The sequence below is a fragment of the Ursus americanus genome, chromosome 18 (assembly GCF_024610735.1).
Source record: "Ursus americanus isolate L20-20 chromosome 18, mUrsAme1.1.p, whole genome shotgun sequence".
Lineage (NCBI taxonomy): Eukaryota > Metazoa > Chordata > Mammalia > Carnivora > Ursidae > Ursus > Ursus americanus.
Window position 1 is genome coordinate 7,415,621 of NC_142144.1, and position 117,255 is coordinate 7,532,875.

Below are 117,255 nucleotides of genomic sequence, written 5' to 3' on the forward strand. Positions count from 1 at the left end.
TTTATTCTTCTCCCTGGCACTTGTCACCATCCAAAGGATGATTTATTTTTTATTTGCTTTCTTGTCTTCTCCCAGTCTTAGGATGTAAGCCCCACAAGGGCCGGGAGACTTGTTTTTCTGCTATCACATCCCCAGAGCTTGGAGCAGTGCCTGAAAATAATGCTTATTGAATATTAATGCCCCCGATAATCGCAGCTTTCAAGGTGAGAATTTTCTCTTTATAGGCCCCGGAGCCCACTCCCCTTCCCCCCTCTCTCCTAGGTGCCCCCTCTCTTATTCCTTCCTGCCCAGCCCTCCTCTCCCCACCTCTCCCCAGATGTTACCACCCCAGAAGGCAAGCTCATGAAAGATCCCACTTTAAGTTAGGACCTCGCACTCCTCCGGGACCAGGAATAGCCTAGAACACACAAGGGCATTATCATAATCATGAGCTGACACAATGGCCTTATCTTTAGAATCATTAAGCCCGCCTTTGCAGCTAAGATCCCTTGTGAGATTTTATTTTACTTCCATCATAGACCAGGAGACGTAGGCTTGGCAAGGGTCGTGCCAACCCAGCCTCCCGCAACTGTCTATCCGTGGTAGGACCTGCTGAGCTTCCTCTGTTTGGCCACAGAGTAAAAAACAAACGAAAACCTCTTTCCAGCACCGTATCATTCACATCTCAATCTCTGCTGCGAATCTTGTCGGTCCCTAGCGAACCCCCTCCTTCAAGCACCTTAGCAGGAAGGGTGGGACTGTGGAGATGGGCTGGATAGCAGGAGGGACCCACATGAGTCACCCTAGAGAAGTTCCCATCTGTGGGCGGTGGAGGTTGACCGAGAGAGACAAGCATCAGGTGGGCGGCCAGGGTGTAACTTGTCCTGTTGGGGGGTGGGGGGCGGCACGGCTGGAGGGGGGCTCCTTCCAGCCCCCCCTGTGGTCTGCAATGCAGCCTGCTGTCAAAGTGACTCCCCGCCCAGCCCTCTTTCACACAGTCCCCGCTGCGAACCCCTGGAGGTACTTCCTGAGCCCCCATAAGTCAGAAGCAAGAGGAGCCCTCAGATGGCAAGACAGGCGGAGTCGCTCCCTGGCAAACCGGCCGGGCAGGTCTGCTGGTGCCAGGGTGGCGGGTGGGGCTGCAGGACAGCTCTAGCCGAGTGGCACAGCCAACAAACCCCGGGCCTGTGAGAGGGCTCCGCGGGGAAGGCAAATCAAATCCCGCCTGAGTTTGAGTTAGAGCTGGCTCTTTGGGTCCAGGGACTCCCAGGACTAGCTGGGTTGAAACATGGCTGGTTGGAGGCAGGGTTTGATCATACGGTTACCGGTGGTTAGAAGCGATTTCACCAAACACCAAGAAACGCTCAGCAGAGAGGTCATTTATCAAGAGCGCCTGGGGAGCTCGTTAAAAAAATACAGACCTGCCCCAGGCCTACAAAATCAGAATCCCTAGGGTGGCGTTAGGGACACAAATCTTTATTTTTAAAAGCCCTTTCAGATAATGGTGATGATCAGAGGTTTGGAAATTATTACCTGGACTTTAAAGAGCACGTGTTTGGGACCTTTAACCTCTGAAGTCTGGGGCTTAGATGTGTTACGTTGGGAAAGTGACTTAACCTCTCTGAGTTTCATTTGCCTCTTCTGGACAATGGAGAGAAGTATGTACCTCTTAGGAATCCGGGCAGACACAGGCCGTAGTCATACTGGGCTCTAGGCCTGGGGTCTGGCACAGAGCGTGCTCTCCCAGCGTTAGCTGCTATGATCGTTAGTCCAGCTGAGATCCTTTGGGATTCTGGGATGAACACAAGAGGCTGAGGAAGCTAAAGGTCGGGAGAGTATCTGGTCCCGTCCTGATGTTAGAAATGAGAGGGTCCCTGGGAAGGGAGCAAAGCCTCCTGCTCAGAGGAATTAGGAGAGAGGGGCCAAGGCTGAGGCCAAAGCCAAGGCTGTTCATTTTTGGCCCCTGGCCTGGCCGCTAGGGCAGGGCTTGGGCAGATTCAACTTCTAAGAAGCACAGCAGAGATTTGTGGTTAAGACCTTGAGCTTAAGGGCTCAGAGAGTTCTGGGTTCAAGTTCTAACTCCTCCTTTTGTCAATGCATGATGTTGGGTGAGAGACTCCCGGGAGGCTGGGCCTCTGCTGGGGAGGCAGGACAGCCTCCTGTGGGCCTGGCACTGGGGTCCCACAGCGCAGCTACTAATCGGCCCCGTGACCAGGAGCAAGTCACTCCACCCCACGAGCTGCAGTTTGGAAATGGGGACACGCCCCCTAACCTGCTCTGTGGTTGGGAGGTGCAAATGGGACGCCCTGGTGACAGGCTTGTCTCTCTGCCTGACCAACCGCGTTTCCGTTTCGTAAAGGGGAGCTGTTACCACCATCAACCCCTTCTCTGGGGAAACCTCCGGCTTGTGACTGGTTTGAGTGTGTGGCTGTCACCTTTCACCTCATTGTCAGTCCCCATCCACCTGACCCAGAATTTTCATCACAATGCCTCCAGGGCATCCGGGGTGGCGGGGGGGGGGGGGGGGGGGAGGGGGGGGGCTGCGGGCACGCTTCTCCCACCACAGGGGGGCCCTGGGCCCCTGGCCTTCCTCCTCTCTCCCTCCCCGACATGTCCTCTTCCGAGCAGAGCTCGAGTGGGGTGCTATTTAGTGACACTGCTCCAGGAGGACGTGCTGTCCAGAAATGAGCCTTTAGTCCCCAGGAATGACGAGATAGCAGGTTGTGTTGTGTTCGTGCTTCAGGGGCCGGATGATAAACACTTTTGAGGCGGGTTTACACTAGACGTGCGCAAATAAACAAGGTGTCAGTTTGGCCGCCAAGGAGGCGTACCCCGAGAAAAGGCACCTGTCACTACCCACATCTCACAGCCAGTTGGTTCCTTACCACCTGTGGTGGGGGCTGGGGTCACTCCAGACTCCTGGGAGGGGGTGCTGCCAGAGAACCCCACTTCTGTGTGGGGCGCTTGAGGATCTGGTCGGCAGCCCGAGGCTCTGCAGGCCAGGACCTTCCCAGCAAGGCCTTTCTAGGGATTGCCTCCGCCGCCCTCAGGCACATCTCTGGGTGGACACTGCCCCCTCGAGGCCTCCGCCTGCCATGACATTGGGCAGAGCTGACCTCACTTAAGAGGAAATGGGTCCAGAGGATGCCTTCCTTGCCAGCGGCCTCCGTGGTCTTGGGAGTTCTGGGCAGTGTGTCCATTCATTCTCAGCTTGAGAACCTGGAATCTGCCCTAGTGCCATGTGTTGCCTTCCAGAAGAAACGCAGCTCAGGGCAACTGCCAGAACACAAGCACATAGCGACAAAAGTCTGGCGACTCCAGGCTTTCTGTATTTTGTAAAGAGGCGAGGGTCCAGGGAAAAATGATCTCTAGTAATATTTGGAATTAACGTTGAGGAAAATGTAGAATCAAGCAAAATAAGTGGTACGGAGTTAAGGAGAAAGGGGAGGAATAAAGCAAAGCAAAGAAAGGATTAATTACAGGAAGGGGGATTAACTGGCTGGACTGAGAAGGAGAGAGTCGCCAGGTGGAGGTGTGGGGATGCGGGTTCTATGGGAACAGAACCACCCCATGTGCTAGCATGGCTGCTGTGGAGAAAAACACGAGAAAACAGAAAACACCAAGAATTCTCCCATCTTGAATAAGCGTTATTATTTTGGTGCATTTCCTGTTGTTTTTTCCTATGTGTTTTATTTTTATTTTAAAATTTTTAGAGAGAATCTTAAGTAGGCTCCACACCCAGTGCAGAGCCCAACACGGGGCTCGATCTCAGGACCCTGAGATCACGACCTGAGACGAAGTCAAGGGTCAGACCCTTAACCAACTGAGCCACTCAGGCGTCCCCCCTTTTTTTTTTTTTAAAGTTTTATTTAAGTGATCTCCATACACCACATGGGGCTCAAACTCATGACCCCAAGATCAAGAGTTGCACCCTCTTCCAACTGAGCCAGCTGGACGCCCCCTATGTGCCTTCTTGTAATGTCTTCATTGGAGTTAATGTCTTTATTGGATTTTTTCAAATCGTAAGAGTTAAATCATAAAACATGTGAGTTACAGAAAACAACAACTGTACCCATTTCCCTGCAAAAAAAGATCAGCCCCAAACGCAAAGATACCTGCCCCAGATACGGATTACCACTGTACCTGGGGCAGGGTCCCATCTCCACCAGGAGTCCAAGTGAATAGTCAGCAAATCGTCTCTAATTGCTGTCCAAGCCGACTGAGTCCCCGGCGCCTGTCCCGGGTCCCCTAAGATCTTGGCCTCAGGGCCTCTGTCAATGTTATTTTCCCTCCTGGAATCCTCGCCCACGTTCTTGTCTGGCTGACTCCCAGGACATGCATGGGTGTCTCTACCCTGTGACATTTCCCCAATGTCCCAAACTGGTTAGAAGCTGTTCACAAGTGCTCCTGTAACCCACAATAGCCCTTGACCAAACTGCATTGTCATCATTTCTTAGACCCCTGACAACTTTTTCTTCTTCTCCTTCTCCTTCTCCTTCTTCTTCTTCTTCTAGATTTTATTTATTTATTTGACACAGAGAGAGAGACAGCGAGAAAGGGAACACAAGCAGGGGGAGCGGGAGAGGGAGAGGGAGAGGGAGAATCAGGCTTCCTGCCAAGAGGGGAGCCCGATGTGGGGCTTGATCCCAGGACCCTGAGATCATGACCTGAGCCCAAGGCAGACGCTTAATGACTGAGCCACTCAGATGCCCCTAGACCCCTGACTTCTGCTGGCAGATGGAACACTGCGTGGCAGAGACCCAGAGGCTGTGGGTCCCCAGCTCCTGACACTGAGAGATGCAGTGTGGACAGAGGCACGACGGGCCAGAAAGTGGGGCGAGGTGGGGGGGATCCTCCAGGAGGGGGCTACTCCTCCTGGAGGTTCCCCCACCTGGAGCCTGGCTGCTGACCTCTCCTCCTCCTCCACTGGAAGCTGCAAGGGAAAAGTCAGGTGAGGGGACAGCTGTGTACGACCTCAGACATGTGAGAGGCTCAGAAAGCCTGTCCCCGTCCCGCACCCATCTCCAGTTAGATCACCAGCTCTCCCTCAGGACCTGGGAGGCTGGGATCAAGGTCACATTCAATTAGGCAAACACTGAGTATGTGTGAGGGCAGGTGGGAAAGGTGTCACTCGAGGTGAATCTGACAATCTGTCCTCAGAGGGCACCCAGTCTGGGAAGAGAGCCCAAGAAGGCCTCACGATGTGGGGTCCCGGTTAAAAGGCCGGGTCTGGAGCCAGACAGACCTGGGCTCTTGTTCTCACTCGGCCACTGTGTGACTTTGACAAGTTGCTTCCCCTCGCCGAGCTTGTGTTTTCTCTTCTACAAAATGAGGATGATGACGCAAGCTCTCTGGTCCGGTGGTTGCGAAAACCTGTGGACATTACGATGTGAAGGTATGGGAAATGGCTTCAAGGCCCCGGATGAGAACGCACTCTGGCTCTCAAGGTCATCAACAAGGGCATACAGATGCAAACAAAGGGGCCGCAGCATGGGCGTGGGTCAGGCCACCCACTGAGGAGCGCAGATGGGGCATTGGGAGCTAGACGTCTACTTGGGGCTCAGACAGCAGCCGTTCCCTGCCAAATATCAAGGTGCTCAGCCTCGTTTCCCAGTCCTGGTCTCCCTTAGTGGGTTTGGGCCACGTGGCTAGTTCTGGACAACTGTCTGTGAGCAGGAGTGATGGCTGCTGATCGGCGGATGAGTCGGTTCAGACTGGATGTGTCTTCTCCTTTTCTCTTCTCCCTGCTGTGGATTCCAGCGGTGAAGCCCTAAAAGGGAGGGGGGCTCCCAGACCCTCAGCAGTTTGATGAAATAAACCCTTCTTGTGCTCAGCCCTGGAGATTATGGGGTTGTGTGCGGAGACAGCTAATGCTAACTGCCCCACTGCCTAAGTCCTGCTGTTATTTCTGCTTATAGAGGCCAAGCTGGTGGCCTGTGGTCACAGGGCTTCTAAGTGGGCAGAGCTGGAGCCCACGCCCAGGCCTGACTCACACGGCCGGCTTTTAGAAACTGTGCTTACTTCACCTCAAGACGGCCTGCCCTCAAGCACGGCTGTCACACCTATGATCTTAAGAAGATGTCAAGCAGGGACAGCCGGGTGAGCAGCTGGAACAGTCGGAACACGTGGCGGGTTCAGTGTGAAATCCTGCCATTCTGGATTGCACTGAGTCCTTGCAACACTCGTCTCACTTCTGCCAGTGCTGGTGGTTCGGGACAAGCCACACACAAGGCAGAAAGGACAGCTTGCCCTGGCGTGGCAGAGGATGACAGTTGGGACTGGAACCTTCATTGTGCACGTGGACGCACAAGGGAAGAATTCCTCCAGCGTCACTGTTTCACGCTCAGCTCCTACCTGCCTGTCCCCCAGAAAGGCGGGGGAAGCTTCAGAATTAGACTTATGCTTGAATCCCTGCTCTGCCGGTTACTGGCTGTGTGACCTTGGGTAAGTCACTTTGCTTCTCTGAGCCTCAATTTCCTTTTTTTTTTTTTTTAAAGATTTTTTAATTTATTTATTCGACAGAGATAGAGACAGCCAGCAAGAGAGGGAACACAAGCAGGGGGAGTGGGAGAGGAAGAAGCAGGCTCATAGCGGAGGAGCCTGACGTGGGGCTCGATCCCATAACGCCGGGATCACGCCTTGAGCCGAAGGCAGACGCTTAACCGCTGTGCCACCCAGGCGCCCCCGAGCCTCAATTTCCTCATCTGTAAATGGGGATAGCAATATTCATTTCTCAGAGGATGGACTCAGGCATTAGAGATAACGGATGTAAGGGGCTCAGCACAGTGCCTGGTGCATGTAAGCTTGTTATAATCCAAGGCAGGCTCTCTTTCCCCCCCCGGGGAAGATCAGGGGCTACCGGAGGAGAAGGACTCAGTGTAGAGATTCACACCAAGATTGTATGTTTATTTAAACAGGAGACACACACACACACCTAGATATCACTGGGACATTTCAGGAAACTTGGAGCAGGGAACAGCTCTTCGTCGTGGTCTGTCTCTTCTCTGGGCTCCCTCCGGACTCAAACTGAGCTCTCTAGAAAAGGGCTTCTGGTGCTTCCTTGCTGGGAAGCCTGTGGGTGTGCCGGCTGGACTCTCACTGCCTCTCATGTTCAAATCCACCTGTCCCACTGGGCTGCGGACAAAGGGCTGTGAGCCTTGGCTCAGTCATTCATATCCAGGCCAAATTCTGGATATAATTCTTTGGTGGTGACACCTCGGATCACGGCTGAAAGGAAAGAAGGAAGAAAGGATGCGTGTCCGGTGGGAGAAGTGGGAGGGAGAACGGCCAATGGCCTGACCTAGCCTGGACCCACTCCTGCACCTTCTCCCTGCTCCCCTAGTTGACTGAGATACCCTCTTGCTACTCTTACCACTATGCGCCCTACTTGGCCGCCCCAAACTAGACTCACTGAATCCTCACCCCACTTCCCAAAGGAGCCCCCTGGGGTCCACTCAGAGCAGCCAGAGCCATCTGCTGAAAAGGTAAGTGGATCCTTACATTGCGCCTGGGGACTGCGGAAAACCCTCATGCTTAGCCTGGCCCGTGGGCCACGCCCTGGCCATTTGGTGATGCCATTCCTCTCGCTCCCTCAAAGACATTTTCTTCCTCTCAGAGGAGGGGGTCTCCTGAGGGGCCTTCCCTGACCACCTCAGCTCATCCCTACCTGCCACCCTGTTCATACCTCAACATTCTTCTCTGTCTCTGGCCTTTGTTTCCTTCATAGCACTTAATGCATTTTATAATTTCTTTGTTTGTGTTCCTTTACTTATTGACCATTCCCCTTCCCTCCCCCAGTACCAAAACATTAGTCACATGAGAACAGGGTCCTCCGAGCGTCTGGTTCTAGAGTGCCCCACACCCTGCGGAGCAGGTGCTCCGTAAGTGTCACCTGAACAAACGAGAAGACGGGCTGCCCTATCCTCTCCAGGGCCCGGGCCCGGAAAGACAGGTCTCAAGCTGGGCTCTATCTCACAAGAGCTGATGCCCTTAACCACCAGGCTACGGTCCCCTCACCTTCCCTTCTCCTTGGGGCCTGATCGACCTCCTTTCTCCATCTGTATTTCCCTCCTCCTGCTCTCTCCTTTCCTTCCTTGGGACCCACTCCCCACTGGAACAGAGCAGCCCTCCCCGCCAGACTCCTGGATGCTGACAGGCAATTCTACAGGAAGTGCTCAACGACTGCAGCGACCAGGCAGACATCCCAGGCCTGCACCCTGTCCCAGACAGTCACTGGCTGCTGAACACTGGAGTGCCCACCGACCCCAGCCAGGTGACGGGACTGAGGCCATCCATGCGTCTGCTTGCTTCCAAACGGGACTGTTCTAACCAGCCCAGGCGCACAGGTGTCTGTGCCTCGGCTGAGGCCTCTGGAAGTCAGGCTGGGATCAAGGAAGAACGAAATACTCCTTTGAGTCACAGAGTCACCCTTCTGTGACTTTCTGCCTCTGTAGCAAGTCAGCCACCGAGGTAAGGGTGGTGTGTCGATCAGTCCGAGGAGGCCCCAGAAGACTGGAACCGCAGCCCTCAATCTAGCAGGAAGGGAAGTTCCTGCTCAAACCTGCCTGGGGCTCTGAAGTAGACTCTACGCAGGAGGGAAGAAAGCCCAGGGACTCCTGTAAGAGCTGTACAGCTGCTTCAGGGCGTTCAGGGAGGGCGCCAGCTGAGAAGGATGGGAAGGCTGGCAAGTTAGAAGGCCCAGGAGCAAAATCCAGACACCCGGGGGAATGCGGAGTCCTTCCCTCCGAGCCCCGGCTGCTCCTCCGGGGTCCTGCTGCTCACCTAGTTTGCCTAGCAGCACCTGGCCTACGTCCTTGATGTCGTTGTACTCGTGGAGCTGGGAGATGTGGTCCTCCAGTTCATCCACACTGTAGCCTCTGGGGTGAGGGGTGGAGAGACAGAGAGAGGATCTTTAACAAAGCTAAGGAGCAGCCAAGGTTCAGAGAGTAACAAGGCATCTATGTAAAGATCTTATTTATTTATTTGTCAGAGAGAGAGAGAGAGCACACCAGCAAGGGGAGCAGCAGGCAGAGGGAGAAGCAGACTCCCCGCTGAGCAAGGAGCCCGATGTGGGGCTTGATCCCGGGACCTTGGGATCCTGACCTGAGCCGAAGGCAGACACTTAACCGACTGAGCCCCCCAGGCGTCCTGTGCATATTAAATAGATGCCTTGTGGGACACTTGGTGGCTCAGTTGGTTAAGAGTCTGCCTTCAGCTTAGGTCAGGATCCCAGGGTCCCGGGATTGAGTCCCACATCAGGCTCCTTGCTCAGCGGGGATCCTGCTTCTCCCTCTGCCTGCTGTTCCCCCTGCTTGTACTCTGTCTCTCTCTCTGGCAAATAAATAAAATCTTAACACACACACACACACACACACACACACACACACACACACAAGTTCACTAAGGGCCTACTAGGGACAAGACAGACCCTGCCCTCAGGAAGCTTACGGTAGGGCACAAATCTGCCTAGCCCCTCACTCCTGGCCAATCTCCCTGTGCCCTTAGGGAGCGGTTCCCAGCCACACTGGTACTATGTGACCCTGGCCACAGCAGAGGGATTCACAGATGGGAATATGAGTGGCTAGTCAGATGCCCTCCCATATGAAATGCACATTCAAAGACTGCTCAGTCTGTGCCACGTGGCTGCAGCAAGGGGCGTGAAAGAGTCCAGGAGTTGTGGAAGAGCCAGCTTCCCCCAGGCCCTGGAGAGCCCACCTGCGGAGAGAGAATGGAGTTGGTGTGCAGACGGAAGCAGAGGCAGAGAGAGACCGGAAGCAGAGGCAGAGACAGAATGATAACCTCTGCTCCGGACAGCTTTCCACTTCCTAGTTCGGCTCCTCCCAGGTCTGACCACACCCTACCCGAGAGAGGCTGCTGAGACACGCTGAATCCCTCACAGGGCACGGTCCTGGTTTTACGCTAAGCTAGTGTGGCTGCGTTTCAGTTACTGGGCCCCTGATTAAGTTATCTTAAGCATGCTGAGGAGCCCAATGAAACTTACTCAGATATTAATTGGGCGATCTCCTTGTCCAGCAGGTCCCTCTTCTCCTTCAGTTTCTGAATGTCAAGGTGCAGAGAATCCTCGCTGGTCCCATCAGCCTGGCCAAACTTGGGAGATGGCCGCTGAGCGGAACACAAAGTCATTAGCCAGACTGACCCATTATCCACAATTCAGAACCTACACGTTGTCCCTAACAAATCACCCCCCCCTTCTGCTTGGTGACCGACACCCCTCACCCCCGAATAAGATTACATTGCCCAGCTGCCCTTGGAATTAGATGTAGCCCTCCAAGTTCTGGCAAGTGGAAGTTAATCAGAAATCATGTATGCAACGTCTGGGCATTGTCCTTCCAGGGAGAGGATACGCCTTTCTCTGGCCTTCCTTCCTCCTTCCTGCTGGCTGGAATGTGGACGTAATGGTAGAGCTGAGCAGTACCTTGGGCGATAAGGTAGAGCCATGTGGAAGGTGTGGTGGAACAAGACAGAGGCCTGGGACCCTGAGGACTGTTTAGGGCACCATTATCTGGGGTTTCTTTCAGGCCTAGCCATACCCAATCCTAATTAAAGGGCTCGTCCCGGCCCCTCATCTGACCCCAGATAATCTGCCTCACGTTTACTTCTTGGATGCTCAAATCTATAATGTCGCTGGGCTTATAATTTCATTGATAACAAAACCCTTCCCAGGCGCTGCACTTCATCTTTGCCCTCTCTGCCTCTAGAAGCTGCAAAGGCCAGTGCCTGGTACGCTGCGAACCTTTAGGAAATGAATGTTGATCAACTGTCTACACATGATACGAGAAGAGGCCAAGGAAGACATGGTTCCTACTCTCAGGACAGGGGCTTTTGATAGGTCAGGTGACAGGGAGTAAGCACTATCTGCCAGGCACTGGCAAAGGCTCCAGGGATTCAGCAACGGGTGAGACATCAAGCCTGGCCCCTGCCTTCATGGAACATATATAGAACACCCAATGATTATGTTTTTCCTCCAGAGACCTCCATTTAAAGCTCTACTCACACTTCCTCAGGAAGGCCTTCGCTGACCACCCGGCCTAACATGGTCCCTCCTCAATGGCTCACTGTTCTTTTGTCCTGATATTATCTAACATCCATCACCACGTGACATACACGTTTCATTAACAATATTCTGTTCGTCGCCGGCCTTACGCCACTGGAGTGTAAGCCCACGAACGCAGGGGCGGTGTTTTGTTCACTGTGTCCCCAACAGTGCCTGGCACATGGTAGGCACTCAATAGTGTCAGAGGAGTGGGTGAATGACAAATAATTCATTAACTAACGACTAGCCTGAAAAGTGCTTCTAAGCTGAAGTACAGTGTGCGGCGGACTGAGTCAGAAGTGGGGGCGAGGCTTCTCTGAGGGTCCTCAACTCTAAAGGATGAGCAGCTCTTGCTAAAGAGCTGGGAGGAAAGTATTCCAGAAGGGGACAGTGCATCCAAATGGCAAAGGCAGGACAGAGCCCATGTGTCCGAGGGAATGAGCGCGGTTTCTGTGGGGGGTGGAACAGGTGAGGGAGGGGATCCTGGTGTTTTCAAAACCAACCACCTGTGGTGCTGTCAGGAAGGAGGAGAGACGGAGCCCACTGGGAGAGCCTGGGGTACCACCGGCAAAGGCCGGGACACTGCTGCTTCTTTAAAGCTTGGTGGGCAGGAGGAAAAGAAGGGGGAGGACTGAGAAATGACCTGGAGTTTCTCGGCAGAACGAGGTCCGCTGGGGGACGGCTTGAAGAGGGCTGTTGGGGATGGAGAGAAGGGCTGGAGCAGCACGGACTTTCACGGTGGCGGGTGAGGGGGGCGGGGTACACAGGCATACTCACAGGGGATTGGAAGGCCCCGCGGCAACTTTTGGAAAGTCCTGGTTGAGTCCTGGAGAAGAATCCGAGAAAAAGGCTGATTGAACCTAGAGTCCGCTCTGGGAGGAAAGGGGTGTGGGAGGTTACGAGTTGGGAAGGGGGCAGTTATGGTCCGGGATCAGGGTAGGGATCCTCAAGGAAGGGGAGACTCTGAGAGGGGGGAGTGTGTGGAGGGCCAGATGGGGGGGGGGGTCTCCGGAAGTGATCTCTGGGACGAGAGAGTCTGGGGCAGGGCTATGGGGAGTCAGGAAAGGGACTGTGAATGGAAGCCCTTTCGCCCTGCTCTCCGCTCCTCGCCCACCTCCGGAGCCCTGGGGTCCGGGGCCCCCGTCTAGGGGGAGTATGCGGTGCAGGAAGGTCCAGGGCGAGAGAGGGAGAGCGACCCCTCAGGCCCGCCAGGTATTCGGAATCTTATGACGGAGACCGGGAACGGTCATATCTCGAGATGCGCGCGCATCCTGCAAGCTCAGGCCCCGCCCCTTCCTCGAGGTGGGCGGGGACATCGGCTGCGCGCGCAGCTTTCATTGTGACTCCACCTGTCCCCTGCGGCCCGCGGCGGCCTGGCCACGCCCCTTTCCCTTTCATCTTCCTCACCGGCCAATAGGATTGGAGCTTTAGGGCCACGCCCACCCAGCTGCTGCCTAGAAACTCTGGAGTCCCTCCTTTTCTGGCTCAGTCGCACATCGGCGCGGTGACTGCCGGAAGCAATTCCGCAGTGGTTGCCGGGATCTTGATGATGTGGCCCCCCCTTCCCCCTCCCCGTCCCGGGATGTCGGAAGAAACCCGACAGCTCAAACTGGCTGCGGCCAAGAAAAAGGTAAAACGTGCCGGGTCGCGGCTCCCTGACCCAGCCAAAGGCCCCTCCGACCGCCGGGCCGTGGTCAGAGTCTGTGCTGCCCCTGAGGCACACAGGGCGAGCCCCTCGGCGCCCCTTGGCGCCCCCCCAAAGTCTTCTCAGCCAGTCCCGCCCCCCGGCAGCCCAGCCCCCGCCTTCACCCGTCGCCCCCGGGTGACTTTGGGCCGGTGACCCTCGGGATCCCCGCTCCGGGCTTGGCCCTCGCCTTCTGCCACCCAGAACCGGAGGACCTGGGCTCCCCTGGCCGGTCCAGGTCTCCGAGGACCTCGGTCCCGGCCCTGCTTTCCCCTCCCCCACCGCGGAGCGGCGATTCGGGCGTCGGTAGGGAGGAGTGGAATGTAGTTACGTCACAATCCCCCTCGGAACTGTCATTAGCGCCGCGAGCCCGGTGTTTGATCTTACTACCCAGTCCCCCAGTGTTTTCATATCCTTTCCGGTTTCTCTGGTCGCGGCACAAATTTCCAGCTTCAAGGGGCCTGGGGACTATGGGACCTAGGTGGAAGATGTTTCAGGAGCCCTTACTCTAGACTGTTCCCCATCCTTAGACGTTGACTTCACCAGTGATCGTGGAACATTGATAACACCTTGGTGACAATGGGGGAGAATGTGTTTTCTTTAGTATGGTTTCCTCCTAGGTTTCTACTGTCCAGAGAGACTTTCACATTTTAAATCTGAATTCTCTACCTCACACTTTAACTCCCTATGATTCTGGGACCAGAGTCCCCCTCAATCAGTGGTCTTTGGTGTGAGATCTGCTTATGGGGGGAACAGATCTCTGGAACCTGAACTTCACAGGTGGGAATCTTCCCCAAACCATCCTCTCAACATGGAGTGTTCTAAGTGCCACAGGATAATATGGGACCGAAGCATCAGATGTGCTTGATTCTCTTGAGAGAGAAAAGTTCTTTTATATTAATGTACCTAGGGATAACATTTGCAAAGATTTGTAAGATTATAATAGACTTCTCTCTGAAATAGTGCTTGGGTTGTCGTCCTCCTGTTACGTTCCCACATTCACTAGGTGTGTGCCTTCATTGCCTTCTGCCGTCAGGATACATCCATGTAAAAGTTTGATAAGTACTATTGTGCAGCTTTAACAGATGGGTAGGAAAGGACTCTGAAGTCTGATTACTCAGATGTTTACTTTCCATCTCCACCTCTGATTTTACCTCTTGGCACTTGCTGATTTCATGGCATAACACCAGAACTCGGAGTCAGCAGACTAAGTGTAAATTCTGTTACTGCACCCCCGCCTTTAACGCCATGTTGTCATTCCATATCTGCAGTCGCCGAGAATGACAACACCTTGTAGGGCTATTGGTGGCAATCAGATGGCAAAGATAGGAGTATATCGTAAACTACAAAGTTGGTTGTGAATACAGGGGATTATAGTTCTCATGAGTCCCGCTGCTTTTCCTTTCCGCAGTTGAGGGAATACCAGCAGAAGAACAGCCCTGGTATTCCTGCAGGAGTGAAGAAGAAAAGAAAGATCAAAAATGGCAGTAACCCAGAAACAACAACTTCTGATGGTTGCCATTCTTCTGAGGATGTGAGTATTGGCTGGCCAGGCTCCTGGGACCAGGGGTACTTGAGGGACAAGTAGAGGGTGATGGTTAAGATTGTGGAAGAAGTATCAGGTACAGGTTTGAATCCTACCTATCCCTTTGCTGGGATAATGTCCCTGCTAGGAATATATTTCCACATCAGTAAAATTAGGGTAATGTTATCTTGCTTACACTTGGGACACTGGAATGAGATGGTTGATTTTTTTTTTTAAAGATTTATTTATTTTAGAGAGAGCGGGTGAGCAGGGGGAGGGGCAAAGGGAGAGGGGGAGAGAGAAAATCCTCAAGCAGACTCCTGGCTGAGCACAGAACCTGATGTGGAGCTCCGTCCCAGGACCCTGAGATCGTGACTTGAGCTGAAAGAAATCAAAGAGTTGGACATTTAACTGACTGAGCCACCCAGGCCTGGTACAGGGCCTGGTGCATAGGAAAGATTCAGTAAAGGGTAGTGGTATTTGACATACTGGTCTGGTGACTTTCCTCATCCCCAGCCTCAAAGGGGAGCCAGGCAGTGAGAGCAGCCATGTGCCATCATGCTGTCCCTTTAGGAAGCACCAAAAGAGGCCTAGGGTGTAGCAAGGAGAGCCCCAAGCACTTGGGTTAGGTGACAGTGAGTTTGGAGTCCATCTTTGCCACTGACTTGCTGGGCGACCTCAGGAAAATCACTTCCTCCCCTGGGCCCAGTGGCCTCATCCGTAAGATGATATTGTTGGAGCAGATCAGTGTCTTTCAGACTTCTAGCTGGAGCCCCCTTTGTTCAAGCGAACCCTTCCTCGGAAGTCTGGTTTTTAAAATGGAGATGGCATTCTGTCAGATTCGTCCCCAGCATCCTGGGCCTGAGGAGCGGGTCTCATGAATGTATTAAGAAAACCGCTGCATCGGGCCGGTGACTGCATTCTCTGTCTTGTTCGGGGGACCTTTCCCTCTGTGTACGTTGATTTCTGCCTCCAGCAAGGCAGCCAGTGGCCGTTTGGGAAGGCGGCCCAGGCCGTGGATTTGTTCCCTCTCTCTTCTCTTCTTCCTTTCCTGACTCTCTCACCTCTCTCTAAGCCACTTTTCTCTCTCCCCTTGCCCTTGTTTCTCCCTTCTCGCCTCCTGTAGATTCAGGACATTCTGAAGGTGCTGGTGTCCGACCTTAACCGCTCCAATGGGGTAGCGCTCCCCCCATTGGACAAGTGGCAGGTGAGGCAGTGCCGAGCCCCCTCTCTGGCTTGCTCTCTCCCGGCTGTGCATGCCCCAAGGCTTCTCTGGTTTGGGGGATACTTTGCCTCTGGCTTATTTTATGTTGCTGTCATTAACCCTCAGCCTGTTCATGTCTGCTTTTTTCACCTGCTTGGTTGGTTGGGTTGTTTTCCTTGCCCCGTAGCTTTTATCATCTTGAAGAAGGTGAGACACACCTTGAAGTTGAAAGGTGATTTGGGAAAGCTTCCAGAGCAGGAGAGTGGGATCTGGGCATTTCAAGCCTTGCGTATGAATACCCACTGGCGTGTCAGACTCAGAGAGATTAAATAAAAGCAAACCTTCGGGCTTGCCCTTTGGGCACCTGTCCCCAAAAGACCAATAGACCACATAGCAGTTTGTGCTGTCTTTGAATTGGATGAATTCACTTTGGTTTGAGAGTAGGTAACTGTAGGGTTAAGACAAAGGGAGTGTATGTTAGAGTTACAAGGATCGAGGTTATTTTATCGGAGGCATTAACTGAGCGACCAGGACATCCTGCCCCTGTTCTCTCTTAAAAATCAACTGGACACTTTGGCTGTGTATTCAGTGGGCCCTTGCTGGGGGAGGCAGTTGGCGAGGTGCTCAAGAAAAGAGGTGAACCAGGTCGAATGCACACTGAGGGCGGCAGACCCTCCTGTAAGAAGCAAAGGTAGAATGTGGCAAAGTTCCGAGTGCCCAGCCGAGGGCGAGGTGGGTTCTAAGTGGACTCGAGACTGGTTTGAAGATTACAGGTGGGTAGCATTTATCCATACAGAGAGAGGGGAAAGTGGGAGTCCCAGGCAGAGGGAGGGTGGGATGCAGGTAACAGCCAGCATTATGAGCTCACAGAGCATCTCCCAGAAAGCCAGGGAGCCTGGGTGGGTTTTCTGGACGTGATGTTCGCACTTTGTCCTGGGACACTAGTCAGGCCAGGGGAGTAGGGCTAAAGTACGGCCAGGTCCTGCAAGAGATGGCATGGGGAGAGAGCAGGGACAGAGCCCTGGCTGCTGGTGTGAGAGGCTTTCACTCACTGGGACCGCTCACGCCTGGGTGGTCAGGGCTGTCCAGGTGCTGTGACTCACCATGTGGGCTCAGAGGAGCTGCTGAGGGGCACGGGGAAGGGAGCGCAGGCCTAGAGGACTCCTGAAGCTGGTATTTGCACGGAGTTCGGAGATTCTGTGCCCGCATCCCTCTGTTGTCCTGGAAATGAAGACCCAGATCCTCCTTGTGGTTTTTAAATCCTGTCTGTGTCAGTGGCTGTTTCCCACTTAAGTTTTCGTTCCTGCAATGCAGGCTTGTGGTTACAGATCCTGGACAGAGCTGATAGCATTTCCAGAAATGGAGAATCATGGAGAAATAAAATTTTAATGGAATGGGACCGTCGGGGGAGTGGAGAGTGATTTTTTAAATACTCCATACTTTTGCTATAAACCTAAAATTGTGAAATAACTTGATCATAAAATCGTCATGTTACATATATTTAAGTCCTCAGAAAATTACTTTTTTCCTTTTCTGAACGTTCTTGTGTCTAGTGCTAGGGATCCATGGGAACCCAGGATGCCAGGAGGCACCCAGAGCTTGCCAGGGCGCAGGGCTAGAAGTGCCCACCTCCCCCAAAGTCTCAAGCCCAGCCAGCTGCTGAGCCTCTGCTCTAACCTAGGAGATTCTGTTGACAGGTTGGCAAGGCAACGCCAGGTTCCAGGGTCAAAGGTCACAGCCTGGACAGTAAACAGGCAAATTGCTTGGTTCAGCCTCAGCTTCTCGGGCTCTGCAGCACTTGCTCTAAGGAGGGCAGTAGAGGTGACTTCTCAGAGGCTAGGGCTGTTCCTCCCCGCCCCAGCCTCGCTGGCCAGGCCTTGACTCCCTAGTGTGCGCCTGTCTTCAAACTCGAGCTTGTCTGCCATCTTCCCCAAGTCTGTGCTCATCTTTGCTCCTCATCAGACATTAGATCGTAGAGCCAGATGCTTGGACTGTGTCAGGCCTGAGCTTGGAAGGAGGCTGGGTGGGGCCCTGGTCAGGCAGGTGGGTCCAGGTGGGGAACAGGGAGCGGTTTCTGCATGACTCCTTGTCCCCAATCCCAGGATTGTTCTCCAGGATACCAAGAGTCAGAGGGCAGACATCTTACCTCTGGTTTCTCAGGTTGCTTCTCGGTTGGGTAGGAGTTTCAGAGCTAGGAGGTTGGGGTGGGGCCAGTGGCCGTGTTTTTCTTTTTACCTGCAGGAGTAAGGTGAGGCTTCTAGTTAGCTTCTTTCCCAGAAAAGGCCTGAATTGCGCAAATGCAGCGCGTAGTTGGGGATAGGAAGGGGAAAGGAAAAGAGAGCAGAGAGGAAGGAGGCAGATAGTGGCATTGACCACGTCCTTCATCACCAGCACCCTGTGCCTGGCAGGGGCCCAGGGTGAGGGTCACCCTGGCATTCCAGAAGAACAGTGCCTTCCTTCTCCCTGACTGGGGACACCTGTCTCCCACCTGCTGTGGATGCCACAGGTCAGAACCTGGTACTGTGTCTTGCTGAGCTCCACAGAGAACAAGGCCCTCGTGTTCACGGAGGAGGTCGCGCAGACCCTGCTTTGAGCTTTGGCCGTCTAGAAGGCTGCAGAGCGGCCCTCAGCTTGGGCGAGTCATAGCCGCACTCCAGAGTGGCTCCCAGCATGTGTGACTGTCACTCTGACCACAGCAGCACCTGTCCTGCCCGCTCTGCACCCCTGCATCCATGGCAGCAAGGCGCCTTCTTACCCGCATGGTCCCTAACCCCCTGCTCTGTTCTGTGACAGACGCCCAAAGACCGCGCTGCTCCTGCCTCACCAACTTTTGATGACACCGTGTCACCTGGTGGTGTCCCTTCCCCCTGTGCTAGTCCCCCCCGTGTCACTAGCATGGCATCAGTTCAGGTTTGTGCCTCCTCCCCCCTTGCCTGCTGCCCCACTGTATGTTCATCCCCCCCCCCCCCAGAGGACTGTGTGTACCTGCTTTGGGTCCTCTTCCCCTTTCTTCATGTAGCTTGGTTCCTAGAGCCAAGTGCCCTTTCCAGAGGACTGAGGCGGGAGGCCAAGACCAGGTCTTTCCTTGAAGTCTGGGGAGCTGGCAAGTTGTCAGAAGGAGCTTGCCTCCCCCCACCCCTGGGCGGTCTTACTAACAATGGAGTGACCACTTCGTGTGTTTCTTTCTGAACAGAGTCAGGATGTAGAAAATGGCCCTTTCCTCATGGATGAAAACAAGTGAGTATCTCCTGTGGGGGCAGCAGTCCCTAGGCCGAGGGAGTCGGGGCAGGACACTGCCCGCAACCCCCTCTTTCCCATCGAGCCTCCCGCAGCCCTGACTCCCCTGTTCGTCCCCAGATGTCTGTCATCTACCGAGAGCTTGCGACAACTTTCTCAACAGCTCAATGGTCTTGTGTCTGAGGTACCCCAGAACTTGAAACCCAAGGGGGTAGATGGCGGGGGCGGGGGAATGTGACAGAAACTGAGGCAGAGATTCCCAAGAGGGAGGGATGAGCCTGGGAGCAGCCAGCTGGCTGGGGAATGTTCAGCTCGGCAAGACTCCTCTGAGTCCTCTTTGAAGCTCCCCAGGTGAAGGGGTTGGGCCTCGAAGCTGGTTACCTCATTTGACCCCTCCGCAGAAAGCACCGAATGAGGGCTGCCTGGGAGGGACGGGCGAAGGGGAGAGAAGCAGCAGGGGGAGCTGGCACAAAGGGGTCAGGCTGCTGACAGGCGGGACGGGGAGTCAGAGGGCTCGGGCACCGAGGGGGGCAGAGCGCACCTCCAAGCGAGCCTCTCATGTCTCCTAGTCTTCATCCTACGTCAATGGGGAGGGCCTGGCGTGCTCTGCTAACATGAAGGATTTGGAGGTAAGTGGGTCTAGACCCAGTGACCCTGCAGGCCAGCCCCCCCCTCCCACAGCGGGGGCTGGGATTCCCGCTGCCAGCTGAGACAGCCCAGACAGCCCCCAACCCTAATGACTGCTCTCTCTACCTCTCCCCCCACCCTCGTCCACCTCCTCCTCCTTCTGTGCATGCGCCTCAGAGCCGGTACCAAGAGCTCTCACTAGCCCTGGACTCCAGCAGTCTAACAAACAAACAACTCAGTAGCAAGATAGAGGAATTGGTAAGAGTCCAGTGGGGTCCCCTGATTCCACACTGCTGATCTGGGGCTCCAGCTGCTCCCTGGGGCTCTGAAGAAAGGGGCTGGGGGCCCCTGGTGCCAAGGGAGAATGGGGTGCCGGGGGGCCTGAGTCTCCGCTGGAGGGACCCTGGAGCACGGAGCATGCAGCATGGCTCTCTGTGGCTGCCCTCTTCGCCTCCTCTCTGTTCTCCAGACACCCCTGCTTGAGTCCTCCCCATCCTTGCCCCGGGGCTCCTGCGTCCGGGAGGAAGCACTGGCTTGACTGGTGCGCTTCGGCCCTGACTCAGCCCCTAATTTGCTCCATCTTCAAACTCGGATGAGTCACCTTTCCTCTCTGGGCTTCGGTTTCCTGAGGAGGTAGAACTGGAGGTGGCCAAGGTCCCTTTAACTCCTAGAATCAGGTCCTCCTTATTCCTGTATCAGAACCTGGCCTGGGGGGGCGTGCTCAGTAAATATTTGTCGAATGAACGCACCCTTCCGAACCACGAGCTGACAGAAGGGTAGTCTCTCGCTTCTCAGCTCCCATTTCTAGAGGTTTAGGTCCTTGTTCTTTCATCTGGGTCCAGACTCTCACTTGTGTAGCCGTGAGCAGAGCCACCCAAGACCCAGAGTCTCTTTCCTTGGGAGAGTCTGTCAGTTCATGTCCCCGTGAACTTGCCTTTAAAACCCATTCCTGGCCCCTGCCCATCCTCTGTCTTGGTGTGGGGACGGTAGTAAAGGGGGACAGACTGAGTTACCTTCCTTTGACTCTCCACAGAAACAACAGAACCAGGAATCTTTGGATCAACTGGAAAAAGTAATGTGATTTCTTTGCTGATGATGTGGGAGATGGTTTGGGGAGGATTAAGACATAGAGGCCCATTCTCGGTCTGCTCCTAGCCTGGAGGAATAAAGGGCCCCTCGTTCCCCACCCGCTGCCCACCCTCCCCTGCCCTTGCCCCCCCCACCCCCCCCATCTGGCCACATTGTTGAGCCTGTCCTGGGCCATCAGGGGCATTCTAGAAGCAGGTCCTTTGCTGTTTCATCTCTGCCTCCTCCCAGTCAGAGATGGTGTGTCCTTCCTCCTGCAGGAGAAGAAGGAGTTTGAGCAGAAGCTTGCAAAGGAACAGGGGTCTCTAAGGGAGCAGCTGCAGGTGTGTGGTGCCGAGGTCTCCCTCCCGCCCCCCCCCCCGCCGGAAACGCTTCCTTCCCTCCTCTTCAGCGCCCCTTTGCCTTCTCTCCCAAAGGTTCACATTCAAACCATAGGGATTCTGGTGTCTGAGAAGACCGAATTACAGACAGCCCTGGCCCATACCCAGCAGGCAGCCAGGCAGAAAGCAGGTGGGAGTCTAGGCGCCCTCCCATCCCTCAGCCTGGCACGCTGGCAGGCCTTGGGTGGGATTCCTTCCTGAGTTCCATTTCGAACTCTGTCGTTGCAGGAGAGTCCGAAGATCTTGCTAGTCGCCTGCAGTCTTCCCGCCAGCGCATCGGAGAACTGGAGCGCACCCTGTCTGCTGTCTCCACACAGCAGAAACAGGTGGACAGGGTGAGCCCGGCACCGGACCCGTCCGCTGGAGGCGCAGCTTTCCCGACAGGGGAGGGGCCCAAAGGTCCCCTCCGCATGATGGCATGTCTTATTGCCCAGAGGGCAGCACGGGCCGTTTCTCGTTTCTCGCCGCTTTAAAGTGGTGTGGTTGCTAGAAGCAACGCAGGGCTGAGCTGGCTGTCTTGGGGGCAGTTGGCCATGGTGAGGGCTGCTTTCTGGAGCGAGCACTGAATGCAGAGCCCAGAGCCTGAGAGCCAGCCCCGCCCGTCACTGGCTGTGGGCCTTGGCCAAGTACAGGACAGTGTATATTACCATTTGTGTAGGAAGGGAAGCGTGTGTGTGATAGCTAGAAGGTGTGTGCAGGGGTGAGGAACAGGGTAGCTGGGAGGCCTGTCAGCTCTGTACCTTCTGAGTGGTGGGCCTATGAATAGATCGTTCCAAGAAGAGACAGAAGATCGCAATGCCAATGTAATTCCGCTCCTTGTGTCTGCTCCCCCACCGCAGGGAGAAAACGTGGGTAAAGAATCAGACAGACTGGGTGTTTAATTCCAGCTCTGTTGGGGATTGCAGGCCAACGACCTCACCTGTGACACTCTGTGTTCACCTGTAAAACAGACATGGTCGTGCCTGCCCCAAGCGGTGGTCACGAGGCTTGAACGCGACCCTTAGCCTGGCACCTGCTGACGTGCTCCAGGGAAGGGTCAGTCACGACGCTGCTCGTGACTGATAGCAATGCCACCTGCTCCGTCGGGGCCTCCGCCGGCCAGCCATGAATCTCTCCCACCCTTACCGAACTCTTGTCCGAGGCAAATGAGAACGGGGGCTTGGAAAGGCTTCGAATGGAACGTCAGGCGTGGCTGTGGAATAGTTACCGCTGCTAGTAGTCCGCCCGCCGCACCTCCCCCCTGCTCGTGTCTGACCTCGCCTTTCTGTGTTCGCAGCACAACAAGGACTTAACCAAAGAGCGAGATGCCCTGAAGCTGGAGTTATACAAGAACAAGTAGGACGGCTGGGGGCTGGGGGCTGGGGAGCGGGAGGGGTGCAGGAGCCAGGGGAGGGGGTCGTACCGGTTAGGACACCAACCAAACCACTCAGGTCTCTCTGCCCTGCCACTGGGGACTCTGGTTCCCTGGGGTCCCTTCCGACGCCCCTGTTCTGTGGCTCTGTGGCCAGCGTGGCGGGTTGATGACCAGAGGGCTCCTTTCTGTTCTGTACCCGTGTCTTTCCTCGCTGCCTGTGGCCACAGCAAAACCAACGAGGACCTGAAGCAGCAGAACTCGGAGCTGGAAGAGAAGCTTCGCGTGTTGGTGAACGAGAAGGCGGGCATGCAGCTCAGGGTGGAGGAGCTGCAGAAGAAGCTGGAGATGTCAGAGCTGCTTCTGCAGCAGGTAAGGCCGGCGCCCCAGGGAGCCGGAGCGCCATCCGTCTGGGGCCTCGGCCTCCCGGGACTGTCGTGGGTGGCCTGTAGCCGTGAGCGGGGACATTGGATCCTCGTTTGGGCCCTGCCTTGGAATCCTGCTCGAAACATTGATCAAAATCTACAGGTCGGGGCCCGGCCCAGATCTGTGGAATCAGGATCTCAAGGATGGGGCTTTTTTATTTTTGTTTAAAGCGTCCTGGGTGAAAACCATTGTTGTGTAGGTGACAGGCACAAGGCTAGCCCGCGAGTCCGTCTGCTTCCTCTTGGAGGGTGGGCCACCAGGGTCAGAGAGCTCCCCTCCGTCTTCATACTGAGCCATACTCTGCCTTCATGTCTCTTCCCTCGGTGGGGCTCTTCCCTCCCGATCAACACAGGAAAAATCTCGTCTCTTTCCCAAGACAGACCTTCCAATACTCGGTGGTGGTGGTGGGGGGGGTTTCTGTTCAGATTCCTTGTTGCTCCCTCATCTTTTCCAAGCTACATAGCCCCAGCTGTTGCTCATGGGGGCTGCCACCCTCCTGACTGCTTTCTCCTGGATGGGACCCGATTTGTTAGGGCTCCTCTTATGGTCGGTCCCCCAGAGCGGAACATGAGTCTCTAAATTTGGTCTGGCCTGGGCAGCACACCGAGCTCTCTACCCATCTGCCCGTCTGGCCACCCATCCGTTCAGCCAGTGTTAATCGAGTGTCTCCTCTGTGGCCTGTCCCTGTGATGGGCAGTCTTATGATAAATGGCCTGCTAGAGATAGAAAGTGAGGGCCTGAGGTTGTCCTGAAGTTGATGGACGCCCGGACTTTGTGCTCCGACCGCGCCAGTTCTAGGACCTGGATCAGTTTGTAGCCTTATCCAGTATAGCCAGAAAAGGATCTGGAAGGAGACACACCAGGTCAGGGGGACTGGGAGCTAGAGGAACACTTACAGTTACTCTAGTTAACAGAAGGCCCGTGGACGCAGTACTAATAATGTGAGCAGAGAGATCTTTATCGATCCCGACTTGTACGTGATCCCAGCTTAGACCCTTTTGCGGGGAGGGGGTGGGGGCCTTGCGTGGAACAGCCTGGGCTCCCTATATCTAACCTCATCTCTCTTTCTCCAGTTTTCTAGTGAATCGAAAACCCCTGACAGCAGCCAGGAGTTACAGCAGGCCCTGCACGAGCGGGCACAGCTGGAGACCCGTATGGGGCAGGTGAGGCCTTGCAGAGCCGGGGCGGGTGGTGGTGGAAGGAGGATGACCCCCGGTGCCCCGGAGCCGGTGAGGCGCAGTGACGGCCCCTGCTCACCTCGGTGCCCCTTCTTGCAGCTGAGAGATACACTAAAGCAGCTGCAGCTGGAGAGAGACCAGTATGCAGAGAATCTGAAGGAGGAGAATGCCATTTGGCAGCAGAGGATGAAGCAGATGTCCGAACAGGTGAGACGGGACCTTCAGCCCCCCACCCTAGACACGTCACTTGATCTTTCCGGGCATCAGTAAAGCGGGAATCCTGTCACTTGCTGTGTGCAGCCAGAGGTGGCCGTGTGGTTTTTACGGGGGGAGGGGGTAGAGAGGCGATGTTCCCCCCCTTCCTGCCCCCCTGCAAGCCCCTCCCCCCGTGCTTTGGGCAGATGAACAAACTGAGGGAGGAGAAGGAGCACAGCGCGAATCAGGCGCGAGAGCTGGAGGCCAGCGTGGCCGAACTGAAGAGCCAGATAGGTGAGCAGGGCTGGAGGGGCTGGGAGTGGGATTAGTGGCAGAGGGCTGGTGAGGGTGCCTTCGAATGCCCGAGGATGTGGGTGGATGGAAGGGGACTGGGGCCAAGGGAAGGAGGTCTATACCAGGAGTTGGCCAGTCTGGATAGAGTGCCCCCTGGCCACCACCCAGCGTTGTCTTGAGCATAAAAACCTAAAGAACTCGATTCCCAAGTGTCTTGAAATATTGCACGTCCCATGAGTGTGAGGGGGCTGTTAGCCAGGAAGTCAGGGTTTGGGGTGACGAGACCCAGTTAGGAGCTGTGGGCCAAGAAGAGGGGTTTCTGAAGCCACAGAGGTGAGAGGCCCCTACTGTGTGCCCCCCCCCCAGTGGTGCCTCCAGCCCCGGAGCCCCCAGCCGGGCCCTCGGAGGAGGAGCAGCGGCTGCAGGCGGAGGCCGAGCAACTACAGAAGGAACTGGAGATCCTGGCGGGGCAGCTGCAGGCCCAGGTGAAGGACAACGAGGGTCTGAGCCGCCTGAACCAGGAGCAGGAGCAGCGGCTGCTGGAGCTGGAGCGCGCCGCCGAGTGTTGGGGGGAGCAGGCAGAGGAGCGCAAGCAGATTCTAGAGACCATGCAGAACGACCGCACCACCATCAGCCGCGCGCTCTCCCAGAACCGCGAGCTCAAGGAGCAGCTGGCCGAGCTGCAGAACGGCTTCGTGCGGCTGGTGCGCGGCCCTTCCCCCCTGGCCAAGTCCAAGTGCGGGGCGAGACACTTAACCCCCCTGGGCCTCTGTCTCCCCGTCTGTAAAATGGGGTGGGCGGCTATGGACCCCATGTGACACGGTCCCCGTGGAGGCAGAGGAGTGGGGGCAGGGGACTTTCCCACCTGCCGCCACCCTTCCCTGGGCTGTGGGAGGCGGACAGCACATCCTGGGGTCTCCAGCCGCACCGGGTGGCCGCTGACCCCTCCTCTCCGTCCAGTCCAACGAGAACATGGAGGTCACGACCGCGCTGCAGTCGGAGCAGCACGTCAAGCAGGAGCTGGCCAAGAAGCTGGGCCAGCTGCAGGAGCAGCTGGGGAAGCTGAAGGACACGGTAACCCCCGCGCCCGCTGAGGAAGCCAGGGGCACAGGCACCCGCCTGGAGGGTGGGAGGCTTGGCCGGGACAGGCGGCTCGGCCTGGGGGTGGGGGAGGGGAGGCACTTGGCGCCGGGGTCCCTTCCCCGCCTGCCTGTGGCGCAGGCTCCTTGTCGCGCCCTGCTGTCTGACTTTACGAAGCGGGTAGCTCTGGGGGCCGAGGGTCATCGCCCGGGCTGGAGACCTCGAGCCCCTCGCCGGAGGGCAAGAGATGGCGTGCCGTGGGCAGCTTCTCGGATTCAGCCCTGGATGCTGCCCCCAGCTCCACTGGTCACTGTTCCCTTCCCATGTCTCAGCCTCGGTGTCCTTAGTCTAAGAGGGAGATGAGCATTTCGCTCCCGGAGGTGTTGAGGATTAAGGGAGAAGCATTGCCTGTCAAGTGCTTTGACCTCCCACTAAAGTTGAGACAGAAGGTGGTCATGAGGTGTGGGGCTCTGGGCAGGGGGGCCGCCACTTCCGGTCCTGGAGCGCCGGAGCCAGGGGCCCAGGCGGACCAGGCAGACGGCAGAGCTCCCCCCGCCCCATGCCCACCCTCCCCAGCCTGGACCCCCCCATGCCCACCCTCCCCAGCCTGGGCCCCGAGTCCCCCACCGGCCTGATGCCAGGGTCTTCCGCAGGTGGAGCTGAAGAGCCGGGAGGCCGAGAGCCTGCAGCAGCAGCGAGACCAGTACGTGGGCCACCTGCAGCAGTACCTGGTGGCCTACCAGCAGCACGTGGCGGCCTACCAGCAGCTGGCTTTGGACAAGGAGATGCTGCACAAGCAGGTCCTGCTGCAGACAAAGCTCATGGACCGCCTGCAGCACGAGGATGTGCAGGTCAAGGCGGAGGCCGAGAAGGCCCGCCAGGAGTTAGAGGAGACCCAGGTGAGGGGCTTCGCGTGCCGGGCCCCGAGGGGAGGGCCTGCCGCCTGGGTCCCTTCTCACTCTTTGCTGGCCCCTCAGGGACGCCTGGAAGCTGCCACCCAGCAGAACCAGCAGCTCCAGGCCCAGCTGAGCCTCATGGCTGTGCCTGGGGAAGGTAAGTGGGAGTGCCCGGGGGAAGAGGACAGAGCCCAGGAGGAGGGCAACTTTGAGCAGCACGGAGCTGAGTGCAGAGGGACCTTTAGGACGGCGACTCCTCCTGCTTGGGGGACGGGCTGCTGGCCCGAGGTCGCACGGGGCAGGGCGGGGCCGGGCCCCAGCTCGCTCTCCCTGGCCCGCTCCACCTCCCCTGTTGGGTCGTCTGAGGACCCTCCCCGGCTGCCCCGACAGGAGACGAGCTGGACAGTGAGGAGAAGGACGAGGAGGCTGCCCGGCCAAAGCCGAGCATGCCGGAGGGCCTGGAGAGCCCAGAGGCCATGGTGAGCGGAGCCCCGTCGTCACCCCTTCCTTCCCTGTCGCCCCTTCCTGCTTCCCTCTGTGGTCCCCCCCATCCTTCTTACCTCTGGGTTTGCCTCCCTCGATTTCTTATGACCCCCTCACCCCTGGGAGCCAGTGGTCAGCCACTGAACCATCCTTGAGCCACAGGCGTGCCTGCTGAGGCCGGGAGAGGAGGAGCTCCCCTCTGCCCCTCTGCCCACCTGGAGCACCCCACGAGAGCACACGCGCACGTCTTGCCCGCAGGTGGCGTATTTTAACTCGGCCTTAGCCAGCTCCGAGGAGGAGCAGGCAAGGCTGCGCCAGCAGCTGAAGGAGCAGAAGCTGCGCTGCCGGCGCCTGGCTCGCCTGGCGGCCCCGGGCCCGCCTTCACCAGAGGAGGAGGCCCCGGCCCCCGGGAGCGGGGATGGCAGTGTGCCTGGGGAGACCCACCGGACCCTGCAGGCGGCCATGGACAAGCTGCAGGTGAGCCAGTCTCCGCGCGCTTGGCCCGGGGCGGGGGGGGGGGGGGGGAGGAGGGCGGGCGGCCCGGCCCTGACCCCGCTGCTCTGGCCGCAGAACCGCTTCACGGGGCTCATGCGGGAGAAAGCGGATCTGCAGGAGCGGGTGGAGGAGCTGGAGCATCGCTGCATCCAGCTTTCTGGAGAGACGGACACTATTGGTGAGCGGGAGGCCAGCGCCCGGGCCGGGGCGGGGGCGCAGCTCTGCGATGGGGCCGAGAGCCTGAGCGTCGTGCGTCTGCCCGCCTGCCCGCAGGAGAGTATATCGCCCTTTACCAAAGTCAGAGGGCAGTGCTCAAGGAGCGCCACCGGGAGAAGGAAGAGTACATTAACCGGCTGGCTCAAGACAAGGAGGAAATGAAGGTGGGGGCCCCGAGCGTCCCTGGGAGTGGTGCGGGGCAGGGGTGGGGTGCACGGGGGCTCAGCGCCTCTCCCTCCAGGTCAAACTGCTGGAGCTGCAGGAGCTGGTGCTCCGCCTGGTACAGCGCGGCGAATGGCAGGGCAAGGTCCTGGCCCCTGCCCAGAACCCTGCTGGGGAGCCCACTGCAGCACCCCCAGCCCAAGAGCTTGGCGATGCCAATGGCCAAGGGGGTGAGTAGAGCCCTCGGGGGCGGGTGGGTTGGGGGGGCGGTGGGAAGAGCTTGCACAGCACTCAGAGCCCTGCCTCTCTCTCCCCCCAAAGATCTTCGAGAGGTGAGCCTCACCGACAACGATAATGTGGCACCTCCCCAGGGAGAGGCCCTGCAGGGCCCAAGTGCCCTCGAGAACCCCACCGCACAGCAGATCATACAGCTGTTGCGTGAGATCCAGAACCCCCAGAAACGCCCAGGCTTGGGCAACAACCCCTGCATCCCCTTCTTCTACCGGGCTGATGACAACGACGAGGTGAAGATCATGGTGGTCTAGGAGCCTGTCACCAACAAGCAAAAGCTGAAGAAATGGGGCCGGGGGCTCTGCCCCCACCCTGTCCCTGCCACCCTCTCATTCCTTCCCAAGCACCCTTTTGTCCCTACACTAGCAAGATAGGACCCCTAAAGGGGTATGATAAGCCCCCTAATGGGGGGAGACAAATAGGTACAGACCCCCTTGCCACCTTGGCAAGCGCTGTACCTTTATATCTGGACTATTCATGGTTCCAGAAAAACAAAGAGCCAGAGGCTCAATAAATATATAGTTTATTTAGGAGGCTCCCTCTCTTGGGGAGCAGGGGCTCCCTGGTGACCTCCTCACCCCCACTGAGCAGTCCTTCATTCAGAGGGGCTCACGCATCCTCTATTCAGAGGCACTTTGGGGCACAAGTGCCCCCCTGTCCGGCGAGACAACTGGGCAGCACTCTCCCAGGCCTCTCTGAGGCCAGGCAAAGGCATAAGCTGGTGGCGGGGTGGGCTCCCTCCTCAGTGTACATACCGTACTCATGTAACATTTTGTATATTCTGGGGATCAGGCAGCCCCCTGTATCATAGCAGAGGTTGGAGCTGGCAAATGGGGAGGAAGTTCTATTAAATATTGGGGAACAGGGAAACTTATTTATTGATAGCATAGGACAGAGGAAGACAGAAGAAGGAGGCGGGGACGGGGTTCTGCCCTGGTGATTCGACTCCTGTTTGCTTTTTATTTCGAAATAAATGGATTTAGCCATACCGCTTGGCCTTGTGTGCGTCTGTTTCCAGTCCTGGCCACTAGGTGCTGGGCTCTGTGCTGTGGGCACGGAACAGGGAGCAGATCCTGCCAGCAGAGGGCAGGCTTCTGGATTGTGAGAAGCCCCAGTATGTCCGAGCCTGAATGGAGCTGTTAGACCTGGGCCAGGCCTGTCACCCCCATGCTGCTTGGGGAAGCCTGGGGGATCCCAGGGGCCCTGTGCTGGGACTCTAAGGGGGCATTCCTGTCCTAATGGCCCAGAGGCTCAGAGACCCCGAGGCCTCATCTAATCCTGGCCAGAGAAAACAGGGTCCCAGCCCGCAGGAGTGCTGCCTTCCAGTGCGGGCAGTTTCTGGCCCATCACCCTGCCCCTCTGGGGGCCTGTTGTCCTGTCCCTCCACAGTGCGTGCCAGTGCCCCCAATCCTCCCTCCAGGCCGAGTCGGTGCCCCTGCCCCCTAGTGGGCAGAGCAGGCTTCCCAGGATGAGAACCCCTGAACTCCCAGGTGCTTTCCCAGTAGGCCTTGCAAAGGGTGGGGCCTTTTCTCGCCACTCCTTACAGCACCCTAGCAATGGCTGGCCCCTTCCCCACCCCTGCATCCCAGTGTTTAAGTCTTCCCCTTCCCCTGAACTCCACAAAGAACACAAGCCGGCAGAGGGCAGTTTCCCATCGTCCAGAAATGGGTTTTATTCTCAGCCAAAAGACAGCAAGACCGGTGGAAGACAGCCACACAGCTGCCAGGACAGCGCCCCCGGGCTCGAGCGGGGGAGGGACGGAAAAGTGGCTGTCCACAGGCCGGGCATGACAGGGAGGCTCATCAGAGGTGGCACACGTTGGAGAGGGGGATGTCAGGGTGACCGTGTTCCCTGGTAATTGGGCCACAAGACTCCTCAAGGACAGCATGGTGACTGATTCCCAACACTAGAGGCGAGGCTGTGGCGGCCATATATGTGTGTGTGTGTGTGTGTGTATATATATATATGAGTATTTATAGTTATTTATAGAATGGGGTAGGAGCAATACCACAGAGGGGCACAAGTTTTCACCAACATCACGCCTGGATGTGTCAGCTCACCACTACAACAGACTAAGTCACAGATGAAGGGGGGGCTTTGGGGCTGGGGAGCCACTGTCAAGTCACAGAACAGCCATCCAGGCAGGCTTGGAAAGGGAGGTCTCCGAGGAATAGAGGGATCTGGTTAGAGGTCGAAGGGGGGCCTGGGGCTCTCAGGACGGGATGGACTTGCCTGACCCGATCGGCTGGCAGTTGGAGAGAAAGCAAAGAGAGAACGGAGAGAAGGAGGGAGAGAAGTGGTAAGGCAAGGGCAGCCAAGACCGGCGGGGCAGGAGGGGTGGGTGGGCAGGGGGAGAAGACGAAGCTGAGGGTGGGGGCGAGGGTTCTGGAATGGAGGAGAGAGAAAGGGAAGGCGGGAGGAACTGGAGGTGGGTGGGGGCCACAGCTTCCCAGGGGTCTGGTGGGGGGAGGCCGGGGCGGCCCTCCCCTTGCCACGCACGCCGGTCTCTCATACACCACCAGGCAGTGCACCCACAGCTCCAGGCACATGCTCGGGGCCCCCTGCCTTCCCTCTTTTCCGGCCCCCCCTGTCTTGCAACGTACTGGCCCGGGGCCATCCCTAGCCTCGGAGTGTGGGGCCGCGAACCCCAGGCCACAGCCACCAGTCCTCATGGAGAGAGACAGGAGGAGAAAGAACACTGTTTGAACCAGGAGGGCAAAGCTAAAAGGATGGCTGGAGGGGGCACTGGAGGCCCCTCTGGGTGGACAGAAAGCCCGGAGTCCTCAGAAGGGACCCTGGGGAGGCAGGGAGGTCAGGCAAGCCGGATGCCAACGGCCACAGGCTTATAAGTCTAAGAGGGGAGCCTCAGCTGGTCGGGGGACCACAGGTCGCGTAGGTGAGGCTGGGCCCTTCCTGCTGGGGAAAAGCAGAAGAGCAAGAGTCAGCGGCAGGGACAGAGTGGCAGGTGGGTCGCTGGGCCACTGTGCGGCCCAGCCAGGGTGGGACTCAGAGAAGCTGACTCGCCTAGGTCGGTGGACATTGGCGTCCCCTTGGCTGAAAAGTGTAGGTCACCCCAGGAGCACCAGGCCCCAGGCCCATGAGCCCGTGAGCTGGCTGCGGCGCTTCATCTGGGGTTGAGGACACAGTCGTTTGTCATGCCTTCACAGGCATGACAATACCAAGGAGGGAGGGAGATGGCCTGCATGACCCTGCCTCGCCGGTGAGCTGTGGACAGGGCCCTCCGACTTTCCGAAAACAGCAACTGACCAGAGCCTTCGCCCCCAGATGGCTCCTCAGCTGCTGGCACGAGAGAGCAGGTGCGGCCCTGACCTCCTCTGCCCTATCACGGCTCTGGCTCCCAACAGCACGGCTCAGATTGGGGAATGAGTGTGGCACCCCCAGGACGAAGTTCCAAGGCCTCTGGCTGTCTGAGTCCAGCCCCACGCACAACCCCCTACGAGTTCCCTGCTTCTACACCATAAACCATGAGCTCTCTGCCCTCTGATGGCTCCCGAGAGCACCCGTGTCTGCCAGCTTGGGCGCGGAGCCTGTCCCAAGAGCTCCCCAGGCTCAGCCATGGAGGTCCTGAGCAGTGGCACTGAGTCCCGAGGCTCGCTGAGAGGGAGGTGAGAGAGCCAGCTGGCAGCGAGGACAGAAAGAGGAAAGAATAAGTCTGGAGCTGCAGAAGGGAGAGGGATTGGAGCCTGGCTCTGAGGTCCCCGGTGCGCCCCCCAGTGTGGAGCTGGTGCAGCAGGGGGTAGACGCACGGTTCATGCAGCAGGCAGAGAGGCATGTATGCACCTACCGTGGCTGACGCTCCTCAGGGGTCACTGATAGTGATTCTGAAAGACAGCACGAAATCAACATGGCAGTTCACACACACGGACGGGGCAGGCCTGGGGGTGGGGTCACGCACACGCACACGCCCGGGCGTGCACACACATGCTGGGAGGCCCCACGGCCCCGCATGCACACACTGACACACATGCCCACAAACAACACGCACACACCTCCCCCACCTCCCGCTGCCCAGCACCCTCACTGGCCGGCACGTGCAGCACGGACCCAGGGCATGCTGCCACTCGGCACATTGAAGCACACGCGTGGGCTGAGTCACAACACAGAAGCTCGCCCATACACAGGATGCATTTGCACCAGCTCCCTGCACACTCGTGCCCGGCGTGCTCAGAGGGCCACCTGCAATGCTCCATAAGGGACGGGTCTTGCTTTCTTAGGGTCCAGCTGCCATTTCTCTGCCCAAGAACCTTCCATGGCTCCCTAGTCCCCACAGCATTGAGTCCCAAGAAGACAAAGTCTTCTGTGAACTTTTAAGGTTCTGCAGCCTGCCCCACCGAACAGGGCAACCTTCTCTTATTCTTCCTCCTTCTATCTGCATTCTTCTCTCACCAGCGGCTCTCCTCAATGCATCCCACGCTAAACCTTCGCCCGCACCGCCGCTCCGTACCCAGATGTCCCTGACTCCTCATCACCTGAGCCTTATCTCAATCAGCCCCCAGACCTCCCCCAGGTCAATCTGTCTTAAAGCTTCCCAGACTGTTCTCTTCCCCGAGGCAGGGCTGGGACTTGCCAAGCTTTTCCTGTGCGTTAGCAAGACTGGGGTTAGAGCAGGCGCCAAATCTTCCTCTTCCCATATGTCACCCCTCAGCACAGCCCTGGGCATGTCGAATACCCTTAAGAATCTGCACTCACAAGGGAAGTTAGCAAAGTGCTCCTATAGCCACATTTGCAATGCATGAAGCTTCTCTACAGTCACTGTCTCCCTTGATCCTCACACCAACCCTGGGAGAAAGGCAGAATGTTAAATATCATGTGGTAGAAGGGAAACTGAAGCCCTGGAAGGGAAAGTCACTTGCCTAAAGCCCAGGATGAACCTCTGGACTCCAATCCCGTGTTCTTGACCAACACCACGCTACCTGCTTTACCCCACCTGCTTTGGTCATCAGATCACCGTGGAAACAAGTCCCCTCTCTGCTTCATTTGGGGTTCACAGAGGCTAGACCCATGAAGGCTAGGCCCTACCCTCCAGCCATCTGGAAACACAAATGGAGGCTATTGGTCTGATGTGTTCTTCCTCAAGGAACGTGGCCAGTGGAAACAGGGACTGAGACATCAGAATGAGCTTCCTTGAAAAAGGGTCATGAATCAAGAAGGCAAATCCAAGGGATGAAGTAGAAGCCTTTTCCTTGGAAATCTCTGGGGATGGGGCAGCCTTCACCCTCTCCTGCCCCAACACCCACCACGTTGGCCCAGGCCAGGCAGGGCCAGAGACAGGGCCAAAGAAGAAAGCCATTAGACTGTCCCATGGTTCCCAGTCCCCTTTCCCAGCTGCTCCGTGTCCTAGCCCATGCCTGGATGCCATTCTTACACTCACACTCGTGTGCACGCCCACACACACATCACACACCTTGCTGATCAGTCACAGCCTGGCCTCTGTTCCTGTGGGCCAGAGGCCAGACAACCCCTGGGACAGCTCAAAGAGTCAGGACTCAGAGTAGCCCTGAGTGTAGTGAAAAACTCCACATCTGGAGGGGATCTGGGTTTAGAGATCCCCAGACCTGAGGTAGGTCACTAGTGGCTGGGAGAGAGAAGTTGAGGGCTGAATGGAAAACGGAGGAGAGCGAGGAGAAAGGAGGAGGAATGCAATGTGTGGGAGAGAGAAGTGAAAAGGGAGGGAAGCGCCATGCAAGTGCTGGGAAGAAGGGGGCAGGTGGGATGGGTCCCACGGCCCCCTCCCCAGAAAGGACCACCTCCGGGACTCAGCGCTCCCTGGGGGGCAGGCTCCGCCAGCCCTCAGCCACACGTCTGGTGGCTCCGGCACCCACGGTCCGAGCGCCCTGGATGGAGAGGGCCGGCTCTGGCCACACCTCCCTCCGGGCTACGCCCGCCCGGTGGCCTCTCCCACCGTATTCCGCCCCTACTCACCTGGGGACCCCGGGTGGGGCGCGGTTGGGGCGCGAGGGCACCTGGGGGGGAGGGCCGAAGGGGTCAGGGGAAGCCCCCGGCCTGGAGGGCACGGGGGGCGCCCCCCCCAGGGCGGACCCAGCAGGCGGAGGCCCAGGAGCAGGGCCCCGCGACCCGGGCCGGGCTGGGGGCACGGCGGGGGCTCGGCGCTGCGGCGTGGGGCTGGACGTGGGTGACCTGCGGGCGACAGGGCGCGGAAGATACGGAGGGGAGAGATGAGCAGCTCCGCCCCACCCTGAGGCCCCGCCCCAGCCCAGCGCCGGTCACGCCCATGCGCGGAAGCCCCACCCCGCCGCGCCCTACTTGTTCCCGGAGTTTAAGCCCCGCCTCCGGTGGCTCCAAAGTTCCAGCTCCACCCAGCCCCGCAGCCAGCGCTCCACGGCAAGCCCCGCCCCGCAATAAGCACCGCCCATTTCTAAAGCCCCGCCCCCTGCTCCAGGTGGGAGCCGTTCCGGTGACGCGGGCGCGCCACTGCCCGGTCCCGGCCCTCCTCCCGCGGGCCCCGGGCTGGGGGGCTTTGGGGCCGTGGGGGCCGGCCCTGGTACCTGCGTCCGGCCGGTACGCTCTGCACCTGCAGCCAGGAGTCGTCCACGGGCGGGGGCATGGGCGTGCTGACAGTGGTCGTGTTGATGTCGCCGATGATGCTGAGCGCCTCCTTCAGCGCGTGGTACATGCGCAGCATCTCGTCTCGCCGCTGCGCCTGCTCCGCCGACTCCTCCATCAGCGTGTTCTGGTCCCCGCACGAGTACAGGTTGGCCAGCAGCTCCGAGAAGATGAATTCCTTCGTCTGTGGGCGCGCAAACAGAAGGACGGGCTGGGACCTGACGCCTGTACCACTCTGACCGCCCCGCGGGACTGTACGCTGGACTGGGAGCTGGGGGGGAGGGGTGTCCTGGCTTTGCCACCGCCTGAACTCGGAGATCTCCCCCGCTTCCCCGCCCCCATCCTTGCCCTTTTCTCAGATGGTCCAGAGAGGAAAAGTGACCTGTCCAAGGTCATAGATATGGGAAGGCACCCAGGGCCTATCATGCAACCAGGACCCCTAGTTACTCGGCTCTGTTTCAGCCTCAGTTTCCCCATCTATAAAATGGGGTCGTTAGTTACACCCTTTCCGAGGACTTGCATGCTCCACGGGACCAAAATAAGGTAGATGACAGTTGAAAATTTTCTGAGCCCTTGAGTAACAGGTGTAAATGCGTTCCTCGATTGGGTGCAATGTGAGTCTCTGCGTGTAGGCAGTGGGTTAATGTGCTCCTTATACTCCGCAGGTGCTACCTGGCCCAGGTTCTGGGGTACTGGTGGAGGGGTTCTGAGGTTTCTACGCCGCAGGCCTGTGTCTCACTTATGCGTCATTCAGATACGTGGTGAGCACCTGCCATGTGCCAGGCACTGTGTTGTTCTGCGCTTTATACTCCTTTCCTCCTCGACTCTATTATTATCCATATTTTTACATATGGGGAAACAGAGGCTCAGAGAGGGTAGTGTTCTGAAAGTCAAACAGAATCTGTGGCACAGCCAGAATTCAAACACAGTTCTAATCCTCTGGGGGCCGTGCTGTTTCATTGAGCCACGGGTGGTGGGGGTTCTGTGGGGTGTGCATTTCAACACGTGGTCTGGGAGTTCTCAAAAGGTGTGATTCTTAGTTCCTTTTGGGTAATGTTTAAGCATGTTCGGAACAACTTGGGTATGTGACCGCGATGTAATATACAAAGCTCACATTATATTTCTTTTGGACAGCTCTGGTGTGGACCTACACCTGCCTCGCTAGCCCTGATCCCAAGGGACTGGCCTGTGCCTGCCCCAGGCCAACCTGGCCGCTGCCTCCCTACACCCACGAAGGGCTGTACCCACATTGTTGATCATGAGGTGCATGATGGTCTTCGGCATGAGGTCCCGCACGGTCTTGTTCACAATGGCCATGTATGAGTCCACCAGGTTCCGGATGGTCTCCACCTGCCGCTCTAGCTGCGGGTCCATGGAGTGCATGAAGCTGTCTGAGCCGTTCTCCTCAGTCTCGCTGGCCTGCCATTGAGAATAGAGGGCATCAGGGTGGCTGGGCCCTCGCAGCCAGGTTCCGGTCACCCCCAGGGTCTCGGCCCCTCCACGGGTGCCTGGAACACTGCCATACAGAGAACGGACGCGGGCTCCCCCAAACGCTCTGTATCTGCGCTCTGCCCACCCCAGTGCCTCTTAGGACCCCAGACCCTCATTCAGCCTTATCTCAGCTCTCTGTCTAGTGCCTAGAATTTGCCTCAGTTTCCCAGTCCATCAATTAGGAAAGACCTTCCAAGGTCCCTTCCTGATGCTAAAGACCTGGCCAGAGGGGCTGCCAGGCTGGAGACACCTGGCCGAAGGCGAGGGAGGGCCACACTCACTTTCTCCTTGTCCTGGAAGGCCCACACCAAAGCCATAGAGGTCACGACACCAGCATGGCCACCACCACCGCCACCGCCGCCACCAGCAAGCACAGCCGAAGCAGACACACACAGAAAGGAAAAGGCGCGTGAACCCAGGGCACTCTACCCCAATTCTAAGGCAACTCCAGACATTGCCACAGTGAAAGAGAGAAGGAAAGGGGAGGTAGCTACAAAAAGCTACCATGATATGAAGGGGCCGGAAATGCCATCTGTGGCAGACGAGGGTCACGAGAAACCGGCTTTGGAGGACAGGAGGAGGCTTAACTCTGACCCCACCCCAGCGCAGGCAGGGGGAGGATCCATGCTATTTCTGAGCCGCACAGGGCTCGAAAATGTGACATGACTTGGCATCACTGAAGATGGTGACCCAGGGCCCTCTATTGGAAGTCGCTTGCCCCCTCCCTGCCCTGCCTCTCACCCCGACACGCTCAGGATAGACGCCAGCCCTGAGGAAGGAGGCCTTCCAGCTGTCCACCTCCTCCTGCGTCTCGCAGGCCAGTTCCAGCTGCCGGTAATCCTTGTAGACATTCCTGCAAGACAGCCCGGCGGTGAGGCGAGAAGGGTGACGCCCATTCACGCAGGCGGGTAAGGGCACGCACAGATCGGCGGTATCATGCCCGGGGGCCCGGCCTGGCTTTCTCATTTCCCAGCTGTCCTGCCCTGAGCAAGTCCCCTCCCCTGCCAAGCTTCAGTTTCCTCGCCTGGAAGATGGGTTAATAAAACAACTCCTGGGACGCCTGGGTGGCTCAGTTGGTTAAGCATCTGCCTTCCGCTCAGGTTATGATCCCAGGGTCCTGGGATCGAGTCCCACATCAGGCTCCCTGCACTGCGGAGAGCCTGCTTCTCCCTCCCCCACCCATCTCTCGCATGAATAAATAAATAAAATCTTTAAAAAAAAAAAAAAGAAAGAAAGGGACTAAAAAAAGGGGGGGGGTGGAATGAGCCCTCATAAGAGGGGCATCCCCGACCATGCAGCCTCCATTGGCTCCCTCCCTGGCTTTCTGGGACCCCCATGATGGCAGCTCTACTGACGCTTCATCTTGAGTCAGGGGAAGCCCACAGGAGTCAGCCCTGGCTTGGGAGGTGAGAGGCCCGGTGCCATCACCGACCCCATGGACACTGAGCAACGAGAAGGGGATCGGGCCTGACGGGCTCTTCTCTGTCCCCTGCGGCTGGCAGAGTGTCTTACGCAGAGCAGGCACTCACCAAGAGCCTGACTAAATATTTGTCAAAGGAATGACTTGCTGGGGGGCTTGGGACAGGTCCCTCCCCTTTCTGCTCAGTGAGGGTGGTTTGGGGCTTGCAGTCTGGGGACCCACCTCTGCTCAGTGTTAAAGAGCGCAAAGATGTGCTTGCTTGACATGAAACCTTTCTCCACGTCCCGTAGCTTCAGGTTGTCCACGGAGAGCATGTATTTCTTCTCCTTCTCCTGTGGATAGAGGTGGGAGCGATGGGCGGGGTCAGCACTGCTCCCCGCTATGCCTCACAACCTAGCAGTGTTCCATGTGGTGAGGCGGGGCAGGGGTCCTGGGGCTGGCCCTGAGCTTCGGGGCACCCGCGTGCTGTCTGAAGAAAGCCCGGCCATGGAGCCCTGAGCCTGCCGGGCGCCTCTGGTTCCCAATGGCATTCAAGCCATTCCCACCACCTCTGTGTGCTTGTACCAGAGCCCAAGAGCGCCGGGTGGCAAGACCAAGAGTGGCTCCCAGTCCCACCGCAAGCAAGCCCTGGATACCATCCAGGCCAGGCCAGCCAGGGACCCCGCACTCAAGCCTCTCTCGCCCCCCGGCCTGGCCAACAGGACCTGCTTTGGCTAAGCTGCTGACTTCATTTCCTGACTATAGAGCCAGAGAAGGGGGGCCACCAGCCCCAGCAGCTTCAAAGGGCTGGCTCAGCCCACGCCGCCATCCGCCCCTCCCAGCCGCCCATGTGTTAGCAATCAGGCGCACGGCACCAGCCTGGAGATGGTACGTCTGTGTGTGCAACACGTGTGTAGTGGTGTGCTTGTGCACACACATGCCAGCTGCAGCACGTACCCTGTGACCATCATGTGTGCGTGCCCACGTGTCTGTGTAGCATAGATGTGTGTGCACGTGTGTGTGCCCAAGGAGGTGCCCAGCATGGCCATGGGTCCGTGGGAGCGTGTGTGCGTCACGGCGGCTGTGTGCGCGCTCTCATAGGCGTGTGTGACAACTGTAAATACCTGTGTTTGCATGGGGCGTGCCTGGGGGGCACACCGTGGGCACGCACGCTTACACGCATACGGTTTGTTGCACGGGGTGAACACGTCTGGTTCATCTGTAGTCGTCTGGGGGGAGTCATGTGTATCTGTGGATGGGCACGTGGGTGCCAGACCTATGTGCACACCTGTGTATGTCTGCTGTGGGCCGACATTGGTCTGTAGGCTGCTATGTTCGAGGAGGCGCAGGGGTCTTCAGAGGAGGTACTCCGGGATGGGGCTCTGGGAGGACAAGGGTTTCTGCCGCTGGTGCCCCAGGTGCCCACACCACAAACCCATGCTGTGGCTGGGGATGTCTGTGTGGATCTCAGGGACTCAGGCTCGGGCAGGAGCCTGATCCAGGATCCCAGGTCGGCTTGGGGGCGGGGTGAGGGGGGCTGGGTTGAGGAGGACCCTGCTCCCCAGTCCTGGCGCCATCCTGCCCACCTCCTTCTGCCCCCCACACCCGCCTGGCCCGTCGGGCTACATAAAGCCTTCTTTATGCCAGGCGGGTGGCCGGGAGCCCCAGAGGGCCGCTGGGGGAGGAGAGGAGGAAGTTGCACACGCGGCCAGGGAACATCTGGAAGCGTTCGAGGGAGGCCCCGCCACCACCCGCCCTGCGCTCTGGGGTTGGACTCTAGGTAGGAGCGGTCTCCTCCCCCCACCCCTCCCTTCCTGCTGGCCGGCCCCCTCCCCAGGCCCCTCCTTCCCAGCCACAGCTCCCGCTCACCCCTGCCACGTCAAAGGAGGCAGAAGGGGAGTCGGGAGCAGAGAGGGGACCACGGGCTGGCTGGGCTGGGGCTGGGGGCCTTGGATCTCCAGGACATGAGGCGGAAGCTCCCACCCGACGGACAGACACTGCTGCCTGGATGGACCAGAGGACACCTCCACTCCGTCTACCCAGTGTTTAGACTATCTGTTCAGGACTCCCAAATTGTACAGTAGTCTGCACATTGGTTAGGCTGGGCTGGGTTAGACCCTCGGCGCCGCTGCTGGAGAGCTGGACCGACCCCCACCCGCCATCCCAGAACCGGAACCCGGAGACGGGGCAGGGGACTGGGGCGGGGGAGGCACAGGGGGTGCTGGGAGGAGGTGCAGAGGGAAGGGGGGCACCCTGCTGTGAGATGGGATGGGGGTGCTGACGGGCGGCGGAGGAAGCCTGAGAAGATGGGGGGGAACAATGAGGACTGGGGATATGGGCAGCCGCCTGTCTGCCCAGAGGGCCACCCAAGTCCCAAAGACCAGAGGGCTGGCGGCTGGGGAGAGAGGGGGACAGATCATCCTCCCTGCAGCCCAGACCACCTCCATGTCCGCAAGCTGGTCTAGTGCAAAAATCCACTCACATCACAGACACACACACACACACACACACACACTCAGCAACTCGACACGCACACCCCCAAAACTCAGGCACACACATTCCCACACCCAAACTCAAATCACATACTCATGCCCCAGCACACTGGCACATCTCAGGGGCACGCACGTGTGCACACTCACGCACCCGCACGATGGAACACCGGCTCTCTCCCAGCCTTCCATCCTGAGCACATACACGTTCTCAGACGTTCCACTTGCACACTCCCTCCTCAAGCCCATCTGCCACATACACACACCTTCACTTGCACACCGAGCACAGACACACGCGCCTGAGAGTCCTACCTCAGGCACACACAGTCTCCCCCAACCACACCTAGATGCTTATACCCCAAACACTCTCCTCCAATGCCCCCCCCACAGTCATCAGCCTCACACACCCCGCCTCCCGGCACTCACTGCCCACCCCCACCGCGCCCCCCCCAATGCCCCAACTCAAATATATGCACAAAGCCCAAAAAGACCCCGCCACAAGAGGATGGGGGCCCCTCTTGGACACATGCCCCTGCAGCGTAGCCCTCAGCCCCAGGTCGCACTGTCCCCGGCCCAACATATAAGAACCCCCAGCATAAGAGCACCAGGAGTCCTGGGGCCGGCAGTCAGCACACCCAGCCCATGAGGGGTCTAGGCAGCCTGACTGAGCCACAGAGCAGGAAGCGACCCCCCCACCCCCGCGTCACGCCACCTCACACTCCGTCCCTTCCAGGGGCCCCATGCTCGGGGAGAGGCCAGGGTTGGGGTAATGAGGTCCAGATGGCTTGGCGCCCCCGCCAGTGACGATAGAGGGCCAAGCCCAAGAGGGGGAGGGGGGGCCTTGCCCAGGGCGACTGGGAGGGGGCAGGGATCAAGGAGGGAGCTCAGAGACCAAAATCACAGCCCCCACCCCAGCCCCACTTCCCCACTGAGAGCGCCCTCTCCTCCAAAGCTTCCTCAGGAAGAAGGTCCCCTCCCCCACTCTGTGGCCAGCTGGAGTTCATTACCACAAGTCCCCCCCACCCCAAGCCCTCCCTATTCTCTCTGGTCACCTCTGGAATCCAGATGTGGAAGCCAAACAGACTCATTCTTAAAGGAGACCGGCAGCAAGGGAGGGAGGTGGCAGGGGTTCTGCGTGCCCCTGTGGGCAGGGCGGGGTTCGTGTGGAGCCTCCGCCCGGGCCCCATCACTCCGGCCCCTAGGCCTGGAGGCACCTGGGGCACCTCCCTTGCACCGCTGGGGGCTGGGGGACCGAGGTGCAGGGGTTAACAGGGTGTCTGGCAGCGGGATATGTGTGTGTCATAGGCCTGTGGGGGCCACGGGGGAGGCGGCACACCCTGGAGCAGGAAAACAGGAAGGCCACAGGGCTGGCGGGGTCAGGGAGGGGCGCCCAGCACCCCTGCCCACCCTCTCCAGGGCGCTCGGCCCCAGGCTCCCCGCTCCTGCAAAGCCACCTTCTCTGTCCAGCCTGGATGAGCTCCCAGGATTGCCTGCCTCTGATCCTTGCAGCCCACTTCCACCCAAGGGTCTTGATGGGCTTTAAAAAAAGCCCCGTTCACTGGGTGGCCCCGTCTATTCCAAGCCCTCGGTAGTGTCTGAGCCTGACTCTGGCGACCAGCCAAACCCCTTGATGACCACTGGCCCTTTACTCACCTCGTCATCCTTGTACCAGGACAGATTCTCTGCGGTCAGCACAAACCAGTACTCCTTGGAGCCCCCCTTCATGATGCCAATATTGCTGATGGTCAGCCAGCCCTTCCGGATGACCTGGAGGGTGAGAGGGCAGGAGGTCAGCGGGCAGAGGCCAGCACTCCCCGTGGAGGATGGGGCAGGCAGAGAGAGGCGCTCAAAAGCCCACCCCTCGTCTAGCTCTTGGAGGCCTGGCCGGGCAGGGAGGGTGCGGGCTAGACCTGCCCTCGTTTGAACCACAAGTGAACAGACTGGAAGCCGGAGGAAGGCAGAGGTCAGCTCAGGATAAACAGCCTTCTGACGGTCAGAGCCATCTGAGGAGGGGACCAGTAGCCTGGGTAGGGGATGAGCTCCCCACCGCTAAAAGTGTGCAAGCAGAGTTTCGGGGGCCATGTGGGCAAGACAATTCTGAATATCTTTTCAGCTTAAGATCCACTTTATTCTAAGACTTGTTTCTGACCTCAAGGACTTTGTACGGGCTGCTGTCTCTGCCTACAAAGCGCTTCCCTCCTGTTTGTCTGCCAAATTCCTCCTCGCCCTGTGGGGATCAGCTCAGAAGTCCCATTCTCAGGCAGGCCTTCCCTGGCCCCCAGTATAAGGAGGGACCCCCATTATAGTCTAACAGGCTTTTATCGCTCCCTTCAGTCTTCCTCTAGGATAATGGCTGAGATTTCCAAAATAGTGTGTATGTGTGTGAGAAAGAGAGAGAGAGATTATCTGCTGATGTCAGCCTGTCTTGCTAAATTATGAACTCTCCTGCTCGCTGGTATATTCCAGCACCAGTGTGCTTGGCAGATAATAAGTCATCAATAAATACTTGTGGCAGGAATACATGAATGTTACAGTAGCAGGGTTCTAAGGGTCTTTGGCCCCAGGGCCCGGCAGGAGTGGGGTGGTAGGGATGGGAGCAGGGTGAAGGGCTGAACACGAATTGAACAGGCCCCTTCTTCCCTGGGGAGCCCAGCGTAACAGGCAAAGGTCTGTTTTCACAGCAGGAAGCAGCTGTCCCCAAGACCGTCCTGAGCCATCACCACAGACAGGGGCTATACATTCTGCTCCAAGGGCAAGGCCACTAACTAGACCCCAGTGGTGGGTCATACAGAATGAGCAACCTCGCCCAGCCCTGACCTCCCTGGTTCCAGAGCATCCAGAGAAGAGCCAAGGAGCCTGGGGCTGACAGGAAAGCCCTCTGGGGTCAGGCCTGCTTCTGGGGCCCTCAAAGCCCGCCCCCCTGCCCCGGAGCCCTCCTTGACCCTCTGGCTTCCCCCAGAACCTTGCAGAGAACCCAGGAGACGTAGTGGATCAGGAGCTGGGTAGCTGCCTTCGCCATTAACAGAAACATGATAGCCAGGTGTCCCGTGGTCCCTCTCCCACCCTGTCCAGGTCCAGTGAGGATCCCGTCAGTGTCTTGTCACTGTCTTTGGAACTGAGTCCAAATGCCACGTCCTGGCACTCCTCACCCCTGGATCTGATCAGCAGACCTTGTCAGGCTACTCCCTGCTCTGACTGGCAGCCTTCTTCCTTTGGCCACCCCCAGCTCTGCCAAACCCCCTTCCAGAGCCCCTGCACCAGGAACCACCTGCCCCGCCAACTCCCACCGTGCGTCCTGACCACAGGCTCAGGTCTGCAGGGGGCAGGGCCGGAGTGTGACTGCTGTCCGGGGGCCAGCCCCGTGCAGACACCCACCGAGCGTTTGCTGAACCGAACTGCCCTGGGATATCGCACTCATTAATGCCTTCGTTCTATCGAGCACCGACTGTGCGCCACGCACTGGGCTGTAGGGCTGAGAATTTGCTGACGGACAAGACAGACCCAGCCCTTCCCCTCATGGGGTTTGAGATGAAATAGGTATGAAGCCAATAATCACACAAACACCTAGATTGGTTTAAGGAAACTACGGCCTCTGGGAAATTCCAAACTATGACTTGCGTGTACAGGTGGGGGAGAGAAGTGATGTTTCAGCAGAGACCTGAAGGACAGAATGGGCGAGGAGGGCCTTGTTCTCCTGACACTCATTCATCTCTTTACTCAACTCTGGTAGAGGTGGCTACCGTGAAAACATATTTCTCTTCCATCCATCCATCCATCCATCCATCCATCCATCCATCCATCCATCCAACAGATATTTGAGGAGCACCTACGAGTGCCAGGCCCCTGCCAGCCATTCTCACACGCCCAGCCCACATGGTCTACCTCGGCCTATAGTAGATGCTAAGCTCATGCACGCTGCTGGACAGGCGGAGGGGCCCCTGTGACTGGCTAGGGCTTGCCTCTGGGCTGAGAGCACGCGTGGACACCCGTGTGCTGGTGTGTGTGCGAGCAGCTCAAGCCAGAGAGTGCCCTTTGCCCCCTGTGCACCCCCACGATGAATGGGCCCCCTCCTCCCCTTCACGATGTAAGCCAAGAGCCCCAGTCCTGGTACTCACCAGAATCTCATCCTGCAAAGAGGTAACCATAGCAACCACGAGAAGCATCGGGAGAGAGGAGAGAGGGTTACTGAGGCAGAGTGGGAGGCTTGTGGCTGGCAGCTGACAGGCTCCCTGGCCCCCATGAGACCCTTCCCCTTGGGGGAGGGGGCTCTCAGAGCTTGGCATCCGTCCGGCACCCTCCATCCCTCCGGCTGGGGCGCTGGGGTTCGCTCACCTGGTTCCCTGAAGCCTTCTTCTTGTTCATCTGGTTGCTCCTCTGCTGAGCACTGATAGAGAGAGAGGGAAGAGTCTCAATGTCTTCTCTCAAGAGGCCTAGCTTCAGTGCCACTGCTCCGTGGGCACCGGACCCAGAGGGTTAACCCAGTGGGCGTGGGCCTGGGTCCTGCACACACACACACACACACACACACACACACTCACAGGAGGCGTCACCTTCTCTGCCTGGGGAGCACTCACTTGGCAAAGCCTATGAAGTCCTCGTGATTGGTATTCATGTAAGCCAGCTCGATATCAATGAGAAGCATGACCTTCCAGGACACACAGGTCAGCAGGCAAGTGGAAAAAACACGGCAGCGTTTTAAAATGCGTGAAAGGCTGGAAGAAACATACTTAGAGCGCATGTAGAACTCATAATAAATCAATCAGTGCATCAGTAGTAGTATCCATAATAAATAAAGAGTTGCTGCAAGTCAATAAATGAAAGCCAGACAAGGAACACACATCAAAGCAGCCAGAGAACATGAATGGGTAATTCAGAGAGGAAACCACATAATCAATAAGGCTCTGTGAAAAACGCTCACCCTCCTGAATAAAGAAATCTGAGTTAAAACAAGGAGACCCTTTCATAACCTCTCAAATTAATAATAAATATTGGTAATGACCAGTGTGGGCACCGTTGTGGGAAGATGGGTTCTCATGTATATACTGTTGGTAGAAGTGCAAATTAGGATCACCTTCTTGGAAGGTAACTGAACATTTAACAGGACTAAAATACATATATCCGCTTCTAGAACTATACATATATGTATGTCTCATAGATAAACTCACCAAAAGAGCAAGGATATATGTATGTGTGTGTACACACACACACACACACACCCCCCAGGGTGTTCGGTGTGATGTAGCTTGTAATGGAGAAAAACTGGAAACAAGCCAATGGCCATCAGAAGGTGAAATAAATTACGGCATCCTCTGAACAATAAAGCACTCTACAGCTCTTCAAAAGAGTGCAGACCATTTCTAGGTTCTGGCACTGGAAGATCCCCTTTGCAAATGAGGAAGAGTGATGGGATTCGTCACTGAGTTATGACCAGAGGGAACACTCCTGATGCACACCGCCGGGTTTAGACCCAAGCCCCAGTGCTCCCCGTAGTAAGCCTGTGCTCACTGAGCCTCAAGTTCCACAGATGAAGGGTGCCTGCCTCCTAGGAGTGGTGAAGACGCAGGGAAATGAGGCAGATCACATGTCTGACACGTAATGGGTGCTCAACAGATGTTAGCTACTACAATTATCTTTAGAGAAAAGAGGCAAGACACACAGCAGGACTGTGGTTATTGAAGATTAAGATGGAATCTGGAATGTGTATATGTCTAGGGAAAAAATGCCTAGGGGCGCCCGGGGGTTCCGTTGGTTAAGCGGCTGGCTTCAGCTCAGGTCATGATCCCAGGGTCCTGGGATGGAGCCCCACGTCTGGCTCCCCACTGAGCGGGGAGTCTGTATGTCCCTCTCCCTCTCTCCCTCCCCCCAACTCATGCTTTCACGCTCTCTCTCAAATAAATAAGATCCTTTTTTTAAAAAGGATCTTATTTATTTGACAGAGACAGAGCACAAGCAGGATCTTTTAAAAAAGATCTTATTTATTTGAGAGAGAGTGTGTGAGTGGTGGGGTGAGGGGCAGAGGGACAAGCAGACTCCCCTCTGAGCAGGGAGTCCAATGTGGGGCTCGATCCCAAGACCCCGAGATCATGACCTGAGCAGAAGGCAGATGCTTAACCAACTGAGCCACCCAGGCGCCCCAATAAGTAAGATCTTAAAAAAAATGCTTGGGCCTGGAAGGGAACACACCAAGCTGTTAATCATGTTTACTTTGTGGGAGGAACTGGGGGCAGGGAAGAGTGAATGAAGGAACACTTTACTTGTAATTTAATTACTTCTATACTGATTGAATATTTTATCATTTATCACTCTTGTCATTGAAGAGGTCAGTGAGGATTCAAAAACACAACATCCAAACAAAGATGTGAACGCCTAGGGGACAGCACCACCATGGAGAAGGGGCGTGTGAGTATGGAGGCTAGGAACTGGGAGCCAGGGGTGGGTACAGACAGAAGGATGACCGAGAGATGGACAAGTAAGGAGGACTTGCTTATGAGCCTGTGGGAGCTGCAAGGGGACCTGCTCATCTCTGCTCCTCCAAGCTCAGAAGTGACTGTGATTGAATGAATGAATGAATATCTGATAAATGACTAAATAAAAGTCTATACGGGCAATGGAATATATCTGGATATTCCTTAAAAAGGAAGGGAATTCAGAAGGGGCACATGCACCCCAATGTTTATAGCAGCAATGTCCACAATAGCCAAACTATGGAAAGAGTCCAGATGTCCATCAGCAGGTGAATGGATAAAGAAGATGTGGTGTATATATACAATGGAATATTACACAGTCATAAAAAATGAAATCTTGCTATTTGCAATGAAGTGGATGGAACTAGAAGGTATTATGCTAAGCAAAATGAGTCAATCAGAGAAAGACAATTATATGATCTCACTCCTGCGTAGAATTTAAGAAACAAAACAAAGGAGCATAGGGGAAGAGAGGGAAAAATAAAACAAGACGAAATCAGACTGATGAATCACTGACCTCTACCTCTGAAACTAATAATACATTATACGTCAATTAATTGAATTTAAATAAATTTCTTTAAAAAAGGAAGGGAATTCTGACGCCTGGTAGAGATGGACCTTGAGAAAATTATGCTAAGTGAAATAAGCCAGACACAAAAGGACAATTGCTATAAGCTTCCGTGTATATGAGGTCCCTAGAGTTGTTAAATTCATAGAAACAGGAAGGAGAATGATGGTTGCCAGGGGCTAGAGGGAGGCAGGGGCCAGGGAGTCACTGTTTAATGGCACAGAGCTTTGTTTGGGGAAGATGAAAAGGTTCTGGAGACAGAGGGGGTGATGGTCCCACAATAGTGTGAACCACACCCTGAAAGGTGGTGAAAATGGTAAATTTTATGTTATATATATTATATATATTTGACCACAATAAAAAAGTTAGAAAAGCAGAGAGTATGAGGTGAGAAAGTGTAAGGGAGACTGAGACAGAAAAGAGAAAGTGGGGAGGAGGAGGAAGGTGGGGGTGGGGAGTAGGAAGGAGGAGGAAGGTGGGGGCTGGGGGATAGGAAGGAGGAGGAAGGTGACAGGTGGGGGGTAGGAAGGAGGAGGAAGGTGGGGTGGGGGTAGGAAGGAGGAGGAAGGTGGGAGGTGGGGGGTAGGAAGGAGGAGGAAGGTGGGAGGTGGGGGGTAGGAAGGAGGAGGAAGGTGGGAGGTGGGGGGTAGGAAGGAGGAGGAAGGTGGGAGGTGGGGGGTAGGAAGGAGGAGGAAGGTGGGAGGTGGGGGGTAGGAAGGAGGAGGAAGGTGGGAGGTGGGGGGTAGGAAGGAGGAGGAATGTGGGGTGGGGGGTAGGAAGGAGGAGGAAGGTGGGGTGGGGGGTAGGAAGGAGGGAGGTGGGGGGTAGGAAGGAGGAGGAAGGTGGGAGGTGGGGGGTAGGAAGGAGGAGGAAGGTGGGGTGGGGGTAGGAAGAAGGAGGAAGGTGGGAGGTGGGGGGTAGGAAGGAGGAGGAAGGGTGGGGGGGTAGGAAGGAGGAGGAAGGTGGGAGGTGGGGGGTAGGAAGGAGGAGGAAGGTGGGGTGGGGGTAGGAAGGAGGAGGAAGGTGGGAGGTGGGGGGTAGGAAGTAGGAGGAAAGTGGGGTGGGGGGGTAAGAAGGAGGAGGAAGGTGGGGGTGGGGGTTAGGAGGGAAGCAGCAGCGGCTGCAGGCTCACCTGCTCCTTGGTGCGACCCTCGCGCTCCCGGATGTGGGTGGTCACAATGCGCTCCATCTCTTCCCGCAGCCGGGGGTACTGCTGGAGCTGGGGAGGGACGGGAGGGGAGAGAGCCACGTACACAGGGGGCACCAGCGGGGAGCACCCCACCCCACCAGAATCCAGGGATCCAGGGGCGTGGGGTGGGAGGACACACAGAAGGCCCGAGATGAGGGGAAGAGAGGCCTGGGATCCCAGGAAGCTGAAGGCACCAAGCCATGGCCACCCTTTCCCCCAAGTGTGGGTTCCAAATGGCAATTCAAGGGTCTTTCAGGTTCCAGGCCCTCCTTACTGGCCTACTTGGGCAACTTCGGGGGGAGGGCAGTTCCCACGGGCAGAAACGCCTCAGGGCTCAGCCTGCTCCGCCACCTTGGTAGCAGCCATCTTGGAAACGGACTATTGGATGGAGGCCTCTGTTTGGGGGCCCGTTAGGTCCCAAAGCTTTCGCTGACCCCCAGGGCTACCCCTTGTCCTCCCAAGGAGGGAGGGACAGGCAGGCGGGGAATCAGGCAGAGAACAGCCTCGAGATTCCTATCCAGGAAGAATGTGGGGAGGGCAGGGCCCGAGGTGCCAGCTGGCCTCCTGAGTCAGGCTGGGGACAGGCAGTAGTCCTTGTCAGAGCTGAGGGAGGGGGCAGGGGGAACCGGCAGGCACGCACAGGACACGCGGGAGTCACAGGCAAGGCATGCGAGGGCACGGGGAGGGGGGCATGCAGAGTGGGGTGCCAGCAGCATGAGCAGTACCCCGCGGGGGCCTGGGTGGGCCCTGGGCCCTTCTGGTAGAATCCACCCGGTTTTGCCTCCCTTTGCATGCCCCGGCCTGGCACCATCATCCCCAGCAGCATCTGCCCAGCCAACTTGTCTCTACCCCGCTTCCTTGGGGTAGGAGCTCACCAGTACCCATTTTCCTCCAGTTTTTATCAACTGAGGCAGAAGGGGAAGTTACTCTAAACCCTCCTCCCTCTGCCTGTGAACTCTACCCTCATCTCAGGGCTCTGGACATAGCCCACATTCATTCTCCTGCAGGACTCTTGGCTGCCACCTCCTCCAGAAAGCCTGCCCTGACCACCCCCAAGAGCTGGGTTAGGGGCATCTCTGTGCCCGCCCCCCACGACTGCATTGTCATTGCCCGGAGGGCAGGGGTGGGCCAGGCACACAGCTGCGGCTCAGAGAGGGCAGGTTGAAGGAATGAGAGAATGAATGAAGAATGGATGTCACTGCCCTCCTTGCCAGGGTGAGGGGACACCAGCCCCTCTGGCTCATGGAACAGCTCCTCCTCAGGGAGGGGGCCTCGCTGAGCTGATGATGGGGAGCCCACCCACAGGAACCTCGAGTCCTGCTGGCCTGCCCTCCCCACTTGGTGGTCACGTGGGACCCAGGTCGGGCAAATCTCGAACCAGTCCTGTCCCTCTTCCCATGCCTGGGTCAGGCCCCTCAGGTGAATCCCTCTCTGGAGGTTAGCGTGCCTGGGTCATAGGTAGTGATCCTGAGGGCAAGATGGAGGCCGAGGAGAGGGGGCAGGGGGCATGGGGAGAGGCAGGAGGATGGGGAAGAAAGTGGCGCCCTGGATGCCCAGGAGAGGTAGACGTGAGAAATGGCTCGTCCTCCCCCTCCACCCCCCACCATCCCAAGGCTATGTCAAAGTGTGGCTGGTGTGGTCGAGCACAGGGGACCTGGGGGAGAGGTAGCCTGAGACCAGGGCCTTCCAAACAAGCACTGGCTGGACGGGCCTGGTGGACCCGCTGCCCCATGAGGCCCAAGGAGGGCCTCCACTCCTCCTTGAAGTCTCCAACTTGGGGTAGAGATTCGGGACTGAGTCACCTCCTCTGAGGTGATCCCAAGTGCTTCCTCCCAGGGCAGGGCTGTGGCAGGGGTGTGGGGGGGAGAGGTGGGCAAGGAGGGAAGCGGCAGCAATTCGCCAAAGAGCATGACCAATTCCCCCACTAACTGCCTGGATGTTGCATTTGTCAAGTTTTCCACGTGTCACACATGACAGGGCAGCCTCAGCCTCTTTGGGAAGTTGTCCCCTTTGAGCATCTTTTTCCGTTCTGTCTCTGAGCCTTTCCAGGACTTTTAGCCAGTTTTTAAAATGGAACATTTCTGTCTCAGTCCTTGGCTGAGTGGGGGGGTCAGCTTGGAGCCCATGAGTAAGTGGCCAAGGACACAGGCCCGGGAGCCACATGACTCTTGTTTCAAAGCCAGCCCCTGCCCTGCCGCCTCTCCTTAGGAAAGTGACTGCAACCTCTCCAAGCCTCGGTTTCTCCACGTGGAAAATGGGCAGTAACAGCACCTTCCCTCTCAGGGTCCTTGGGAGGACTGAGCAGCATATCCCATGGGCGACATTAAACTCCAGATTTCATCCAGAGAGCCAAGTTGTAATCCCAGCAGGCCTGGGAAGAGTTAGAATTGATTATTGAGAAGCCTCTGACAGGGGTGCCTTGCTAAACTTAGAAGACTTGGGGAAGAAAAAAAAAAAATAAAGAAGATGGGTGCATTTTGCCAGGAAAAAGAAAAAAAAATTACTACTCATTAAATAAATCAAAAGGCAACATTATTTTTTAGAAATAATTGATAAGCTTTCCTTTTTAAAGTTTTTATCAATATTCCTGCTGACAAAAATCTACAGACTCACTGTAGGACTAAAATGTGCAAAGTAGAAATGGAAAAATTCCTATTTTCCTTGCCCTCTCTTAACATAATGGTTAGCAATTTGATGACTACGCCTTTGGAATTTTATTGTTTACATATATTATTTCCTCTCCCAAATACTATATTGTCTTCGGAAACCAGCTTTTTTCCCACAGTACGTTGTGGAGGGACATGTCAATGGAAATAAATATGCCTTGATCTTTTAAGAGCTATAGTCTGCCATCGACTGCAAGGTACTTTACATAATCAATCCCCTCTTGATGGACATCTGGGTTGTTTCCAAAATCTTACCATTTATGAGAATTAGTGCTTTCCTTTAGAATGCAATTCAGCAGTGTTTCAGTTTTTAAATGTTTGATTCTAGTAATCAGTTTTCTAAGAATTTATCCTAAGGAAAAAATCCTAGAGGAAAAAAACAAACATTTGTATAGGCAAAGATGTTCAGGGGCGCCTGGCTGGCTCAGTCGGTAGAGTGTGTGACTCTTGATCTTGGGGTTATGAGTTCAAGCCCCTATTGGGTGTAGAGATGACTTAAAAAAAAAAAAAAAGATGTTCATTGCCAGATTATTTATAATCTTGAAAAACTGGAGACAATTTAAATGGCCTGGGTGGTGCAACGGATTAAGCGTTCGACTCTTGGTTTTGGCTCAGGTCCCGATCTCAGGGTTGTGAGATCGAACCCCGCATCAGGCTCCACGCTGAACGCAAACCCTGAGATCGAACCCCTCATCGGACTCCACGCTGAACGCAAAGTCTGCTCGAGATTCTTTCTCTCCCTCTGCCCCTCCCACTCGTGGTCTCTCTCTCTTTCTCTAAAATAAATAAATAAGTCTTTAAAAAACATAAAATAGGGGTGCCTGGGTGGCACAGCGGTTAAGCGTCTGCCTTCGGCTCTGGGCATGATCCCAGCGTTATGGGATCGAGCCCCACATCAGGCTCTTCCGCTATGAGCCTGCTTCTTCCTCTCCCACTCCCCCTGCTTGTGTTCCCTCTCTCGCTGGCTGTCTCTATCTCTGTCAAAAAAATAAATAAAATCTTAAAAAAAAAATGTTCACCAAAAGAAAAACTATGGTTAAGTAAACCATGATAAATCTTGTTTAGCAGAGTATTATGCAAACACTAAAAAGGTTTATGTAGACTGTGTCACATACCGCCCCAAAATGTGTGTTACTAAAAGAAAAAGCAGGATGCTATTGTATTCACAGTGTGAATACATAACACAGTAAACAAACAGAAAAAAGATTTGGAGGGGGCGCCCGGGTAGCTCAGTCAGTTAAGCATCCAAGTCCTGATTTCAGATCATGGTCTCGGGGTCATGAACTGAGCCCCATGTTGGGCTCCGCACTCAGCAGGGCGTCTGCGTGGGATTTTTTTTTTTTCTCTCTTTCTCCCTCTGCCCCTCCCCCACTCTCAAAATACATAAATAAACATTAGGAAAAAAAAACAAGGGGGAAAAAAAGATTTGGAGGAATAAATCGGTAAAAACTTTACGGAGGGCAATGTTGTGGAAGTGGGGAAGTTACCAAAATTGTGAATGTTCCTATCCACTGACTGGCCATTGTCTGTCTAGAAATTTGCCCTAAAGAAACAACAGGATACATATTATAAATACATCTGTAAGGATGGTCACTGCAGCACTGCTTGTAAAAGAAAAAAAAAGCTTGAAACAACTGAAATGTCAGTAGGATATTAACTATATAGATCAAGGCACATTTCTACAGCTGAAAACAACTCAGCAGTTCAAGGAGAGGTCTTCCTGTCGTTCCATACAAGGATTCCAGTTCACGCTGCTCGGTAAAAAAGAGTTCCGGAATCCGTGTGTAGAGTATGATCCCATTTAAGCTAAAACTGGCATATTTTTGTAATTAGTTAGGAAGCTAGGAGTCCTTATCTTCAGGGTTGAACGATTACAGGAACTTGCTTTCTCTGTACTGTTCGAATTTTTTATAACAATCGTGTATGATCAGCGGTGCCTGGGCGGCTCCGTCGTTAAGCGTCTGCCTTTGGCTCAGGGCATGATCCCAGGGTCCTGGGATCAAGCCCCGCATCAGGCTCCCTGCTAGGAGCCTGCTTCTTCCTCTCCCACTCCCCCTGCTTGTGTTCCCTCTCTCGCTGGCTATCTCTCTCTCTGTCAACTAAATAAATAAAATCTTTAAAAAAAAATCGTGTATGATCAGAACAAAATCAATACTGATAATTTCAATTTTTTTAAAGGAGTATACTTGCAGGAAACACACAAAAATCTCCCTCGTGGCTCCCTGGAAAGGGAGGGTTGTTGCCTTCTTTCTAAGCTTTGGCATTTACCAAATGTTTAAAATTGAGAAGGTATTTGTTTAACGAAAAGCCAAAGTTGCAAAAAATTTAGTTATATATTGTCTTCTTTTGTAAAGAGATTTGAGGCGGCTTAAGATAAACTTGGTGTTTTTTAAAATTTAACAAAAGTAAGAGCGTGTTGCTGAGTACTCACGGGGCAGTGGGACCTTGACTCAGCTGTCACGGCAAATACTAGGCAGTGGCGAGTCCCGCCCAGATTTCACTCCACCTGGAAGGGCATGGACTGGATGCTCATTTGCTTACTGTCCACAGTAGGCACAAAAGTGGGCAAAGTGAGACAGGATAAGGAAAGGGGTGCACGTGACTAATTATGCACGAGCCATGAAACCCGTGAAACTTATCTGCAACAGGAAGTTGAGGCAGAAGTGCCCGCACCGCCCAGCACAGGGAGATTTTTCCAGTACAGGCGAGGCCGGGCTCTCCCCGCGATTCTGAGTCAGCTGGCTGAGCAGGGGCATTCGAATCCTGGAAAGGCTCCCCCGGGCAACTGATTCTCATGCACTCCGCTGGGGACAGCGGCCTTCGGAGGATCTGGCTAAAAATCCCCAGGATGCCCAAAAGCAGACAACTAGGAAGAAGGCAATTTCAAAGGTCACAGACCCAAAAGAGGCTGACCCTGTCCGACGCGTACGGATTACCATAAAGTGAGTAATCCAATATGCTTTCAGGCAAATTGGTTTTGAGGAACTAGGATAGCTTCCCCCACCCCAGGAGGCCTGGATCCCTGATCTATTCCCTCAGCTTCCCTAAATCTGAATCCCACTCTGCTCTTCTCTTCTGAGACTCGGTTTATTCATCTGTAAAATGGGCATCACACTACCCACTTCTTAGGCTTGTTGGGAGGCTTAAGTCAGTTAACAAGGATGCGCCCTTAGCCCAGTGCTTGGCACATACTAGGTGCTCAAGGAATACCAGCCATCCCCTTCTCACCATCGTCACCATTGTTATTCCTGTTGGTGAAAAGGGGCCGCGGAGGATGAGCGGGTTGGAGCAAAGTCTTCTAGCAGAGATGGGGGCCTAAAAGGATCCTAAGTGTAAGCAGACCCAGGGTTATAAGCTGGCACGAAACCTAAGGGCCCAGAATCACCCGGCAGGCACAGGCGCCTGGGTCCACGTAGGTGGCCGAGGGGCTGTCAGGCCTGTTCAGCAGGTGGTTCTGCCCACGGAAGTCCTTGGCCACGAGGAAGGGACGGCCAGGCCCAGCCCCGCCCTGGCGGCCGTCATACCTTTTCGCTACACTTTCTGATGGTGGCCGTGAGCTCACTGACTACCATATCCACACACTTGATACTGGGCTCTTTGAGCTTCTGCACCTGCTTTTTCACTGTGGCTTCAAAAGCGAGGTCAGGTGTGAAGAGGCCCGTCCTGCACCCGGGGAGGAGGAGGGGACAGGAGGAGGAGCAGCCGTGGGCAGGTGGGGAGAAGGAGGAGAGTGAAAGCCAAGCAGAGCCAGGATTCGGGAGTGGAGGATGGCATGGGGGAAGAGAGAGAGACACCGACACAGAGAAAGAGAGAGAACAGAAGACAATGTGAGCGTGGGACCGGCCCTCCCTACCGCCACCCGGGGTCGTCACCTCCCAGGTGCTGCCAGTGTCCCCCAGGGCTCTGTGGATATGGGGTGGGGGACCAAGCCTCTGCTCCGTACAAGGCCCCTTACTGAGTTCAGATCCTCTCCCCAGGGCTTGGCCCCACCACTCTCAGCTCCACTGAGCCGGCCCTCTCTCTTTTTTCCAATGCTATCTTTGTCACAGCCTTTGGGTCCTCCTAAGGGGCTGGCTCAGGCCAGGACCCCACCCTCCCATTCTGTTCAATTCAAGGTTTGCCAGCACCTCCTGCATTCACTTCATCCTGACTCCAAAGCCTAACACTATTCCCTACCTCTATCGGGATTGCTGCATTCAGGTGCCCAGGCTGTGCACTGCACAACTCCAGGGGGCTCCATGTGCATAGACCGTGGTGCAGATGATGCCTCCTGGAGTTGCAGTGTAGCTGCCTGACCTCCACTCTCCAGCTCCCTGTTCTACTCCTGCCCTTCTCTTTCTCCTCAAGGGGCATCCTTTGCCTCTCCTCCAAAAGGGTCTGGAGGAACTCCGCTGGGAAAGACAGAAAGAGAGAAGAGGAAAGACAGAAAGAGTGGAAGTGGTGGTAGAGAGGGGCCAGGGCAGCAGTGGGGAGAGGAAAGGAAGGGAGGCTGGGGGTGGAGTCAAATAAGTACTGGATTTGGAGTCCAAAGCCTTGGCTTCGAGTAACAGCTCTGCCACCTGCTAGCTTACATGACCTTGGACAAATCACTTCATCTCCTAAGCCTCAGTTCTCCTGCTGTGACATGGGTGCCATCCTCCCTGCCCTGCCCTCCTTGGGAGGTTCTGTGAAGCTCAGATGACGTAACAGATGGAAGAAGACTCTGTCCCTGGAAGGTTAGATGTGGATGGAAGGGAAGGGCAGGGTCCTGAGTGAGAGTCCTGAGTGAGGCTGGGGTGAGAATGGGGAGGATGGAAGACAGTGGGGAGTCAGGGTACCTGCTAGACCTGGTCTTCTGCACCCCTCTAGCCATCCAGACCCCAAGAAGGCCCTGTATCTCACCTGTCTGCAGGGCCAAGGTGTCCCTGTGACCCTTCCCTGGAGCCCCCAGAGGGGACCCCCAAAGCTGGAAGGGGGCTCGGGGTCCCTCCAGGCCTATTTTCCCTGAGCTGGGGGAGCTCTTGGTGGGCTCTCACGGTGAATAGCCACCATCACACCTGTCATAAGTGTCTAATCCCTGCGCCTGGGGGCCAGGGGATGGGTAAGGCCCCCTCGGAGAGGCCCCCTGTCTTGGTCTGCGGTGGCCTGCCTCCCCCACCCCGCTGAGGTCTGTACATGCTACCGAGGAGGCGGGGGGATGTGGGGGAAGGAGCGCCTGGCAGCAGTGCAGGATGGGGGGCAGAGGTGGGGGGGCTGGCCCGGGCCACCGGGTTACCTTCTTGGTGCACTGTCTAACCGTGCTGATTAGCTCCGAGATAACCATGTCCACACACTTGAGACACGGTTCTCGGATCTTCTTCACCTGCTTTTTCACAATGGTCTCAAAGGCCATGTCTGGGGTAAAGAGCCCCGTTCTGAACGCCCGGAGCGGGAGAAGGGCACAGTGTCACAGGCCAACTCCTGCCAGGAGTGCCAGGCCAGGGCCCCACCCGACCCCCTGAACTCTGCCCTTGGGGTCCTCCCACTACCCCTCTCTGGGCTTCAGCGTCCTCATCTGTAAAGCGGGCGGGAGGGATTCTAATGAAGGACTTCCCATTGACGCTCTTGGGGCAAGACAAGGTCTGCTTATAATTGTCACGTATGTCCTGTCCTGCTTCCCCTGAAGATTCTGTTCATACAAAAGGTGCTATGGCCAGAAATGGTATGAAAACTGCCAAACCGGGTTCTCTTTAAGAGCCTTTCTGGGAATAAAACATTTTATTTTAAGACCAGGAGAGAGATTTTTTTTCTGTGTCATGGCCAATGCAGTTATCAGTCTATAATTTCCATGCCAAACCTTGGAATTGAACCTGAGAAAACGCAGGGACATTTTGGTCTCGTTCACTGCCTGGCACATAGCAGGTGCTTTAAATTTTCTTGTTGAATGAACAGTGTGGATCTGGGTCCTTGAAGGGGGCTAGGCTTTTAAGGAACCGTCTTTTTTCCAGTCCCCCTTCCTGTTCCAAAGGCGGCGGGGTTGACTAGAAGGAGGGAAGTGATGTGGAATGGGGCCGACTTTGGGCTCATGAGACTATGGGAGGGTCTGGAGGGTTGAGAGGCCCCGTCCCATCCTAAAAGGACACAGACCAATACCTAGATGCTCCAGCCCAGGCCCCCTTCCCCCCCGGTGGTTCGACAGCTTTGTGCAGCTACCGGGATAGGACTGGGGGAGGCGGTCTCATCCTGAGGATGGGCAGGGGGCCCAAGCCCAGAGGAGGCTTCCCCTATGTCCCTGCTTCCAGGGACAGCAAAGGAGGACAGCAGGTTGCAGGGAGGGGGTGGCCCAGGCCTCCAGTCCACCTCCCCCAGCTCTAGCCTGCTTGACCTGGGAGCCAGAAAGGGTGGAGGGGACTGGGGACCAGAGTTCTTGGTCCTTCTTCAGGGCGGCTCACTTCATCACTCCCTGTGCCTTGGCACCAGACTCCCCCCCCCCCCCCCGCCTTCCAGGGCTCAGCCCCCTTCCCCGGTCCCAATACGTGCCTAATGCCATGGATATTCTTGATGGCGTAGCTAATCTCCCTTCGGAGCTCCTTCTCGTCAAATTCCATCTGTGGAGAAGAGGAAGAGACAGCTGGTCAGGGCCTTCCCGCTCCCCAGAAGGCCAAGACAGATGCCCCACTCCCAGGGTTGGGCACCAGGTCAGCAAAGGTATGTGTGAAAGTCCTGGCGGGGTGGGGGGAGGGTGGGTGGTCCTAAGGCCTCCCACGCCACCCCTGGGGAGACTGTCCTACCTTGACTAGCTCAAAGGGGAAGCGCTCATGGAAGATCCGGTTGATGCGGGCTCCCCCTGACAGTTCATAGGTGTCGATCTGGTCCCCTGAGCCCTCGATGCGCTTCTCGAAGTCCACGGCAAACTGCTGGACCATCCTGGAGGGTGGAGAGAGTGGGATGGCGTGAGGGGGCTGCAGCCGCCTCGTGGAGGGGGCCTGGGTGAGCCCTGTGCTGAGGGCCAGCTCAGTGCTGGGGAGTCAGGAGTTGGGGCGGGCCTCACTGCAGCAGGGCCTTGGTCTTGCGCGCTGGGTCATCAGGCCGGAAGTTCTTGTACTCCTCTACCTCCTTCTCAATGGACAGTAGCTGGCTCTGCAGCTTGTTCCGAAGCCCCGGCAGTGTGTCCCGGATGTGGTTGGTCAGTTGCTGGGGGGGTGGGGGGGGGAGCAGAATGAGACAGGGATGAAGGCCATGGTCACAAACGCAGATGCCCTGAGGGCCAAGCAGGGACCAGGACGCCAGGGGACCTGTGGATGTGGTGAGGTTGAAAGCTCTAGAAGACGGCCATGATCCCGCCCACCACTGCCTGCCCACGGGAAGCAAAGCTGCTGAGGTGGGGCCTGGCGTACAGCAGGGGTATGAACTGAATTCACGAGTGAGTAACTCAGTTTTCTTTTCTTTTTCCTTTCCTTTCCTTTCCTTTCCTTTCCTTTCCTTTCCTTTCCTTTCCTTTCCTTTCCCTTTCTCTCTCTCTATTTCTCTCTCTCCCCTCCCTCCCTTCCTTTTGAAGATCTTATTTTTACATAATCTCTACGCCCATTCTGGGGCTCAAACTTACAACCCTGAGATCAAGAGTACATGGTCTACTGACTGAGCCAGCCAGGCACCCCATGTAATTTTCAATAGAAACCGGGAGTCTAGATTTTTATTTGAAATTAGCTGAGTTTTAGACACCATGAGGGCCAAATAAAATGTGTCTGGGGCAGGGATGGCTGGAGGGCTGCCCCCTTGTCCCCTTTGAGTTTAGGCGTTCTGTAGGGCAATTCTCAAGTTTGGGGGCTTGCTCTGACCAGGTCCCCATATGCAGTATCTCCCTGAAGCTGCACAATGATCTTATGAAACAGGGTTTTATCACCATCATCACCATTTTACAGATGCAAAAACAGGTTCAGAGAGCTGGAGTGTCAGGTCTGTGGCTTCCAGAGTCCCCAATTCTGCCCCTGCACCACCCTGCCTTCCCCACTGGCTCCCTTCCGACATCACACACACGATGAGGACACCTCTGTGGGTCACCCTCACAAAACACATTTAAATGACTGTCCTCATGCTGGTTTCCCCAGGCCTGAGCTCCTACCTGGTTGAGAACCTTCTGCAGGTAAGGTGTGCCCATGCGATCAGCCAAGTGGCGGTAGGACGGGTGGGAGAGGAAGAACTTGCGTTCAGCGGCCAAGGCAGCCGTGATGTCCTTCTTGCCATCAATGTCCTTCTGGCTCCGGTTCACCACCCCTATGTAGCCTGTGGAAGGGGGTCGAAGTCAGGCGCAAGCAGCCTTGCGCAGGGTGGGGTGAAGGAGAAGGGCAGTGGGGCGGGTCAGGGGAGGAGCCTGCCGACCTCTGCGCAGGGGGAGAAGCTTGTTCTCCAGCACGTCGCGGGCATCTGTGCCCTCGTCCATCAGATCCAGCTTGGTAATGACCCCGATGGTGCGCTGGCCTGGGGGGCAGCAGGAGAGGGCCGTCTGCATCTGCACTCGCCCCCACACCGGAGACCACACGCGCTCCCACTGCCACCTGCTCCGCCCATCTCCCTACCCACACCCTCACCCACCTCCTGCCTCTGCTCTCCCGCCTCCTTTGTACTTCACAGAGTGGCATCTCCTGGCACCGAGAGCAGAGACCCAGGGCCTCGCACTTCTGCTGCCCTTAGGAACCTACCCTGGGGGTCCACCTCCTTGGCAACCTTGAGAGCATCGGAGTTGGCCAGGTCGGAGTTGGCCGGGGACACAGCCAGGATGAGGCAGTTCTCTTTGGTGACGAACTGCATAAGCATGTCCCGAATCTGGAACTCGATGTCAGGAGGTTGGTCCCCCACCGGGACCTTGGTCATGCCGGGCAGGTCCACCAGTGTCAGGTTCAGCACTGGACAGGGTGGCGAGAGGGCGGGCTCAAGGCGAGGGGCGTGGCCGTGGGCGGGCGGATTAAGGAACTGGGCGGGTTAGAGAGGATCCGCTGGGGAGCTGGCCGCAGGTGGACTGGATTAGGGAAACGCGGGGCTAAAGGGGCGGGGGCGGGGGGCATTCGAGGCGTGGCCAGAGGTGGGCGGAGTCATAGGGTGGAGTTTGGGGGTAGGATGAGCAGAGGAGGGGGTCGCTGTGGGGGCGGAGCTAAGCGAGGAGGCCAGGAGGTCCGGGGCGGGGCCACGTCGTCTCACCGTGGGGCGAGTAGACGCGGAGGTTGATGGGCACCGGCGAGATGCCCTTGTTAGTGCCAGTGACCCGGTCGGTCTCAGCCTCGATCTCCAGGCGCACCTCCTCGAAGTCGGTGAATTTCTTCCCCTTGCAGTGCAGGAACTCGGCATATTCTGCCCCAGAATGGGGTGGGGGGAAGAAAGGTGGAGGGGTAAGCATCTTAACCTGGACCCCACCTGGGTTCCATCTTCCACTGGGAATGGACCCACACACTCCCCCAAACACTGCCTTCTCTCCCTTCCCTCCCCACAACAAAGTCATGTCTCCGTTTTGCATTTTTATCCCCACTGTCCGGTGGTGGAATCCAGAGCCAAAGTCATAGAGGAAGCAAGTGCAGTGGCTAGGCCGGACCTCTCCTTGGGGATAGAGTGGGGAGGCTGGAGAGGACGGTCGGACTGCTGGCGGACGAGAGCACATACCTGTGGTGGCATTGACCAGCTGCAGGACCAGGGGGCGTCGGGTGACAATGCCTGACCCTCGGGGCAGGAAGTCCCTGCAATGAGTTGGTAGTGAGAGGAGGGTCAAGGCCTGAATAGGCCCCGTCTGTCCTGGGGACATCTGTCCTGCCACTGGGAGTTCCAACCCTCTCCCAAAGTGCCCACCACACTTTAGCCCAAGGGTTTCAGGTCACTGAGGGGAAATGGCATCCGGAAAAGGTGGAAGGGACCTCCCCCAAGTACCCTGGGTCCCAGATTTATGCGTGTGAGCTGCCAGGAGACAAGACCAGTAAGCCCCAGATCTCTCTCAGGTATGCCCTGTGTTGGCTCCGGGCCAAGAAGAAGTCCCTGTGCCAACCCAGTCACTGCCATTCAACTGTGGCATGGGGTGCCCCACGTACCCAAGTGTCCAGTGGCCACAGAGTGGATCTCAAGGAAATGGAGCTGCACCTTCTCCTCTCCCTTCCTCTGTGGGGGAAGGGCAGCATCTCACTTCCCCTTCCTGGGGGCCCCATCTGGCTGGGGTTGAGGATGAGAGGGGGTGGGGGGAAGGAGGAGGCAAGGAAAAGAATTCATGCTTCGTAAGTGCCTAGTGCATGCCAGGCTCATGGACTCCACACCATAGCCTTGTGAGGTAAGTGCTGTTATTATCCCCATTTTGCAGATGAGGAGACTGAGGCTCAGAGGCGTTCAGGCTGCATAGACGATAACCAGCAGAGCAGACTCCAGACACAGATCGGTTTGACTCTGCTGTGAGAGCTCCCTGCGCTTCAATCCCTTGCAGACCCAGTCATTGAAGGACGACCCCTGAGGGGTCCCCGAGTCACTGCTCCAGACCTGATGTGTATATACCCCAGATATCTGCTTGTGCCAATGTCAACCTCAGCAGTCCTTTTGGCTAGCTCTTGTGGGTGCTGATTCTCTGTCCTGTCAGCTCTTCTCACTTCCACCCCCACCCTCAGCCCCACCCAAGCCAGCGCAAGCAGCAGGGCGGAGGTCTCTGACCAGGCTGTCAGAACTGCAGTCATGGGATCCCCAGGACGCAGGAAAGCGGGGAGCAGGCTACAGCCTGAGGGACTGGAGGGATCCTGCTGGCCACCTCATTCATGGAGAGGCACATGGAGGCCCAAGAAGGGGAAAAGACATTCAAGCCCCTCTAGGATTTGGACTGAGCCTGAGAAGAAGCCAGGTCTCCCACCCCCAGCCCAGAGTCTGACCTGGACCACACAGCTTCCTGCACCCCCCCATCCCCCACTCCCCGGTCGGGAGGGTCCCAGGCACAACAGAGTAGGCCCAAGCTCCTGGGTTCAGGGCCGCCTCTTGGGCCCTGGGGAGACCTCTTCCTGCCCTGCCCCTCCTCTGGGGAGATTAGGAGCTTATAGGGAGGAGTCAGCTACTTCTATGGGGAAGGAGAAGGATGACAAATCCCGCATTTATTCATCATTTCCAGGTGCTAGGCAAGCACTTTTCATTTTTGCAAGACTGAACTGTGGAAGGGCAGGGCCAGCATCTCTTCGTCTACCACGGCATCCCACTGTCTAGCCCAAGGCTTTGCACACAGAGGCACTTCATGAATGCTGCCTGAATCCCCTGGTCCTCAAAACAGGGCTCTGACATGGAAATGATCATTTTACAGATGAAGCAACTGAGGCTTAGAGGTGAAGTGACTTGTCCAAGGTCACCTGGATGGGACTGGCAGAGCTTGGATTCAAACCCAAGGGCCTGTTGGGCCCCAGAGACTAGGAAGTTCCCCGTCAAACTCCGCTCCTCCTTCAACCCAAAAAGCCAGACTTGGCTGTTTATGTAATTCAATTAAATTCCGTCTCGGACATACTTGGGAGCAGCTGCCGTGTGCCAGGCCCTGTGCTGGGCCCTGGGGATGCGAGGTGATGAGTCAGACAGCTCCCTACCCGGTGGAGGAGCTCACAGTGTGGTGGGAGAGACAGACAAGGAAACAGATAATGTAATGCAGTGTGACACGTGCTAGAAGGGAGACGCACCAGGCAGCGCAGAGAAGGGGATGAACGGGGAGGTGGGGAGGAGGGGGAGGTTCCTGTCTCTACTTCTCCCATCCTTTACTCACTCCTTTGGGGGGTGACTCTCTAGTATCTGGGAACCCCCAGGGCTGTGTAGATAGGACATCTGTTCTCATAGAGGCTAGGGTGGGCATGGGGGCGCGGGGTCCACGCTTTCCCCCACCAGCTCCTCACCCAGCAATACCATGGCAACTGCTGTAGCCATGGAAACTACAGGAGGGGCTGGGAAGGATGGGACTCCCCACAGAAAGCCCCCCACGCAGAGACATGGACCTTCCCTGGAGCTTTTCCCTGAGAGCTGCCCCCCCCCCCCCGGCACAGATGAGCTCACTGGGCCCCAGCAGACCTGCAGGTTGGAGGCCAATGAGCTGTCGCATGGAGGGCATGGAGAGCCCAGGGCCCAGCTGCGGGGTGGTCAGGGGTCTGGGCCAGGCTTCCCCAAGCCACTGCCTCCCCAGGGCTACTTAAAAGACAAGCAGCTTATAGGAAGCAGAGATTAGAGGGGCAGGGCTACGTGTGGGAGTAGAGCCCCTCCTCAGACCAGGATCTCTTGGGGCCAGGGTAGGGATGGGGGTGCCTGGGTGGGGAGAGTCCCCATCTGCGTCATGGCCCGGGTTCTCAGAGTGAGGCCCTCACATGGCCCACAGGGGCAGCTTGTTAAAATGCATGTTCCTCAGATATGCTGGGTTAAGATCTAGTGGGACAGGGGTGGGAGGAGAGGGAATCTGGATTTTAAACATGATCCCTAGGGGCGCCTGGGTGGCTCAGTTGTTAAGCGTCTGCCTTCGGCTCAGGGCATGATCCCAGCATTCTGGGATCAAGCCCCGCATCAGGCTCCTCCACTGGGAGCCTGCTTCTTCCTCTCCCACTCCTCCTGCTTGTGTTCCCTCTCTCACTGGCTGTCTCTCTCTGTCAAATAAATAAATAAAATCTTAAAAAAAAAATAAACATGATCCCTATGTCAGTTTCACGTTCCCTTTCAAGTTTAGTGGTTAGGAGCCAACACCAGGCAGAGGCCCTGGGTTCGAATCCTACCTTGGCCATTCTGCAGGCTGGGCAAGGTACGTTACTCTCTGGGCCTCAAAACCTTCAGCTGCAAACCAGCATCACAGAAACTGGGTATCATCCACGACCACACATGGGCTGCAAGAAGGTCCATGGAGGCTTTTCATGCAAAGAGCTTAGCCCGGGCCTGGTACACAGTAGGCACTCAGCAGCTCTAGGGGGCTGCCCGGGGTGCCGCCTGTTCTCAGCCCCCTCTCTAGGATAGTTCCCAAATTTCAGCAAGAAATGCAAGATCCCAGAGACCGCTCTGTCTGCCTCCTCCAGACACTGACTCCGATCTCGGGATTCTGACCACGAAAGGTTAGGGGCAGATGATGCAAACTGCGGAGGAGAAGCTTTCAGAGACCATGTCATTCCTCCAGCATTGTCTAGAGGAGGGGACAGAGGCCCAGAGAGGCGCAGGGAGGTGCTGGCAGGGGACCAGGGCCCCACGCCTGGGCAGGCAGCAAAGAGCACTGGGTGGTTCACACGTCCAGACTGTGAGATCCTCGCTCCTTGCTGGATACCTTTGCTTACCCCAGGCCTGGCATGCAGTAGGCGCTCAGGCAACGCTCAAGGGGGCGAGCATGGCTGAACAGCTCCTGCCTTCTACCTGGACACGCTGTCCCACGGCGCTCTGTTAAAGCGGGGGTTCAGCCCGATCTGGCCTCCGGCCAGTGCCACCCCACACCTCCCACCCAGCTCCTGCTTAGGCTGAGGGAGGACAGAAAAAAGTGTGCTGGGCCCACCAGCCCCGGGAGCCATGTGGGAGGGGTGCATGGTGGCATGCCAGCTCTCCCTACTCCTTCTGGACAGATGGTGGTTTCCCGAGGAGGCCTCGCCTTGCCATCTGCAGGGGCCCCTTCAAAGCCGAAGCCAGGGAGGATGAAGTAAACACCTCTCGAGACCTCCAAGCACCACATGCTATCCTGTCCGAACCGGCACGGTCCTACCCAGAGGGGTCTGGAGAAAATACACCAGAAGCCCAAAGTGATCCTCCCCTAATCTACTCTAGTGCCTGATCTCTGGGGCCAGAGCTCAGGGACCCCGCTTCCCAGGTCCTGTTGAATACAGACAACAGCAGCAAGCAGTGTGCTCCGTCTGGTGCGCACCCAGCAGCCGCCGTCCTTCTAAGTCTCCTCTTTCCTGGGCTCTGAGGTCAGACAGGCCTGGCGTTGAATGTCAGAGCTGCCACTCAGGAGCTGTGTGGCTGTGGACAAGTGACCATACCTCTCTGAGCCTCAGTTTCCACATCAGTAAAATGGGTTGCTGTGAGGCTGACGTACCTTGATGCCTGAAGAAACGGTAGCTACCAACGATTATAAATAACAGAACTTGCTGAGCAAGCTGAGGGCACAGGCTGGGCTCCCACCCAACGATGCAGCACAGGGAGGGAGTTGGAAGGTGGGTCTCCTGGGGGCTGGCCGGAAGAGTGGGCGGGTGTGCCTGGATATGTCCAGCCAAATCTTGCCCCTGAAAGTGCAAGGCAAGAGAGGCAGGCCAGCTCCGAGGTGCCCTCTGAAGCACGGAGCTGGGGTGGAGGCGAGGGAGGGGGTGGGCCAAGAAATACAGTGGGGACGAGGTGAGGCGGCCTCCAGGCAACAAGTCCCTCTCTGTTCCCGCTGCCCCAGGAGGCCCCAGGCATGCCCACATCACACAGCCCGTGAATTTCCAGCTGAGGTTTGAACATTTCAGAGCAGCCCTGACCTGGCTTCCCCTCATGCTCTGATGTCCTGAGAGCAGGGACTGGGCTCGTCCCGTTTACCACAGTGGCCCCAGTACCCAGCATGGAGCAGGGCAGGTAGCAGGGACTGGGCTCGTCCCGTTTACCACAGTGGCACCAGTACCCAGCATGGAGCAGGGCAGGTAGCAGGGACTGGGCTCGTCCCGTTTACCACAGTGGCCCCAGTACCCAGCATGGAGCAGGGCAGGTAGCTGGCACAAATCAAAAGAATGATTTGAAGACAAACTCCTCCGGGCGCCTGGGTGGCTCAGTTGGCTGAGCATCTGCCTTTGGTTCAGGTCATGATCTCAGGGTCCTGGGATCAAGTCCCGCAGCGGGCTCCCTGCTCAGCGGGGAGTCTACTTCTCCCTCTCCCTCTGTGCTCACACACTCTCTCTCTCTCTCAAATAAATAAATAAAATCTTAAAAAAAAAATGAAGATGAGCTCCTCTAGTTTTCCCAACATCACCCTCATTGTACAGCATGGAAACTGAGGCACAAGGCAGGGAAGGGTGTTTCCCAAGGTCATAGTGCAAGTTGGTGACTGGGTAGGAGAGCACCCAGGGCTCTGCACTCCGTGTGCAAACTCTCTCCTCAGCAACCATTTTCCCTGCTAAAGAAAAGCGATGATCTTTCCTTCCTCCTTCTCCTTCCTTCCTTCCTTCCTTCCTTCCTTCCTTCCTTCCTTCCTTCCTTCCCTCCCTCCCTCCCTCCCTCCCTCCCTTGCAAGTGTTGATGACTTTATATTTTCAAGATGGAAATAGATTTCTCTTTTGCCTCCTACTTGCAAAAATCATATGTTCTCCCTTTGAAAACATATTCAGAAAATACACAAAATGTTTAAAAATAAAAAACAATCGTCATCCCAACACCTGGGGACCACCACTGTAAACATTTTCTCATTTACAATAATAATCACGGCAAACACCGATGGCTCGCTGACTGCTGGTCAGAGGCTCTGCATGGTGCTCGAAAATCTGCATCATCACGAGGTTTCTTTTTGGGGTGCTGGAAGTGTTTTAAAATTAGACTGTGATGATGGTTGCACAACTCTGTAAATACACTAAAAATCATTGAGTTGTGCACCAAAAACAGGTGAATTTTATGGCACATAAATTATACGTCAATAAAGCTGTTTAAGAAATCTGTGTCCTCTTTTTTTTTCTAAGATTTTATTTTTAAGTAATCTCTCCACCCAAGGTGGGGCTCGAACTCACGACCCAAGATCAAGAGTCACATGCTGTACTGACTGAGCCCACCAGGCCCCTCACTGCATCCTCTTTTTTTAAAAAATTAAACTAAATTTATTTATTTATTTGGGAGAGAGAGAGAGCACAAGCAGGGGGAATGGCAGAGTGTGAGGGAGAAGCAGAGTCCCCGCTGAGCAGGGAGCCCGATGTGGGGCTTGATCCCAGGACCCTGGCATCACGACCTGAGCCGAAGGCAGAGGCCTAACCGACTGAGCCACCCAGGCGCCACCCACCCCCCAGTCCGCATCCTCTTAACTGATGCTCGCGTGGCTGTGTGAGGCTGGTGTGACGAGAGACGAGGTCAGGGACCCCTCATGTGCCCACACACGCCCTGGGCTCCCGCCCACACTTACGGAGAGGCTCTGTTTGCCTGCCAGCTCATTAAGGCCAATTCCCAAGGCATTCGATACAGAGCTACACGTGGATCTTTATTTCTTATCGCCAGTAGCTCGATGCAAAAGAATCCCAGCTCCGCCACTAAATTATCTCCCAGCCCCGAACCTCGGTTTCCCCATTAGTGAAATGGGACGCAAGCCAGCAGCTCCCTCCTAGGGCTGCTGAGGGGATGCCTGAGATCCTGGCTGCGGGAGGTCCTAACGGAGGGCGCCCATTGGTGGTACCATGAGCCACCTGAGCGCTCGTGGGCTGGGGGCCTTGTGTGTGCCAATGAGCATTGCGTTCCTTCAAATTTGGGACTCAGGTCAGAGGTGAGCGTGCATCCACCTGCTGAGATTTCTCTCCGCATCCTGCCTGGTGGCCTCCTTTCCCTGTGCTCAGGCCAAATGCATCTGAGCTGGAGTGATGAACGAAGAGGCACTAATAAACAGGTGAAATGTTCCCATAACCATGGTTGGGGCTGCTGTCTAAGGCAGTGGCCTCTCTCTTCCTCTGCAGTCCCTCGTCCCGGGAGAAAACTGAGCCCTACCCCACACACCGAGGGGCACACGGCATAGGGGGAAGAGGGTGATCAGGGAAGGCATCCTGGAGGAGGTGTTGGCTAACGTGAGACTCGGAGGATGAGCCAGTGAAGGAAGAAGACGAGAGCATGGTGAAAATGAGGACAGCATATGCCAGGAGAGTGAGGAGGGCATTTTTTTCATGAACTGCAAGATACTAGGGTGGACCGGCAGGGTGAGACTGGAGGGGACGTGGGCCTTGGTAAGGCAGGCAGGCCTCCGGGGCCCAATCTCAGGAGTGAGGGCCTCGGCTTGGAGGTCAGGAGCCAAAGAGGGCTTCAAGCAGAGGGGGTCAGATTGGGAGGCCATAGAGAGTCCCCATGCTGTCAGGCGGAGAACGGGTTGGGGGGCACGAGAGAAGGCCGCCCCAGGAGCGAAGACAAAGGTGGGGGCAGCTGCGGTACAGAGAGATGGGAGGGCTGTGGGCAGGGGGCAGGATCCACCGGGCCTGGGCCTGACTCGCATGGGGAGGATGACCCAGGAGGGACCTGGGCAGTGGGAAGATGCCATTGAGGAGACTGCCTTGAACACCTTCCAAGGCCAACAGTCCTTTTTCCTGTGCCTGCAGTCGTTCCAGCCATCCCCATACAGCTCTGGTTCCTTAGCCTGATTTCAGTCCAGGGAGGGGTCAGAGTCCAGAGAGAAAACCGGGGAGAGCAGAGGAGAAGCTGAGGGGTGTGATAGGTGCACACGTGGGCAGGGGGTGAAGAGGGACTGCCATGGAGGAGGGGGGCTGCTACCCGTTCCTGTCCTGCCGCTCATTCCATGGCTGTGGGACGTGAGGCAGGCTCCTACCCTCTCTGAGCCATCTCGTCATCTGAAAACCGGGAATGATAGTCTGCTCCTCCAACTAACAGGTTGTTGGTTCCAAGAAAATAATAATCAGCACTTCCCTTGGCCATGGGGAATCTCTAGAGCAAGGGGTCCCCAGGGCCCAAGGGTCAGGGCCCAGCTGGAGCCCATGCACCCTTCCTAGGCCACACTCCAGTGCTCTGGAATTCCCTCTCGGTCTCAAACCCTCCTCCAGGGTCTGTCCTGCCAAGGGTGGGGGGGAGATCCTTTCTGGCACCGCGGAAGGAGCTCAGATGTGAGGGTGGGGTGTCGCCTGTGAGCCCAGGAGGCCCCTTCTGGTACAGGATGGAGTAAGAAGAGACAAGGGCAGCTTGGGGAGAGGGGCCACCTGTCCCCACGACGCCACACCCCATCACGGAACTCTGAGGAGTCTGAAATTCTAAATTCAAACCCAGACTGTCAGGTTGTTATGAAAGTGTGTTTGTCAAGGTGGGAGGGCAGAATGCATTGTATTCAGCGATCTCTTAGCTTGATTTATAACTGGAATATTTAGACATCTGGCACGTGGGCCTCCGTTTCTGCTCTTGTTCCGTGCCTGATAACACTGTGCCCTAGACTGGCTTTCTCCACGCTCCCCCCCTGCCTCCCCCCACCCCGCCCCACTGCTGCATCCCCTCCCCTGATGTTCTGACCCTGTGACCCCAGCCAAGGTCAGGGAAACTCGATTCTATTGGAGCCTGGATCCGATACTGTCTGCCAGAGTCACCTTTCATTCCTGACTCCTTGGGGCCTCTGGCTGGCGCGGGGGCTTTGAGAAGGTTCTCTGGCCTGGGCTGAGCCCGTGAGTCCGGTTGCGGACGTGTGTTCAGCACGCGGCAGGTGCCTGCTCTGAGCACCCGGAGTCTGGAGCACAGGGTGGCTTCCCAGCAGGGAGTCGGCTTTGTAGGTGCGGGTGGCTGCTGAGGGGCCACTGGTGCCTCCTGACTTTCCTGGTCTCACTGGGGCCTCCACTCCTCGCTCGGCGACACCGTCCTTTGTCTGGGTTCTCAAAGCCATTGGGCTCCTTTCCTTCTTGGGCCTTTGCTCAGATGGGACCCTGCACCTGGGGTGTGTTCACTCCTTTGCCTGACCGGGTCCCTTTCTTACTCAGGTCCAGCCTCAAAGGCCACCTCCTCAAGGGGCCTTCTCTGGCCCCCCTTACGACACGCCTCCCTTCAACAGAAGCAAATGTCAGTCCCCTCTCCCCCCTCCAGTCAGCAGCTTTCCACCTGGGATGTCTCAGGATAGCCCCTAACCCTCTTTGGCCTCTGTCTCCAAATCTGGGAATTGGAACCACTAAGATGTATCCCGAAGAATTCAGAGGATGAGAGCTTAGTAATGGGGAGTGGGCTGTCCCCTACCGGAGGGCCTGGGGATGACCAAGAGAGGGGCTCTCAGAGGTCAGAGACCAGCACCACGCCTGCGCTGGGATGAGAACATGGAGGAAGGGACACGGAGATAGGTAGGAGGCAGCGAGCCTGAGCAGGGATAGGCAGAGTCACTAGGGAAACCCAAAACCTTGCCTCTCAGGCCACCCCTTAGGCTCTGGGCAGAGGCCCACTCACCAGGCCCCCCGCCCCCACCACAGCCGGCCTCCCAGCCTGCCCCCCATCCAGGCGGAACGGACCTGGCACATCATCTCTTCGAGGCCTTACCCCAAGCGTTTCGTGGGCATTATCTCAACACTCAGACAATCCCATGAGGGAGGTGCTATTATTATCCCCATTTTACAGATGAGGGAATAGGAGCCGAGCAGAAGAAACATGCCCAAGGTCACTCAGCTTGTAAGCGGCAGGGCTGAGCGACAAACCCAGGTCCGATTCCAGAGCCTGAGTTCTCAGCCCCTCTGCCACATTCGCACCCGCCGTAGCCTCCCCAGGGGCCAAGAGGGCAGGGAGGGTGGGTGCTACCATTTGTCAGCCCACCTGGCACCAGGGTGAGGGGAGGGGAGCGGATCCTGAGAGCTTGTCCCAGGACACCCCACTCTTGGTCCTGGACAGGTGTCGCAGGGAGGGGGCACAGAGCCAGGGGCAGACAGAGGGCGGCCTAGGGCAGCAGGTATCTGCTCACAAAATGCTGGGGTGTCCTGGGACCCACACACACTCACCCCGAGATGATCTCATCTGCTCCCATAGGTTTAAATCCCGCCTCTACGGGATGGATGACTTCCAAATTTACTCTTGCAGCCCGCCTTCCCTAAGCTTCCAGCTTGCCTCACCACGCTGCCCACCTTACACTTCAGACTCAACACGCTCAAAATCGAGCTCCTGATCCTGCCCCCGCCCCCCAAACCTGCCCCTCCCGTCCTGCGATAACAGCACCAACACCCACCCAGAATCAAAGACACTGACGTCATCCTCGAGTCCTCTTTCCTCACCCTGCACATCCCGCCGGCAAATCTGTGGGACTTTCCTCCAAAATGTACCATGAACCCCACCGTTCTCCTCCTCCCTGCTGTGAAAGCCCTGGCCGAGCCCCCACTCCCCCGTCAGCGCCTGCACACTGGGGCAGCCTCCTCACCTGTCCCCCGCCCTCTCCCCAACTTACACACTTGCTGGAATCAGCTCAAGGCACTCCGCTACTTAAAAGCTTCCGGCAGTGATGAAAATAAACCTAACTCCTCATCAGAGCCTCGGGGCCTTGTAGAAGCACCCCCTGCCCACCTGTCTGATGCCATGTTGCCCTTGCGCACCAAACACCAGCCACAGTGGCTCCTTTCTGTTTTTTCAACACGCCAAACTTGTTACTGCCCCAGGGCCTTTGCATTCACGGTTCCCTCTGCCTAGAATGCTTCTCAGTCCCATGACTTCTCATCTCAGATGCTACCCCTTCCTAGAAACCATTTCTGACCTCCCTTTTCCCTTCCACAGGACTGACCACATTCTCTGATTTCTTCGTATACGTACGCCTGTGTTTACTATTTCAGAGATGCCCCCTCTGGAATGCAAAGCTTTCGTCTTTTCTACCCTAGACTCTCCAGCACTGTGACACCGTGGACACTCCATGAATGTCTGAATGACTAAATGAATTAGCCTCAGTTTTCCCTTCTGTGAAAGGGAGACGAAGAAAGAGCATGGATCCAGACAAGCCCTAGCAGGGTCCCGAGCAGCTGCTGTGCCACTTCCGCTCCAGAGCTGACGACGGGGCCCTCCAGGGGTGCCCAGGGGCCCAGGCTGGCCTGCGACAGCCTCTGCTCCCTCTGGTCTATTTTTCCACTTCCTCTCCATGGGGGGTTGGCTCCTGGGAAGCCCCGGGGAGACAGAGCGGGAGACGGAGAGGCCGTTTCCATGCTCACGGGTCTGGGGACCCAGGCCGAGGTGGAGAGGTCAGGAGCCCATGAGGGAGCAGGTGGGGCTGGCTAGGAGTCCCACTGAATTCCCTACAGGTGCCCCTGCCATGGCCTCCTCACTAGCTTTCATGAGGATCAGATAACACTTTCCCACCCACTCCTCCAGCTCAGGCCAAGCCCTCCTCACCCACCCTGGGCCTGCACCTGGATACCCCACGCATTGTCCTGCAGGGTCACTGTCAGAGGGCTGCGTGTGCAGGGGGCAGCGAGAGGACCCGGGCCTCCGAGGGCACAGTCCACATCTTGCTGCACTCAGCAAGCTCACAGGGGCCCAGGTCAGCTGTGTTGCCTACTTGTTGGCACCTGCCTCGGCCGGACAGTGAACTCCAGGAAGAGAGGGACCAGGTCGGCCTGGGCACACATGGGTCCCCAAGCCTCACTGACCACCAACAGCTCTCTCCCATGTGTTTACAAAAGGGTGTGTAAACCCATGAACTCCCTGGAGGCACAGCAGCAACGGTCCATGGTCCCATCCTACAGATGGGGAAGATAGAGGCCCACGCACCTGCATGTCCCTGTGCCCGGTTCAGGGCCTGGCTCCCAGAGGCTCTCAAGACTGAGATTAAGAACCTGGGCTTTGGAATCTAATAGATGTTGTCCTTCCTGGCAGGGGGACTCTGGGCAAGGCATCTAACCTTGGGGTCTGTCTCCTCAGCGGCAGGATGGCCATCATGGTACCTGCCTCATGGGGCTGCGGTGAGCCATCCTGTGGAGAATGGCGTGGGGCACAGGAGGAGGGTTCAGCAGAGGGGGGGGTGAGGTCCCCACCCCCGCCCCGTGCCTCCTGCCCAGAGCACACAGCCTGGAATAAGCACGCGTTCAGCAAACGTTCAACAGGCGAAAGGTAGGGATACAGTTTGTACACTGAAACGCTGCATTTCCGTGGGTGCTTTTTAAAGCACTAAGGCCTCCGGGCTTTGCTGGGTCAAGTGCCCGCCACCCCCTCACCCTGACTGCTGGGCCACAGGGAAGGGGCCCATCTGTGTATCTCTTGCCTATTTGTCTCTGCAGCTCTGAGGGTCACGTGAGCAGGAGGGGGGCTCTGTGGGAGCCCATCCCCAAAAGACAGACGGCCTCCCCCGCTGCTGACCAGATGGGCCCAGCCACCCCCATGGTGGCTTTCCAACACCTCCCAGATACACTGCTCCAGTCAGAACCCTTCCCTCCAGCCCCAGGGTTGGCACTGGGCTTCCCAGGTCATTTGAGGGGCAGGAACAACCATCCAGGGCAACTGTCCTTATTAGAGGTGGGGAAACAGGCTCAGAGAGGGCAAGCGACTCTCCTGAGGCTTCACAGCAGAACCTGGCTAGGACCCAGGATGTCCCCTCAGAACTGCTGCCCCTCTGAGGGAGGGGCCTCTGCTCCCCTCTCTCACATGCCAGTAGCTTCCTTAGCAGTGAAGGTCACTGGGAGAAAGCTAGGGTTTCTGAAGAAGGTGAGGGAGGGAGATGACCAAGTGGGGAGGCCAGTGTCACTGCCTCCTCCTCGTATGCTCCGCCCCCATCTCCCTCCCGGGAGAGCCCCATCCTCTTCTCAGCCCCCAAAAGCCATCCCGGCCTCCATTTTCTCTGGGGATCCTGGGGGGGGGGGTCACGACCCCACCTGCCCCCCTAAACCCAGGACCTTTTGTCTTTGCGGTTGCCCCCACTCCCTGCCACCTGGCCCTCCCAGCGCCCTGTGGGATCAGAGGCAGGAGGGGGATTAGGTTGTGCAAATGGCTCCCCCCTCCCCGCCATCCTGCTTCCCTGTCTTAGTCATCTCTGCCCTCCGCCGCCTTCTCCCTCCATTACGATCCCTCTGCCAGGCCCGGGGGAGAGCGACGGTAGCAGGCGCCCCCCGCCCAGGGGCGGCGGCGGAGCCAGGGGCCGGCTGCTCGCAAGAGGATCAGAAGCGGTCTCGCCGCCACCCCCTCCTGGTCCTGCAGCACCCCCAACACCCCCCCCCCTCCGCCGCCGCGCTGCGCACGGATGGCGGCGGGAGCTGCAGAGGTGTGTGTGTGAGGGGGGAGGCTGTGCCTGGTCCTCGATGTCCGGGGGCTGTGTCCTCTTCCAGGGACACAGCTGGGGAGGGGGGTCCCTAGCCACGGTCCAGGGATCCTCATGGGGGAGGGAGCTGTCTTCCGTGGAGCCTAGGGCTGGGGAGCACTGCCCTTGGGGTGCTGCCCGCTCCGAGGGACGCGGGAGCCGAAGGGAGGCGCTGAGTAATGCAGGCCCCCTTGGTGCCTATACTGGGGGAGGGGGGACCCTTTGCCAGGGTCTCTTAGCAGAGCGCTGTCTTCCCTAAAGGATGTGGCGGAGGAGGGGGGCGTGATACCGTGGCCGGTGGCTTGACGACGTTTGCGGACAAGCGGGGGGCGCTGCCGCCCCTGAGGGGCTCTCGGGGGGTGGGGGGCACCCTCCGTCTGGCTGGAGCCGGGGCGCGCGCCGTCCGCCGGGGCAGCGCCAAGGGCTGCGAGGTCGCGGCGCCGTCGGGGCCGGGCGCGGAGGCCCGGGGACCCGGGCTGGGGGCAGCCCGCGCTCCGGGGCGCGCCGCTCCTACCTGCCTACGAAATTCTCGAGCACCGAGCTCTTGCCGGCGCTCTGGCCGCCCACCACGGCGATCTGCGGCAGGTCGAGGTCCGCGTTCTGGCCGATAGCGGAGAAGGCGTCCTGCAGCCGGTTGACCAGCGGGATGAGATCCTCCATGCCGCGGTTGCCCATGGCTGCGGCGGGCCCAGCGGGCTGCGATCCGGCCGCCGCTTCGGCTCACGGCTCCGGCTCCGCCGCTGCAGCCGCGCGCTCCGACTGCCTGCGCCGCGGACCCCCGCCCCTCCGTGAGCCGAGCTGAGCTCTGCGCCGGGATGCCGCCAGAGGGCGCCCACGGCGCTGCGGGCCGGCCGCCGTGCGCAGGGGCACCCTGCGGCACCATGGGGATTGTAGTTTTCTCCATCTGCGGCTTCTGGGGCGCTTGAGCCGTATCTGGGGGGCTCTGATGCTGCACCGCAGCTATCATTCCTGGAAATGGGCAAGGTCTCATCCCCAGTACCGGGCCTCTCGGATAGTAGTCATGGCTGTCTCACTCCATCTTACAGATGGGGAAATTGAGGCTTAGAGAGAGATGGGTCTTATTCAAGGTCACGTCTCCCGACCTGGAGTTCCATTCCACCTCACTGCCTTCTACTCTAGGTTCTGACACTTATTCATGGCGGCATGCCCTTCCCGCCTTTGGGCCTCAGTTTCCCTGTTTCTAGAAGGAGACAGAACATTAATTCAACAAATACTTATTGAGCACCTACTATAAGCCAGCCCTTGTCGTAGGCAGTGGACTCACAGCAGTGAACAAGACCGACAATGTCTCTACCCTCAGATCTTACACTGGGGTGTTGGAGACAGACAGTAAATGAAGAAACAGGTAAATGATATCGTAAAAGTGAAAATAGTTTACACTAACAGTGATGGAGGAAGTAAACAGGGTGTGAAGAGAGGTGGCCGTGTGGGTACAAAACATCCACTTAGCCTGGGAGGAGGCGGGTGGTTCTCTGAGGAGGTGACATTTGAGAAGAGACCTAGGTGATGAGAAGGAGCCAGCCACAGGCAGATCAGGTGGGAAAGCACGCCAGACTGAATGAACAGCGGATGTCAGGGCCCTGACCCTTGCAAGGCCTTCTTGGGAGAGTTGGGACTTCTTGTCCTAGAGAGTGTCAGTCTTTGCCCCAACCCATCAGGGTGGTGGTAAAACTGGGATTCAAAGCCAGGACTCCTACAGCCCTACCCTAGGTATCCCGTTTCCATGGAGAGGCCATGGGCCCCAAGCCTAGCCATCCACCTCTGATTCTGAGGAACCTAATTTGGACTGCCCACAAGGAGGCTAGGAAGGAGAGGCCAGCTTACCCTGTGTGGGTGGGCATCAGCAGGTCACCCTGTATGGGAATGTGGGGGGTGGGGGAGCACTGCTGGGAGAACAGTGGCCTGAGAATCAGAGACCATGATTCACTCACTAGTTTAAAGCATATTACCTGAGCCAGGCACTATGCTAGACCCCAGAGAAAAAGCAGTGAGCAAAACGGACACAGTCCTTACCTATATGTGGCTTATACCCGTATGTGGAAAAAGAGGAACAAAGCACCAATAAACCAATAAATATGGCTGTCAGATGGTGATGGGAGCTTTGGAAAGCAAGAAAGCTGGAGAAGCTTGGGGGGGGCAGTGTTGCTCTTTGCTTAGAGCCCTGGGAGTAGGATTCTGCTAAAAATGTGAGCAGAGACCTGAAGGAAGTAAGGGAGCGACCCGCATGGACATCTGGGGGCAGGGGATTTTCCAGACAGGCAGAGGAAAATGAGCAGGCCCTGGGCTTTGGTCAAGCTGGGTGATCCAGGTCCCTTCCTGTTTCTGAGCCTCAGTTTTCTTAATCTGGGTAATAGGGATAATGAGAGCTTAGAATCACTGTGACGGGCCTGGCCCTGGCTTGGTGCTCAGGAGAATTTGATTAAACCAACCGATGGAGCCCTCCAGGCAGCTGGAGCCTCAGCTGTAAACATTGTGCCTCTCGAGTAACTGCTCAGCACCAGCCCCCTTAGTATGCTCTGAGAACCAGAGAGGGCAGAGATGAAGCCTGAGCAGAGCCATTAATCTGGGGAGGGGGTGCAGTGTGCAGATGTCTGCCCAGAGGGGTGCCATCACGGCTGGGTTGTTTTTCCTAATTACAGTAGTGAAACTTACTGTAAAAGTCAGACTTTACACAGTATTTGCAAGTTTCTGGTCATCCTTCCACCCACAGATAACCACTATTTATAGCTTTTATGGTGTTTATTCTCTGGTTTGTCCCCTATATATTCATTTTGTTTCATTTTGTTTTTACAGAAATGGGATCATAGGCCTGGTACTACTGTATCTGATGCCAGACCAGCAGCTTGGACATCGCCTGGAGTTTGTCAGAAATGTAGCATCTCTTGGGGCATCTGGGTGTCTCAGTCGGTTAAGCATCTGCCTTTGGCTCAGGTCATGATCCCAGGGTCCTGGGATCAGGTCCCACATCGATCCCTGCTCCTCCCTCTCCCTCTACCTGCCGCTCCCCTTGTTCGTGTTCTCTCTGTCAAATAAATAAATAAAATCTTCAAAAAGAAAGAAAGAAATGTAGAGTCTCAAACTCTGCTCATGGCCTGCTGGATCACAGCCTGCATTTAACAAGAACCAAGAGCCCCAGGAGATTCCTATGTGCAGCAGAGTGGAAGAAGATCCGATATATATTATTACATGCAACTTGAGATTTGGTGGGGGGTGGGGTGGGGGGGAAGGGTTTAACAAAATCATTCCACAATTTACCTGGAAAAAAAATTTTTTTACACCATTGGGAATTGGCAAGAGATTTTTTTGTAAAGCATGATGATGTTGGGGGCTTGTGCTAGCAGGCAGTAAAATATATTCCCAAACTGTAATAGTCACGCTGTGTGGTAGCATCATGGGAAGAGATGGGTAGATTCCTGGAGCAAAATAGGTCTGGACGTAGATCGACATGAGGATAAGAGTTTATTATGTAATAAGGGTGCAGCTCAAATTAGAGGCAAGTAAGAGGCCTCCAGATGATGCTACAGCCTCAGACTTGGTTTCAGATGCAAAGAGATGGGGCCTCTCTTCTCCCTCTGAACATAGTCCATTGGGGGGCTTTGCCAGCAAGGGACTGGTTAAAAGCAATTAACATGAGTCTCGCCCTGAATGGTGTCCCCAACGAGTGATCAGCCATCATCTTCTCTGGTCTTCAAGGAGTCAGCACAAAGTCATGTACATTTTTAAACATGCTTCATTCCCTCCCCATGATAACGTCATGCAAACCGATTACAGCAAATAAGAAAAAAGAAAGTGAAAACCCCCCACAAGCCCACTACACACACATATTTATTGTTTTCCAAAACCGGGATCATAATCGTGTATGTATTTTGTAAGCTGCTGAATTCACTTCACATCATACTGTGGGTGTTTACGTAACCTTTGAAAGCATAATTTCCGATGGCTGTGTGCTACTCCTTAAGTCGCAGACACCGTGATTTACCTAGCTGTTCCCCTAAAGTTGATTGCTTTCCAGACAGCTATGATAAATAACTTTTCCATGAATGACCACTGCCTTTAAAAAGTCTCCTGATTATTTTCTTAACCACATTTCCTACAAGAGGGGTTACCAGGTCAAAGGGCAGAACCCGTTCAAGAGTCTTGATATTGAGAATTTGCAGATTGCTTTTCAGAAAGATGAATCAACACAGGATCACGAGTATGAGCATTATTTTTAGTTCTTTTGTTTGTTTTTACTTTGGCAATTTGCTAAGCTCACTCTGTGCCAAGTGCCAGCACTAAGCATTACGTAATATTATCATCACACCCACCCAGGGAGGGAACACCCATTTTATAGACGAAGAACCCGCTCAGAGAGGACTCCCCTGGGGGCCCCGGTCGCCTAGCCAGAAGGTAGTGGACCCGATTCAACTTCCAACTTCTGCCAGCACCCAGACCAGGGTGTCAGCGTGTTTGCCCCGCCGGTCTTGACTCGGCCCCTTCTCTCCCTCCCCATTAGCTCCATCTTGGTTCTCATCAGAGTGAGTTTTCTAACGCGGGCGGGGGTGATACTGTCACACCCTTCCCCAGCGCTCCCTGCCCTTGGCCTAAATTATGCCCAAGGCCAGACCTTCAAAGCTCCCACGGTCCAGGCTGCCCTTCCAGCCAAGGGCGCGGCGTCCTACACTCCGGCCCCTGCCTCGTGCTGTGGCCACGCTGAGCCACTTTCGTGCCTCTAAATCCAGGCGGAATTAGGCACCGGTGCCGCCGCCCGGGGCTGCCGCGGAGCGGGTCCAGAGCTTTAGGGCCGCGCTTGTCACTCGACTGCAGGGATTGGTTGACTCACTCGGGCCTCCGCGGCCGAGCGCGCAGGGCCGGCCTCCAATCTGCGTGCCTCTAGCGCCACCGTGCGCCGTGCCCCCCGCACAATCGGCGCTTCAGGCAAAAGAAGTCGATTGCCCTGGGTTGTTACCTCCAGGGACCGCTTCAGGTAACAGAAAAACGAAAAGGGATCCCTACTTAGTAACCACGGGTTGTTTGGCTCAGTGACTCCATGTGGGGACCAAGGAGAGGGGAGCTGGGATGAGGGACCGAGTCGTCATTAAAGGGTCCTTGGGGCAGGACAATTTCAGGCTCAGGATGAGCGCTGTTTTTCATAATGGAACTCAGCCCTCCTCACCCCCTCCCGAGTCAAATCGAAGAAACCCCTTGAGACGGACCTCCCCACCCCCTTCAAGGGCAAAGCGTTCTGCCAGCTGTGCGTGTCACCCTCTCGTCCGGTCTCGGTCCCCGAATGTGCCGCGGCCGGCTGCACGGCCCCTCCCACCCCAGCCCCTCGCGAGGCCCCCGGATCGCGGGACAGCGGCGGCCACGGGGAGGTCGGTTGGGGACGGTCCTTCTCGAAGTCTCCCGCGATGTCCCCGCCAGAGGACAGACCCCTCCGGGAGACAGACGGACCTCGGGCTCGGCGCCGCCGGTTCCCAGGGCGGAGGACGCGGGGCGGAGGGTCTGCGCCGTCTAGGGTCCCCTCGCAGCCTCCAGCCGCGCCCGCCGCAGCCGAGGCGCCGGGTAAGCGGGCGCCGGACCCGCAGCTAGACCAGAGCGCGGGGCCGGACCTCGCGGCGCGGCTAGCGGCACCGGGTCCTCCGGCCCTCCAGAGGGCGCTGCGGCGGCCCGGTCCGCAGACCAGCCTTTCAAGCGGCCAGGCCCGGGCAGAGCCGCGGGCTGGGGCGGCAGAGCCAGCTCTGCTAGTGGGGGCGGGGCGATTGCGGCGGGGGTTCGGGGAAGCCAAGTGCGCGGGCCGAGCGCGAGTGGGGGACCGACGCAAGGCTTAGGGGCCACTTGGATGGAGGCTGCGGGCGTCGCGGGCAGGTGGGGTGACCGGATTTGATGTGTAATGCTGGCTGGATTTGCAGAAGAAGGGGTTAGCGGAGTGGGGGAGGGAAGCCTTCCTCCCACTTTGTTCAGAGGCCAAAGCGAAAGGTTGGGGGTGCTGTTATTGACACAAAATAGGCACGAGGGAGGGGTGGGGGTGTGGAGAGGGGCTGGCATCGGGGCGTGACGACGCGAGAAAGGCTGGGGGCGAGGAAGGTGCATTGGGGTCGGGCGGCCCTGGAAGGACCGAGCCCTGGGAGTGGGGGAGATGGCAGGCTGGGTTGGGCATTTGAGGGAGGGACTGTTGGCAGGGTTTGCGGGAAAGTGGCGGGAGAGGGGGTTATTGAAAGCGGGGGGGTGCAAATGCGGCAGGCTCTTGGCGGAACTGGGGTGTGGCTTTGAAGCTCAGTGGGCAGGTGTTTGAGGGCGGTGGGCGGGGGCGGATGGGCGTGGCCGCAGGGGTCCGGCCTTACTCCGCGCCCCCCCTTCAGCCACCATGTTCAACCAGCAGCAGCAGCTCCAGCAGCTCCAGCAGCAGCAGCTCCAGCAGCAGCAGCTCCTGCAGCTGCTCCAGCAGTCCCCACCGCAAGCCCCACTGCCTCTGGCCGTCAGCCGGTGAGTTCCCCTCTGGAGGGGTGGGCGGCTTCCGCCCTGCCACTCACACCCCTGTCGCGGAGACCCCAGCCCCGCCCTTTCTCCCCGGGACATCCCTGTTTCAGTCCTGGAAGCCGTCAGTTCCCACCTTAAGACGTTCCTCTGCGTGCGGTAGAGAGGGGCAGAGAATGGAGGGGAGGGCAGAGGGAGGGTCTGGCTCTCCCAAAGCCCTCTGACACCCCCTCCCAACACACAGGGGGCTTCCTCAGCAGCAGCCCCAGCAGCAGCTTCTGAATCTCCAAGGTGCCAGCTCCGCCTCGCTGTTCAACGGCTCTGTGCTGCAGAGAGCTCTGCTTTTGCAGCAGCTGCAAGGTAGGACTGGCCCCTGCTCACTGCATCTCAGTGGTGCGGTCCTAGCAGCCCTAGCAGCCCCGTTTGCTCGACATGGCCTCACATCCCCCCGCTAACTCGAGAGGAAGCCACTCTTGGCGTCCTAGTTGGCAGATGCGGGCTGTGAGGCTCCAGGAGGTGCCAGTCCCAAAGTTGCTCGGCTGGACGCAGGTCTTGGTGATCCCAGAGGTGTGCCCTTGGCCATGGTGCTGGCTCTGTGTGCAGGACTCAGCTCAGCTCACTCCCGTTCAGATTAGAGGAGGTGATGGACGAAGACATCTCTTTGGACCACTCTCCCTCACATCCCATTTGATAGATGAGGAAGCTGAGAGCCAGAGCTGGGGGAAGTCAGTTGCCCTGGCTCATATGGCTAGATGAGGGCCTGAGCCTTCTGACCCGCTGAATCTCTGGGTGTCTCTAGCCATATGTAGGAAGCCTGTGCCCTTGTCTCAGTTTCCCCATGTGGAGAGCAGTCTCTCTCAGCTCTTCCTTCTAAGGTGCTGCTCCAGATACCTCAGCCCCTTGGGTATTAGTCTTAGGAGCCCAGTGACCTGGGGCCAGCTCAGGTTCAGACCCGGCCCCTCCCGCACGGTAGCTGTGGCTTGCTGTGTGGTCCTTCTGGGTGGTGCACTGTGCTGAGATTTTTACAAACACAATTACTCGACTCTGCTGACAACTCTGGGGGTGGGCAGGGAGATACACTCATGATCCCATTTGACAGATGAAAAAAACTGAGGCCTAGAGAGGAATCATGTGCCCGTGGTCATACAGGGAGTAGGTGTGGATTGGAGGGAGAGTTAGAGCCCAGGTCTTGCTACAGAGCTGTGTTCTTAGAGACTAGGCTGTCCTGCCATCCAGCAGGGTATGCTGCCAGGTCAGAATATGTGATGGCTGTCACTCCCAGCCCTGCCACACAGGCGTGGAAGGTCCTGGAGTTGATTTACAAATGATCAATGGATAGGTGGAGAAAAAAAAACAACACACAGGGACCCACAATGTATACATATGTATTTCCCCCTATTTCTTTCCCATTTTAAAAGTCACACTTGTCAAAGAAACGTGAAAAAAAATTTTAGTGGATAAAGAAACCCAAATTGTCATAGACTCACTCACCTCCTGAAGGAAAACAAAAACAAAACCAAAAAAACACCTGTCACGGTTTTGGTGTATTTCCTCCCATTTTTTTCCAGAACCCAGACTTGGGAATCTGTATATGATCATGGCTGGTTATTGACATGGAAGTGAAAGGCTGTCTCTTACTGCTTTTTCATGGAATGGAACGGCATGATCGTTTCCCGGATGATTTGAGTCTCTAAAAGGATTATTTTTTAACAGCCATTCATATTCCACTGGAGGGCAAGCCCTCGTGTACCTAACCTCAGCTGCTTCCTTTTTCTCCCTACCCCACTTTTCTTTTTCTTTTTCTTTTTCTTTTTCTTTTTCTTTTTCTTTTTTTCTCTGTTTTAAATAACACGGGGATGAATATCATGGCTTTTTTGGTGGGTTTTTCTTATTGTTTTTAATTTTTAATTTTGTATTTATTGGAGAGAGAAAAAGAGAGAGAGAGAGAGCACGAACAGGGGGGAGGGGCAGAGGCAGAGGGAGAAGCAGACTCCCTGCTGAGCAGGGAGCCTGATGCGGAACTGGATCCCAGGACCCTGGGATCGTGACCTGAGCCGAAGGCAGACACTCAACCGACTGAGCCACCCAGGCGCCCTGAATATCATGTTTGAGACGATTTTCTTAGAATGTATTCTGAAAAGTAGAAAAGCTGCGTCGGGGGATGGTTGTTTTATGGCTCTTGATAAGTATTGCCAACTTGCTTTCCCAAAGGACTGGACCAGTTTGCACTGCCACCAGCCACGTATGACAGTACCGGTCTCACCATGCCCACAGCAACACTGGGTATTATATGCTTTTTTTTTTTTTTTAAGTATATATATATATATATTTATGTATACGTACATGGTTTACTAACTTGGTTGGCAAAAAAGCTACATCGTTAATGTTTTAGTTTACATTTCTTGGAGTGCTAGTTCAGTCGAATGTTTTTTATTTGTCTGTTAAACACTGATATTTCTTTTTGTGACTTGTCCATGTCCTTTGTCCATTTTTCTTTTAGGTCTTTGAGATCTCTTGATCTTACCATTTTTAATAGCCAGTTGGCAGTCTCTGTGCACATACGCGTACATGTATTTGTTTCGTTTTAAGTTAATGTTAATTGAATACTTACTGGACCCCAGGCACACGTGTATACCTCACTGAATCCTCATAAAACAGCGAGTCAAGCACTATGATTATCCCATTGTACAGATGAGGGAACTGAGCCTAAGAAGGGGGATTGATTTGTTCAAGGTCACAGAGCTTGGGCTATAGGACTTGAACTAGGTGTGACAGCACATTTGTCCTCAACCCCTATGCTTCCTGTCCCAGCTTTGGAGCAAGGATTCGAGCTGTCTTTTATGGCTCAAACCCTTCCTGAGCACTGGGCCTCTGAGTTAGATGAGGCGCCTGCCCTTATAGGAGTTCCCAGTGTGGTTGGGTGGTGGGCGGTGGGAAGCAGACGAGGAAATTGTGTGGGTGGTCCTAGAACAGGGAAGCTGGCACCTCTGGGGACACAGAGCAGATCTGAGAAGGCCTCTCAGAGGGTAAACACCTAAAGGGACATCTGAAGGATGACCAGGAGGTAGTGGGGGCAGAATAGCCCAGGCAGAAGGAACAGCATATGCAAAGGCCCAGAGGCGGGAAGAAACGAGGCTTGTTGAAGAATGCACAGAAGCATATGGCTGGAGTGTAGCAGGTGCATGTGTGGGGAGAATGGCAAGAAAGGAGGTCTGGGAGGAGGGCAGGGCCGGACCCCCGCAAGCTGAGGAATGGGCTCCTTTCCAAGCAGCAGGGAGCTATGGAAGGATTTAAGCAGGTGGAGAGGGGTGAAGGCAGAATGAGCAGAGACCCTGGGCAAGATACACCTCCGCTTCGTGTCTGTTTGGTCATTGGTAGAGACCTGCTGGTGGCTGGGCCGAGTGACTGAGGCCGTGCATGCGAAGTGCTTAGCAAGTGCCTGGTGCCTGATAGACTTTTGATGGGGCGGGGGGGCGGTGAATGGGATAGGACAGTATCTTGCTCTGCCTGGGACCACTCCGTCAACTTGCTGGTTCTCCCTATGGATACTGTGCTGGGTCTTTCACACACCTTAAGGTGTGCCCTAAAGTATGTCGGAGGGCGAGCAGGGTTGCAGGTGACAGACGAGCTGCTGACCAGGGTGTCCCTCTCCTCCTCAGCTGGAGCAGAAAACCAGCCCTAAAGCCCCCTCACCACCAACGCCCAAGGTGGGAATGGGCCTTTGGCTCTCATCTGTCTCCTCTGGCTGCTATTGTGTGGGAAGGGTCCCTGTCAAAGTCATCTGTGCTGTTTCTATGAGGCTTTGGGGGGCTGACACCGGACCCTGGCCTCTACCATCCAACCACATTGTAACCCCTCTTCTCCCCTCTTCCTGCCCGCAGGTAACCTCCGTGGCTACAACCTGGCAGCCCCGAACCTGACGGCCCCCAGCCTCACACCCCCCCAGCTGGCCACCCCAAATCTACAGCAGTTCTTCCCCCAGGCTACTCGGCAGTCCTTGCTGGGTCCCCCTCCTGTTGGGGTCCCCATGAACCCCTCCCAGATCAACCTTTCAGGGCGGACTCCCCAGAAACAGGCCCGCACCCCCTCCTCCACCACCCCCTATCGCAAGGTGAGTGGTGGCCGGGGGGCCGAGGGTGGGGATGGGAATGGGAAGGTCACACTTGGGCATCGGCCCCGCTCCACCCACATGGCTTACGCTGGGCCTTCAGGCAGGTCACGTCCCTTTTTGTCCTCAGTTTCCCCATCTGTAAAAAGGGGGGGTAAGTTGGCCTCTTCTAGGGCTTCCCAAATTTCAGATATTCTTGAACCTCCGATGCGACTTTTTCCCTGTCCGAACACCACCAGTAATTTTTTGACCTAATGTTTCTCTCTTTGCAAACACACGGAGGTACAAATGACACCGGACACTGTGGTCGTTTTGGGTGTCCTGTAACGGTCTCTGTTAAATCCACGCTGCCCCATAGAGAGAAGATATGAGCTGTATATGGAATTTAAATTTCTCTCGTTATCACATTAACAAAGGAAAAAGAAACCGGGGAAATTAATTTTACCAACAGATTTTACGTAACCCAATATGGGGGAAAATATCATTTCAACCTTTAATGGATATTTAAAAAATGAATGTGGCACTTTACATTCCTTGGTCTTTTGTACCGAGGCTTCAGAATCTGGCGTGTATCTCAGTTTGGCTGGTGACGTTTGGAGAGCTCAAAAGCCAGGCTCCTGAGGCCAGGGGCTACTGTCTGCAGTAGCCTAGCTTTAAATGAATTAGCTTCTCAGTTACATTTATTTAACAAGGAAACATTATGTCGCTACCTGAAATTTTAAAAACAATCTAAATTAATTGCTGTGGGTGCAAGTAAAAGAAAGGTAACGGGGTAAAACAATGTTACAAAACCCTAAACTCCCTACTGTTGCCATTCGAAGGTTCTGGAACTGCACCCCCAGCCCCTTGTGCCTTGGGGGCGTTGTGTGAAAGGTATCAGAGGAAGTGCTGCCTGAGATAAGCAGAGTCAAGGAGACTTGCAAGGGGATAACTTCCCTGGGACTGTCCTGTCCCTGAGTGTCCCAGCACCTCCTCACAGCACGCTCCAGAGAACATTCCGGGGCAGGGGTGGCGCCCCTCCTCTCCGGCTGCTCTGAGGCCAGCCCACATCTGGGGGTGAGGCATTTCCCTCCAGAGAGGGGTCCCAGCCTCCAGCCTGCCAGCTGGGGCCCGTCCTCACACGGTCTTCTTGTCTAGTGCTCCCCACCACTCATTTTACATCTGGGGAAACTGAGGCTCCGGGAGTGGGGTGGAGGCTGCCCTGGGCCGAACAGACCCAGAGCCCAGGCCTCCTGACTTACAGGCCAGCAGTGCCCGTGTCGTGTGGGGTGAGAGCCAGAGAGTTTCTGAAGGGCTGAAGTCTTGATGTGGTTCACGTTTCCGCTCGGTGCTAGTTCCTTGGGCTTAGGAGGAAGGGGGGAGGCTGCTGGCGGGCTCCTGGGGCTAACTGGAGTGCCCGGGAAGAGCCAGAGCCGTGCATTTATTTAGCAAACATCTGTAAGTCCTGTAGGGGCCTCCGTGGTGTGGACAGCGCTTCTGGCCTAACCCTCCTGGAGGTCTTAGGCTGGGGAGCAGGGTGGTAGTGATGGTGAGACATTCATGCAAATGATGTTTCCACCAATTAAGACTGTGGAAAATGCCATAAAAAGGAAGCCCAAGCTCCTCCGGGAACCTGTGTTAAGGGTCTACGCTGGGGTCAGGAGGGCTTCCTCTTAAGAGGTGCCTTTGAGGCTCTGGGTGAAGGCCTGCGGCAGGAAGAAGCCTAGGACTTTGGAGAACCAGAGAGAAGGCCAGTGTGGACATAGAGAGGGGGAGCGGGAGAGTGGGGAAGCTGGCTGGAGGTGGGGGTCTGGGGCAGAGGTCAGATTGGGTGGTGGTTTGGGGCTTGGGTAAGGAAGGAACGCTCTACACTCAGGAGTACAGGAGGAATTCTGACTGAAAGAGGCAAAAGACATGACCAGGTTTGCATTTTAGAAGGATCCTTCCAGCTGCTTCGTGGAGAAGGCGCTTGGGGAGTCAGGAGGGGCCCCTGTATCCCCCAAGTCTGGGTTAACAGCCAGGCAGCTAGATGGACCCGTCTAGACACGATTCCTGGGGTGGTTAGAATCATCTGTGGGCAGCTCTGGGCCAGGCCCCCCAGAGGTCCCCGGGCCCCTTCATCCCCTAGGGGACTGTCACAGCAGCTCTTGGGCCAGGGTGTACTTACGAGGGTGGGTGGCCGAGGTCAGAACCAGTTTCTGAAAGGAAGCAGGATTCTTCTTCTCAGACGATGCCCGTGGAAGACGAGTCAGACCCCCCAGAGGGGTCTGAGGAAGCTGTCGAGTCCCGAACAAACACGCCAGAAGGTAAGAGAGGGGCAGGTGGGTGCAGGGTCAGTGATGGAGGCAGACCTGGGGGGCAGGGCTGTTGGTGTGGCGGGAGCCCAGGCCCCATCTCTCAGAGTTAGCTTGTGTTCTGCACGGTATCGGCAGTCGCTCATCTGCCCTCCGTTCCAGACCAAGATTCCCCACCCCGCCCAGACGACATCACTAAGGAGAAACACACGCTAGCACCTACACCCGTGTCCTGTGAGGCGCCTGAGCCACCAGCTAAGAGGTCAAAGAGGTAACCGATGCTGAAAACCCGCCCCGGCCCAGGGACCCTATACTCTCATTCTTACAAAGGCTGGGGATGGGTGTAGGGCAGGGGGTCTGGACCCTTCAGGGAGCTAGAGGAAGGAAAGGGCCTTGGTGTCTGGCTTGGAGGAAGGTCAAACCCAAATCTGCATCTTACTTGGGAAGGCCCCCTAGCCAGAGAGTCTCCGGTGTCTTCCCTGGGACTGAGCCACCTGGAGGCAGGCGAGGTGGCCAGGTTGGAGAGGTGAACATGTCCATCTGGGACCTCAGAGTGGGCAGAGGGTGGGTGGCTTTACAGGACCTTGGATACGTATTGGCAGATTGTGGGAGGTGGGGTTGAATGATCCTCCCAATTTATTAAGGCGCGGCTGGGGCCCCGAGAGCTACAGGCACTTCCCCCAATGCCCAGCTTGTACTTGCTAGATCTAGGACTGAACTTGGGGGAGACACTGGAAGATATCTTTTGATCCTCCCTAGCTCAGAGTCGCCCACAGACAAGGGGCCCCCCGGGCAGCTGCAGGCAAAGGTCCAGCCTCGGGCCCGCACCACGGCACCAAAGCAGACCCAGACACCGGAGCTGCTGCCTGAGCCGCCGGAAGCCCGAGTGCTGCCACGATTCCAGCCACGGGTCCTGCAGATCCAGGCTCAGGTACAGCCGCAGACGCAGCCGCAGATGCCCCCCGTGGACGCCCCGCTGCCACGCAAACAGCAGAAGCAGGCACAGACACAGACCTCTCCCGAACACGTGGGGCCGCAGCAGGTGCAGAAGGAGGCGGAGCCCCAGAGACAGGTGCAGCTGCAGGCACGTTCCCAGCCGCAGGGGCAGGCGCAGCTGCAGAAGCAGACGCAGACGCAGACGTATCCTCAGGTCCAGCCGCCAGAGCAGCCACCGAGGCAAGCTCCAGGGCCGTCGCCAGGGCAGCCGCCTGACCAGACTGAGGGACAGGCTCAGACCCTGGCACGGGTGTCAGTGGCAACATCGGAGGCAGCCCCGGCTCCGATTCGTTCTGCCGTGCTGGAGACGCCGCCGGATAAGAGAGATGTTGGAGCCGGTAAATGAGCGCTGGTTCCCAGTTGCCTCGTGGTGGGACAGCCCCGCCCGGACCCTTGGCTCTTTCCCTGGTGCTGTGAGGTCCCGACCAGAGCTCGGGGCTGTCCCCACCAGGGGCTTCAAGGTCCTGGCTGGCGGTAGAGAAGGTGGCTGTCAGGCCCAGGTCCCTCAGGCCCGGTGGGAGATGGACCCATCTATCATTTCAGGCCTGGAGGAGGCCTCGCCAGAGCCAGCGGGCGCCCAGGTCGGCGTGGAGAGCCAGGAGGAGTTGACCAGTGGCCTGGATGTGGGAGAATGTGAAAAAAGAGCAAGAGAGATGCTGGGGGTGGGTAGCCGTGCTCCTGGGGCTGCTTGGTACCGCGGGACCGGCGGTGGGAGGGCCTTCCTGCCCCCACCCCTCAGGGCCCCTCGCGCTTCCCCACCACCGTGGGCCATGGGCCAAGCAGACTGGGTTTGACTGTGGCTCTGTTGCCTTCACGTCACCTCTGCTCTGAAGAACTGGAGGTACTTTGGGCGGCAAGTCCCTTCCAACCTGCTCATCCCCAGACTAGACCTGGTTCCCTCACACGGGAGCATTGCTGTCGTGGAGAGAGCACAGAGCGAGAGCCTACGCGTGCGGTTGGGGTTCCAGCTCTGCCTCATAGTGCGACGAAGGCCAAACCCGCTCCCTTCTCTGTGCCTCTGTTTCTCCATCTGTCGCGTGAGGGTGGGGTAGGGTGGACTTTACAGTTGGGTGGGCTTAGGTTTGAATCCCGGCTGTAGTACTTCCCTAGATCTGTGAGCCTGGACAGTCACCTACCAGCTCAGCGCCTCAGTTTCCCCATCGGTGAAGGGGGCTGTCATGAGGGTCCGGGGAGACGCGGCTCATGGATGTTTGGCACAGGGGCTGGCCCACCACAGGTATCCCACCGGTGGTAGCTCTGCCCCTGCCCCTGGTGCAGGTGTGGGGTGCCGGGGGCTCCCTGAAGGTCACCATCCTGCAGAGCAGCGACAGCCGGGCCTTCAGCACTGTCCCCATCACCCCCGTGCCCCGTGCTGGCGACCCCGCGTCTGCCGCCCCTGCCGCCGGTGGCACACCCGCTAAGCAGACCCTCCAGTTCTTCTGCTACCTCTGTAAGGCCAACTGCAGTAGCCAGCAGGTACTGCCGGCCGGGGCCCGGGGAGGGGGGTTCCGGTGGGCAGAGTGGGGGTGTGGGCGGGGCGTGCTCAGGCCTGGCCACCGTGCCCGAGTGGCCCCGTGGGCCCTGTGAGCGCTGTCCACGGCAGCTGTGCGTCCGCTCTGAAGACGCTTCCTGACCAGCCAAGAAGTCAGGGTCTGAGAGTCCAGCAGGCCGGGTCCAAATTAGCCCTGACTAGCCGTGTGGGTCCCGAAGGCAAGCGCCCCTCCTGGTGCCTCCATTTCCTCGTGCGTCAGATGAAGAAGCATTTAGAACCCACCTTGCTGGGAGGTTCTGAGGATTCGGTGACTCGACGCTGAAATCTCGAGCCCCAGGCCCAGCGCAGAGTGAGCATAGTAGCCTTAACAATAGCATCACGCTTGTATCATTATGACCATTTGCCGTTGCTGCCTGTGTCAGCCGGAGCAGAGCCGCGGGGTGGAGGTCAGTCGGACTGCTCCTTGTGCCTGAGGGGCTCACCCAGGAGGAGCTCTGGCTGCCAGGTGCTCCCTCGCTGCCTCAGGTCGCCATCCTCCTCCGGCCCCCACAGGGCTGTCGTAAGGATGATGGCCTCGGCGGCAGCGGGGTGCCTATGAAGCTGAGGCTGCAGGCCTCCTCCCTGGGCCCCGCACTGGCCTGCCGTTCCGGGGCTCACCCTTCATCCCACCGCAGGAGTTCCAGGACCACATGTCGGGGGCCCAGCACCAGCAGCGGCTTGGGGAGATCCAGCACATGAGCCAGGCCTGCCTCCTGTCCCTGCTGCCCGTGCCCCGGGATGTCCTGGAGAGAGAGGACGAGTGAGTGGGGGATCTCGGAGGCTCCGTGCTGGGGGGGTAGATGGTCTTGCAGGCCAGGCAAGGCCGAGAGGGGCCCTGAGTCAGCCATCTGCAAGGTCTGCCTTTGGGGTAAGTATTGCTCCCCGCCAGAGGCCTCTTCACACCATTAACTGTTTACCCATGGACCTCAGTCTTCCTCTTCTGTAAAATGGCCTGGTGAAGGGCGCGGTGCAAGAATTCATGAACTAGATAGTCTCTTAAGGGGCCATCCCGGCAGGAACAATGTGACCGTCCACGTGGGAAGGAAGTGGGTTATGGCACAGACCCCAGCTTCCCTGGCATATGTGGTGACCCCAGCTGGGGGCACGATGGTGGGGATCAGTCACCTTGTGGCCTGAGGTGACAGCTACCCTGCATCTCCCCCTTTCATTGTCATGAGTGCTTCAGTGATCTGAACTATGAGTCCTCCCGGAGCCCAGGACTAGCTCAAGGGCTGAGGAGGCCTGGTGGAAGCTGGAAGACCTTCCACCAGCCTGTGGGCAGTCACGGAGCCCTGCAGGGAGGCGAGAAGCTGGTCCCCGCTGCCTCGGGTTGTGCTGGGGGGCCTGGGCTCTGTCTCGCAGGACAGCTGCCTCTCGGCTCCAGGTCTCCTGATTGTTCCCAAGAATCTTGAAACCCAGCTTTGTACACGCAATCTCCCAATTTCAGAATGTTTGCAGCTGGTTCAGAATCAAAACAAACCAAAGCCTAGGGAGGCCGAATCCAACCCCATCACGGGCTGGACAGGCCCCGAGGCAGGGGTTGGGGAGTCTGCCGGGAGCGCTCCCGGAGCGTCACAGCTCGGAGCTTGCTGCTTGCATGCCCTGGGTGACAGAGCGCTCTCTCCAGAGGCAGCGGCGTCCCTGTCAGGTGGCTCTCACTTTGAGAAGAACTTTCCGACGTGGTTGTGTAGCACGTTTTCGAGCTTTAAACCTCCCCCTGCTCGAGGACCTGGGAGTTATACTTAGATGAAGTAATCATAAATACAGAAGAAAGGTGACTCCCAAAGGATTCCTTGCAGATTGTCATGGTGAAAAAGTTTGATTGAAAACTGTCTAAAACCTCCACCCCCGTGCGATGAGTTAGCTCAGGCTCGTCCACTTGCTGGAATAGCTCCTAATAGGACAAAACCAGGGAATCCACGAGACCGTGGAAACGGGTACGATGCAACGTCAGGTTAGAACAGGGTTCAAATCTGCATTTGCAGAACGAGCTCTGTTATATAAAAACCTGTCTTGTGACACAAGAAACCTGGAAGGACGTGGCCCATCCTCTGAACAGGCTTCAAGTGCAGGAGGCTCACTGAACCATCTCCTGCTGACGTCTCCCCTTGAAGCCTCACTGGGGCCCCTGAGGCCACACGGCGTGGCAGTCCCTCAGGCAGGCAGCGTGTCCTCCTTTCATCTAACACAGACAGAAACTCAGGGCCGATCCCGTGCCTGGCCCTGGGACCCTGGGATGGAGTCCTGGCCTCCCAGAGCTCACCACAGTCCAGCAGGGCAGAGAAGGGATCGGGTCATCCCTGTCCCTTGTAGAAAATGCTGTGGCAGTGGCCCTTGGGGCCGCCAGAGGGGAGTCTGGCTCACAGGGAGGGGCAAGAACAGCTCCAGGACCGATAGGGCATCTAAACTGAAGGATAAAGAGTTTTCAGGGCCAGATATGCTCAGGTGCGTCACTGTCCTGCTGGCCTCCTGGGATCCCAGATGCTTCCAGATCTCTCCCCCAGCCAACCTTCCTTGGTTATTATTCTTGTCTAAGTATTCTTCCAGACGCATCTCAGAACCGCTGTTAAGTTTCTGAAAACACAGCGTGTTGAAGTAGCGTTATATTTATGGAGCGTCTTGGGAGAGCGGCTGTCTTTCCAAGAGCACTGTCACACTCCTTGTTCTGATTGTCACCATTCAGAGAGCCCCCGCCAAGGCGCTGGTGTCACACCTGTCAGCTCTACTACATGGGGGACCTGATCCAGCACCGCAGGACGCAGGACCACAAGGTACGAGCTGTGAGGGTGCCCACAGCCCAGCTGTCTCCTAGCCATGGGGCTCATGGGGGTCCTCCTGGCAGCGCCTCTCTCCCCCCGCCCGATCTCTGTCCTCCATTGCCACCCGCCGTCCCGTCTGGAAGCCCACGGTGCAGGGAGGGCCTGTGTGTGCCCATGTTCTGGGAAAGGGGCGGAGCACAGCCAGCTGATGACAGGCATGGGGGCCTTCAGGTGGGAGAGGAGGTGTCACCGGGCCCAGCCTGGCTGCCCCTGGAGACACCGCCTGGCACCCACTTGCCTGCCCTCCTTTCGTCAGATCGCCAAGCAGTCCCTGCGACCTTTCTGCACTGTCTGCAACCGCTATTTCAAGACCCCCCGCAAGTTTGTGGAGCACGTGAAGTCCCAGGGGCACAAGGACAAAGCCAAGGAGGTAACCCCAGCTCCCTCGGAGGCCATGGGCCCAGAGAGGCCCAGAGCCTTGACCGAGGCCACACAGTGGGTTGAGGTTTATCCTAGCCTGAACTCGGCAGGTCCAGAGGGATTGGGACTCTCAGGGGTGGGGGTGGGGTGGCACCTCGGCTGCCCAGAGCTGACCTGAGTCCTGGCCCGCTCCCCTGGGCAGCTGAAGATGCTTGAGAAGGAGATAGCCGGTCAAGATGAGGACCACTTCATCACGGTGGACGCTGTGGGCTGCTTTGAGGGCGATGAGGAAGAGGAGGAGGAGGACGATGATGAAGAAGAAGAGATCGAGGTTGAAGAGGAATTCTGCAAGCAGGTGCTTGGGTGGTGGAGGGGGCGTGGGAGGCAGGCTGGGGGCTGGAGCTCACCCCACCTCCCAGTGGCCAGGGGGCACAGTGCTGGCATTTTAGGCACTAACGGATGCCACGATATAGTATAAGCAGGACTGTATTCCATGTGACTAGGCGTAAATACACATCGTGAGGACCGCAGGGCGGCCGGTAACAGGATATTGACCTGTGTCGAGGGAGGGAAAAGGGCATCTTAGGCCAATAAGGGCATGGAGAGAACTATGCGGGGTACACAGAAGTCAGCATGAGATGAGGATGATGACGATAGTAGCAGTCAGCGCTTTCTGAGCATTTATTATATGCCAGCGTGGACCAAGCACTTTCCTGGCTGAATCTCATGGACTTGGATGGCAGGAAGAGAGACTCCAGAGCCCGTGCTCATAAGGCCCCAGCTCCACTGCCTCCTATGAGCGAGGAGCTGGGGGAGCTTGGGTTCTTTCCGTGTAAGAAATGAAAAGCAGCTGCTCTGAGCCAGGCCCTGGTGCTGGTCATGGGGATACGTGGGGATCAAGGACCCTGCCGGCCCGGAGCTTGCTCATTGCCAGTTCCGGAGTGGTGAGGGGCTGTGGTTGGAGGGCTGCGAGGGCGGTCTTCAGCCCTAAGCAGGTTTGGGGTGAGGCCACTCATTATATGCAGTCAGCAGCGGCATGGCCTCGGGCAAGCCCCTTGGCTTCTCTGGGCCGCAGTTCTTCTGCTTAGACGTAGTGGCCCCAGCTCAGGCCGTGAGGGCGGGCCAAAGCCAGGGTGGCAGAAGGAAGGGGTGGCACTCTCGGAAGGCACATTCGTTTGCCTGGTAAGTGGAGGAGGGCACTACTAAGCGTGGTGGGACTGCCGTGGCTGGAGTTGGATGGCCTCGTCTGGAAGGGGCTCATGTCCAGCAGGTGAGATGAGGGGTCCTTGATCTGGGTCCTTGACCCAGCGCCCCTGTGACTGAGGTCACTACAACATCAGGAATTCAGGGAGCTGGCAGGGGGCTCGTGGTTAAGAGTGTAACCAGGACTTGGGGCTCACCAGGGTTAACTGCCCTGCTCCTCTATAAACCCTGGGCAAGTGAATTCATGTGCCTGGACCTCAGTTTCCTCTTACGTAAGATGGGTGAACCATAAAAGGTTGTTATGGGATTCAGAGATGATACTCGTGATGTGTTGGGCACAGCTGGCATGGATTATGGTCACTGTGGAAGCAGGAGGGCTTCCTGGAGGAGGGGACTGATTGAGCTGAACTCAAAAAGTATAGATTGGGAAGGGCACTCTGGCGGGATCAGCATGTGCAAAGGCTCCGAGAATGCCACGCACAACCTCCTGGATATCATCCTCCTGGGAATCGAGAGGGCCGTGTCGAAGAGCATGGGTAGAAACCAGGCCCCACCTGCGTTTTGGAGGAGCTCAGGGGCAGCTCGAACCGAGGCCCACACTTGCGTATTTCCAGGTGAGGTCCAGAGATATATCCATAGAGGAGTGGAAAGGCTCAGAGACCTACAGCCCCAACACCGCATACGGTAAGAGCCTAGCCCTGACCGCACCTGCAGGAGCTGAGGCCCCTGGACCCAGCCCCTCGGGGTCCCAGCCACAGCATCCTGGCCAGGTGGCTTTTCCCTTTCTCCTCTTCTCTCCTCCCACCTGGAGGGTGGGCGAGCAAATGGGCCCCTAGAGAGGGCGGGCCAGCGGGCTGGCCTGGGGGATAAGTGCATAGTCGCTGCTGTCTCACAGGTGTGGACTTCCTGGTGCCCGTCATGGGCTACATTTGCCGCATCTGCCACAAGTTCTACCACAGCAACTCAGGGGCACAGCTCTCCCACTGCAAGTCCTTGGCCCACTTCGAGAACCTGCAGGTGAGCTGGGCCTCCCGCCCCACCTGTCCACACTAGCTGAGATGCGTATGGCCAGCAGCCACCTCCCTCCTGTGCTTGGCCTCAGGCCACGGGCACACCCCCCAACAAAAGGCCCAGCCCACAGACGGAACCTGAGCAGGGGTGGGGCCCAGCTCTTCCTGCTGTTGTCCTGGGGGATGCTGAGTGGCTGGGCGGCCAGGCTCTTAGCTCCAGAGCTCTGGCCCAGGGAGGCTGAGTGCATCACACACACACACACACACACGGTCACAACATGTCCAGTGCAGTCTCAGCCAGGCTCGGGAGGCAGCTGCTGGCAGGGAGCATGCCAAGTGGGGAGGCCCTGCCTCATCTGTACCTTCTGTGTCCAGAAATACAAGAAGGCCAAGAACCCCAGCCCTACCAGCAGGCCCGTGAGCCGCCGGTGTGCGATCAACGCCCGCAACGCCTTGACTGCTCTGTTCACTTCTGGCGGCCGCACACCCTCCCAGCCCAGCCCCCAGGACACAGCCAAAACTCCCAGCAAGGTGACAGCCCAACCCCCTACGCCCCCACTACCCCGGCGCTCAACCCGCCTCAAAACCTGAAAGAGGGAACGCCTCACACCCACCCCATCTGGGTCTAGGTCTGCTATGCTTTTTAGAAGTCTTGTGTGGAAATTTTGACATGGTTGGTGTTTTTACTGAAAATCTAATAAAAGAAGGTAGTTTGGCTGTACAGTGCCCACCAGCCCTTCTGTCTGGGTGGACAGGGGAAGGGGGCACCCCAGCCAGCTCTCAGCCAGCACCCACCGTCTTTAGGCATGGTGTGGTGGCTGAGCCGGAAGGCCACAGATGGGCTCCCTAAGCAGGGCCTCCGGGGTCACAAGGCACTTTATCTCTCACAGCCTGTTGACCTCTTTAATGGGGTTTTCAGGGCTAGGAAAGCATTTAACTCAGATCTCATTTAATCCTCACAGGGACCCTAGGGGGCAGGTCTTATTGTGGTCCCCAAATTATAGGTAAAGAAACTGAGGCCTAGCAAGGTCAAGTGACTTGCTAGAGGTCATACATCGGAAGAGTGGCCAGGGTTTGCCCCGGGCCTGGGCTCTGGCCTCCCTCTCCAGCTGGACCCTGTGGAAACTGAAGTGTAGGAGTGGGGGGCCTCCCTGTCCTCTGGTTCTGAGTTTGTGGTTCAATAGCAGGGGTCCGCCCTTTTTGTCAGGCGACCCTGAGATGAATCATCAGCACATGAGGCCCAGGAGGAGTGGGTTCTTTAGTTCTGCTATTTCCCCATTTGAAAAAAACCCCTAGAGGTAGACAACCAGACCAACGTTGTGATTGGCCAGCTGGGAAGATGGAGGCCAGGAGCAAGGTTACACAGCATGAGGAGCTGGCCGTCTAGCGATAGGCCCTAGGACCCAGAGAAGCTGAGTGTATCCACAGGGTCACACAGCACGTCCCATGCTGTCTCAAATGGGCTGGAGAATCAGCTACTGTCCAGGAGGACACCAGGTAGGGAGGAAGCCCTGCCTCACCGGCTCCCTGTGTGTCCAGAAACACAAGAAGGCCAAGAAGCCCTACCCTACCAGCAGGCCCATGAGTCACCAGCATGTGATCGGTGCCTGGAATGCCTCCACTGCCCTGTTCATCTCTGGTGGCCAGTGGAGTCCTCACCCCAGGATACAGAGGAGAGGCACAGTGGTATTGGAGACCCGTTTAATGTGGACATTCAAGGCCCAGGCAGAGTGGGGAGTGCCCTGGAATTGGGCAGGCAGGCAAGGTGGGTGGGTCGCGGGCCCACGCCTGACCCCAGGAGGAGATGTCGGGTGGTGGGGGCTGACCCGGGCATGCCAAGGGGAGTACCGGAAGGGTGACTGAGGCAGGCAGACCCACCATGGGACCTGTAGTCCAGCCCTTGAGAAGGTATCTAAGCCAGGTGGTGAGTGCCCAGGCCAGAGCCTAGCCCAGGGAGGCAGGGCTGGGGCTTGTGGGGGGCTCCCAGAACCTAGGTACTGGCATCACTAGGGGCCTCTCCGAGCTGCTGCTGGAACTCAAGGCGTGTCTGCCGGTTGGACTCAAGCAGCTCCTGGAGACGGGCGTGGAGGTGGTCGTTCTTCTCCTCTAGGTGGTCTAGACAGGAGTTGATCTGGTCCAACATGGAGTTGATAGCAGCATATTCTGGGAAGAAGGGAAAAGAGAGCCAAGGTCCTATGTCTCCTCAGGGCTCACAGACACCTTACCCAACACTGTTCCCTGGCCTGCGGGACAAAAGGGCTTTGGGCAAGTCCCTCCTCCTTTCTGACCCTCTGTGTCACCATCTGGAAAATGGGTGAATACCAAAAGTGAAAGGATTTGGAGAAGTAATCTTAGTGCACCATCCTTTTTTCTAGGGTTAGGGTGGTCAGGGGGAGGTCGGCCAGTGTCCCGCCCAGGAAGTCCTGCCAGGTGCCAAGTCTCCTGTCTACTTCCTTCATCAGCTGCCTGGAGGCCAGAGCCCACCTTCCTGAGTCAGGCAATCAAGGCCTCTGTCGTCTCCCCCCCCCCCCCCCCCCCGCAGGCCCTACTCTCCAGCCCTTCAGAGGCTTCCCCTGCCCTGAGGGAAAAGCACCGCCCGGACTCCGAGGCCCCGCCTCCTCTCTAGCCCCGCCTCCCAAGCCCTTCCCTTTCCCTGGTCCCTAACCACCTCTGGGCTCCCTAAACGTGCTGTTGCCTCTGCCTGCAATGCGTCCTTCTATCTTCCCTCCCCTCTCCTCCTGGATGAGTCCCTCTCATCCTTCAAGTCTCAGCATGGAAGTTGCCACAGGGAGCTTTTCCAATTCCCCAGTCGGGATCGGGCCTCTATTCCCCATCCCCCTGCCCTCCACACACCTCCGCGGCCCTCACCGCAGGCTTGACTGCTGTGTGTGCTGCTGCGTCTCCCTCACCAGACCAGAGACTAGAGAGACGCGGAATGTTGTTGTGTTCACTGCTGTCTTCCTGGTGCCCTTGTTGTCACACAGTAAGCACTAGTTGACTGAATGGATGAATGAGTGAATGAAGCCTCTGACTTTCTAGCCTTTCTGCCTTTGCTTACCTGTCTCTGCCACTCAGAATGCCTCAACCACAACAGTTATTTAAGGACCAGCTCAAAACGCCTCCTCTTCTAAGAAGTCTTCCCTGGTCTCTACCAGAAACCATCACTCCCTCCTCCATGGCCACGCCTGACCTGCCTCTCAGCAGCACAGTGTCCCTTAGGATCCAAGGTCTGGGCCTGTGCCCACTGCAGACCCAGTTCTGAGCCAGCCCATGACTCAGATACACTCAGCTGCCAGTCTGGGACAAAGGGGGAAGCAGCTGGCAGTGTTTGAAAAAGGCCAGGGCTGGACAAGTGCGTCTGGGATGTGGGTGCAAGTGTGTCTGCGTTCTGGGGGAAGAGCACCATCGCCCAGAGCTGGCACACCTCACAAGAGGCCAGAGTCCTGGAAAGTCCCTGCTGGATCTTAGAGTCCAACCGCCTTGTGGTACCGATGGGAAAACAGGCCCAGGAAGGGACCTGCCCAGGATCCTCCCGCTGGTTGGCGGTACAGCCAAGATTCAGAGGGAGCAGGGGCACTTGGGTTTCGGTCCCAGCTCTGCTCCACCCCAGCAAGTTACTGCGTCTTTTGGGAAGGGAATAAGGACTGGATTGTTGTGATTCTGATATATTAAGAACTCAGACAGGGTCTGGCCACAGCAAGTACGTAGTAGATGGTCATTATGAACACTGCACACACTGTCATGAGACACAGGCCCGAAGCAGGAGGGGGAAGGCGGGGGGAGTCTCCACACCCCTGGAGCCAGGCTTTATCTGTGTCAAGGGCACTTGCGGGTGCTAAGCCTTTGCCTTCTGCCCGGGACAGCCACCTCCCCACTGCACTAAGTCCTGTGAATCTGCCAACATCCACTCAGTGTGACACCTGAGCGGCTTTTCCTGATTGCTCTCGCTGCCACCGCAGGCTTCCTTATACACTTCTGGCTGCTGTCCACCTGCAGTGCCCAGGGCAAACCGGACAGCCTACTACTTAGCACCCTGTGGGAGGTCCTCTACCTCTTTATTAAATGCAGACCCCGGGTGATCAAAGTGTTCTGAAACTACTGGGATGGATGTACAATTCTGAATATCCTAAAACCCACTGACGTGTACAATTTAAATGGATACATTGTATAATATGTGAATTCTAGATCAATAAAGCTGTTACCCAAACAAAACAAAAAGACTCCATACTTACCTCACATTTACTAAGTCCTGCCCTCCGACCTGAGAAACCAATCTTTATTGCACAAAAGAGAAAAAGAACCACTCACCGAACACCTGCATGCTTCAAACCTATTACCTATTTTCCATTTTTCCATTTGTTTTTTTCTTCATTTAATCCTGACACATCTCAATGCAGGAGACACTAATCATTATTATTTTACAGATGGGGAAACTGAGGCTCCCCAAGGTGAGAGGGGAGCTGATGGTTCTCTCTCCACCCCCCACCCCCCCGCAGTGCTGTGCAGGCAACAGGCTGCTCTGTAAGCAGGTCACATTCACCCAGGCTCCGGGTCACATCAGCAAAGGTGGCTGGAGATGCTGACTCAGCAGGGCGGGTTCGCCCACCCAGACAGCCCCTCCTCCTAAGTCAAGAGGGCCCACCCGCCCCACCCCCTCAGGAGCCTCCGTCTTCACAGGGGCTGCAGGAGTGGCTGGAGCAAATGCCAAAAGGGCGAGCGATCCTGAAGCGGCCTCAATTTCCCCACCTGTAAAACGGGGCCGGTTACCCGCAGTTCTCGGGTGCTGCGGTTTCCAAGGACCCACTCGCAGGTGCTCGCCCTGAACCCCCCCGCTGGCGCCTGCAGCCGCAACCTGCCAGGGACGAGGGGTGGGAGGGCTCCACGGTCCCTTCCAAGCCCCCAGCCCGGCCCCGCTTCCCCTTCCCAGGAGGGTAGCCCTGAGAAAGCAAAGGTCGCTTCAACAGCTCCCTGGGGTCACCTGCTTCCCCGAAGCCGTCGTCCTCGCCTTCCGCGCCCGCCTCCACCGGCATGCCCAGGTCCCCGTTGGGGCCCGACATTGCGGGCTCGGGCGCCGCGAGGGCCGCGCGACGGTGGAACCCAGCGACCCTCGCGCCCACAGCAAGCGCCGGGCGGAAGGTGGAGGCGCCGGATGGAACGCGAGGCCGGAAGAGTGGAACAGCACGGCGGAACGCGGCGGGGCGGCCGGGGCCCCGCCCCCAAGGCCGGAACCTCGCGGCGCGAGCTCCGCCCCCTCCCCGCCCCACCGCCAGAGCTCCGTCCCCGCCCGCCGTCAGTCTTCGGCACCACGTCCCGAGTCCCGCCCACTCCCTGCCTCACAGACGCGCCCCGCCCCGAGCCCCGCCCCCTCCCGGCTGTCAGGCGGGGTTGTCCGCGGCTGCCCGCCACGGAGCTTAGGTGGTGGAGATCGGGTCCCTCAGCCGGGACTCGGGAGCCCGGCAGAGGGACAGGGCCAGCCTGGCACCTCCGCTTCGCCCGTCCTGCCGTTGGGGACCTGCGGGTCGGCGAGCCGGCGCCTCCGCGTGGGCGAAGTCTGAAACGCGTTGTCTCTAAGGCTCCCTATGGCTTCGGAAGATTTACGTTCACAGCCTCAGTGCGAGTCACGGTCTGTGTGGCACAGTGCTGCGCGTGGCTTCAGGATAAGGTTGGCCCAGCTGCCATCATCTCCCACCCCTTTTACCAGCTGAGAAAGGGAGGCCTGCCCCAAGTCACCCACCAAGCCACTGTCGCTCCTGAGCTGGACCCAGAGGTAGCATCCTGGCCAGGGGGCCGGCTGAGTTAGGCTCACTCACGGGGAGTCCCGTAGCTGTAGCTGCCAGGGGGCCCCCATGGCTGCAGCAGCCCGGTGCTGGTCTCACATCGGTGCTTCCTGTGGGCAGGACATCCTTGGGATAGGGGTCAGACCTGGGTATGTCCCGAACAGCCCTGCCGTCCATTCCCCCCCGCCCCGCCCCCCGACGGCACAAGGGTCGCTGCATTCCATTGTGGCCTGGCCCTGGGAGCCCCGAGCCCGCAATGGCAGGACCCAACGGGGACCTGGGTATGCTCCAAATGATGACAATGGGGAGGGGATCGTCTGTGTCCCAGAAGCTATCCCACCATCTCACCTGAGGAAGGTGGGGTCCACAGCCTGCCGTCAGAGCCACCACTGACATGCACACTGGCAGCCCTGCCTTCTCCTCCCTGAAGCAGGTGGAATGGAGGTGAGGCCTGCCTTGAACCAGTGAGCAGGGCTGAGAAAGAAGGAGGCCTGGGCATCGGCCTTTGGCTGATGGGTTAGAGGCCCTTCTTAGGACCACAGCATTTCGCCAACCAGGAAAGCAAAGCCCCGTGAGCCCTGACTGGCATAGAAACACCCGTATCCGAATGTGGCACACAGGTCTGCAGAGACACGGCAGAAACACAGGCCACCAACGTGGATGTGCTGACATAATCCAAACACATTTATCCCTTTAAGCACGAGACACCCAAACAAAAACACAGACACATGTTTTTCTCTTAAACGTGAAATCACACATGAGATCAATAGGACCTGACTCTGTCTAGACCAGGGGAAAACACGCAGACTCCAGGGCACAGGGGGAGGGGCAAACAAACCCGCAGAAAGTCACGTAGGTTCTCAGAAACAAGCCTAGGCATGCACAGATCTGCATACCCCACGGGTCACAGCAGGTGGCTGTGCGTGCGTGGAGCCAGCTGCTGCACCCAGGCATGCTTCTAGGCCGTAGGAGGGATGCCATCCCTCCCCTACCCCATCGCAACCTAGGCCTCCCCTACCCCATCACAACCTAGGCTGCTGATGGGTGCCTGGTGAATAGACTGAAAATACCATGCCTTGAAGGTCGTGCGGTGAAGGTCATGCCTTATTTGTCTTGCCTTGAAAGTATTTTACCTTGGCTTGAAAAACCAGCTGTTTTTAACCCATGGGGAACACTAGAAACGTTTTACAAGGGGAAATTACCAAATTTTGTAGCCTAAGTAGAGGACATTGACGGAAAACAGTAAAGACAGAAATCCATCATGTTCTAAGCAACATTTCAACTCCTGTGGTCCTTACAGACAACTTCCCTAGGAAATGGTTCCCGGTTGGGTTTTAGTTCAATTGGGTACTGGTTTCGGCCAGCTCCGAGTGGAGGTCCCGAGGCCAGAAGTGGCTAGACCGGGAATGTGGAGGGGATCGCATTAGATCAATCAGGAGGAAACCTCACCCGGGAGTCTTAAGATTGGCAGCCGTGCTAGTCACTTAGGTGGCTGTCCCATGCCCAAGACAGATGACTTTGTGTAAGGACAGCAGTAAAAAGAGGACATCAGGTTTCTGGGACATCAAGTTACCGTCCCGGCCGGGGTACTAACTTCCAGCCAAAAGGCAGGCCTTTTCCTCCCCATAGAGTAGCCATGGGCTAGAGGATTACATTACAGCCTAACCTAGTGACATGAAAGTGTTCCAATAAGACCATACTCCGTGAAGAGCCCCTGAAAGGAGAGTAAAGGAAGAGGAAAGTACTCACCAATTTTGCACCGAAACTCAGAGTCCGGATGTAAAGACTCAAAGCCCCACGTTGGGCGCCATATGATGAGGTTGGGGAATATCGGTGAGGTTCAGTGGGGTGGAGTCCGGAGCTGACGACCAAGAAAGAATTCTTGAGGCATCTTTGGTGCAAGATTGGTGGTTTATTAAAGCACGGGGACAGGACCCATGGGCAGAAAGAGCTGCTGCCCAGGTTGTGAAGGGTGGCTGATTATATGCTATGGGGTTGGGGGAAGGAAAGGAAAAAGGGAGGTTGAGAAAATACTTTCATATGTTAAAGAAGACTCACAGGATACCGGAGGCCTTGCCATTGTCGGGTTAAGGTTGTTTACCCCTCTAGTAAGGTATTAACATGAAGATAGTTGGGAATTTACTGGAGGCTGCAGATTATAAGGACATTTAATTGTAACTACATTCCCTTCCGGAAGCCAGGTTATTGGTAGAAATGCTTCGTTCTTGTAAACTGCTAAGGCATTTGTAAACTGAGGGAGACTTAAGTCTTGCAGGATTGTGGTATCTATAGGTTAACTATTTCTCTGCCCTTTAGGGCAGCCAGGAGTGCCTGAGGAATGTCACCTACATCCCATGGTGGGGGGGGGGGGCTTGCGGGGTGTCAGTTTCTGCTTTGTCCTCAGCTTGCCTTCTGTTCCCTCATCAATAGGAAGTATTTTGAGATGAGAGATTACCTCGGATTATCCAGGTGGGCCCTAAATGTAATCATAAGTGTCCCTACAAAGAGGGAGGCCGAGGGAAATTTTACTGCAAACAAGAGAGAAGGCCATGGGAGGACCTCAGCAGAGAGAGAGAGAGATCTGGCGATGCCACACTGCTATCTCTGAAGAAGGAAGAAAGAGCCCCAAGGCAAAGACGGTGATTCTCCCCGAGAGCCTCTGGAGGAAGCAGAGCCCTGCTGAGACTCCCGGTTTAGCTAGTGAAAGTGATTTCAGACTTTCGGCCTCCAGAAGCATAAAGGAATCAACGAGCATTGGCTTAAGATGCCGGCGTGTTATCATTTATTACAGCAGCAAAAGGAAACGAATAAAACCCGGCGACCCGGGAAGAAACACAAAGCCCCTTTGTGTCTTAGGAGTTTGATCCTGGGGGACCCGGCAGCCCCAGGTGGTGCCAGGAAGCTGCATGGCTTGGGCCAAAGCAAAGAAACTGTCTCTGTTGCCCAAAGTGGAGCCCAAGCACCAGGCATGCTGGGGGCAGCTTCCCAACAACCCCCCCCCCCCCCGCCCCCAAGCTCCTGGTGCACTGGCCCACAGTCCCTTGCGTGCCCTTCTCAGTGTGGGCCTTTCTGGGCTTGGGCAGAGGGAGGGGGAGAAGCAGACTCCCCGCTGAGCAGAGAGCCTGATGCGGGGCTCTGTGCAGTGCTCTGTGCAGGGTTTATCTCAGGAATCTGAGATCATGACCTGAGTTGAAGGCAGACACTTAACCAACTGAACCACCCAGGTGCCCCCTGACCCAGACTCCTAAGACTGCAGCCTATCTGGTGGCCCTGGGTCTCAGGCCTGTCCTGCCCCCTCAGGGCTAAGGCTAGGACTGCTCAGAGCTCCAGTATTTCCCCATTATCCTCCCTCCCCCAGCCCTCCCCCCACCCAAGGGTAAGTTTGCAAGTCCCTGGGGAGGATGAAGCCTGCGTGTCTTCAGCACCTTGCTTCCTCTGGCCTCGGAACTTGCAAGGGGAGAAGCGGCCAGGGAGGGAGTTCAAGTGTGGGATGTTGTGTGACGCAGTTCAGATTGTGTGATGCGGACACAGAGGGGTGAACAGAGGCTGGTCAGGCCCCACACACACAGGCCCAGCCAAGTGGTGGGTATAGGCCTGGAGCCCTCAAGTCTTCTGGAATCTGGATTTCTGGCAGCATATTCTCCTGTTTGCCTCCCCTGGCTCTGCCCCTGGTGATCCAAAGGTCATCACAGAGGAGAGATGTGGGTGAAGGACAGCACCGGAATGGGGTCAGTGTGGACACTGCCACCCACCAGTGGGCCCATAGGGGGCTGGCAGAGGGAAAGGGGACCACCTCTGGTGGTTCTGTGTGCTGGCACAGCCGCAAGCTGGGCATGCTTCTGCCCCACCCACCGCGTACCCCTCTTGCCCTGGCTGCAGTCTTCCAGGATCTACAGGGTCCTGGTGAAGGGTGGGTGACAGCACCTTAGCCCCCTGAAACCCCTCTCTGGCTCCCTGGCCCTGCTGCAGGTGTGAGAGTGTGCTGGGAGGCAGGGGCCAGTGAGGGCTGCTGCTGGTCTGGGGCTGGGCCTGGAGCTGGGAGCTACAAATGTTCAGTCGGAGCTGGACTGGGCTGCTGCAGCTTCCATCCGTCTCTGGGGACCACGTCCCTGGGAGTGAGGCTAATAGGAGCCCGCCCTTTGCTCTTCTCCCTCTCAGACAGCCCAGGGGTCAAGGAGCACAGACTCAGGACCTGGGGGCATGTGTTTATTTAGCAAGCAAGGAGGGGTTCCATCAGAAGGGCAGCCTGGGGAGCAGCTGGTGGGCTATGCGGTGAGAAGGGTCTCGGGGCTCTCTCCTGGTGTCCAGGTTGGAGGGGACAGCTGGGCGGTGCCCTGGGCAGAGGTCGGTGTGAGGGTGATGGCGTGGAGAGAGACAGGGGGCACCTGAAAGAGAGTCAGGGGAATAAAGAGGGCAGTAGCGCTGGCCATGGGGGAGAAAGACAGGCCTGGGAACCCTTCCCACTGCACTCTGGCTCCCATCAGCCCCTTCCTGGGCCATACTCACGGCGTGCTTGTTCAATCATCATCGATGCACTGGCCTGTGGGGGACAGAGTGGTCAGCATGGGCAGGGTGTGTGTGGGGGGATCCCTGACCTCCAGGGCCCCTGTACTGCCCCTGGGCTGCCCTGGGCCCCAGCCTGGCCCAGCTGCAGAAAATCTGGGGATCCCCTGCAGGATGGTGCAGCAGACAGGTGGCTGATGGGGGCAGGGGATGGGGAGAGAGGACAGAGGACAAGCAGACCTGGGTGACACCCATTCTCCAAAGGAGGCAGATGCGGCCCGGTCACATGCCTGCTTGGGCACCAGGCCTTCTGCCTATTTCCCTGCTGAGTCCTGACAGCCCTGCAGCCTTGGGGAGCCACCAGCCCAGGCCAGGCCACCTGAGCACCTCCCAAGTCAGTGGTGAGCAAGCCCCAGGGCGAAGTGGAAGCTAGCCCAGGACAAGCAGACCTGGGCAGAGGGGAAGGTGGCCAGGCAAGGAGATGGAAACCTGGACCTGGGCTCTCGGTCAGGGAGGAACCCTTGGGGCCCACATTGCTGGGTGCCCCGCAGACCCCTGGATGCAGCAGGGTCTTCCTGAACCCAAAGTGGATCCCAGGGGCTCCAGTGACTGCAGCAGGGGCCTGATCTCCCCTCCCCCCTCTTTCCCCTGTGAGGCAACATCAGACCCAGACAGTCCCCATGTCCCCTCCTCTCCCTAGCTAGCAATTACCAGTGGGAACAAAGAAGAGGATGTGGTTATCGGTGAGGCCCAGGGATTTGACAAAGAGGATGAAGTACTCCTTCAGATCATCGGGCACCATCTTGCTCCTTCCTATGGTCAAGACGGCCAGTGAGTGGCAGGCAAAGACTCCATAAACATGTTGTTGAACATGTGAATGAGGCCTCAGACCCCTTCCTTATGACGGGGTGGGGGGGACGGACCAGCAGAAAGACCTCTCTCCCACCTCCCAGGGGCTCAGAGTCAAGGGGACCCTGGGGGCTGGATGGGACGGGCCTCTTCTCTCCCAGCGTGAGCAGGAGCCGGTCGCAGAGGCGGTAGGTGAGGACCTACCATAGAGGGTCATCTTGAAGTACTCCCGGTTTTTGAAGAGTTTCTTAAAGAACAGGATGGCAAACTCATCGTAGTTGCTGGACACGACCCGCACGGTGTAGCTCTGCATTCCTTCGTAACCTGCGGGGTGGCCGGTGAGGGGTCAGCCCGCCCTGGCCGCGTGCGGGGGACTGTTTTTCCTCCCCAGTCCCGAAAGGACGGCATCTGTGTGGAGGGGCAGGGAGGTCTGTGCCCCTGGAGACCCGCCCCACTCAGGACTCACGTTCTATGTTGCCCAGGGTGAACTGGCCGGGCTTGGAACTTTGGACAAAAGTTCTCATCAAGCGTTCACAGAGCCCGTTCCTGTGGAAGCAAGAAATGGGTGGGGGAGAGGGTGACAGTCCAGCGGCCCCTGGGTGGCTCAGTCAGTTAGGCGTCTGACTCTTGATTTCAGCTCAGGTCCTGATCTCAGAGTCCTGGGATGGAGCCCTGAGTCGGGCTCCATGTTCAGGACAGTCTGCTTGAGATTCTCTCTCCCTCTCCCTCTGCCCCTGCCCCTGCTTGCGCATGCGGGCACATGCGCTCTCTAACAGATAAAATATTTTTTAAAAAAGGTGACAGCCCACCCGGTCATGGGAGGCCTGCAGCCCACGCTGCTCCGCTGGGTCTGGCTCTCACCCCATTGAACCCATCCCTGCCTGTCCCTGCTTGTCCCTGCCTGTCCCTGCCTGCTCTGTCCTGAGCCACCTGAGTCTCCTTCCAGCACTTTACTGTCCTTCCCTCGTCTGGGCTGTTTCCCCTCAGTGGCCTTCCCTCCATACTGTCCCCCCCACCCCAGGGATTTGTCCCCTACTCTTATCTTGGGGCTTCCTGCTGTAACCTCTCCTGGGGGATTCACCCTCCAAGGCTCCAGTCTGCTCAATGCCAGGAACTCCCTTAGCTCTTGGGCGAACCCTGACCTCTCATGTGCATCCCATCTGGTTCCCTGGCACCCCAGAGCTGATCTTCCCAAACCTGCCCTTCTTCTGTTCCTTGAACCACAAAGGCTCTAGCCCCATCCCCCAAGTGCCAGAGCCAGAAACCCATAGGAGCTGGGTAATCCTTGGCTCCCCTCTCTAGGTCTTCATCTGCCCCCACCCGGGTCATCTCCGACCTGGGACTGACCAGCCTCCCGGGCTGCACCCCCTCATTCTTCTCCCTGCTGCAGCCAGACCCGCTCGTCACCAGATCCCTTGGGTACCGGCATCTGAGGACTCTGCCACCGCGGCCACCACCCCCGGGCTGCACATCAGCTTCCACTCAGGGCAGCCGCGTGATGGTTTCCTGAAGGCGCTGTTGGCTCCTCCTCAAGGCCCAGCCTAGAGACCACCTCTCTGGAAGCCCCTGATGAAGCCCTAGGTGGGATTCCAGGCTGCATCCAGTGACCCTCCTCCCACTCCAGGACACCCAGCTCTCTCCGTCTCGTTTCCCTAGGACTGTCTGTGGTCTGCGCTGAAGTGACCGATAAATGTTGATCTAACAAGTGAAGGGGAGGGATCAAGGCAGGGGGATCCCGTACCCAGCAGAAGGGTGAATGTCCACCTTGCTGCTTCAGTCACCCCTGGGCTTTGACATCAGTCTGCCTCTCAGACCCCCAGGCTGCCCCCCCCCCACGGACGTGGTGGCTCTCACCTGACCAGGAGGGAGGTGACGCTGAAGGTGGTGTTGTCCAGCAGTCGGTACGTGGAGGAGTACATCTTCGCCTGCCCTTGTTTTCGTTTATTAATTGAATTCCCTGCTATGGCTATGACGTACCATTTTCCCTGGAACTACAGTGGGGGTGCCGATGATACACAGAGCCCAGGAAGAGCCCCTGGGGGCGCTGACTGCTCCCGTCCCTACAGGTACCTCTAGATGCCTGACCAGGACCCAGGAGCCCCTCTAACCGGGCAGTAGGGACCCCGACTGGCCACACGGACCTGCGCTGATGCAGCCTCAGGAGCGGGGGGGTCTCCAGGCCAGGAGGGAGTCCTGAGTCTGGTAGCGACAGGATGACCCTCAGCAAGTGACCAGCTGAAGTCCTGATCCTGTTTCCCCAGCATGCGGAGGGCATGAAGATGTCCCCCCCGCCTTGCAGAGACCGTGGGGGTTACGGAAGGGGTTGTGGACCTGGGAAGTTCTGCTCCAGTGAGCCTCTAGTCGGCAAAGTTGGGGTGGGGCTGGGGGCACGGGGTATGACTTCCATCAGGGGACCCGAGGGCAGGCTGAGCTGAAGCTTATCCCGCCCTTACTCGCTCCGTAAGATTCTGCCCCGGGGCCTCCCTGCCGCTGTCCCTCCAGGCCCCTTACCTGCTCCTCCTTGAAGTCAGGCTGCAGGGGGATCTTGTTCAGAGCTGGGGCTGGGATCAGACTTCCGGAGGAGCCTTGGACTTGAGCCTGCAGGGTCGCTAGCAGGACAAGGCCCAGCCACAGGAGACCTTGGGCCATGACTTCAGGCCTTAGGAAACTCGGCGTGCCAGACAGCAGCTGAAGAGAAGCTAGTGAGAAGGCTACCCCAGGGATCCTATTTATGGTCCCTTGGCCAATGGCTCACTCCAGGGTGGAGCGAATTTATCCTTTGCCAAATCCAGGAAGGGTGAGGCAATTGCCATCAACTCAGGCTTAAATGTTTGGCAAGCTCACGGTCCCTTTCCCCCAGGTCAGGATTATGCAAGATGAGGGGCAAGAAGGCCAGGGACGGGGGGGAGGGGGCATTCCCCAGAGTTCTACCTCTCTGCCAGGGACAAGGACTCCTTTGTGTGTGGTCCCTCGTCTCCAGTCTGGACAAGCTGTCATCCCTGACCTCTAGGAGCCTCTGCTCAGCCCAAGCCCAGGGTGGGCTAAAGGCAGAGAGGCCCCCTTCTCGCATCTGATGAAGGCAGACAATGCCTCACACCAACGGACTTTGTGCTACTGATGCGGGAACAGAAGGCCAGCTGAGGACAAAGCAGAACCCGCGCCCCGCAACCCCTCCCCATGGGATAGTTATGACATTCCTTAGGCTCCCCTGGCTGCCCTAAAGCTAAGGAAAGGAAAAACAAATAGTTAACTTATAGAGACCCCAATCTGGCAAGACAGGAGTCTCCCTCAGTTTACAAATGTCTTAGCAACCTACAAGAACAAAGCATTTCTATCAATAACCTAGCTTCCAGAAGGAAATGTCAACATAATTAAATGTCTTTATAACTGGGGCGCCTGGGTGGCTCAGTTGGTTAAGTGTCTGCCTTTGGATCAAGTCATGATCCAGGAGTCCTGGGATCCAGCCCGGCATCAAGCATTGCGTCGGGCTCCCTGCTCAGCGGGGATCCTGCTTCTCCCTCTCCCTCTGCTGCTCCTCTGGCTTTTGCTCTTGTTCTCTCTCTCTCTCAAATAAATAAATAAATAAAATCTTAAAAAAAAAATGTCCTGGGGCACCTGGGTGGCTCAGTTGTTAAGCATTTGCCTTCGGCTCAGGGTGTGATCCCGGGGTCCTAGGATCGAGCCCCGCATCGAGCTCCTCCGCTGGGAGCCTGCTTCTTCCTCTCCCACTCCCCCTGCCTGTGTTCCCTCTCTCGCTGGCTGTCTCTCTCTCTGTCAAATAGATAAATAAAATCTTAAAAAAAAAATGTCCTTATAACCTGCAGCCCATTGACAGATACTTGAAGCAGGCAGAGTGTAATGTCCCTCTAGGAAGCTCCCAACTATCTTAGGTTAATGCCTTCCTGGAGGGAAAAACAACCTTGACAATGGCAAGGCCTGTATCCAGTGAGTCCAGTCTTCTTTAACATATGAAAATCCTTTGGAAACCTCCCTTTTCCTTACCTCCCCCAACTCCCAAGTACATAATCAGCCACCCGATCAAAACCCCGGTGCACTAGCTCTTTCTGCCCACGGGTCCTGTCCCCGTGCTTTAATAAACCACCGTTTTGCACTAAAGACTCTCAAGAATTCTTTCTTGGTCATCAGTTCCAGACCTCACTTAACTGCAAAACCCCATTACTACTTTCTGGTTCCCCTCCAGGGAAGGGGAAGCAGCTGAAAGTGGACCTTCCTGGCAGGGAAGGACACCGTATGTACCCTTCGCTCATGGAGCCCAGATCCTGGCTCCCCCAGGGACCCCACACCAGGCCCTGGCCCAGGGTGAGATACCCGTCCCCCAGTGAAGGCCTACTGGGCAGTGTTCCCACAGTGAGTCTGCCCCTCCCCTCCTCCACGTGCCACTGGCAGGGGTGGACCCAGACCTCAGCTGATCCCTAAGGGACTTGGCCCCTCCCGTGGGCCCAGTGGGCAGAGACCCCAGCGGGGCCTGCCAGCCGCAAATGAGACAGCTTGACAAAGCAGAGCTCTGAGACTGCAGTCCAACCTCCATCCTGGTGGGAGGACAATGAGGGATATGCCCCTGCACTGAGTGAAGAGGGCTGGGGGGCTGGGGCCCAAAGGGGGGCTCTCTACCCTGCTGCTCTGGACATCAGGTACTTTGGGTCACAGTGAATGCAAGGACTCGGCCTCATCCTTGAGAGAGCATTGACCCCATCTGGCATCTCCGGCTGTGGAGCCCAGCGGCCTAGGCCTGGCTCCCCAGAAGTGTTTCTGTCATGGCTGATCCCAGCTTTGTCCCGGAGGGAAGCAATTTCCTCATGGGAGCCTGGTTGTCCATGGGAGGCAGTGAAGGGTCCCAGCCCCTGGTCTGAGAGCCCCCTGACCTGAGGCGGAACTGAGGGCTCACTGCCCTCAGATGTCTTCCGGGGCCTCATTGGCTCTTCTACCTGCTACAGGGGAACCAGCTCCGCTAGTCTGGGCTTTGGGTGGTGGACCCTGAGAGAAGGGACTCTGGGGGTCCTGAGATGGGGGGGTTGGGGCAGCCTCTACCTCCCTGATGCCAGAAAGCGCCCCACAGGACCCCTGCCCTCTCAGGCCTGTCAGGGTGATGAAAGAGCAGGAAGTGAGGATGAGCAAATCTTCGAGGGAATGATGTTGCCACCAAAGCCCCCCTGCCCTCTGAAGGCCCAGTGGCCACCTCTCACCCCTCTCATCCCCACTCACCCCTCTCATCCCCCGCTCACAACCCCAGGAACTCCACCCCTGCTCCTCTCTTTGACCTTAAAAGGTATCTTTGAGTTTGCAATGAGGGCTGGATAGGAGGGAGGGGGAGACTGACAGATGGAGGCCCAGTAAGGAGGGAGCAGTGCCCCTAACTAGGGAGAGGCAGTGCCTTTCTGTCACTGGACAGAATATTCTAGACTTGAAAAGTCATGAGGTAGAGTGGCCAATGCTCCTTTGCTATGAATTCATACCCCTGCTCACCTGGGTATGAAGTGAGGAGGGGTTAGGGCCAGGTCTGCAGCCTAAGAAAACCAGGGCCAGTTGCAAGAAGGGAGAAGGCCAGGCTCAGGGGCCCCTGGTTGAATCCTGGCTCCTTGAGGTTTTGTCCACCCTTGCCCACCCCACCCCTGACAGTTTTCCCCTCTGTAAAGACAGCTGCATTGCAGGTGCTGTGAGGTATTGAAAACCATAGGCCCAAAATGGATTCAATTATGCTAAGGGCCCTGCATCAGCAAGCCAAGACCTAACGCCTAAGCCAACTGTCGTTTCAGCCCCCTGGTTGCCCCCACATGTAACCTTCGACCAGTCCACATGAAATTTCTGGGTCAGCACCATGAAATTTACTGAGCGACCCCTTCCATTTCCCTTAGGAGGGTGACCTTGCCTAAAACAATGGATTCTTTGATAATAGTTTCCTTTTTTCTGTTCCTTCTCTGCCTTTCCTTTTCTGCAGCTCAACAAAGCTCCATTCTGTTTGCTAGATGGGAAGCTGCCTGAATCATGAGTTATTCAATAAATCCAATTTGATGTTTTAAATTACTCAGCTGAATTTGTGTTCCCAGAGGCAAGGCACACAGGAGGGCGGTGTCTCTACCTGAGGCCATCTCGGAGCTTCTGAGCAAACCCAGTCTTCTCTTGATGCCGGCTCCAGGCTTGTCTCAGTTCCACCGGCCTTATCTGTCTGTTCTTATCTCTGTGTGGCTCGGCCTCAGCTGACAACCGGTGATGGCCGGCTCATCGCCCCATCCTTCCCGGCTGCCTCTCCCCTCTGGGGCCCAGCCCAGGAGCCGAGGGAGGGGTAAGAGTGAAGGGGACGAAGCCTGTGCACGGATTTGAGGCTCAGCAGGGTCCCAGGCATACTTCGTGGGGATCCAAGGATGGTCATGGCCACAGCCCGGGCAGAGATGAGGCCAAGCTGTGGCCAATCCCAGCCAACAAGATGTGGGTGCTGGGCTTGTTGGGGCTGGGGGGGCGGGACCAGCTGGATGGGCCCGCTGCATTGGGCCTTAGGAAGGGAGGAGTCCTGCAGGGCTTGGGGGTGGGGGTGGTCAGCTCAAGACCTACACCCACTTCATGCAAGCTGAGATTCAGCACTCTGGGACAGTGGGGGAGTTCTCCTGGCTTCCCACCACAGAGAAACACAGGTGCGGGTGACTTTTCTTTTCTGCCATCTCTCCAGAGACCCAGAGCAGGACTTGGAAGGCCCAGCCCCGGCTCTTCCCAGGAGGGACTTGGCCCCAAGGATTCTGTGTGCCGTGTCGTGGACTCACATGAGTGAGCAATGTGGCCTTCAGGGTCCCGTCTACCCTAGAGCCCTTGGAGTTGGCCAGAGTCCAAACAGAAGGTCCACACCATGGTCCCCTGAGTGCTGGGGAGATGCCCCCAGGGGAACAATCATGGCCACAGGAACTCTTGGTGTCCAGAGATGAGCCCTCCTTGGCCACTGCGGGTCCAAACACCCTGGAGGTGGAAGGCCTGCTCCTCCAGGGCCTTGGCTTGAGTTTCAAGTTTCCAGAAGCAGTGTTCCAACGCCCAGGCCCCATGTGTCATGCTAGGGCTCACCAGGGAGCCTCAAGGATCTCCTGGCTCCTGTCCCTTCCACCTGGTGGGGTCCCTGCCTATGGAAAAGCTCTGAAAGGCAGCTCCCTCCACCTCCCACAAACACCCACTGGGTTCCTCCCTCTGCAAAGGTCCTTTGGGCCCACTGGGCAGGGGGCAGCAGGCCCCCGCCATATGAGGTCCGGGCCCGGGGTTGTCTCCTCAGTCTGGCCCTCACGTACCCAGCCCAAGCATGCCTCCTAGCTGGGTGCTCCTGCCTTTCACTCTGGGGCCTGGAGTCCCATGCAGGCTAGAGGGTCCATGATGACCACAGTGGGGACTGGAGGCCCCTGCTCTGGACAGGCTCTGCAATGGGCACCAGGCATCTGGGGTGGGGGTGGGGTAGACACTGGGCTCCCGTGGAGCTGGGCAGGAGGTACGTCTGCCTGGCAGGGTCCTGGAGCTGGCCAAGACCTGGCTCCTCCCGGCTCTGCACCCTTCCTCTTGGGCTGCAGCCCCGAGCATCCCAGAAAAGAGCATCTCCATCTTGGCCACTCCTGGGTCACCCCCATGTACCCTGCCTGCCAGGCCCTTGGCTGAGCCTCTGCGGGACACCATCCAAGGTGGGCTTGTGTGAGAAGAGAGTCTGGCTCTCCCAAAAGGCTGATTCTCCTTTGTACCCCGAGAGCCCAGGACCCACCAGGAGAGTGCCCAGCCCAGGGGAGAGGGGAATGGGTTCTGGAAGGGTAAAAAGAGTAAAAATGTCTGAGAGGTACTCAGGCTCCTTCGAGGTCCTCCTGGGAGCTCAGGGGGTAGGGCTGCAGCCCTTCTGCCCCTCCCCATTCATCCCAGGTTGAGGAAGGTCAGGGTCACAGTGGCTCCTCCTCGCACTCCGTGCTCATTTCACAAGGGGTAGGGTCTGTGGCCAAACCTTTCCCTCTGGGGGGAGGGGGTCACGAGACAGGCTGTGACAGGCAAAGGACAAGGTCAGGGCCCAAAGGGAGAGCGTGTCCAGCTTCCTAAGAAGAAGGGGCCAACTTGGATCAGTGGAGAGTGGGGTGAGGGGCCAGGAGGCTGGTGCGGGGGGCGGAGGAAATGCTGAGGACATGTACCAAACCTCCGCAGAGACCAGAGGATATAGGGCACAGGTCTGGGTGCCTCTCTCTGGGCCCAGGTCCTGCAGGTCTCGGGTGGACACTGGCCTCCCTCCCAGGTCAGTGTACCTGCAAGTATCCCTCCCTTAATTGCTCAGCCGGGTCTGCTGGGACTGGACTGTCCCATGGCTCCTTGTTCTCTGCCCATACACCTGGGTCCTTGAGTCCTGGACTGAATGCTTGTGTCATCCCCACCCCTCCAATTCCTATGTTGAAAGCTAATCCGCGATGCAGTGGTATTTGGAGGAGGGGGACTTGGGGAGGTGATTAGATAATGAGGGAGCAGCCCTCATGAATGGGATTAGTGCCTTTATAAGGGACGCTGGAGACCTCCCTCACCCCTCCCACCATGCGAGGACAGGGAGAAGGCAGCCACCTATGAACCAGGAATCGGGTGCTCACTGGACACTGAATCTGCCAGCGCCTTGACCTTGGACTTCCCAGCCTCCAGAACTGTGAGAAATAAATTAAAACAAATTTTTTTATTTGAGTATAGTTGGCACACAATGTCACATGAATTTCGGGTGTACAACAGAGTGATTCAACTTCTAGTTATGCTTCACCCCCCCCCAAGTGTAGCTATCTTCTGTCACGCGCAGTATCACGGACTATATTCCCTATGATGCACGTGAGAAATCAATTTCTGTTGTTTATAAGCCATTTGTCTGCGGTACCCTGTTCTAGACAGAGATAGCGGCCTCCCCACACCGCTGGATCTCACCATCCTGGGCCGCCTCCCCCCCACCCCCTGGAGACCCCTTTCTTGGGTCACGTCTTCCACCACATCCTTAGGTCCCCTGCTAAGCAGTACCCTTGACCTTCTCTCCAGAGCACCCTCTTTTACCATCTTCTGGGTAGGCTGATTATTTCCCAAATCACCAAATTGCTGCAATAAATCACCACAAACTTTTTGGCTTAACACATTCTGGGGAGCCCTGGGGGGGCTCAGTCGGTTAAGTGTCTGCCTTCGGCTCATGTCATGATCCCAGGGTCCCGGGATCGAGACTCCTCCGCCCCCCCCCCCATCCATCGGGCTCCTTGCTCAGTGGGGAGCCTGGTTCTCCCTCTCCCTGACACTCCCTCTGCTCTGCTTGTGCTCTGTCAAATAAATAAATAAAAGCTTACACACACACACACACACACACACACACACACACACACACACACACATTCTGAAGGCCAGAAGTCAAAAACCAATTCCCTGGGCTAAAATCAAGGTGTGGGCAAGGCCACACTCCCTTCAGACGCGCTCTCCGTGATTGTTTCTCGCCTCTTCCAGCCTCTAGTGGCTGTTGGCATTCTTTGGCTTGTGGCCCCACTGCGCTGACATCTGCCTGTCTTCACATCCCCTTCTCCCGTGTGTGTGATCTCACTCGCCTCTCTAATGCGCACGCTCGTGATGGCTCGCACAGCCCACCCCGAGAATCTAGGATGACCGCCTCCTGTCAAAATCCCAACTCGTTTAAAAGGCTCATTAACAAGAGGCAAAGAAAGGTCAGAAAAAAGCAGAAGAAAATGAAGAGAAAGACCAACCGTTAGTTTTGAATATTTGCCTTCTACTATTAAACTGGTGAGCTGTGAGAATACTTTTCTTCTTCTCTTAGAAATTTGAAAACCGGGGGCGCCTGGGTGGCTCAGTCGGTTAAGCGTCTGCCTTCGGCTTGGGTCATGATCCCAAGGTCCCAGGATCAAGCTCCGCATTGGGCTCCCTGCTCTGCGGGGAGCCTGCTTCTCCCTCTAACTCTGCCTGACGATCCCCCTGCTTGTGCTCGAAGCTCTCTCTCTGTCAAATAAATCAAATCTTAAAAAAAAAAAAAAAAATTGAAAACCGAAAGCACTCTGCATCAGATTATGAATCAGGAATTAGAATGCTGTCAATCTTCAAGAAAGGAAAAAAATCTGGGCCATACCAAGAAAAAAAATAACTTGTTTGCTTTTGAAGAGAGTAACATACACGTTTAATTTATACACTTTGAAAATCAGACATTAGTACATTAACCATGAGGATGTTTAAAAGTAGTAATAAAGACAAAAAATTTTAACTTAATCACATCTGCAAAAACTCTTTTTCCAAATAAAGTTGTATTTACAGGTTCCAGGAACTATATCTTTCAGGGGGGCATTTTTCAGTCTGCCATAGTCCCCTGGATTCATACAGAGCCTTTCTTCCCACACCCCAGGCCCCACCTGTTGTGTGCTCCACACCACAGATCTGCTCATAAACCGACTTGGGTTCATTTCAGGAGGGGCCCAGGGCCCGGGGTGGCCTGGCCTGTGTGGCAGCTGGGCTGATCAGAGAGCTCCTAGCCTCCCCACGGAAGGGGCTTCAGAGCTCTGCTCTGTCCCGGATAGGGCACCCCGCAAGGTGCCGTCGCTGCAGTGTGGGGGCCTTGGCCTTCTCCTGGTGTCTCCTCCTTGTCCTGCCTCACGATGCTCCCCTTCTTGCACGGCTAAGGGTCCCCACAGGCTCCCAAGTACAGATCAAGTGTTCCCTTGAAAGGGGCGGGCTGTGCCGTGAGTATTAGAAGCAGGGGGACAAGGGCCTTGCCAAGTATTCAGGGGCCTTGGGGTCCTTCCCTTCCCTGACCAGAGCCTCTCCCCTTCTATCTGTGAATGATCCCCAGTAGGAGCAGAGTGGGGAGGGAGCTGCTTCCTCCAGCTCCTGCCCAGGGAAGCCAATTTTAGAGTCATGGGGAAGGTGGAGGGCTGACTCTGAACCTTGGAGATTATGGACTAGAATCAGCCTATTGCCAAGAAAAGTCAAGGGGCCGGCTGGCTCAGCCCCTGCTGGAGAGCTGCCCCACAAGGGTGGGCAAGGAGGCGTGACTGGTCTTCCTGTGGTCTCCCTGTAGCCAGGGTGGATCTTGAGCAGGATCTATTTGAAAAGCAAAGCAATCTTGTGGGGCGCCTGGGTGGCTCAGGTCGCGATCTCAAGGTCCTGGGATCGAGGCCCACGTTGGGATCTCTGTTCAGTGGGGAGTCTGCTTCTCCCTCTCCCTCTCTCTCAAATGAATAAAGAAAATCTTAAAAAAAAAAAAAAAGCAGTCTTGGCTGAACAGCAGCCTGGACATTTTGAAGAGCGCTCCCTCTGCCAGACAACCAGATGTTGCGTTAAGCAGATGTTGAACACCTGGCGGGGCTCACCAGCAAGGCACATGAGGACTCGAGTGTGTGCTTTAGACTAGGGAAAGGCTGCAAAGGCATGAGCAAAATGTCCTGAGTAAAGGGTTAGAAAAGGAACCATAAAATAAATGCAAAGAAAATAGAATGAGAACATGATGAGCAGAAATTAACAAAATAGAAACAAAGCTAAATAGGAAAATAAAGCCAAAAGCTGAGGTCCCCTGGGCATTAAGCAGGGCTCTTTGCTCAAGGCTGGCCAGAAACAGGAGGCCCCTGGCTGGAATGAAGAAAGCAGCAGTGTAGGGACCATGAGCAGAGAGCCTGCCTGAATATCCTGCCTAATCTTGACCAAGAGGACCAAAGGAAAATTCTGCCAAGTATTTTGGTGGAAGTGCTGGTCGTTGGGTTTCCATTCTGTATTTGGTAAAGGTGGAGCAGCTGCGAGGTGCTCAAGAAACCAGAGTCCCTACGGCACAAGCCTCTCTAGCCTTCAGCCTC

General features: G+C 56.8%; 6 protein-coding genes across 32 annotated transcripts; 2 read left to right on the plus strand and 4 right to left on the minus strand.

Moving 5' to 3' along the window:
- Positions 1–6,860: 6,860 nt before the first annotated feature.
- On the minus strand, positions 6,861–12,430 carry SWI5 (SWI5 homologous recombination repair protein). Its single transcript, XM_087869673.1, has 6 exons — positions 12,382–12,430; positions 12,147–12,255; positions 11,810–11,858; positions 9,980–10,101; positions 8,761–8,855; positions 6,861–7,206 (listed from the first exon to the last, which is right to left on the minus strand). The coding sequence occupies exons 1-6, from the start codon at positions 12,428–12,430 to the stop codon at positions 7,142–7,144; spliced, it is 489 nt and encodes a 162-aa protein (XP_087725799.1). The 3' UTR covers positions 6,861–7,141.
- An 80-nt stretch (positions 12,431–12,510) lies between these two features.
- Positions 12,511–28,830, plus strand: GOLGA2 (golgin A2). 5 transcript variants are annotated; one of them, XM_045771092.2, is made up of 27 exons: positions 12,511–12,662; positions 14,128–14,250; positions 15,368–15,448; positions 18,239–18,355; positions 18,639–18,682; positions 18,803–18,866; positions 19,252–19,311; positions 19,487–19,567; positions 20,343–20,381; positions 20,656–20,718; positions 20,812–20,905; positions 21,004–21,110; positions 22,052–22,110; positions 22,357–22,498; positions 23,626–23,715; positions 23,830–23,937; positions 24,132–24,219; positions 24,586–24,923; positions 25,180–25,293; positions 25,953–26,198; positions 26,277–26,352; positions 26,586–26,674; positions 26,937–27,155; positions 27,249–27,351; positions 27,447–27,553; positions 27,631–27,781; positions 27,873–28,830. In XM_045771092.2, the coding sequence occupies exons 1-27, from the start codon at positions 12,579–12,581 to the stop codon at positions 28,094–28,096; spliced, it is 3,111 nt and encodes a 1,036-aa protein (XP_045627048.2). In that variant the 5' UTR covers positions 12,511–12,578; the 3' UTR covers positions 28,097–28,830. The 5 variants fall into 5 exon arrangements, with proteins under 5 accessions (XP_045627048.2, XP_045627050.2, XP_045627051.2 ...); XM_045771094.2 differs by lacking the exon at positions 19,487–19,567; XM_045771095.2 differs by lacking the exon at positions 18,239–18,355.
- Positions 28,831–29,485: 655 nt separating this feature from the next.
- On the minus strand, positions 29,486–74,326 carry DNM1 (dynamin 1). Of its 15 annotated transcripts, XM_045771150.2 has the most exons (23): positions 74,048–74,326; positions 60,303–60,376; positions 59,847–59,996; positions 59,351–59,554; positions 59,031–59,129; positions 58,774–58,934; positions 57,703–57,845; positions 57,443–57,578; positions 57,192–57,259; positions 54,218–54,356; positions 47,971–48,057; positions 44,381–44,451; positions 44,139–44,190; positions 43,922–43,933; positions 41,460–41,573; positions 37,561–37,670; positions 36,660–36,771; positions 36,200–36,211; positions 35,676–35,846; positions 34,370–34,611; positions 33,786–34,001; positions 31,648–31,684; positions 29,486–30,755 (listed from the first exon to the last, which is right to left on the minus strand). In XM_045771150.2, exons 1-22 carry the CDS (start codon positions 74,206–74,208, stop codon positions 31,663–31,665), a joined length of 2,556 nt encoding a protein of 851 aa, XP_045627106.1. In that variant the 5' UTR covers positions 74,209–74,326; the 3' UTR covers positions 29,486–30,755; positions 31,648–31,662. The 15 variants fall into 15 exon arrangements, 12 of the variants coding, with proteins under 12 accessions (XP_045627106.1, XP_045627101.1, XP_087725456.1 ...); XM_045771145.2 differs by lacking the exon at positions 31,648–31,684 and having other exon boundaries at positions 29,486–30,087; XM_087869330.1 differs by lacking the exons at positions 31,648–31,684; positions 43,922–43,933; positions 54,218–54,356 and adding exons at positions 31,211–31,212; positions 55,948–56,086.
- Positions 74,327–79,074: 4,748 nt separating this feature from the next.
- On the plus strand, positions 79,075–98,559 carry CIZ1 (CDKN1A interacting zinc finger protein 1). Of its 9 annotated transcripts, none has more exons than XM_087869334.1 (18): positions 79,075–79,098; positions 79,896–80,019; positions 80,255–80,370; positions 82,222–82,293; positions 83,892–84,121; positions 86,310–86,403; positions 86,530–86,662; positions 87,151–87,725; positions 87,931–88,049; positions 88,666–88,863; positions 89,554–89,678; positions 91,602–91,689; positions 91,994–92,107; positions 92,300–92,452; positions 93,915–93,984; positions 94,196–94,317; positions 94,686–94,841; positions 96,686–98,559. In XM_087869334.1, exons 2-18 carry the CDS (start codon positions 79,901–79,903, stop codon positions 96,689–96,691), a joined length of 2,490 nt encoding a protein of 829 aa, XP_087725460.1. In that variant the 5' UTR covers positions 79,075–79,098; positions 79,896–79,900; the 3' UTR covers positions 96,692–98,559. The 9 variants fall into 9 exon arrangements, with proteins under 9 accessions (XP_087725460.1, XP_087725459.1, XP_087725457.1 ...); XM_087869333.1 differs by having other exon boundaries at positions 97,386–98,544; XM_087869331.1 differs by lacking the exon at positions 96,686–98,559 and having other exon boundaries at positions 94,686–95,031.
- Positions 95,998–99,501, minus strand: BBLN (bublin coiled coil protein). Its single transcript, XM_045771075.2, has 2 exons — positions 99,289–99,501; positions 95,998–96,473 (listed from the first exon to the last, which is right to left on the minus strand). The coding sequence occupies exons 1-2, from the start codon at positions 99,365–99,367 to the stop codon at positions 96,301–96,303; spliced, it is 252 nt and encodes an 83-aa protein (XP_045627031.1). The 5' UTR covers positions 99,368–99,501; the 3' UTR covers positions 95,998–96,300.
- A 4,778-nt stretch (positions 99,502–104,279) lies between these two features.
- Positions 104,280–108,172, minus strand: LCN2 (lipocalin 2). Its single transcript, XM_045771198.2, has 7 exons — positions 107,951–108,172; positions 107,294–107,430; positions 105,906–105,985; positions 105,644–105,763; positions 105,302–105,403; positions 104,594–104,627; positions 104,280–104,472 (listed from the first exon to the last, which is right to left on the minus strand). The coding sequence occupies exons 1-6, from the start codon at positions 108,086–108,088 to the stop codon at positions 104,605–104,607; spliced, it is 600 nt and encodes a 199-aa protein (XP_045627154.1). The 5' UTR covers positions 108,089–108,172; the 3' UTR covers positions 104,280–104,472; positions 104,594–104,604.
- Between the last annotated feature and the right edge of the window lie 9,083 nt (positions 108,173–117,255).

Excerpts from the sequence above, each read along its gene's own strand:
- SWI5 (XM_087869673.1), bottom strand. The coding sequence starts at position 12,430 with ATGAAAGGGAAAGGGGCGTGGCCAGGCCGCCGCGGGCCGCAGGGGACA. Across the intron at positions 12,256-12,381 it reads CCGCGGGCCGCAGGGGACAG|ATTCCGAATACCTGGCGGGC; the intron begins GTGGAGTCACAA and ends CTCCGTCATAAG. Across the intron at positions 7,207-8,760 it reads GGTGCTGCTAGGCAAACTAG|CCGTGATCCGAGGTGTCACC; the intron begins GTGAGCAGCAGG and ends CTTTCCTTTCAG.
- GOLGA2 (XM_045771092.2), top strand. The coding sequence starts at position 12,579 with ATGATGTGGCCCCCCCTTCCCCCTCCCCGTCCCGGGATGTCGGAAGAA. Across the intron at positions 15,449-18,238 it reads CCCCATTGGACAAGTGGCAG|ACGCCCAAAGACCGCGCTGC; the intron begins GTGAGGCAGTGC and ends GTTCTGTGACAG. Across the intron at positions 27,156-27,248 it reads CGGCCATGGACAAGCTGCAG|AACCGCTTCACGGGGCTCAT; the intron begins GTGAGCCAGTCT and ends CTCTGGCCGCAG.
- DNM1 (XM_087869322.1), bottom strand. The coding sequence starts at position 74,208 with ATGGGCAACCGCGGCATGGAGGATCTCATCCCGCTGGTCAACCGGCTG. Across the intron at positions 44,452-47,970 it reads AGGGTCGCACCAAGGAGCAG|GTCATGCTTCTCATTGATAT; the intron begins GTGAGCCTGCAG and ends GTGTCCTGGAAG. Across the intron at positions 37,671-41,459 it reads CCTGGTACAAGGATGACGAG|GAGAAGGAGAAGAAATACAT; the intron begins GTGAGTAAAGGG and ends CTCTATCCACAG.
- CIZ1 (XM_087869331.1), top strand. The coding sequence starts at position 79,901 with ATGTTCAACCAGCAGCAGCAGCTCCAGCAGCTCCAGCAGCAGCAGCTC. Across the intron at positions 80,020-80,254 it reads CTGCCTCTGGCCGTCAGCCG|GGGGCTTCCTCAGCAGCAGC; the intron begins GTGAGTTCCCCT and ends CCCAACACACAG. Across the intron at positions 93,985-94,195 it reads CAGCCCCAACACCGCATACG|GTGTGGACTTCCTGGTGCCC; the intron begins GTAAGAGCCTAG and ends GCTGTCTCACAG.
- BBLN (XM_045771075.2), bottom strand. The coding sequence starts at position 99,367 with ATGTCGGGCCCCAACGGGGACCTGGGCATGCCGGTGGAGGCGGGCGCG. Across the intron at positions 96,474-99,288 it reads CGACGGCTTCGGGGAAGCAG|AATATGCTGCTATCAACTCC; the intron begins GTGACCCCAGGG and ends CCTTCTTCCCAG.
- LCN2 (XM_045771198.2), bottom strand. The coding sequence starts at position 108,088 with ATGGCCCAAGGTCTCCTGTGGCTGGGCCTTGTCCTGCTAGCGACCCTG. Across the intron at positions 105,764-105,905 it reads CACCCTGGGCAACATAGAAC|GTTACGAAGGAATGCAGAGC; the intron begins GTGAGTCCTGAG and ends GCCACCCCGCAG. Across the intron at positions 104,628-105,301 it reads CCTCTTCTTTGTTCCCACTG|GCCAGTGCATCGATGATGAT; the intron begins GTAATTGCTAGC and ends TGTCCCCCACAG.